The sequence below is a fragment of the Pelophylax lessonae genome (assembly GCF_965119305.1).
Source record: "Pelophylax lessonae genome assembly, chromosome: 2".
NCBI lineage: Eukaryota > Metazoa > Chordata > Amphibia > Anura > Ranidae > Pelophylax > Pelophylax lessonae.
Window position 1 is genome coordinate 569,353,620 of NC_138769.1, and position 144,179 is coordinate 569,497,798.

The window sequence follows — 144,179 nt, forward strand, 5'->3', positions numbered from 1 at the left end:
TTGGGATTTTATGTGATAGACCAACACAAAGAGGCATATAATTGTGAAGCGGAAGGAAAATAATAAATAGTCTTCAAAATCTTTTTACAAATAAATATGTGAAAAGTGCGGAGTGCATTTGTATTCAGCCCCCTTTACTCTGATACCCCTAACTAAAATCTAGAGCAACCAGTTGCCTTCAGAAGTCACTTAATTAGTACATAAAGTCCAGCTGTGTGTAATTTAATCTCTGTATAGATGCAGATGTTCTGTGAAGCCCTCAAAGGTTTGTTAGAGAAACTTACTGAGCAAACAGCATCATGAAGGACAAAGACACACCAGACAGGTTAGTGATAAAGTTGTGGAGAAGTTTAAAGAAGGGTTCGGTTATAAGAAAATGCCCCAAGCTTTGACTATCTCACTGTTCAATCCATCATCCAAAACAGGAAAAAGTATGGCACAACTGAAAACCTACCAAGACACGGCCGTCCACCTAAACAGACAAGCTGGGCAAGAAGAGCATTAATCAGAGAAGCAGCCAAGAGGCCTATGGTTAAAAGAAAGCCCTGTTTGCAGTTTATGAGAAGCCATTTGTGGGACACAGCAAACATGTGGAAGAAGGTGCTCTGGTCAGATGAAACCAAAACAAAATTTTTCTGCCTAAAAGCAAAATGCTATTTGTGGTGTAAAACAAACACTGCACATCACCCTGAACACACAATCCCCACCGTGAAACATGGTGGTGGCAGCATCATGTTTTGGAGAATGCCTTTCCTCAGCAGGGACAGGGAAGCTGGTCAGAGTTAATGGGGAGATGGATGGAGCCAAAAACAGGGCAATCTTTGAAGAAAACCTGTTAGAGTCTGCAAAAGACTTGAGACTGGGGCAGAGGCTCACCTTCCAGCAGGACAACGACCCTAAACATACAGCCAGAGCTACAATGGAATGGTTTAGATCAAAGCATATTCATGTGTTAGAATGGCCCAGTCAAAGTCCAGACCCAGATCCAATTGAGGAACTGTGGCAAGACTTGAAAATTGCTGTTCACAGACACTCTCCATCCAATCTGACTACTCTGACAGAGCTTCAGTTATTTTGCAAAGAAAAATGGGCAAAAAGGTCACCCTCTAAATGTGCGCAGCTGGTAGAGACATCCCCAAAAAGACTTGCAGCTGTAATTGCAGGGAAAGGTGGTTCTACAAAGTATTGACTCGGGGGGGGGGGGGGGGGTTGGTGAATACAAATGAATGGCACACTTTTCACATATTTATTTGTAAAAAAAATTGAGAACCATTTATAATTTTCCTTCCACTTCACAATTATGTGCCACTTTGTGTTGGTCTATCACATAAATTCCCAATAAAATACATTTACTTTTTTGGTAGTAATAACATTTAAGGGGTATGAATACTTTTTCAAGGCACTGTAATGTTATATTAGATGTAGCGCCCTCCTAGATAAGTTGCAGGAAATATCAGGTAAATGTCATTTTTTTTTTTGGCTCTTCGGCAGTCAGTGGAGCAGTGTGATTATTTTGGGCAGGGACAAAATCAGCAGGCTCATTCTGTGTGAGCGCTACATGTATAATGGAATAATATACATTAGGCTAACTTTTATGTTCTTGATTATACTAATTAAACCTAAACAGAAAATGATATTTATTGTTGAACTTTTCCTTCAGGCTCCATGAACACTATAAGTTAAGAAAATTAGGGTTGCACAGATACCGTACCAGTGAGTAAGCGCCATCTAGTGGACATTTTAATAAAAATGTTAGAACGTACAGTACGTGGCAGCCAAGGGGTGCCTTAATTCTCACTGGTGAGGGGCAGCTCGCCTTGAGTTTTTCGGCACCATGGTCACTGCACCTACACACTTTTTCAGCACCTGCCTCTTGGGCAAGGCCTTTTGGCTTCGACCAGAGGAATTTTTATTCCGGCCGGAAGGCCTGCCTTTGTATTTTACACAAGGGCACTAATTCACCTCTCCACTTCCCCTTCCCCACCATTTTTGTTTGTGTGTGCTTTTTCTTTGTAGTGTTTGTCACTTCACTATCACCTTTTTTCCTGCACGATGAGTACGGTGTGGGTCTCCGGGCCTACCTTGAAAGTCTTGAGAGGGGGTGGACATGGCCTTCTGGCTTAGTTCGCCCTCTCTCATGGGGTCTCCCTTCGGGGGAGCCCCACCTAGTACTTGGGGTGGGCTGTTTCGGCAGTCCCCCTGGAGAACGGGGTTTGCCAGGTCTCGGAAGGTCATAGGAAGTACCTCAGTCCCTGTCTGGAGTCTTGCGCCCCGGGGGATCAAGGTATAGGTCCAACCTCTTTGGAGGTCAGACCATTCGCACACCCTGTGCAGTTTTTGTGTTTCTTCACGTTTGCGTGTGTGCACTTTTTATGCACCGGGTGTTAAGTCTTTTGAGTGTGTTTCACACGCTACGGGCAAAAAAAAAAAAAAAATATATATCTGGCCAAATGCAAAATCTTCATAAGTGTCCCAGTCCTGCCAATGATAGCAAATCACGGTCACTGCTGCATATGTTCACAGGGCTGGAGGAGAAGTTCTAGAACCCCATGGGTATAGGGCGGAAGTGATGTCAGCTTGGGGGCGGACCACCTCTACATCTCTTCCAACGGCTGTGATTTGCTATCATTGGCAGGACCAGGACATTGATGAACATTTGGCCATATATGGCCGTAAAATGTTTAATAAACTGCCCACTAGATGGCACTTTTCCCTTTCTATGCACACACACACACGCACACGAGCAGTGGGGGAAATCGCATGCGATTCGGACAGGAATCACACCAAATTCCTGTTCAAATTGCATGTGATTCTTTGCAGTCCGATTTGTGCCAATTCATTTTGTATTGACGCAAATCGCACCGCAAAGTATCGGTTTGGGTATCGGGAGCATTTGTGCAAGTACCGATACTCATGCAAATGCTTGGTATCGGCACTAAAAAAGGTAATGGTGCATCCCTAAAAAAAATGCCTAAAAATTGCTCACAATAGCATGTGCCAGCTTTTAGCAGCAGAAAAAAAGACAGCCTGTCAGAAGATATTTCACTTGTCACAGCCAAGGCTATCCTGATCCTCCAGTCCTGTAGGCTGTCATTGATTGACTCCAAGAAGGCGATAGTTCTGGGGCAAAATGCACCACTATAGCATTAAACACAGCGATGTCCAATTTATCCAAACCTGTTATTATGAAATAAAAATGAACATTTTTTTAACATGAACACTCAGATAATCTCTCTTATTCCAGGAATCACTAATCCGAAGCACATTCCTACATGTAATTTATCATTTTTTTTCAGACTAGATAAAAGTTCACATGTATTGTCTTGTAGATCTGACCTTGGTACTTGTACAATGTTTCATAAATGAAATTCTTGGTTTTGTGGATGGTATGATGTAACAATTTGTATAAAATCATCTGCTACTGCAATGTACTAGCTGGGAAAGTGGCAGTGTTCCCAATGTCACAAAGTAGAGCAAATCAGCACATTCTGGGTTATAAAAAATCTACCTATACCTTAACAATGTCATTCAGTTCACTAGTAAATGATTATGGGCATACTAAGGGGTTCATTTACTAAAGACAAATATACGGTCACTGCAAGTGCAGTTGCTCCAAAGTTTAGTAAATGAGGTAAAGCTTCACTTTACAAAGAATACCCAATCACAAACGAGGAAAATAACAAACAGCATTTTTTGCTTGCACGTGATTGGGTGATGGAAATCAACAGAGCTTCCCTTCGGATCTAGAGCAACTGCACTTGGAGTGCACAGTATATTTGCCTTTTGTAAATCACCCCCAATGTCTCTAAGCTAAATATTTATTTCACCTGACTTATTCAAGTTTGAACAGAAAAATGCATTACTTGATTTAGAAGTTGAAAAATAGTTTATAAATATAGCCGATATCGATACTAACAGAGAACCGGAGAGCAGAAGAATATGAGAACTGCCATTGCTGACATGTTCTTAAAGCTGCAGGCTCCAGGGCAATCCTCCCCCCTGGCTTTGCTGTCTGACATGAAGCAACAGAGAGGAGGTCAGCAATGAAAACCTACAGATTTTTATCAGCAGGAGCTCCCTTTAATGCTGAATTCCAGGTACAGATATTTTTATATACACTATATTGTCAAAAGTATTTTTGGACATCTGCCTTTACACGCACATGAACTTTAACCACTTACCCTCCCCCCCCCCCAATCACTCCAGCCCGCACCACCATACATGCCAGTTTACTTACCTTGCTCCACGGGACTGACAGGCAGCGGCGGCGGCTTCCCCCTTAGTCTCCATGTTCCATCTTGGTGGCCTTCTCCTCTCCTTCTTGGCCAATAAGATGCCTTCTCCTTTCGGCCAATCAGGAAACAGGTCTCAGGACCCGTTTCCTGGTTGGCCTGGAGGAGAATCATTGGGGCAAAAGCAAATAATAATTTGCTATTGTCACACAACTGGGTGGGCTCGGGGCGCAGTGCTCTGTGCCCCGAGCCCACCCTTTTTTGAAGAATATTAGAGCTCTCTCATTGGAATCCCTGCGTCTGGCGCCCTGCATGTAGATTAGGAGGCCGGACGCATGGATGGGGGGGGGGGCGGCACCCCTGCACCCCCAATGGACGGGCCACCACTGGGAACTACAATTCCCATCATGCTTAGTCATGTCTATGAATGTCAGAGTTTTACAATGCCTCATGGGATGTGTAGTTCTGCAACAGCTGGAGGGCTGTAGTTTGAAGATCCCTGTTTTAGAGTTTACAAGCTATGGCGCCAATCATTAAAAATTGATCACACCTGATATACTGATGGCCTATCTCATTTCTTGAGACAACATGTCAGGAAAGTACAAACACCCCCCAAATTACCCCTTTTTGGAAAGTAAGCATTCCAAGGTATTTCGTAAGAGGCATGGTGAGTTTTTTTGAAGTTGTAATTTTTTCCCAAAGTTCAAAATTGTCATATTACCAAGTTATGTAGGCATACTTGCAATTACACCCCAAAACACATTCTGCTATTCCTTGTGAGTATGGCGAAACCACGTGTGAGATTTTTACCCAGACTGGCCACATACAAGGAGGCCCAACTTCCAAGGAGCACCTCCAGGCGTTCTAGGAGCATAAATTACACATATAATTTCCTCACAACCTATCACACTTTTGAAGGCCCTGGAGCCCCAGGACAATGGAAATGCCCACAAAATTACCCCATTTAGAAAAGCACACACCCCAATAGCTCGGGTGCCCCCATAGCAGCTTGCTAAGGGGGCACCCGAGCCGAGCTACAGCTCCCTGTATCCATTCAGACATGGAGCTGTTGTTCGATCCACCCCCTCTCTCTCCTGATTGGCTAACTGACTGATTGACAGCTGCGGGAGCCAATGGTGCCGCTGCTGTGTCTCAGCCAATCAGGAGGGAGAATCCCAGATGACCGAGGGACTCGTGGACATCTAGATGGGGCTCGGGTAAGTATTAGGGGTGCTGGGGCAGCTGCACACAGAAGGCTTTTTATCTTAATGCATAGAATGCATTAAGATTAAAAAAAACTTCTGACTTTACAATTCCTTTAATCACTATGAAAAGGAAAATCCTGAAGACAACTGTAGCATTAGGCTGATAGTTATGCCAAAGTCATCCTTTGTATAATGTCTCGGGTTACCCTGTGTAATGTGCTACATCCTGTCCTGTGTTCCCCAAACCCCAGTGACCCCAGACTAATGCACCAAAACCAATGATCCACGATGAATCATATTTTCCTGACTACTTGAGAGAGAAAAGTAAATGTGATGGTATATTTTTAGACCTCAATTACTGAACCGTGGAAATAGTAATCTTGTCTTTATGAGTTCTTCAGTAAACAATTACTGTAAGGATTATGATTTGATCATAGTTGTTACAGCCAGCTCTGATTCCTGAAAGGGTGCGTTTTATCTCTAGAAATCTCATCACCATTACCTGATTACGCATCCTATGTGCTTTCAGGACATTTGCACATGGAGCATTGGCTGGTCAGTATACATGACCAGTAATATCTGTAATAGCTCCATGAATGGCCGACAGCTGAACCTTTCATCTTCCCAGCATAGGCACAACCCACTCTGAGTGCTGGCGTACCTCTGCATGGCATCTGAGATGCATACATGCCCCCTGTGGCCGGACTCAGCTGATCACAGATCGGGGTAAAGAGTCAATCAAAGTGGCCCTTTACCATGTGATCAGCTGTGTCCAAAGACAGCTGTTCACAGATTTAAACACAAGCAGGTTATAAGCTTTTCTTTCCTCACCCTGACAGCTGTGAGGAGAGGAGAAGAGAGATGATAACCAGCTTGTGTTAAAGGGACATCTACACTGATTATCAATGCAGTCCCAACAGTGCCCACCAATGCTGCTAATCAGTGCCCATCAGTGCCACCTACCAGTGCAGATCAATGCCTATCAGTGCCCCCATCAGTTCCACCTATCTGTGACCTTTATTGACACCTATCAGAGCCCATCGGTGCCCACCAGTGACGCCTCATCAGTGCCCATCAGTGCCACCTATCAATGACTATCAGTGCAGCCTATCAGTGCCCATCAGCGCACATCAGTGAAGGAGAAAAATTACCTGTTTGCAAAATTGTATAACAAACTATGAAAAATGTTTTTGTTTTGTTGTTCGTTTGTTAAATAAATAATAATAAAAACTCAGTGGTATTAAATACTACCCAAAAAAAAGGTCTATTTGTGAAAAAAAATAAGTTGTACCAGTAGCACCAGCTTCATTTTGTTCATATGTATATAGTAGTCTAATTTCATATTAATTATATTGTTATTAATATATAGAACCAGGGGTATGCTATTTAACTTACAGTATATCAATATTAGTTCAGCAAGTGTGCTGATGTAAATGGTTGCTAATGATGTCTCCCCTAACAGCCTTGACTAAGGTCACTGGATGCTGCCTGAAGGGTTAATGGTTGTTAACCCTTCACTGCCCACCAGCAACCTATGGAGAAACCCTAAGGGCTCCTGACCATCCTGCCGAGGGATCTCCTTCTACTCAAAGCAATCTTGAGACTCAGGGCACATGCCCTGCAATTCTCAACTGGTGCCACTGGTGCCGACAACACCTATTGGCCATGTTTCCTTACATGCTGCTGCTGCATAAGAGTGATAATTCAGTGAGTATGCTGAGCTGTATATTTAGAGGGAAAAAAAGCCTGCACTGCTGACGGCCTATTTGAACTGTGTCAACTGCTTTAAGGAGGAAACATAGTAAGCCAGAGAATAATTTTGAAGTTTGTAGAACCAGGGCTTTTTTCAGCCGGAATGTGCCAGAACACCATACCGCCACCTTCGACAGCCCTCTCCTCTCTAACCTTTTATTTAACACACAAGCCGGAAGAGGAAATGTTGAACACAGCTCACTTCCTCAGGTGGCTTCTATGTACTAGTGATGTACAGTACAAGCCCTGGTCAGTTCCTGCACCTATTCTCTGAGAAAAAAGCCCTGTGTAGAACTGATGGTGAAAGCTGAAGATAGGAGGGTGCTGGGCACAGGTGAAAAGGATGTGTATAGGAGAGAAGGGGGCTTCTGGGTGAAGAGGTGAAAACTGTAGATAAATGAGGGCTGGGTGCAGAGCTGAAAGCTGTAGATGGGTGGAGGCTGGCTGCAGAGGGGAGAGCTGTCGATGGGTGAGGGCTGGGTGCAGAAGTGACGGCTGGGTGCAAAAGTAAGAGCCATAGAAGGGTGAGATCTGAGTGCAGAGAAGAGAGCTGTAGGGCTCGGTGCAGAGGTGACATTGGGGGTGGCAGGTGTGAGCTGGGGATGAAGGGGGATGCTAGGTGCAGAGGTGGGAATTGTTCATGGGTGCAGGCTGGATGCCAAGACAAGAGCTATGGATGAAGTCAGGGTGCAAAGTTGAGGGCTGTGGATGAGGTGCAGAAGTGAGGTGTAGAAATGGGGAGAGACAAGATGTGGATTGGGTGGGGGGGGGGGGGGCAGGTGAGCTGTGGACAGGGAATGCAAAGGTGATCTGTGGATGGGATTCAATGATGAGCTGTGAATGAGGGGTGCTACGGTGTGCTGTGGAATTAATGCAAAGGTGAGCTATGGATGCAGACACAAAGGTGAGCTGTGAATCTCAAAAAACATACATAACTATCTGCACTACAGATGTGACTGAAAATAAAATAAACAGCGTTCCACATCTATGCTGATCTAAACTGGTGCCAATATGCCAATATGTGTATTGTACCACGTGACTTGTGTTTGTTTTAAAAATGTATCAGCGCTCTAGATGTGCTTGTTTGAATTTTGAATCCAAACAAGGGAGAGCTGTGGACAGGGAGGCAAAGGGAAGCTGTAGATGGGGATGAAAAGGTAAGCTGTAGTCAAGAAAGTGAGCTTTGAATGGGGAGTGCAGAGGCGAACTGTGGATGGGGACCCAAAGGTGAACTGTGGACAGGGGACACAGAGATCTGTAGACAGGGTGAGCAGAGGAGAGCTGTAGATGGCGGGGTGGAGAGGTGAGCTCTGGATGGGGATAAAGAGGTGAGCTTTGAAAGAAGGCTGCAGAGGTGAGCAGTGGATGGCTACATTTGGGGGTGTTGCTTCAGGAAAGAGATATTTAATATTAATGGGCCCTTTCCCCACTCATCCTAAAACATCCCCACAGCAACAGCCGGCTGGAGAGGAGAGGAGGGAAGCCGGAAGAGCTGTGGGGGTAAGGGGGGAGAGGAGCCAGGGCGGTAGGGGGAATATGTGCTGCACAAGGTGATTAGGATGTGCCTGGGCACACCTGGCACACCCTGTGCGCACACCTATGGGCCCTAAACTGTACTCACGACTGTTGCACTTGGTATGGTGTAATGTACAGTATATTACATATTTCTGAGACCTGCACTCTGTATGCTTTGCTGCACACTACATACTCTTGACCACTGCCCTTGGTACGCTGGGATGTAAATAACATACTCTGACCACTAAGGTAAAGTCTACAGGCTTGGAAAAATTAGTTTGTAAATGGATAGAAAACTGGCTAAAAGACAGAATTCAAGGAGTAGTGTTAATGATTCATACTCTGTATGGTCTAAGGTTATCAGTGGTGTACCCCAAGATTCTGTGTTGGGACCCTTACTTTTTATTATATTTATAAATGATATAGGGTCTGGGATAAAAAGTACAATTTCAGTCTTTGCAGATGACACCAAGCTATGCAGTGGAATAACTTCCTTACAGGATGTCTCCAATTTACAAGGCAAAATCAATGCAGTGTTTAATTGGGCAACTATGTGGCAAATTAGGTTTAATGTTGATAAATATAAAGTTATGCACTTGGGGGGCTAAAAACACGCATGCATCATACATACTAGGGGGAGTACAACTGGGGGAATCAATGGTGGGGAATAGAGTTGAGCGGACACCTGGATGTCCGTGTTTGGCGGGTTCGGCCGAACTTGAAAAAAAAGTCAGAGTCCGTGTCCCGGACTTTTTCCGAACTTTACCCGGACACCGAACCCCATTGAAGTCAATGGGGACCCGAACTTTCAGGCACTAAAATGGCTCTAAAACACCAATGAAAAGGGCTAGAGTGCTGCAAATGGCAGCAAAACGTAGTTAAGAGCATGGCAAGTGCTCTGCAAACAAATGTGGATAGGGAAAAAACTTAAAACAACAAAAAAAAAAACAGAAAAATAAAACAATTTTCTTCATCTGTGAAGGACGAGGCCCATATGGAGTAGGAGGGAGGTTGAGGTGGTGGTGGATGCGGCGGTGTAGGTGGAAGCGGCGGTGGAGGAGGACGAGGTAGAAACACTGCTTTTTTTCAGTCATTTTAAATGAGGGTATACCCCAAAACAGTGAGAAAGATCAAAAGTAGAACAATGGCTGGGTAAGGTCGGTATCCATCTCTATTCTGCACAAGGTACGGAAAAGTCCTGTGGGATCCATGCCTGGTTCATTTTAATGAACGTGAGCTTGTCCACATTGTCTCTGGACAGTCGGCTGCGCTTGTCTGTGATAACGCCCCCAGCCGTGCTAAATACACGTTCAGATAATACACTGGCTGCAGGGCACGCCAGCACCTCCAAGGCGTAAAGGGCAAGCTCAGGCCATGTGCCCAATTTGGAGACCCAGAAGTTGTAGGGGGCAGACCCATCATTCACTACATGTAGGCGTGTGCACACATACTGCTCCACCATGTTGGTGAAATGCTGCCTCCTGCTAAGACGTTCCATATGAGCTGCTGGTGCTGCTGTTTGTTGTGGCGTGCTGACAAAGCTTTTCCACATTTCGGCCATGCTAACCCTGCCTTCTGAGGTGCTGGCGGTGCCCTGGTTGCGTTGGCGACCTCTTCCTCCTCCTCCTCTGCCTTGGCCTTGTGCTTCCACTGTGGCCCCGCTGTCAGGTGGGAATGCCAGCAGCATCGCGTCTACAAGCATGCGCTTGTACTCGCGCATCTTGCGATCGCGCTCCAATGAGTGCATTAAGGAACGGTACGTTGTCCTTGTAACGGGGATCCAGCAGCGTGGCCAACCAGTAATCAGCACAAGTTAGAATGTGGGCAACTCGGTGGTCATTGTGGAGACACTGCAGCATGTAATCACTCAAGTGTGCCAGGCTGCACAGAGGCAACGAAAGGCTGTCCTCTGTGGGAGGTGTATCGTCTGTGTCCTCTGTATCCCCCCAGCCACGCACCAGTGATGGCCATGAGCTGGCCTGGGTGCCACCCTGCTGTGAACATGGTTCCATCTCCTCCTCCATCTCCTCCTCCTCATCCTCCAGAACTGTGCCCCTGCTGGACAATTGTGTCCCTGGTGTTTGTGGGTGCAGGAACCCACCCTCGGAGCCCTTTGCGAATGACTGCCCTGAAAGCCTTGGAAATGTTACCTCTTCTTCCTCCTCCTCATCCTGTGCTACATCCTCTTCCATCATCGCCCGAATTGTTTTTTGAAGGAGGCATAGAAGTGGGATAGTTAAGCTGACAATGGCGTCATCGGCACTGGCCATGTTGGTGGAGTACTCAAAACAGCGCAACAAGGCACACAGGTCTCGCATGGAGGCCCAGTTATTGGTGGTGAAGTGGTGCTGTTCCGCAGAGCGACTCACACGTGCGTGCTGCAGCTGAAACTCCACTATGGCCTGCTGCTGCTCGCACAGTCTTTCCAGCATGTGCAAGGTGGAGTTCCACCTTGTAGGCACGTCACATATGAGGCAATGAGCGGGAAGGCCGAAGTTACGCTGCAGCGCTGACAGGCGAGCAGCAGCAGGGTGAGAACGCCGAAAGTGTGCACAGACGGCCCGCACTTTCTGCAGCAGCTCTGACATATCGGGGGAATTTTTAAGGAACCTCTGCACCACCAAATTCAGCACATGCGCCAGGCAAGGGATGTGCGTCAAACCGGCTAGGCCCAGAGCTGCTATGAGATTTCGCCCGTTATCGCACACCACCAGGCCGGACTTGAGGCTCGCTGGCAGCAACCACTCATTTGTCTGCTGTTCCATGCTCCTCCACAACTCCTGCGCGGTGTGTGGTTTTTCCCCCAAACAGGCAAGTTTTAAAACTGCCTGCTGTCGTTTACCCCTGGCTGTGCTGAAGTTGGTGGTGAAGGTGTTACGCTGACCGGGTGAGGAGGCAGTAGAGGATGAGGAAGCGGAGTAGGAGGAGTTAGGAACAGGAGGCAAACTGAAGCGCCCTGCAATCCTCGGTGGTGGAAGGACATGCGCCAAATTGCTATCCGCCTCAGGCCCATCCGCCACTGCATTTACCCAGTGTGCCGTTAGGGAGATATAACGCCCCTGACCGTGCTTACTGGTTCACGTATCGGTAGTTAGGTGGACCTTGGCACAGATGGCGTTGCGCAGTGCACACCTGATTTTTTCCCCCACTTGGTTGTGCAGGGAAGGGATGGCTTGCCTAGAAAAGTAGTGGCGGCTGGGCACGACGTACTGTGGGACAGCCACCGACATAAGGCTTTTAAAACTGTGCGTCTCCACCAGACGGAATGACAGCATTTCAAAGGCCAAGAATTTTGAAATGCTGGCATTCAGGGCCAGGGATCGCGGGTGGGTAGGGGGGTACTTCCTCTCAAGTGTTTGGGAGATGGAAAGCTGAACGCTTCCACGGGACATTGTGGAGATGGTTGGGGACCCAGGTGGTGTTGTTGCTCTGCAGGGTGGCAGTTGCCGGTATCACAACAGAGGTGGATGGAGAGGCCGAGACTGCAGCAGAAGAGGAAGCAGGAGGAGCCAGAGACCTTTCTTGGTTTTGAAGGTGTCTACTCCACTGCAGCTCGTGCTTTGCACTTAGATGCCTGATCATGCAGGTTGTGCTCAGGTTGAGAAGGTTTATGCCTTGCTTCAGGCTCTGATTGCACAGGGTGCAAACCACTCGTGTCCTGTCATCAGCACATTTTCTGAAGAACTTCCACGCTAGAGAACTCCTTTGAGCTGGCTTTGGTGCGCTCGGTCCCTTGCTGCGTTGGGCAGTAGCAGGCGTAGTGTGTAGGGCACGGCCGCTCCACTTCTGCACCCTGCTCCCTCTTCTGCTGTGCTGATGGCTCTGTGCGACCACCGCCTCTTCCTCCAAACTACTCAGGTCACCTGCATGACTTTCATTCCATGTGGGGTCGAGGACCTCATCGTCCTCCACATCATCTTCCACCCAGTCTTCACCCCTGCCCTCCTTGGCGGTCTCCACAATTCTTAGTGCCGCAGCAGTTGGCACCTGCGTTTCGTCATCATCGGAGACGTGCTGCGATGGTCCTTCCATGTACTCATCTTGAGAAATAAGTGGTTGGGCATCGCTGCACTCAATCTCTTCCACTTCTGGGGCAGGTCTAGGTGGATGGCCCTGGGAAACCCTGCTGACAGAGTCATCAAAAAGAAGAAGAGACTGCTGCATGACTTGGGGCTTAGACTGCTTGCCTGATTTGCAAGGGGGTGAGGTGAAAGACGGGTGGACATTGGCTGCAGGTGCCAACTCTGACCTTTCTGCAGTAGACTGGGTGGGAGACAATGTGAAGGAACTGGAGGCACTGTCAGCAACCCAATCTACTATCGCCTGTACTTCTTCTGGCCTCATCACTTCTAGAGGCGCATGATGCCCTACCAAATACTGCTGCAGGTTCTGTCGCCTACTCACACTTGAGGAAGGTGTATCACTTGTGCGTGTAGCTGGCACAGATCGACCACGTCCTCTCCTTGCAACAGGAGCTCTACCAGCAGCACCACGACCCAGGCCACGGCCCCTATTTGACGGTCTCCTCATATTTCTGTAATTTATGATCTTGCCCTAGAAAGGTGTTTATTGAATAGCGGAACAAAAGAACAACAGTATCGCACGGGTGTATCTCAGTCAAATATGCAAACTATGCCGCAATTTAATTTTTTTTACCCCAAAAGGGTGTTTATTAAATAGCGGAATAGAAAAACAGTATACAAATACAACGGGTGTATCTCACAGTCAAATATGCAAAGTATGACGCAAATTTTATTTTTTTCACCCCAAAAGAGTGTATATTGAATAGCGGAATAGAAAAAAGGATATAAAACGGTGTATCTCACACGTACAAACACAGACTAGGCCCCGATTACAATTTTTTGTACCCTAAAGGGAGGATGAGGAAGAGGAGTAGGAGGAGTTCGGAACAGGAGGCAAACTGAAGCGCCCTGCAATCCTTGGCGGTGGAAGGAGATGCGCCAAACAAATTTAAAAGGTGTATCTCACACATACCGACACAGACTATGCCGTAATTTAATTTTTTACACTCCAAAAGGGTGTATATTGAATAGCGGAATAGGAAAAATTTTATAAAACAGTGTATCTCACACGTACAAACACAGACTAGGCCCCGATTACAATTTTTTGTACCCTAAAGGCAGGATGAGGATGAGGAAGAGGAGTAGGAGGAGTTCGGAACAGGAGGCAAACTGAAGCACCCTGCAATCCTCGGTGGTGGAAGATGCGCCCCAAATGATTGGAAGGTGTATCTCACACGTACAGATACAGACTATGCCGCAATTTAACTGTTTTTACCCCAAAGGGTGTAGATTGAATAGCGGAATAAAAAATTTTTTATAAAACGGTGTATCTCACACGTACAAACACAGACTAGGCCCCGATTACAATTTTTTGTACCCTTAAGGCAGGATGAGGATGAGGAGTAGGAGGAGTTCGGAACAAGAGGCAAACTGAAGCACCATGCAATCCTCGGCGGTGGAAGATGCGCCCCAAAAGATTGGAAGGTGTATCTCACACGTACCGATACAGACTAGGCCCCGATCACTATTTTTTGTACCCCAAAGGCAGGATGAGGAGTAGGAGGAGTTCGGAACAGGCAGGAGGCAAACTGAAACATCCTGCAATCCTCGGCGGTGTAAGATGAGCCCAAAAAATTGGAAAGGTGTATCTCACACGTACTGATACTGACTATGCCGCAATTTAATTATTTTTACCCCAAGGGTGTAGATTGAATAGCGGAATAGAAAATATGATATCAAAAGGTGTATCTATCTCACACGTACAGACCCAGACTAGGCCCTGATTACTATTTTTTGTACCCCAAAGGCAGGATGAGGAGTAGGAGGAGTTTGGAACAGGCAGGAGGCAAACTGAAACACCCTGCAATCTTCGGCGGTGTAAGATGAGCCCAAAAAATTGGAAAGGTGTATCTCACACGTACTGATACTGACTATGCCGCAATTTAATTCTTTTTACCCCAAGGGTGTAGATTGAATAGCGGAATAGAAAATATGATATCAAAAGGTGTATCTATCTCACACGTACAGACCCAGACTAGGCCCCGATTACTATTTTTTGTACCCCAAAGGCAGGATGAGGAGTAGGAGGAGTTCGGAACAGGCAGGAGGCAAACTGAAACACCCTGCAATCCTCGGCGGTGTAAGATGAGTCCCAAAAATTGGAAAGGTGTATCTCACACGTAACGATACTGCAATTTAATTCTTTTTACCCCAAAGGGTGTAGATTGAATAGCGGAATAGAAAATATGATATAAAATTGGTGATTTTTCAATAGCACATGTGAACACAGCAGTGTCTTATGTCAGTCAGCTCTGCTGCAGGCTATGAAGGGAAAAAAAAAGAAAATTCCCTTTAAGTTTGTAATTTTTAAATAGATTAGTACAGACTATGCCACAATTTATTTATTTTTTAACCCAAAAGGGTGTATATTGAATAGTGGAATAGAAAAAAGTGTATAAAATTGAAAATCACTCAATAGGCACATGTGAACACAGCAGTGTCTTATGTCAGTCAGCTCTGCTGCAGGCTATGAAGGGGAAAAAAAAGAAAATTCCCCTTTAAGTTTGTAATTTTTAAATAGATTAGTACAGACTATGCCACAATTTAATTTTTTTAACCCAAAAGGTTGTATATTGAATAGTGGAATAGAAAAAAGTGTATAAAATTTAAAATCACTCAATAGCACATGTGAACACAGCAGTGTCTTATCACAGTCAGCACTGAAGCAAAAACGCTGCACACAACTGACTGATAAAAATAGATTTTTTTTCTCCCTCCTCCTCCTCAGCGGGCTTAACTGAGGGCAAAATGATTGTGTTCACTGCACCAACCCCCACACAGCAAAATCGATGTAGAACACTGACCCTGCCTATTCTCCAGCCTCGCCCTAAAATGCCCTAATAACTCGCCCTGCCTGCACTCCGACCTGTCCCTGCATTCTTTTCGGACACAATACAATTTTTCACTGTCTGTCCCTAATCAGCAGCCAGCACGTATGATGTGTGCTCTCTCCCTAATACTACAGCAGAATGACGCAGCGCGCTGGGTCTCAAACTTATAAAGACATGGTCACATGCTTCAGATGGCCAATCACAGCTACTAATACATTAGTAGGCATGGCTGGCATGGCTTAAGGCACACCAGTTAAACACTTGTTGATTGGCTGTTGAAAGCCGCCATTACATAAAAAACAGGAAGTAAAATGACCGAACACGAATTTTAAACCCGAACATACAGTAAAGTTTTCGGGTCCGTGTTTGGGTAACAAAAATCCAGTTATTCGGTGCGAACCCGAATAATACAGTCCGTGTTCGCTCAACACTAGTGGGGAAGGATCTTAGTGTTCTGGTAAATCATAAGCTTAACCACTTAAGCCCCAGCCCTATTTCGGACACTTTTTGTTCACAAGTTAAAATCAGTATTTTTTCCTAGAAAACTACTTAGAACCCCCAAACATTATATATATATATATATATATATATATATATTTTTTTAGCAAAGACTCTGGAGAATAAAATGTCGGTCATTGCAATATTTTTTGTCACGCGGTATTTGCGCAGCGGTCTTTAAAACGCCATTTTTTTTGAAAAATGTTGAAAAATCACATTTCACTGCATTTAAAAAATACTAAACAGTAAAGTTAGTCCATTTTTTTTTGTATATTGTGAAAGATGATGTCACACCAATAGATACCCAACATGTTACGGTTTAAAATTGCGCCCCCCCGTGGGATGGCGACAAACTACGGTCAATAAAGATCTCAATAGGCGACGCTTTAAATTTATTTAACGGTTACCAGTTTAGAGTTAGAGTGTAGCTCTTTTTTTTAAATTATTTCTCACGCTCTGGTGATCGCGACGATACTTCACATGTGTGGTGTGAACAGCGATTTCATTTGCGGCTCGACTTCCGTATACGTTTTTTTGTGTGCGCAAGCTAACGGTGACGGGGCGGCAAAATGTTTTTTTTTTCCCATTTATTTTATTTATTTTTTAACTTTATTACAGTTTAAAAAAAAAAATCAGATCACTTTTATTGCTGTCACAAGCAATGTTAACATCCCTTGTGACACCAATATGTAGTGACAGGTACACTTTATGGAGGGATCGAGGGTCTAAAAGACCCTAGACCCCTCCACTACACTTCCCTGTATGCAAAACGCTGACAACGACATTTTTGCATACAGCCGTTTTTCAAATCTACCGCCTTTTGCAGCACAGTAACCCGGAAGTGACGTCATGGATGCTGCCTCCGGGTTACGTCATCGGAGACCCGATCGAAGCCATCTCCGGCTTTGATCGGGACTCCATCCAACCGGCGGACGTGCCGGCTGGGTGCTTGGTGCTCCCGGTGGGACGGGAGCCCCGGTAAAAGCCATGGAAGGTGGCGGGAGGGGGGGCGTCCCCTCCCGCCCCCCGGGTAACGATCGAGCGGCTCCCAAGCCGCATCGGTCTTACTGACGGAATGCCAACCGTCGGCTCTAAACGACGGTTCCCGGGATGATGCCTCTAGCTAGAGGCATCATCCCGGTACACTACCGCAAAGTTTACAGACGTACCCATACGTTAGTATGCGGTAAGTGGTTAACCGCTTGCCGCCCGCCGCACGACTGTTTACGTCGGCAGTCAGCCCCTCACAGGCAAAGCGACGTAGGGCTACGTCGCTAGCCTGTGAGGCTCTAGGGAGCGCGCGAGCGCCGCAGGAGGCGCGCTCCCGCTCCCGCGCGGTCTTGGACCCCCCCGCGCATGTGCCCGGCCGACCCGATGTCCCGGTGGGACTGGAGACCCGGGCAGAGTGGCAGAAAGTGGCAGGAGGACTTTCCCTCCCTGTGATAATGGCCGAGCGGCTGCTAAACCACATCGGTTGTTATCATTAGGAAGTAGACCCCCGGCTCTAAAAAAAAAAAAAAGGTACCGGGGGGTTGCCTCTAGCTGTAGGCATCACCCCGGTACAACCCCTTCTTCAAGCTGATGTACAGGTACTTCAGTTTGCGGGAAGTGGTTAAGGTCATCACGGAGGACAAGGGGGCACTATTTACGTCTAAGGAAAAGATATTTCATCTCCAAATATGGAAAGGTTTCTTCACAGTAAGAGCTGTGAAAATGTTGAATAGACTCCCTGGTTCTATCCAGCTCAGTAGATTGTTTTAAAAAAAGGCCTGGATTATTTCCTAAATGTACATAATATAACTGGACACCAATATTTATAGGTAAAGTTGATCCAGAGAATATCGGATTGTCTCTCGGGGGATCAGGAAGGAATTTTTCCCCTGTTGTAGCAAATTGTATCATGCTTTGCTGGGTTTTTCACCTTCCTCTGGATCAACTGTGGCTATAGGATTGTGTATGATTGTATTGTATGATTTTTTATTTTTTCTATTTTATTGGTTGATCTTTTTTCAACATGACTAACTATGGTCAGGAGAATCCAGCATACAACACAGCATACAGATTGCAGCAGGAATATGTAATGTAAAGCGCTTATTACATACTGTGTTGTGGAGTACATCATTTTTACTGTTGTATCTTATATACCTATGGCCACTGCACTTTTTACTCCTGACCGTACATTACATTCCCTGACCACAATAGTTTTTTAAAGGGTGTCCTCTGAATTACTACTGGGTATCAGGGTGTTACTGAGCAATAACAGGGTGTTCTCAGAGTTATTACTTGGTGTTAGGACAGTATTAGGCCTTTAGAGAGCAGAGTTTACATTGGTTAATTATGGGGTGCCAGTGGAAGTCATAGAGATACTATAAGTTATTATGGGGTTTTTAGGTGTGGTTAAGATGTGACTATAAATTATTATAAGGTGACAGAAGTGATTATTGGGAGTCTGGTAATTATATGACAGGGGTGGGTATGGGGTGTCAGGGGTTAGTTATGTTGTGTCATACTTATGGGGTGTCCCAAGGTGGTCATAGGGTGTTAGGGGTTTATTATGGAATATCAATGATTAAGGGATGAGTAGGTGCCAATGCAGGTGGCAGTGGGTAATCGGACTGCCAAGCACAGGATGAGGGGTGTAAAAAATGCCATGTTAGGCTGACTCATCAACTCAGTGACTCATGTCCCTAGGCCACCCCGTGGCTTCGCCTAACAGACCCCAAAAGGTGTGGCTATTTACTCTCTGATCACTAAGATTCCCCAGATCAGCGTTCAATTCCTCTTCAAAGCGCTTTACCTCTTCAGCAGCTGTGCGTTCCCGACCGCGGTAGGGGGGTAGTGTGGTGCGCAATGCAGCGCATCACACACAGCTCCCTTTTATTTTTTTTCTAAATGTACACTTCATTCATGTTCATCGTACTGCTGTACAGTGCCATGTGATTCTGTACAGCGCGCTGCGATAAAATGCCGCATATCTGCATTTTAGCACAGAATGCTGCAGGGCAGCTCTGGGATGCGTTGCAGTGTGAATGGGACACACAGGAAACAATTGATTTCTGTGTGTCCTTGTGGTGACAGGCATTTTACAGTATGTGTGAATTCACCCTAAAGCTCTTGATAAATATGGTGAATGTCTGATGAAGCTCTGAAAAACTGTTTTATACTGAGATGCCTCTAATTTTGAATTTCTTTGGTTTCCAATTACAGACAGGATGTTCATAAATACACCAGAGGTGACCGTCTCCCCCATTTGTAATACATTTGCATTTGTAATCAATCAGGCTTTGCTGCCTAAACATGTGCTGGAAGTAAACATGCCAAGGAGAGGAGAAGGCGGAAGTGATGACTCATCTGTGTGTTGCTGCTCTTTCATTGTTTATTCTGCAAAAGATGACAACATTGTATTCTTTACTGTATTCATTGGAATTAACACTAAAAAAAAAAAACTCTAAATATAACCCAAGGTTAAAGTGTTACTAAACCCAGTAATATAAAAAATGTTCATCAGCCTCCCCCCTCCCCCTGCACTGCCCACAGCTGCAGCTATATACCTTGTTAGCTGATCTGTATACTGTGGTCACATGATACTCTGCAGGGTCCGCCTGAGTCCAGAGTGTTCATGTAGGAGGAGATTTAACTGCCTCTTAAAATCCTCTATAGCCTGTGTCCTCATGCTTTTATGGGAGGCGGATCATCTATCAATCAAGATGTGACATTCAACCCAAAGAAAAAAAAAAAGAAAGAAAGAGAAAGTGGGATCACAAATTTGAAAAAAAGAAAACATAACACATTTTTGGCACGACCTGTATTATTTATGAATTTAGAAATTGGGAAATAAATGTATTTTTTAAAGTTTAGAAATATCTATGACCTCAAAATGCACATCTGCAGGCTGTAACTGATGCTGTTGAGAAGTCAAAAAAGAACACTGCAGAAACAGGTACAGTACAGTGGTGTTATCTCCTTTATGGAATCACTGTCTCTTGAAAACCTGTATAGTCTGTGTCCTTTTATGGGAGGTGGAGCATCCATCAATCAAGATTTGACATTCAACCCACTATGTTCTTTTTTTTTAGTTACTGGGCATGGAGGAGGAGGGAGGGACTGGGCTGTCATTTAGGATTCTTTATATATGTTGATACCATGTATCCTGAATAGCTCAGCTAAAACCAGGAAGTGTTATATCCAGCAATAGAGACCAAACTGAGCATGTGCAGCCATGGGCGTCCGCAGAAAATTTTTAGGGGGGGGGCATAATTTTAAGGTCACCCATGCTCCACCCCTTTTCAAAGATGTCATGAAGGGGAGGTGCTTAGTCATTATACTTATTTTGAGTATATTTCCTTAAAGCATGTTATACAGCACAGTGCTTTGCTGTGTAATTTGGCCCCTTCTATCACCTAAAATACCTGGCTGATCCTGCCTGGCTATGTCCTCCCCTCTGTAAACTGACCACGGTATACCATGGCTGCTAAGCCCTGACACCGTAGTCAGTTTACGTGCCTCCATCATCCGCAGCCCTCCTGTCCTCCTCTGACCTCTCTCCCCCCCTCATTCCCTGCCTGTCTGCTCCTGTGTCAGTGCCCACCCCCCTCCTCTCCTGCTGCTGTAGTTTCATTTAAAGTTTCATATCCTGTCTACAGTCTGTTTAATAATCCTGTGTGCCCCTGTGTCTGTTTTTTATAAAAATAAGCCATTCTTTACAAGTATAGAGTGCCACTCGCCGCTCACGTGACCCGCCACCTCTCACCTCCTCCCCTCCTCCTCCCCTCCCAACTGACATCAGTGAGCAATCCTTGGCCCCGCCCGCTGCAGGCAGCTGTCAGCCGGAGAGAGGAGAGAGTCGACGGGTCACGTGAGCGGCGCTCGGACCTCTGAAAACTGGTAAAGAACAGCTTATTTTTTTAAAACACAGACACACAGGCACACATGATTATTAAACAGAACAGACAGGATGGTATAAAGTAGCTTAGTAACCACTTAAAAGGGGAAGTTGAGATTCCAAGGGGGGGCATTTGCCCCCCCCCCCCCCCTTGCCCCTACCTGCGGATGCCCATGTGTGCAGCTGAACTACACTCACTGTGTCTTATCTGGACTAGTCCAGAGTGACAGTGCAGAAGGGGGAGGATCTGTTCATACAGGATCACAGCCTTTTTACACAATACAGAGGATTAATCACTTAGGTTACACAGCGAGTATAACAAGCATGCTATTCTGCATATACAGACTGATTTTACTATTGCGGGTTTAGTAACAGTTTAAACTCAAGACAAACAGCTAAATAAATAACACACACATTCTGCACTCTCTTTAAATAAATCTCCTATACCACATCTGTGTAAAATATCCCTACGGCTCCTTTCACACGGTCCGCTGTCCAGAGCGGACTGTTCTCTGCTCAGCGGGGATCGATCCGCTAATCCCCGATGAGCAGGCGGATGACAGCTCCATCTCCGCACTGTGTGCGGAGAGGGAGGTGTCAGAGCCCCGCTGCTCTCTATGAGAGAATCAGATGAGAGCAGACCGCCTGTCCGCTCTCATCCGATTCGATCCCCTGGACAGATGGAAAATAGGGTTTCCATCCGTCCGGATTTCACAGACAGGATCGGATGCGGATGGCAGCGGGTGTCAGCGGCCATGTCTCCGCTAACATCCGCTGCGCCATAGGGATGCATGGAGGATCCGATCAGATCCGCCTAAAAATTGACAGGCAGATCTGATCGGATCGTTCGTGTGAAAGGGGCCTTAGAGTGGGGGTTAGCAACCTGCTAGATCGTGGTCTGATTGTGAACACATGGCTGGTACATCTGGGCTTGCTGACCCGCCATCCAGAGCATCAAACAGAGCACAATACAGATTAACTACTTGTAAAGTTGGAGCTGTAGTAGGAAGCAAGAGCCGCATAAGCCGATGTCTTCACTATAGTGCTGGCTTCTGTCCCATGTGGAGTGATACCAACTGCACTCCACCTCTTATCCCAGCTAGCGGTCTCCAGAGTGGTGCCAGCAGAAGGAAAGAATAGATCTTCAGGTCATTGTGAAGCAATACACTGGGCATAGTAGTATAAGGCTCTTTTCACACAGATGTGCTGCGGTTTACTCACACCACGGGTGCAGTGTGGTGTACCTGGAGCTTTTCTGTGGATTTGCTGCTCTTAGCCATAGACTTACATCCTGTGGGTTTGGTGCAATTTCAGAAAGCACACCAAAACTCCTGAATGCAGGGATTTGGTGTGCTTTCAGGAAGCGCACCACATCTGCAGGATATAAAAATAGTCTATGGCATAGCGCAGCTAACTCAGGAAATTCGCAGATGCTCTGAGCTGCGCCCACTGTGCAGGTAAACCGCAGCACATCAGTGTGAAAGCAGCCTTATAGAGGGCTCAGAACGGTAAGTGTTCCTTTTCATTTGCAGTTTGGAGGTGGTAAAACCCCATAGTTAAGAGGTGTTTTTATCCCCCCCCCAATCAAACCACACCCTTTTTAGCTGCAGTGATAAGGGGTGTACACACATTGCGGTAAGAGTTATATGCCGTCACCCTGCAAGTGCTCTACAACCTTGTGCAGTACAGCAAACAAGGGGTCAAAGGAGGCAGTGTTGTGTTATTTTCTGACTACCTGCTTTAACTCCTTGGGGGGTGCAGAAGCATGCAGTTACGGGGTGCTTGCAGGGTGGCCCCATTTACTTGAATAGATCATGATTGGCATGTGGTAGCACCCACCAAAAGCAGCAGCAGTTTAATTCCTGCTGCGGCATGTGTACACCTTTGGCTGCTTCCTCAGCAGCTAAAGGGGGTAGGGATTGGAGGCAGTAAAACTGACTTAACTGCAGAGTTTTAGCACCCAATTTTCATGTAAACGAGCCCTAAGGGGGTGCTGCTGCTGAATGCAACTAAGAGCTCATTCACAAGTGCAGCAGGCGCTGCTGCTCCTATGAAAAGTGACCTGAGTGTGTTTTACAGGTAGTTAAGTGGCGATATATTGCCTCCTCACCACCCGATTTAAACCCATGATTGCCATGCAATACACATGATTACAACATGGTAGTAAGGAAATTAGAGTTTTAAATCAGATGTGAGGCGGCGACACTGTCCGGTGATCTTTGACTTCTCCCATGTTGTTCAGGTAGATCTCCACCTCTTGAAGGTTGCCTATCTCTGCTGTAGAGATATTATCAAGATATAACACACAGTTACAGTACATCTTTTTCAATACAATGATAATCTTCTTCTAGTTAGACTGCAAGGATAAATTTGATTTTTGGTTTCACTGCAGTGAGTGGAGCAGTGATCTATTGTTTTTGCCTGGTCAGGGTTTCCATGCTGGGTGTTTGATTGCTCTCACCTGTTTCTGGAAGAAGCTTGCAGAATATTGGGCGGGGAGAGTCAAATGAGCAGTATGATTATTGATCATGCCCCAGCCAATTTCTGGAAGGAGGCATCCAGAAGGTAGCTAGGGAGGTGATGCATGTTTCGGAGGCTTTCCCAGAGTGTTCGTTCCTCTCCAGAGAGGGTTCCAGTTCTCTTGGGGCTGCTGCCCCTAGAAGCAGAACTGTTAAGGACTCACTGGGCCTCAGAAGAAGTTAGGCTGATGGCCTGAAGAAGATTGCTAAAGAGGATTTCTGCTACAATTTTGACCTCAGCAGGAACTGGGCTGAGGGCCTCGGGAAGACTGTTAAAGGATTAGTGCAGGAGGGCACTGTCTGAAGTCCTGGTCTGGAGAAAGATCTTTTTCCTCCCACACAGAGGATCTCCAAGTAGAAGCTGAGTGGTGAACGGCCCCTGGAACACTGCGAGTAGGACCTGGTTTGGTGACTGCAGTTATAGGAATTTAGCGAGAGCATTATTCTGCTATTAATTGATTATCGTTTTGGAGTATCCTGTGACCCTAAACACCTCTCCTATTCAAGTTCTTTAGCAATAAACAATAAAGACATCCCCAGACAAAGCTATTAATGTTGGTGTGCATGAGAGACTGTACATGCGACTGGCGGCTTCTGTACTAGCAAGAGACCTGGGCATATTTTAAGCTCTACAAATCATTAATCGTAAAAAAAAAAAAAAAAGGGAAAATAACACATCCATAAATAATGCCAATTCATATATTATACTGTAAATCATCAAATTCATATAATGCAATTCATTAAATTAGTTCTATATTCACAGCATATGCTTTCATTTTATTACACCAACAATGTAAGGTCTCTTGCACACTGCAGCTTGAAAAAGCGCATGACAGCATTTTTTTTTTTACAATGTGCCTGTGCAGACAGGCACGTAAACAAGCGGCAAGTATTCCTCAGTAGCACACATACGCGCATAAATATGAATACATTTTCTCTAGGAAGGTTTTTTGTGTGCATATACATGCAAATACGCGCATAAATACACCCGAATTCACACAAAACAAACACCTAAAATTACTTTTAAAAAGCAGAAGCTCAAACATCAGTACTGTGTGCAAGAGGCCTATTAGGAATATAAACAATAGTGCCTGCCTGCTGGCTATCTCTTTTCACAACTTCCTGGATTCCCTGCATGCATTGCAGCTTCTCCTCTGCTTTTTACTTTCCTTTTCTAAAGGACTACATATCCCATGGTACCTTGCTGTCTGCAAACTGTTATTCCTTTACTGACTTCACTGAAACTCCTCCTCTCAGCACCTCTGTAGCTCAGAAGGCAGATTCTGTGAAATGTGCAACGCAGCAATGCTAGCCAACAGGGCATGATGACTACATGTAACAGAATTAAAGTGGTTGTACACCTTACATATACCCAGTGAAGTGACTGGCCTCAGGTGATAGAGATTTAAGTAATCCTCCTACATAAGTTGTTTCTGCTCATCTGCAGTCTTCTTTTCTCTACATCTGTTCAAAGTGCTGAATTTTTAGGCTTGTCTGAGAGTTTAAAAAAAAAAAGGGGGACGGAGAGCTAAAGTTACACTGCTGACACTACTTGAGCAACAGTGATTAGGACACTGTTGATTGCTTACATTGGCACTGGTGTGGCAGTGATCAGGAAGATTACACTGGTCTGGTGATGATGGCCCTGATGTGGTGACGATCAGAAACATCGTTGCTGGTTTACGCTGGCTCAGTTGTGACAACTATCATGCACACCATTGCTGACTGCTCTGGCAACATTAGCACTGCTGTAGCTGCAATCAGGAACACTTGCTGGTTTTCACTGGTCTGTTGACACTGGGCCTCGTGTGGCTGCCAATTAGGGACACCGTTGCTGACTTAAGGCCCGTACACACGTACCGATCGTCGGCATACAAACGTCGGTGGACGAAGGATCTGCCGATTGTACGCGTGTTAGTATGGTGCCTCCGACAGATGTCTGCGCACAATCCGCGGACAAAAGTCTTTCGTGCAAACATGAAAATATTTGTATGCCGACACCAGAACGGACGATTGTTCGCCTGTCAGTACACAATTCGGCCGACAGACCGCAGATTTGCAAGACTGGGCATGCTCAGAAAATAGAAAACACAGGGAAAGTTAACCATTACATGACATCACTTCTGCAGTCGGCGGACAAAATTCTTGTGCTGTCCTTGTGCTGTCTTTGCACTTTTCAGCAGACACCGACATCCCGGGGAGAAAAGAGGAACATTTGTAAGCCGACCATTGGTACGTGTGTACGGGGCTTTACACCAGTCTGGTGTGGCAGCACTCAGGAAAACTGTTGCTAGCTTACACGGGTGTGGTGACACTGATATGTCTAGCAATCAGGAACACACTTGCTGGTTTTTTACTAGTCTAGTTACACTGGTACTGTGGCAGCGATCAGGCACACTGTTGTTGGCTGAACTGGTCTCGGTACAATTAGGATCACTATTAGCTTACATAGGGCTGGTATGGATACACTTACAGCGGAGTTCCGGCCTAAAAAAAAAAAAAAAAAAATCGATTTTGGGCATCTGCTTGCTAAGGGCCACCTGAAAAAGAAATGCTCCCGATTTTATTATTTTTTTGATCACTTACCTTGATATTGAAGAAAATATACTCACCTTCCTTCCACTTCCTCCCTTGGCGGCCGCGGCCCACGCCGTCACTTCCTGCTTGTGTTGACTCCTGGGGGCTGAACATTATCGCTCCCAGGAATTAATGCACCTGCATCAGCCCCGCTCGTCACTTCCAGTGCAAGCGCGGCATTCCCTGCTAAACAGCTTCTGGGCATGCCCAGAAGCTGTGCAGGGATGCCGCGCCTGCACCGGAAGTGACGAGCAGGGCCAATGCAGTGCATTGTGGGACTCCGACATCACCAAAGAGGACGCGCTGACAGCTCTGGAGAAGAACTTTTCAAGGTAAATATTTCTTCTTACATGTAAGTGCGACCCAGGACAGTTCAGAGGCTATCCTTGGTGGAATGTACTAGCCCTGACTGTCCCGGGGGTATTTTTATCTAAATTTGACCCCCGAGGCCGGAACTCCGCTTTAAGAACACCTTTGCTGGCTTACACTGGTCTAGTGTAGCTAGCAATGAGGAATACTGTTGCTGATTTACACTGGTCTGGTAACGGTGACACAGGGGTGGCTAGCAATCAGGAATGTTGCTGGCTTACTCTGGTCTTGTGACAATGCAACTGGTGTGTTGACTTGTCTAGCTGTGATCAGGAAAACTTGCTGGCTTAGGCTGGCCATACATGTTCAATTTCCTTGTATAATTTTCCTTTAGATTTACCAAAAACCATAAAATATGGGGTCAAAACTAAACAACTTTCAATTGTATCCAATTAAGCAGACCCTTGCACTACATAGTTTAAGGTAAATGTAAAGGAAAATTGAACATGTATGGCCAGCCTTACACTGGTATGGTGACATTAGGACTAGTAGTGCACACAGCCACTATGAAGGAAAGTCCACTTTGCAAGAGGAAACCTAGTGATGCATTAAAAAAAAATGCAGCCTCTCTTTACATAATTGCTGTGATTGGTCAGAAACTCTAATGCACAGAACCAATTTCATCTGCTCTGTACCTTGCTTTGTGATCTGTCATGTCCAATGGACATAGCAATTACAGAGCCTGCTTGGGTACACATGCATGAGCACCACTAATGGGGTTTTAATTTTCAATCATTTTTATTGATTTTTAGAAAAAGTACAACAGAGTGTAACGAGCCAAAATGGCCCAACCATAGACATTGAAAACAACATGGAGCACATGGTGCAGAAAGCATTAAATGTGTACAAGTAAATATTGTGGATAGCAGGAGTCGAGAAAAAAAAAACAAATAATAATAACAATGGCAGTCAAACCAGTGTGAAGCAGGTACTGATCGCTCTCTTCAGTGCTTAAAGGAGCGGGCCGTCCAGGCCCCCCCCCCCCGGGCGCCCCTTACGGGAACACACTGCGCCCCCAGGGGGAAGCGGAACCCGACCCCCACCCGCAGTCTCATGGACCTGACTACAAAATACGACATCCCGCCATCAATACACAACAAAAGAAAAGAGAAAGCAGAGAAAGGGAAAAGGAAAGAAAGGAAGGGAAGTCAAGGAGAGCGGCAGCGGCTGGTTAAGAAGGAAAAAAGTCGACATCCAGGTTCAGCACCCTCCCAGGGAACGAGTCCCCGGAGCGTGCGGTCCGGCAATAGTAAAGAGCCGGAAAAAATCCCCCTAAGAGGGGCCTGCCAAATAGCGAATCCACGGTTCCCAGGTCTTGTCAAATATTTTCATCTTATCATTCAATATGGCTACCATCCGTTCATTTATCATAATCCAAGACAGCTTGGCTTTGAGCAGCTCGAGCGGCACTACTGAGGTGCGCCAGGATCGTGCGATTGTAATCTTGGCCGCTATAAACACGAAAGCTATAAGGCGTTTGTTATGCTTAGAAATCCCCGCTATCGGTTTGCCCAGGAGAGCTTGCAGGGGATCCTTGGTCAAGTTGACTTGCGTCAATGAGTAAATGAAATTGTAAACACGAATCCAGAATCGGCGCACCTTAGAACAGGTCCACCAAATGTGGAGCACCGTGCCTGCCAGACCACATCCCCGAAAACAGTTGGGAGACGCAGTGTGGACCGCTGCAGCCAGCCTGACCGGGACCATGTACCATCTCAAAAGTACCTTGTAATTAGCTTCAATTAGAGAGGTGTTAAGGATGGATTTAGAACTACATTGAGCTAGAGCATTCCAATCAGCCCGGTCCAGGTCCTCACCCAGGTCCTCCTCCCAACGCTGCATATAAGACAGTTTAGTGTCATCGCTCTGCAATATATTATAAATCGTGGATATGTAACTCTTTTGTTTATCTAGCGTTCGGCAGAGGTTCTCCATCTGAGAGGAGGTGGTGATATCACTGGTACGTTTAAGGGAGGCAGCAAAATGGGATATCTGGGCATAGCGATAGCTCTCACCCTCAGGGAGGGAATGGGTTTCTAGTAATTGGGCCCTGGTGAGGAGGCCCCGATGGTCGCATAGATCCGCCAGCCTGAGGAACCCCTTGTTTGTCCACCATTCAAACGCTGAAGGGGTCAGGCCCGGTGGGAACAAGGGGTTGCCCAGCAGGGGCGCCAATGGGGCATGGGGGGACCGGAAGGCATGCCTGCCCGACAACCTATCCCAAAGACCCAGGGAGAGAGACAGGGCGGGACAAAGTATGCCCGGTCTGTCTCTGGCCCGCAGCCACATCGCATGATGAATGGGGACCCGCAGATGGGCCGCCTCCATTTGCATCCAGATGGGGAGAGGGTTCCGGGAATGGAAGCGAATCAGATGAGCCAATTGGGCTGCGTAATAGTACTTGCCCAAGTCCGGGACCCCCAGACCCCCTCTCAGCTTTGGGGTGAAGAGAGTGCGCCTATTGACTCTGGGCCTCTTGTCCCCCCAAATAAACCGGAGAACTATCCCCTGAAAGTCCCTAAGATCAGGCATATTAAGCATCACAGGTAAGGTACGAAATAAATACAACAGTCGAGGCAGAATATTCATTTTGACCGAATTCAACCTTCCGAACCATGACGGGGGATTGGCTGTCCAAGCAGCCAAGTCCTCCCTCATTTTTTTGTACAATGGCGGATAATTGTGTGTGTAGAGGGTGGCTATAGACGTAGTGAGGTGTATCCCTAAGTAAGGCAACGATCGTTCTTGCCAAGCAAACGCAAAATTGGCTTTAAGAGTAGCTAAAGTGGCCCCATCTAACGTTAGGTTTAGAGCCTGCGACTTGGAGGGGTTAACCTTAAGTCCCGAGATGGACGCAAACTTCTCCAGGTCTCGGAGCAGGTTGGGGATCGAGACAAGGGGGGACGAGATATACAGTAGGATATCGTCTGCAAATAGAGCACACTTATGTTCAATGCCCCCACATTGTATACCCCGGACATCCGGGTTGAGGCGTAACTTAATGGCCAACGGTTCCAAGGCTAAAATAAATAACAACGGGGATAGGGGACACCCCTGACGGGTACCCCTACGGACGTCCAAAAAGGGGGACCCATAACCCTTGATCGATAGCCTCGCAATGGGGTCGTCGTATAGCGTGCGAATGAGGGTAAGAAAATTACTCCCGAAACCAAAGCGCTCCAATGTCTGCAGAAGGTAGTCCCAGGACAGGGAGTCGAACGCCTTATGAAGGTCTAGGGACAGTAGCATACCCCTCCGGCTACCCAAGCCATCCCAGTTGGATTGAAGGGCCGATATGACATCTATCGCGCGTCTCGTTTGGTCCGGTGCCTGCCTACCGGGTACAAAACCAGCTTGGTCCGGATGTATGTAATCCGCCAAAAAGGTGTTGAGTCTGTTTGCCAGCACTTTCGCCATGATTTTAAGATCGACGTTTATAAGCGAGATCGGTCTATAATTAAGGCAGTTCCCATGGTCCTTGCCAGGTTTCGGAAGGACATGGATGAAAGCATTGTTCTCGTATTTCGGGATCGGGGTCCCTGCCCGAACGGAGTTGAAAAAAGAACAGAGATGTGATGCCAATACTTCATGAAATTTCTTATAGTAGTGGCCAGAGAACCCGTCAGGGCCGGGCGCTTTGTTAGGATTAATAGTTTTGATAGCTGCCAGTACCTCAGAGTCCGAGAATTCTCGGTCCATGATAGACGCATGCTGGGAGGAGAGTCGAGGAAGGGGAATATCGCGAAAAAATTCCTCGAAAGAGGCCTGTCTAAGCGGTTGCGGCTGGGAGTAAAGCTGCGAATAAAAGTGGTAAAATTCGTTCACTATCAGCTGCGAGTCCTGGGTCCGGAGGCCAGTCCGGAGCCGCAGCTTCGGAAGGGCCGGAGAATGGAGCCTCGGGGCCAACCTGCGGGCCAGAAGGGTGTGGGGTTTATCACCCAAGGTGTAATATCTATTTCTCGACCAACGGATGGATTTCTCAGCTTTGGTGGTCAGGCTGAAGTTGAGGGCTACACGTGCCGCATCAATCTTATGCCTGATGTCCACCCCAGGGGCCCTCCTCTGTTCCCGCAAGAGGTCTCTCAGCTCAGCATCCTGTCGCTGTATCTCCCCGTCGCGTTCCCTCTTTTTCCGAGAAGCGATTTGGATTAGCTTACCTCTTATCGTCGCCTTGTGCGCCGCCCATATTATAGCCGGGGAAGTATCAGTTGCTGGGTTATCAAGAAAGTATTGTTTCAAGCTGTCCAACACTTCCTGGAAGATGATCGGGTCATTCAACAAGGAGGCGTTAAGCCTCCAGGAGGAGGGCTTAGGCTTAGTCCATAGGTCCGAGATGGTCATAACCACAGGGGAGTGGTCAGACCATGGGGTAGAAATAATCTGTGCTTTCAGCACAAAGGGGAGGAGGGCCGACAGGGCAAACAGATGGTCTATACGAGCGTAGCTCTTGTGGGCGTGGGAATAGTGGGTGAAATCACGCGTCGTGGGGTGGTCGTTCCTCCACACATCCACCAAGTCGGTGGAGTGCAGAAGACGAGCCAACTTAACCCCCAGTCGCGGGGCGTGCTTCAATGAGGCGTGCAGGGAATCAGATTTGTCCATAACCTGGTCCAAGGGGACATTACTGTCACCCCCAAATATCACATGGCCTGTCGCGCGTGGCATCACCACCTTCAGCATTTCCAGGAAGAAGGGGAGCTGTCCCACATTAGGGGCATAATAGGAAACAAAAGTTACATCATGTTCATTTATTCTGCCTTGGACCATAACATATCTCCCCTCCTTGTCTCGGATTACCTCCCTAGGTGTAAACGGGACCTTCTTGGCTATGCAGATCGCCACCCCTTTTTTCTTGTCTACGCTGTTGGACATGTAACAAGTGGGGAATTTAGCGCTAAGGCGTTTAGGAGCCGAAGTGCGGGAGAAGTGCGTCTCCTGTAGGAGAAGGACGTCAATGCCCTGCTTGTGGTAAAAGTGAAATGCTTTCGCCCTTTTTACAGGGGCATTGAGGCCCTGCACGTTGTGTGTGAGAATTTTAAAATCACAGGTAGTAGGACGTGTCATGTTGGTTCGGAAGGTTGTACTCGCCTGTATGTTGTGGAGGTCGGTAGATGTCGTTCACCCCGTACTGTAGGATTCCAAAGACCCAGAGCCAAGCCAAAGGGATCCGGATGTCGAGCAGCCGCCGCCAGGGAAGGGAAGAGGAGAGAGGGGTTAGAGAAAAGTAAGACAACAAAGAGCACAAAGGGGGAAACAGGGGATCCCCCGCCCCCCCCCCCCCCAACCCCCGTAGAGGGGGAGGGGGGGGGGCGGTGGACACGCCAGAAAATCAAGCACAGAAAACATAGTAGGCTGGTTGTGGGGTCCAGCACCCCGTAATTTTGTGCGAGGTTGCTCACAGCCCATCGCCGAGAGCAAGGCCGCAGGAAGTGGCATGCGGAAACAACCCGCGTCGCTTCACTATTAGCCTGTAGAGCAGTTTGCATTACCAGGAAAGGGGCACCAGCCCCCAAGCCGAGCCCCCCCAGGTAGGGGACCCCGGCCAGGAGGGAAGCACCCCCCCCCGCATACCAAAGGCACAGGTGAACTATCGCAAAGGCACAGTATTAAATAGCATTAGCAACAGCAACAAATCGTAAATAACAGTAAACAACAGTAACCTTTCTGAGAGCCGGAGCTCCCCATAAGGGCCCAGTATAGAATAAAAAGGAAGAACAGCCCGGGCGGGCAAGCCCAACAGGATCCCCCTCTCAAGAGAACCGTCCAGGATTCCAGCGATAAGGGAATCAGTCGAACAATCAGGCCCCTCAGCCATGGCAACCCGGGCCTGCAACCCAGGGGCGTCCCCGAGACAAATATACCAGAAGACGCCCCCAGATCACAGAGCACCAGGACCCCGGGTCCAGCTCCCCACCAAAAAAAAAAAAAAGGGGGGAGAATGGGGGGCAATAACGGGGCGAGAGAGGGGGACTAAAAATGTATCATAAAGGGAAGGTAGAAGCCCAGTTGGACTAGTAGACAGTCAGACTATCACGGTGGGGTGCGTGGTTTGGCGTTCCCTCTCTTCGCAGGTTGCGACCACAAAGGTGACAAGGGCCTGGGGTCCTCCTCCGGAGAGCCCCGCGGGGATCTGGCTGGGGGAGCTTCCCTGGAGATGATGCCCAAGTCCAGGAGGATATCCTCTCCCTCATGGAAACTGGAAAAGGAGTGGGATTTACCCTTAAAGGAGAAGGACAGCTTGAATGGGTATGACCACCGATATTTGATTTGGCGGTTGATCAGATGGGTCAGCAGCGGCTTCAGGGACCGTCGCTTATGTATGGTCGTCTGGGAAATGTCCGCAAACAGCTGCACCGGGTGGTCGAGCAGAGTGACATCATTGCGAAAGCGGGCAGCCGCCATGATTTTTTCCTTTATTCTGTAAAAGTGCGGTTTTACAATAACGTCTCTGGGCAAGCCATCCGAGCGCGGGGCCGTCAGGGCCCGGTGAAAGCGGTCCAGTTCCAGGTGATGCTGTGAGATGTCAGGGACAAGGTCAGTCATAAGCCTGTGTATGGCCGGCTCCAGGTCGGTTATCGATTCAGGGAGCCCCCTGAGTCTAAAATTATACCTGCGAGACCTATTCTCAAGGTCCTCAATTTTGTCCTTAGCTTGATCCAGCTGATCCTGGAGTGAGACAATTAGCCTGTGGTTTTGGTTGACCTTCTTAACGGTGCCATCAACTTTGGATTCTATGGAATCAAGTCTGCCTCCTATTTCCTGAAAGTCCCCTTTTAAGTCTGACTTGATGGTGGCAGTAATGGTGGCGCAGGCCTTAGAAAGTTCCTGCTGTAATAGGGCCGAAAATCTGGCAATAAGAACCGAATCGCCCGAGTAGGTGGCCTGGAGAGGAGGGGGGGGGGGGCCGCGGGGCTGCCCTGGCTCAAGGCCATCTCCGCTATATCAGCCATTTGTCTGTCTAAGGAAGACGCTGGGGATGAGGCCCCCTCCATGTCCCCATGCAGTGAGGCCCGGTAAGGGGAGAAGCTGCAGGACGTGGCCCCCTGGGATTGTGAAGAAAATGGATCCCCTACCTCCTCCATCCGAGGTGTCGCCGGTGAGGGGTGTCCAGCGCTGTGCGAGGGTGATGTAGTCGTCCTCTGCAAGGGTGACGCCGGAGGCTGAGTGGCCGGAGCAGGGCCGCCCCGCGAGGCCGCGCCGCGGGTCGCGGCCATCTTGGGATGCTGTGTAGAGCCTGTGGGGGACTGGCGTGGCTTGTAAGGTGGATGGGCCGCTGTAGCGGATTTTTTCTTGCCTGTGCCCGTTGCCCCCCGGCGCATCCTTGCTCTGCCCGTGTCCTGCGCCCAGTTGGGAGATCGAGTCTCCGGTCTAGCAGCCAATTTTCGCTGTAAAGCCGGCGGGTTGTGCGGAGCGCGGTCAATCCATGTCCTGACCCGGCGCCGCGCGCATGCGCACTTACTAATGGGGTTTTAAATGGCTTCCCTCCTTCAGAAGGCAGCTGTCTGACTGTTTATGCAGAACTGGGCAGTAAGTTAATAAATGAATGGGAACCTGTTCATTCCCTCTATCTCCAATTTATTTTGAATTATGGAAGGCTTTGCATACCCTCACTCTCTATAGATTTTTTTTTTTTTTTCCACGGGCTGCTTGGCATGTATTGGTGTTGTTGCCTGCTGTGGTTCCCCACTCTGACCCTTATATCAAGGCAGAGGCCTGTAGTGACATCGTGGGCAGAGAAATAGTAGACACAGGTACACAAAAGCAACTGCTGAAAAGTGAGCTCTGGAGTGGAGGAAAGATAGGAGATATGGGGCACCAGACAGAATATGAGAATTAACTTTTATGGTAGGAGACATGCATGATTTTTTTTTTTTACTTTTAAGACAGTGGTGGGGTTTCTAAAAATCTTGGCACTCAAATTTCCCTGCAATGCACACCGCACCTTATGAACGTATATGGTTTTCAGGTTGACATGTCTGTCAGTCATGAGAGTGTAGATTATGGTGTTCTCTAGTGGATTAGATGTACACAAAGTTGGAGGTTTACCCAAACCTAAAAACAACACACATACATATGATATAATATAACATTTAAACTGGATTTACTAAAAGTGGAGATTGAGCACTCCACTTTGGGTAAATGGAGTACGGAGCCCAATTTTACACTCTTCCAGTATTTTACACATCTTTTACACTCTTCCAGTATGAAAAAAAAAAAAAAAAAAAAAAGACATCGGAGCAGCAAATATAACAAACATTTTTAATAAAAATATATATATTTTATAATACACACAAATTGCTGAAATGTAAAAGGATTACTGAAAGCACCTTAAAGTGAGAATTTTTTGCAGTATTTCCTTCTGTTTATTACTGCAGTGTAAATCTGAGGAAACTTTAGTTAAATTCGATTTACTGATATTTGAAATATATGCCATAAATTTAGGGCAAGTCATCTCAAGTCAGCCTTCAATTGACTAGAAGACTTAAAGTCCAAACGATTCTTTTCAGTATTCATTAGCCTTTGTGCAAAAATTACACAGCTTAGTGGAGGATATGGAAAACTCTTCTCTCTAAATCTGAACCCTACCTGCTACCACCTGAAAACGCCATGTCCTGGAGAAAAACAGAGCCATCCGCATTCCTAACAATCCAGAAATGAGGGACTGCCGCACACCAATAAAATCACTATAATCCAAGTGTATTCCACAGAAAAACCATAATAGCAGCCCCCACCTTAGTACCGGGCTCACCTGTAACACTTCACCCAATTGGGGTTAGTCATAGAGACATCTCTACAACTAAGCCCTATTGGGTGAAATGTATTGTGTTACAGAAGACATTTCTAGGGCAGAACTGCTATTGATGTCATTGGTGTGCGGAAGTCACTCATTCCTGCACTATGCAGACTAGTTGCCACAATTTGTTTAGCCCCATAAAGTTGCCCAGATAACCCTGTTTTTGGCTACTTGTGTTATGCCTCCCTCAATAATATATGTCAGCTCAATGAGCCTAGAAAAAAAAAAAAAAAACCTCAAGATACAGGCAACATTACCAGAAGAATGCCCCAGCAATGATAGGTTTCACACTGAGGGCTGCCAAATATTTTCAACACACGAAAAGATTTAGGAGAGGAGGCCTTCCTTAGTTCACTGTCCTATCCATACACAAGTGCAAAGCTGTTTTATATGTGCATGTTGCGGACATCATAGCCAAGACCTTTTTACTGTTGATAGGGATGCACCGAAATTTCGGCCACCGAAATTATTGGCCGAAAATGAGCCTCTCTCATTTCGGCCGATAATGGGTTAACAGTGCCGAAAATAAAATATGGCCGCCGTGGGGAAGGAGGAGGGCGCAGCGCAGGGCAGGTTTTAAAAGTCCCGCCTCTGGCCGGCCGTCCGCCTCTCAGTGATGTCCCTACTACAATCTGTGCATTATGAATGGACATACCAGGTCGGGGGGCGGGGCGAGCGGCCGCTATAGAGAGAACTAATGTGATCCTTCCTGTCAGCTCAGCACGTCTATGTGTGAATGAGAACAGAACTGAGCTGACACCGGGCGGGGGGGCGGGCGGAGGGGCCGCTATTAGCTGTGACTATGTGAGAGCTTCTCTTCACTGACAGGCATGTATCTCCGCTGACAAGGAAGAGAAGCTCTCACATAGTTACAGCTAATAGCGGCCGCTCCGCCCGCCCCCCGCCCGGTGTCAGCTCAGTTCTGTTCGCATTCACACATAGACGTGCTGAGCTGACAGGGAAGGATCACATTAGTTCTCTCTATAGCGGCCGCTCGCCCCGCCCCCCGACCTGGTATGTCAATTCATAATGCACAGATCGTAGTAGGGACGTCATTGAGAGGTGGTGCCGCCGGCCAGAGGCAGGACTTTTGAATGCAGGACACCCGAGGAGGACGCTGAGGCAGTGGGAGTGGGGGGAGATGGGGGGGGAGCTGAGGCAGCTTACCAATGATATTAGTATTATGCAGCATGAGGGGGTTAATGTATTGTCACTGCAGGTCACTCATCTATTAGTGACCAACCAGGCAGGTAATTAACCCCTTTGTGCTGCATTAGTGCAACCAGTATCAGTGTTAACACTGGTTGCACTAATGCAGCACAAAGGGGTTAATTACCTGCCACTGGTCGGTCACTAATAGATGAGTGACCAGCAGTAACAATACATTAACCCCCTCATGCTGCATAATAGAAATACCATTGTTAATTAAATTAACCTATTGCCAACCCATCACAGTACATATACTGTGACAGGGTGGCAGCGACAGGTGTACGTCGCTGCCTGTTTTTGGTGTATGCCCCTGTTCTATCCATTTTAAAAACATTTTTGGGGGAAAAAGTCATTTTCGGTTTTCGGCCAAGGGCATCCTGCATTTTCGGTTTCGGTCCAAAACCGAATCCCTAACTGTTGACCATCTATCAAGTTTGGAATCAATGAGGTTTCATGGTCTTTAAAATAAACGATTGTGAAGTTTAAACAAAAGCAACCTTTGTAGGGTACATTTCTAACATTCACAAAATGTTAATCTTCCTAGGGCAGGTTTTAAATTCACCTGCAGTGGAACAAAAATTGTACTGCCCCAATGTCAAAATATACAATAAAATCAGATGCTGTGCAGTCTCAAGACAAATGAGAGCTTTGTTATAAGGAACATAAACTTGAAAAAAAATTGATAGCAGGTAGCGTCTTTTGCAGAAAAACGTATTGCCTCTTCTGCCAAAAAAATAAAAATAAAAATAAAAAAACAAAAACTTGTTTACTTGCCTGTTAAACTTTTAGTGTACACCGTCTATGGAGCACCTGTAAGATGCCTATAATGGGGCAAGGTGGCAAGACAATATAACCAGAGCTTGAATGGCTGCCCAGTGCCTAAAGAGGAAAGACCCCAGAAAGAAACTGGCAGAGGATAGCAGTGGCAGCAATCGGAGTGAGAACCTTGTATTACTGGAAGGTGAACACTGAGGGGTATCTTGTTAGTAACATTGGGGTTGATTTACTAAAACTGGAGAGTGCAAAATTTGGTTCAGCTCTGCATAGAAATCAACCAGCTTCCTTTTTGTCAAAGTTTAATTAAACAAGCTGGAATTATAAGCTGATGGCTACCGTGCACAGCTGCACCAGATTTTGCACTTTCTAGTTTTAGTAAATTAACCCCATTGTGACCAATAATCTGGGGCGCGCTGCAAACCCAAGTTTGCTTTAAGTGATCTTGATCGCATTCATGCTATTAGGTTAAAACACAATGAGATCTTTCTGTGCAAGATGAAAGCTGGCCAATTTATGCATATCTGGTCCAGAGGACATGTTTTCCCCACCCCAAAGTGAATGTTATTTAAAAGTGCAAAATAAATCACCCTTCATCTGCTTATATGTTAAAGCTAAGATGTACAGATTGACATGGTGCCCAGAAAATGTGTTTCCTTTATAGATCACCATATAAAAAACGTAAACAGGCACCTGACTTTATTTAACGGGGCATTAGCAACTCAGGCCCAGAAACTAGTGAGGTAAATTGTCAAAATTTAAATATATTTAGTAATGTATATTACCTGCTTGGCTTTCAATCTGCACTAGTTTTAAAAATTACCTCTATATATTTTGTTATGGTCTTTCTGACACTGCCTGTATCAAATACATTTTTTTAAATATGCAGTGGCTTAAATGTGCTAACACACGCCAGTTTTCAAAAATTGGATTTTTGTAAGAACTTACCATAAAATCCTTTTCTCAGAGAGTCCTGACAGATGCAGCTCTCAATGTTTCTTCACTAATGGGTAATGCGCCATCTACAGGAGTAGACTAGGCAATGAAAAGCTTTCACTCGACACGCCTACAGGATCTGTCCCTCACGACATTACCCTAGACCAGGGGTCTTCAAACTATGGCCCTCCAGCTGTTCAGGAACTACAATTCCCATCATGCCTAGTCATGTCTGGGCATGTAGAGTTTTACAATGCCTCATGGGACGTGTAGTTCCCCAACAGTTGGAGGGCCGAAGTTTGAGGATCCCTGCCCTAGACACAAAAACACAACCAACCCCAAAATAGAGGGGCGGGAGCTGTGTCTGTCAGAGGACTCAGAGAAAAGGATTTTACGGTAAGTTCTTACAAAAATCCAATTTTCTTACATCCTCTGACAGCCGCAGCTCTCAATGTTTCTTCACTAATGGGACATCCCAAAGCAGTGTAGGCATGAGGGGTGGGAAGAATGCAACCAAACGTTTTCACGTATATCCAAGGCTAAACATAGTTAACTGGTTGAAAAAGCTCAACTCAAAAACAGGAGCTTACCCCAGAACAAAATTTCACCCCCTAAAGAGAAAAAAACAAGTCTCTTTAGCAAATAGCCTGCAAAACTTTGCAGCCAAAGGAAGCATCCGAGGATGCCATCAAATCAATCTTAGGAGGCCCCACAGGAAGGACAAACAGAATTAGATGCCCGGAAGGACTCCATGGCTGACAGGTAGACCCTGACTGCCCTAACCACATCCAGTGAATGCAAGGCAAATTCCTTGGGATGCTTGGGCTTAGCACAGAGCGATGGTAAAACAATATATTCATTGAAGTGGAAAGCTGACAGCACTTTAGGGAGAAAAGATTCGTTAGGACGCAGAACAATCTTATCCCTATGAACGACCAGATAAGGCGAATGGCAGGACAGAGCTGCCAACTCAGACACCCTGCGAGCAGAGGTGATAGCCACCAAAAAGGCAACCTTCTGAGACAACAAAAGGCAGGGAAATTTCCCTGATATTTTCAAATGGAAGTCATTGGAGAACGGACAAAACCAAATTCCAATCCCACAGAGGTAAAGGGGATCTCCTCGGCGGAGCCAAATGAGGCACCCCTTGAATAAAGGTGCGAATCAAGGAATTAGTCGCCAAGGGACGTTGGAAGTAAATGGCTAAGGCCGAAACCTGACCTTTAAGCGTGTCTAAAGCCAAACATTGCTCCACTCCTTGCTGCAAGAAGGCTAAAACCCTCGCCACCGAGGATGCAATTTTTGCGATTCACACCAGGTAATATACATCTTCATAGTACGATGATAAATCTTCCTGGAAGTCGTCTTCCTAGCTCTCAGCAAGGTAGGAAATCAGAAATCAGAGAGACCTCTGTCCCCATCACCGTCCACAACAGCGGCAGAAACGACCTGCCCTGGCTCAGAGCGGGCGACTGAAGCCACGAGAGCTCCGACCTTGTGAAACGGCTTAGACATATCATCCTGTCCAAGGACTGTGGATCCTTGTTCCACTTGGCAAGAATCTCTGCTTGCAGAAGCCTCGTGTGAAATTGGTCAAACAGAACCGCCTCGAAGGCTGACACCATCAGCCCCAGGGACCTCATACACGTTCACAGGGAGGAGAGATCGTCGTCCCTCAGGATCCTGATCTTTCCCTGCAAGGTCTGGAGTTTTTCCTCTGGAAGAATGACCCTCGCTTGAGAGGAGTCTAAATCCATGCCCAGATAACTCAGACATACTGACGGGGTCAGCGAAGGCTTCTGAAAGTTGATGGTCCACGCGAACTCCTGAAGCGTCTGAACCGTGAAGGTCAGGTCACCCGACAGGGTGGCACAAGAACTCGCCCTTAACAGGAGATCATCCAGATAACCGAGTACCGCAATCCCCTTTTTGCATAGCAAAGCCAGCACACCGGAGCAAAAACCTTGGTGAAGACTCTGGGAGCGGAAGCTAGACCAAAGGGTAATGCCACAAATTGAAAGTGTTCCTCCGCCACCGAAACGGAGATACCGCTGATGACCCTCGTAAATAGGGATGTGCAGATACGCATCTTTTAAATCAACGGAGGCCAGAAAATGCCCTTGATTTAACGACGCCACCACCAACCAAATGGATTCCATCTGAAACTTCTGCACCCGCACAAAGCGGTTTAGCGACTTGAGCTCCAGAATTGGACGCACCTTGCCCTCCTTCCAGGGCACCATGAACAGGTTAGAGTAAAAACCTTAACCTGTCCTGCTGAGGAACCAGGACAATAACGCCCTGTGCAAGATCCTTCACTGCCTCCCTGAGATCTGTCAAACCAACCGGAGACATACAGAGATTTGATGGAAAATAAAAACTGAGACCGAAGTCCCAGCAGGGAGCCTAGGTCCTACTCCTAAACTAGGCAGCAAGAAACTGATTTTAGAGCACAGCGTGTCTGGGGTAATGTCGTGAGGGACAGCCCCTATAGGCATGTCGAGTGAAAGCTTTTCACTGCCTAGTCTACTCCTGTAGATGGCGCATTACCCATTAGTGAAGAAACATTGAGAGCTGCGTCTGTCAGAGGACGTAAGAGAAATATGGTTTTACAAAAAATATTAGCTATTGGTAACACAGAATAACACTTCATTATGGCTTAGTGTCAGCACAGATTCTGTGTAAGACACAGACATTACTACACACAAGAGTCCCCAATATTCCTTGGGCACTGAGGTAGGCTTGCAATTCAATTATCCCTTGTTCTCTGGCATCAAGATTTTCTTTAATAGTTTATTTACATATTTGATATAAGAAAAAAACAAACCCCCCCCCCCCCCCCCAAAAAAAAAAAAAAAAAAAAAACACATTTAAAAGTATGCAGGGAAAAAAAAAAAAAAAAGATAAGTTAAAAAAAACAAAATAACAAAAACATTTTGACAAACAAAACCGAGGTCATTATTATCCCAGACTGCCTTTGGTTATTTTGTTTTTTAATTTTAGATTGAGTGGAGAAGGATTATAGCCGGTCAGGTTTTAACTGCTGTCTGGGTTCTAGCTTTGGGAGATTCTCCTTCACTTCCTTTCCCAGCAACATTTAGTGGACAAAAAGTGAAGGGAAAACCCTCTAAATAGACATAGCAACAATGGAAACACTTGTCACATTATAGAGGAAGAAGCCTAGCATCTACATCACATTTTTATTCTCTCCCTACTGGAGAATTTTCCCTGTACTTCACACTGGCAATAATGTCAGAAGAAACGAACTCTACATTGCCAAAGGCAGTTTCTAACTCTTCTCCATTCTATCCAAAACAAAAAAGCCTGGTAAGAACATGACTATAAGGCTGGATTCACATCTGTTTTTTGCTGGATTGGTGTGCAATGAAATCAATGAAGACTTCACAAAGCAAGTGTGTCAAGTTGCACATCAACACAGTGATGTTCAGTATGAAATGCTTTGACAATCTAAACATTCATCAACATGCATGTTAAACATGAGCTTGCATTGATTTCAATACAGGCAGTATAAGGCGGAAAAAAAGCACGGGTGTGAATAGATCCTAAACAAAAGAAAAACATTTGCAATAGAAACTGATCTGTTGTGGTATCAACATAGAATATAGTTAAAATTGTAACTGTACATGTACTCAGAGGTTGGACAGCATTATCCAGGAGGCAGAACATTTTGCATAGTAGCACAAAGTGCAGAATCTACAGCTTTCAAGGAAAATAAGCACTGAGCATATTTTGTTTCCAAGAATTTAAGCTGTTTTCGATGTCAAGTCTTTACGGTAACAAGCTCCAGTGCATTTTTCATCCATTGTCTTTCCAAGAGTCCAGTTATGGCTCCATGACCAATTCTATGGCTTGAAAGAGGAAAGTCCAAACAATGAAAGATAAGGAAGGCCTAAGGAACCTCAACTACGGGGTGACCTAAATAAGTGTTGTTGAATTTCAGGTTCCAGTTCAGGTTCCAATTCATCATTATCTTCAGTATCCATGTCACTTTCCTCCCCAAATAACTCCTCTTCCAAGAAAGAGCCACCAAGCCCATATTCATGTTCATGTATAGAGACTTCATTTGGTGACAGATGAGATGAACCCTCCACAAAGTCAGCGAATCTGGACAAAAAACAGGAAGGGAGAATATTTACAATAAAATAGAACAAAAAAAAAAAACACAACATCCTAACTGCAACAAAAAACTTAGATGAAAGACACCATTTCACCATGACTACACTACTATCAATATATCTCCATGACAACATGTATTAAAAGTTTCCAGAAAAATACAGAACACACAAACTAACCTGCTCACAAACCCATTCATGTATATAATATTGTGCGGTCAATGAGAAAGAGCAACAGACTGCCATTCACAGTACAATCAGAAGGGTAAAATACAGCTGAGTGAAATGAAAATCATGAATATTCACAGGTAAATCACAAATGCTACCCCAGAAAACGAACGGAAATATTAAAACAGATATTTGGTAAATGTCAGTTTAGCCTTCCAAAACACTTAGGCCACGAGCACACAAAACCTTTTCCTCCCCTGGACGTCATTGCTCCAGGAAGAAAAAAAAAAAAAGTTCAAAACGGGTTTAGGCATTTCAAGAGCAAGGGCCAGAATATTAAATTTATTCTGGCCACTGGAATGAACCCTCAAGTGCTAAACACGCCTAGTGCTTAAAGCGGAGTTCCACCCAATTTTGTGTTTATTAAAAGTCAGCAGCTACAAAAAGTGTAGCTGCTGACTTTTAACACACTCACTTGTCCCACGGTCCAGCGATGCAGCTGGTGGGAGCCTCAGTTCTCTCCCTCTTCTCCCCGTGGCGCCAGCATCACTAGTGTGGGCACCCGGCTGTAACAGCTTGCGGCTTCACAGCCGCGCGAGTCAAGCTTGCGCATCCTGAGTGGAAGAGCAAGTCCCAGAAGATAGCAGAGAGGGAAGAGGAGAGAAGATGTTCCACTTGTGCCGCCTAGGCGGCCCACCCGGAAGTGGGAGCGGGTACCTGTCAAATCTAGGTACCCGCTCCGCAACCAAAAAGGAGGTTTTAAAGCAGAAGTTCGATTTTTGAGTGGAACTCTGCTTTAAGCACGTTTGCACCTGCTGGCCACTGTTTATGGTACTACTCCTCTCCTGAAGAATTGGACCCCCCCCCCCCCCATATCTCTAAACTCCTACGTCTGCAAGGGCAATTACATAAATCTAACCTAAATAGGAATCAGTGGGTGAGGGTGCTGTGTAATCTATATTCACCTGTATCCATAAGTTTGGAAAAAAAAAAAAAAAAAAAGCACCTGGATCCAAGGCTGGGCTTCATCTTCCCAGATTTTTGAATTTTCCTTTATATTACTATGGGCCCAAGACCATTAACACCAGGGTGCCATCTAATCTAGGCTGATACTGGGACAATAATGTGATCGATTACAGAAATAAAAGTATAATTTACATGTTCATCTCCCCCAAATGGTTACCCACTATCTGTAGATGCACTTTTAATATTTTCTTAAAATTATGAAGCCAATTTACTAAAAATTAGTGTCACCTTGGCCACTGTAAACTTCAAATATCCATTCAGGTTCAGATGAAACTTTATAGGAATTTCTTTTCTTGAAAGTAAATAGGAGGCGAATAGAGGGCAAAATAATATTCCCAGTAAACCATCCTATACATTTTCTTCTTGTACTTATTTTTTCTGTTGCCAAAGTCAAATATCTGCCAGGTAATACCATTCTTCTAACCACACTATTGAGCCTACAGGATTATGCTTCATAACAGCTTTTTGGGAGTAGCACCCCTTGTGACAGTGATATGCAACAGCTAGCTCTCAATATAATTTGGAAGTTGGCAAGGAACGATAGGATAGGCAAAGGACAGTGTATTCCTTTAAACAAACCCGAAGTGAAAAAAGATTCCCACATCACTGCTTTGCAGCACACTGTGGATACTTTCATGTTCTTCCACATCAGGCCTTCTATTTCATTTTAGGGTGCCTTGTGCCCCCAAATCCAAGAATGACACTGTATATAAAAAGAGGACAGTTACCCTAGTCAAGAAGCCACCCATTCCTTAGTCCTGTTATTGTATTGACCGCCTGTCACTGTGAAAGGCCAATAATAAGGCTCAGTGGGTGAAAGGAGATGGCGCTTTCCTCTAAACTCAGGAAGCGGAATTGATATTGGTCACCTTTCCAAAGAAGGCATTTAAAAAAAAAGGGGCATGATGAACAGGATGCATTTGTCTATAGTGTGCCGCTTACAATGGTGTGGGAGAACTTTCCTCATTTCAGGTTTGCTTTAGTGCAAGTCCCAGAACTACAAGCATATATTCTAGATTTCCTTACAGATTTCAAAGCATGCTCACAAACAAAAAAAACATAAAAAAATGTATTATACTGGCATATATAAAATTTGTGGATATATGTACAAGAAAGTTAAGTACCATGTTCTCTCTTCTCTCTTTCCTGCAAGGACTTATCAGGGTTCTTGGGTTCTCAGTGTAGGAATACCTAGCAAGCAATAAGATTTGTTTTTTTGTTTTTCAAAAATATAAGCACTGCTAACAAATTTTCAAAATAAAATATTCTTCAAAGAAAAAAAAAAATAAAATAAGAAAAAGAAATATGCCACTCATAACTACTATTTATGCCTTTCAAATACGAGATGGCAATTACTACATTTTGTGCAACGATTTCGGGGAAAATAGTTAAAAGTACATGCACATGAATTCTGAGTTTGAAATTCGGGGGAGGGGTAATATGGAAAATGTGATGAGCAATTTTCCAATTACTCGTGGTTTTATTTTTGAACCCTCTACAAATGGTGTCATTGCAAAGTATGTATAAGTGTTACAGGGATGGTGGGGTAAACCACCTTCAGGCTGGATTCACACCTATACATTGAGGTTTTATCAATACGTGCAGTAATGTGTTGTCACTGATTCTGTTTCATTGCAATGCACAGTAATGACATTTTTTTTTTTTTTTTTTTAACAATCTTTTCCTACAGTTTACAGTGCCTTGCGAAAGTATTTGACCCCCTTGAACTTTGCGACCTTTTGCCACATTTCAGGCTTCAAACAAAGATATAAAACTAATTTTTTTGAGAAGAATCAACAGCAAGTGGGACACAATCCTGAAGTGGAACTAAATTTATTGGGTATTTCAAACTTTGTCAACAAATAAAAAACTGAAAAATTGGGCGTGCAAAATTATTCTGCCCCTTTACTTTCAGTGCAGTAAACTCTCTCCAGAAGTTCAGTGAGGATCTCTGAATGATCCAATGTTGACGTAAATGACTAATGATGATAAATATAATCCACCTGTGTGTAATCAAGTCTCCGTATATATGCACCTGCACTGTGATAGTCTCAGAGGTCCGTTTAAAGCGCAGAGAGCATCATGAAGAACAAGGAACACACCAGGCAGGTCCGAGATACTGTTGTGGAGAAGTTTAAAGCCGGATTTGGATACAAAAAGATTTCCCAAGCTTTAAACATCCCAAGGAGCACTGTGCAAGCGATAATATTGAAATGGGAGTATCAGACCAATGCAAATCTACGAAGACCTGGCCATCCCTCTAAACTTTCAGCTCATACAAGGAGAAGACTGATCAGAGATGCAGCCAAGAGGCCCATGATCACTCTGGATGAACTGCAAAGATCTACAGCTGAGGTGGTGGACTCTGTCCATAGGACAACAATCAGTCATATACTGCACAAATCTGGCCTTTATGGAAGAGTGGCAAGAAGAAAGCCCTTTAAGATATCCATAAAAAGTGTTGTTTAAAATTTGCCACAAGCCACCTGGGAGACACACCAAACATGTGGAAGAAGGTGCTCTGGTCAGATGAAACCAAAATCAAACTTTTTGGCAACAATGCAAAACGTTATGTTTGGAGTAAAAGCAACACAGCTCATCACCCTGAACACACCATCCCCACAGTCAAACATGGTGGTGGCAGCATCATGGTTTGGGCCTGCTTTTCTTCAGCAGGGACAGGAAAGATGGTTAAAATTGATGGAGCCAAATACAGGACCATTCTGGAAGAAAACCTGATCGAGTCTGCAAAAGACCTGAGACGGAGATTTTCTTCCAACAAGACAATGATCCAAACAAAGCAAAATCTACAATGGAATGGTTCACAAATCAACATATCCAGGTGTTAGAATGGCCAAGTCAAAGTCCAGACCTGAATCCAATCGAGAATCTGTGGAAAGAACTGGAAACTGCTGTTCACAAACGCTCTCCATCCAACCTGAACTCAAGCTGTTTTGCAAGGAGGAATGGGCAAAAATTTCAGTCTCTCAATGTGCAAAACTGATAGAGACATACCCCAAGCGACTTACAGCTGTAATCGCAGCAAAAGGTGGCGCTACAAAGTATTAACTTAAGGGGGCTGAATAATTTTGCACGCCCAATTTTTCAGTTTTTTATTTGTTAAAAAAGTTTGAAATATCCAATAAATTTCGTTCCACTTCATGATTGTGTCCCACTTGTTGATTCTTCACAAAAAATTACAGTTTTATATCCATGTTTGAAGCCTAAAATGTGGCAAAAGGTCGCAAAGTTCAAGGGGGCCGAATACTTTCACAAGGCACTGTATATGTACTCTTTACAAAAAGTGCAGCGCTAAAGTAATTAGAATAATAATGTGACAAGTGAAAAAAACACAAAAAGTGATATACAATATAAGCAAAATAGTGTCCAAAATATTGAATAAAGTCCCAAAACAAAGATGCAAATGAAAATGAATCCACATGCAAAGTGTTGAGAAGAACAACCCTTTTCAGTGACACCCAGGGAAAAGTGAAGGATGGGGACACCTCTGTGCACAAGTATCACAAGCAGCTTACCAGAACTCCTTGGCTACTCAATTTAATGAGACAGCCTCTCCCAGCAAGATGTTATACCAATGTCACCAGCGGTCGTCAAGCTCCAATGCTTCATAATCACTCCATCATATAAGCATGAGTATATAAAAATAATAAGAGCCCATAGCGTAATTCCGTAACATATAAAATCCAATTTATTAAAAGAGTACTACTCACAATGAGAAGGTAAAAAACAGGTACATAGAACGTGCTGTTTCCAGGACCAGGTAGCGGCGTCCCGCAAATGTCCAAAGCAGCATCAAGCAATGTAAAGCAGCCGGCTCCATAAGGGGGCGTGTGGACGTTGCGTCTGGAGTCGCCAACGTTTCGTCAAAAGACTTTGTCTGGGCGACTCCAGACGCAACGTCCACACGCCCCCTTACGGAGCCGGCTGCTTTACATTGCTTGATGCTGCTTTGGACATTTGCGGGACGCCGCTACCTGGTCCTGGAAACAGCACGTTCTATGTACCCGTTTACCTTCTCATTGTGAGTAGTACTCTTTTAATAAATTGGATTTTATATGTTACGGAATTACGCTATGGGCTCTTATTCTTTTTATATACTCATGCTTATATGATGGAGTGATTATGAAGCATTGGAGCTTGACAACCGCTGGTGACATTGGTATAACATCTTGCTGGGAGAGGCTGTCTCATTAAATTGAGTAGCCAAGGAGTTCTGGTAAGCCGCTTGTGATACTTGTGCACAGAGGTGTCCCCATCCTTCACTTTTCCCTGGGTGTCACTGAAAAGGATTGTTCTCCTCAACACTTTGCATGTGGATTCATTTTCATCTTTGTTTTGGGGCTTTATTCAATATTTTGGACACTATTTTGCTTATATTGTATATCACTTTGTGTTTTTTCACTTGTCACATTATTATTCTAATTACTTTAGAACTGCACTTTTTGTAAAGATTTTGGTTATTGATCACTGTTAGTTGATTTTGGTGCTAGCTGCTTATATAATTCATATTGAATTCACTGTCATTCATTTAATTTAGCGCAGGAATTTTTTCTCCCCTTTATACTGTATATGTACTGCACAGTGGCTTTGTAAATCGTACTTCTGCAGCACTAGGGACTGCAACACTATCTGCGTGGAGTTGGCATGTTCACCCTGTGCATGTGTGGGTTTCCTCTGGCTACTGTGGTTTCCTCTCACACTCCAAAGACATATGAATAGCTTTTTTTTAGCAAAACTCTGGCATATGGACAAGGAACTACTGCTCAACGAATACAAAAAGCCCAAAGTGTCTGCTTAAGAAATATGGGGGGTTTCCATCTTTGTCCACTTTCTAAAAATGTTAGGTTTTCTGGCTGGGGCTGGCTTCTATACCTCCAAGCCATAAACAAACCCCTCCAAAAATAGTTTTTTTCTATATCAATTACATAAAAATCAATGAAATACATCAATATCAATTCACCATTTTACCTTTCAACAGATCAACCATTTGGTGTCCCATATAACCAGGTCTATGGGGGGGCGGGGACTGTACTACATAACTATTAGATCCTAAAGAGATGATTTTGGAAACAGATTGTAATGAGCATGGTCACCAAAAGATGCACTAAGCAAGGAAATTGAAAAGAAAAAAAAAAAAAAAAAAAAAAAAAGAAGAAGGGGAGGACTGCCTTTGAAACCAGGAAAACCAAGATTTAATAAATTGTATGTGCAAAAATTTAATTAATCTTACCGTAAAATTCCTTTCTGAGTCCTCTGACAGTCGCCGCCCCTCATATAGTCTTCACCAATGGGTATTGACCTCTTATCCATAGGAGCAAGCTAGGCATAAGACTTGTTAAAATACAAATAATTTGCATAGACACACCTGTCCCACTGGTCCAATACCCCCCTGCTATCAGCATTCCCAACTCAGTTTGGTAGCAAGCGGTAAATAGTCCAAAAACCCCAAAAAGAGGGGGGGGGGGGGGGGAGGAATTTTACGGTAAGATTTTACAAAAATTCAGTTCTCTCTTGCGTCCTCCGACAGTCGCCGCTCCTCATATAGTCTTCACCAATGGGATGTCCCAAAGCAGTGTAGACATGAGGGGTGGGAAGCGCAACCGTCACAAAGGCAACGCAGCACCCAGGTCAGAGAAAGGAACCTTATCTGAACCAGAAAGGTAAAAACTCTGGGTTAACGAAAAAACTCAACAACAGGAGCAACAAACCCAGGAAAGCAAATCAAACAAAGGGGGAAACAACCCCAACAGACAGGGACAGGCAAACGCCATGTCCCCCCTCAAGGCACGGCAGCGCACAGGACTTTGCGGCCAAAGGAGGCATCTGCCGATGTTAAAAACATCAAGTTTGTAAAATTTGGAAAAGGTGTGCACGGACGACCAAGTCACTGCCTTGCACACCTGGGCCACCAAAGCTTGATGCCAGAAGGCCCAGGACGCACTCACTTGCTCTGGTAGAGTGCGCTTTGACAGGGAAGGGCGGCACCGGTTCCCTAATAGAATAGGCCTGTACAATCGTCTTGTCTGATCCATTTCGAAATGGTTGCCGCAGACGCAGCCATACCCTTCCGAGGGTCCTCGGGAAGGACAAAAAGGGAATCAGACTTCCGGAAGGATTTAGTAGACGACAGGTAAACCCTGATCGCCCGGACAACATCAAAGGAATGCAAGGCAAACTCCTTAGGATGTTTAGGATTCACACATAGCGAAGGCAAGACAATAGCCTTGTTAAGGTGAAACTCGGAAACCACCTTAGGAAGGAAAGATTGGTTAGGTCGCAAGACCACCTTATCCCTTTGAACAACCAGGTAAGGGGAGCGGCAAGACAGAGCCGCCAACTGACACTCTGCGGGCAGATGTGATCGCTACCAGAAAGGTAACCTTCCATGACAACACAGACGGGAATTTCCCTGATGTTCTCAAAGGGAGGACGTTGCAAAACCGACAGGACCAAATTCAAGTCCCGAGGTAAAGGCGCTCTCCTAAGAGGAGTCAAATAACGCACCCCCTGAATAAAGGTGACAACTGACCCTTAATCGTGGTCAGCGCAAGACGCTGGTCCACACCAGATTGCAGGAAGGCCAACACCCTTGCCACCAAAAAAGAGCGAGGATGGACGCCCCTGGATTCACACCAGGCAAAATAAGCCTTCCAGGTACGGTAATAAGATTTTACCGGACGAGGCTTTCCTAGCCTTGAGTAGGGTAGGAATGACCGTCGACGAGAGACCCCGATCTCTCAGGACCTGGCTTTCAACAGCCACGCCGTTAAAGCCAGCGATTGTAAAGCAGGATGTTAGATCGGCCCCTGAGACCGTAGATCGTCTCGCAACGGGAGCCGCCATGGAGGCTCGACGACCAGTTGTATGATGTCCGCATACCAAGACCGGCGCGGCCAGTCCGGGGCCACCAGAATCACCAACTTCGCTTTCGAGACCAACCTGCGAAGGAACCTTAGACCTAAATTAGGAGATACTGATTCCATGGCACCACCAGCGCATCCGAGGCATCTGCCAGAGGATCGTGCGCGTTCTTGCCACGAACCTTCCCACCTTGTTTAGCCGGGATGCGAACAGATCCACATCCGGGGATCCCCATCGCGCACACAGCATTTGAAACACCTCCGGGTGTAGGGACCATTCCCCTGGTCCAGGGTCTGGCGGCTCAGGTAATCGGCCTGCCAATTCTCCACACCTGGAATGTGAACTGCCAAAATCGCCAAGACGTGCGTCTCGGCCCAAGACAGAATCCTGGTCACTTCCCGGGCACTCCTGGTGCCCCCTTGGTGATTGGTGTAAGCCACCGCAGTGGTGTTGTCCATCTGCACCCGCACAGGGCGGCCCCGAAGACGATCCGACCAACGGAGCAAGCACAGTCTGATCGCTCGCAGCTCCGAGATGTTTATTGGCAGGGAGGATTCCTCCTCCGACCAAGTGCCCTGGGCAGACAGGGTGCCCAGAACGCCACCCCAGCCCAACAGGCTGGCCTCAGTGGTGACCACCGTCCACAACGGCCGGAAGGATTTTCCCTCCGTCAGAGCCGGAGACTGGAGCCACCACAGAAGATCCTCTCTGGCTTGGTGACTCAAAGATATCCTGCTTTCCAAGGAAAGAGGATGCCTGTCCCATCCGGCCAGGATCTCCGCTTGAAGAGATCGTGTGTGGAACTGTGCGAATGGTATCGCCTCGAAGACCGACACCATCAATCCCAGGGACCACATGCAGCTCCTGAGCGATGAGGATTCGTTGTCTCTGAGGGACCCGACCTCGTCCTGTAGAGTCCGGAACTTGTCCTCGGCAGAAAAACTTTGGCTTGGGCGGAATCCAGGACCATCCCCAAGTAAGGGAGTCGAACAGAAGGGGACAAAGTCGACTTCTGAACGTTGATGGTCCACCCGAACCGTAGTGGACAGATCGCGTAACAAGCTCGGACAGGTACTCGATCTTAACAGGAGATCGTCCAGATAACCCAAGATCGCAATTCCCTGCGCCCGTAACAGGGCCAGAACAGGAGCCAACACTTTGGTAAACACCCTTGGAGCCGAAGCGAGACCGAAAGGTAACGCCACAAACTCAGTGTTCCTCCGCGATTGCGAATCGGAGGTACCTCTGATGACCCTCGAATATGGGGATGTGTAAATACCCATCCTTGAGGTCGATGCAAGCCAGGTAATCTCCCGGGCTCAGGGAGGCTACCACTGAACGGAGGGATTCCATGCAGAATTTTTGAACCCGCACAAAGCAGTTCAGTGCTTTCAAGTCCAGAATCGGACGTACCTTGCCCTCCTTTCTGGGCACACTGAACAGATTTGAATAAAACCCCCGGAATCTGTCCCGATGGGGCACCGGGATGATTACCCCCTGGGCGAGGAGATCCTGAACCGCCCGGTGAAGATCTTGTAAACGAAAGGAGTTCGATCTTGTAACCTGATCGAATGATTTCCTGAACCCACCTGTCCGGAATCCGGAGCAGCCAAGGTTCGAGAAAATCACGCAGACGTCCCCCCACCCCTGGAACGGGTGAGGATGTCCCTTCAAGTCGAGGCGGCCTGGCCCGCAGCACCAGCGTGGGCGGCTTTTGGCTTGCCCGCCCAAGGTTTTTTCTGGCCACCCTGGCCTTTAAAGAATTTTCCCTTATCCTGTGCCTTGAAGGCACAAAAGGACCCCTGATTTGGTTTAAAGGAAGGGCGCCGCTTACAGCGGAAAGACTTACCCTTGGGATTCTGGGGCAGCAGAGTGCTCTTGCCCCCAGTGACCCCCTTAACCAATTCTTCCAGGGAATTCCCAAAAAGGCAATTCCCCGCATAGGGGATGTCAGACACCGTCTTTCTAGAAGTCTGGTCAGCCGACCAGCTCTTTAGCCATAGCAAGCGACTGATTATTACCGCGAACGCAACAGTCGTGTGTCTAAAGGGGCCTCATCCAAGGCCGCATCACACAGGTACAGAACAGCCTGAATAATCTGGTCCACATTTTCTCCAAAGTAGCAGGAGGGGCGGAATCAGCCACAAGGGTGCGCCTGAGCACCTTAGCCCAATCTATCACAGCCTGAGAGACCATGACAGAGGCGAAAATAGGTTTCAAAGAACCCGCTACCAAATAGGAGTGGTGAGTAAGATTCCACCCGCCTATCCGTAGGGTCCCTAAACACCGGAGAATCCTCCGTGGGCATAAGAGCGGCCTTGTTCAATCTGGACACCATGTGATCCACCTTAGGGGCCACCTCCATGATGGCGTGGGTGCAGCTCTGCGACGGGAAGCCTCCCACCCCAGGTGGTGGGGGTGCCGTCAGCCAAACAGGACTCTAGCAACGCACGGTAAACCGCAGTTGAGGCATCCTAGCGAGGTGGCTACCTCGCGGGCTTTTGTCCCTGAGGACAGGGACAGGTCATTTGCGAGGCCAGGGTGTACACATAGCCTGCTAAACGCTCGATGGCGGGCTGGGATTCCGTAAGACTCTAGTACAACCAGTCTGATTCCCAGCTGTAGTCTTCCGAAACTCCGACTAACTAAGCGTAGTACAAATAAAAAGCTAGTAGTGCAAAGAAAATAATTGGCATAAAATAAAAGTAATAAAACAGAAGAAAGGCCGAGACTGTAGCCCAACACAGGGAAGCCTATCTTACTCCTAACTAGGCAGAAGACAAACTGAGTTGGGAATGCTGATAGCAGGGGGGTATTGGACCAGTGGGACAGCCCCTACAGGTGTGTCTATGCAAATTGTTTTGTATTTTAACAAGTCTTATGCCTAGCTTGCTCCTATGGATAAGAGGTCAATACCCATTGGTGAAGACTATAAGAGGGGCGGCGACTGTCAGAGGACGCAAGAAAACAGACTTTACATATTGTACTCAGCCTACCAAGCTTGCCAGGTTATCAACTTAAGTGGTTGTAAACCCTCACATATACCAGGTGAAGTGAATAGCCTCAGATAATGAAACAAATCCTCCTACATAAGTTTTACTTGTATATCTGCTAACTTCCCTTTTTTTCACCCTTTCAAAAAAGAGCAGCTTGTGGTAAAAAATCTTTCTTCATCTGCCAGCAGTACAAACACAGGTGCCTAAATCACCATCGAACACATTAAAAAGGGGTCTGTATCTGAATTGCAGCATGATCACTAGATCCCTAATCACCCAAACACCCACAAGAGTCATAGCGCTGCCTGCTGCATTGCCTCACCCAAAATGTAATCATCACAAGTAGTATGGCTAGCTGGTCAAAATGTGCAAAACGCAAGTGAACCCCAAAACAAATGCTCTAATTGTACTAAGTGGAAAGAACTCTGGGTAATGAAAGGGTGACATGATCTCCTCTCATATTCCCTTTGTTAAACTTCACTCACACTAAAAATTGTAGAAAAAAAATACATGCAGCATGTAAGAAACTTGATGGGATTTATCCACATCATTGATATAAATCTGCCACTGTTCAGTGTAAAAAGCAGGCTGTAACTATGCTCACCATATATGCCACTGCGGCTATTTTAACTGAGGGCAGCTGGTCCATCCTTTGCCTGTCTCCACTGGTCCTCCGCCCTCCTCCAGCTCTCCTCCCCATTAGAGAGAGAAAATAAATGAATGAATAAATAAATAAACCCACCCTTTAGAATCCTGGGATTTCTGATGAAAATATCCCAGTAGTCTACAAGAGTAGAGTTTTGACGTAATTAGCCTACGAGGGGGAAGCAGAAGGTGGAGAGGAACAATGAATAAAAAAGGGTATTTGTAGCTAGAATGATTAAATTTTTCTATCCATTGGTATTTAACCAGTTGTGGACCTGAAGGATTTGCCCCCTTAATGACCAGGCCCTATTTTGCATTTCGGAACTGCGTTACTTTAAACGGACAATTGCAGACGTTGTACTCAAACGAAATTTACGTCCTTATTTCCCCACAAATAGAGCTTTCTTTTGGTGGTATTGGATTACCTGTGCGATTTTTATTTTTTGCGTTATAAACAAAAAAAAGCAACAAATTTGGGGGGGGGGGGGAATCGCAATAAGCGGATAGTACAATAGTTACAACAGCCGACTGTCCTCCCTCAGCGGGGAACAACCGAGAGTGTCAGGCGGCAATCGGAGCCGCCTGACACATGCATCGGCTTCCCCGATAACGATCGGGGGTGGGTGCGCGCCGCCGGTGGCATGCGCTCGCCCCCCAGTTCCTCTCAGGCGAGCAACGTAGGTGTGCGTAGTTTTGCCTGTACGTGCCACCCTGTCGCAGTAAAAAGGTGGCGGGTGGTCGGGAACTGATTGAAGAGGGGGAGAGAATGCTTTTAGAAGGAAGGTTTAAAAAATAAAAATAAAATAGACTGAAGATCCGCTTTAAATCCACTCAGGGCTCTAAAATCAGTCACTCACACATGGCTAATTCATTTGGGACCTTCTATTTCTCTTTATATAACCTCCATGTTGAAGAATCCTCCATTACCACTTAATCCAGGCTTAACAAGATCAAAGAAGATATACTGTATCTCCTTCTCTAATATTCCTACTCTGGACCCTTCTATTTGTTCAGACTTCAATTCTCAAATTTCCCCAGAAGAAATCCAGGCTACTGTTAATGCACTATACCATTTGGGCAAATACCCAGGCCCTGATAGGTTGCAAGCTCATTGCTATAAGACTCTACCCCCTCATTTACTACCCTATTTGAATAAAGCTTTCAATTCCCTAGTTAATGAATCTCAATTCTCAAGTGTCTCCTTGCTGGCCCATATTGCAATACTCCAAGGGAAAGACCCCTCCTGCATCAACTATAGACCCATATTCCCCTTGAATTTGGATCTATAGCGGATTGTAAAAATGCTCTCCAATGGGCTTCTCCTGCACGTTACCAGCCTCAAGTTGAGTTTCTATTCAGCCGAGAAGCCAGAGATACATTTAAGTGCTCAACCTCAATCATATAGCCTCCCAAACAAAAATTGGATTTTTGACTTACTGCAAAATCAATTTCTCTGATGGGCACAGTTCCTGATCTTCTTGACCATTGGGTTATACTGCCCCCTACAGGAATAGGACACTAGGCAGAAAAAGAACTGGACTACGCCTATGGGCAGTCCCAGGAGGTATACTCCCCCTCTCTGCTATTAGGTACTCCGTTTTGTTACAAGCAGTATCAGAAGTAATACAACTCAATAGAAGGGTGGGTGCTGTGTCCACCAATGAACATCAGAGAAATGTATTTTACGGTAAGTCAAAAGTCCCATTTTCTGATATTCTTGACCATTGGGACATCCCAAAGGAGTGTTAAACATGAGGGATGGGAACAGCAAGAAAAAATTCCCAAGCTGAACCATAGCCAATCAGGAAACAGGAGCCCACCTGAAAAACATTACACCCCCAAAGAGGGAACAAGCCCCCTAAACAGCAGCCTGCAAAACCTTGCAGCCAAAAGAGTTGAGTGTTGTGTGAAACTGTTCAATAAAAATAGAAGATTCCAGTACAAGCTAAGTTGGCTAGAAAATCTGATATCTATGTTCACGACTGGGAGGAAGCCGTATACTGATGAAAGTCCACAAGTACAGTGTGGGTTGAGGTTCCATTACATTGGTGGCAAGCGGTGGGATGTTTCCTGCAGTCTGGGACATCCAAACCTCCACCGGGATTCAAGTTCAAGGTCCGGATAGATGAGAGGAGAGGTAAAGATATCAGCCGCCATGGAAGAGGAATTCATAAGGAGGTTGCAAGTGATACATATACAGCACAGGGGACCAGTGTCAAGAAGGTCCTGCTAGGATGGTATGATGTAATCGGTTGGGAACTCTGGAAGGAATGCTAGCCCGTGAGCAGCGACACCAGGAAAAAATCCTCCCCTCCTTCCAGGAAAGGTACTGGTTGCAGTACGAAGTTTGAATGTTGTTTTTGGGGAGACAACCGCTCAAGAAATGGAAAGCGGAGTTATGCCCCATACACACGTGCAGATTATCTGCAGACTTTTGTCTGCAGACTTACCAAAACCATATAATATGAGGTCAAACCTAAACACTTTCAATTTGTATGCAATCCGGCAGGCCCTTGCACTACATAGAAAAGGTAAGTCTGCAGACAAAAGTCTGCAGATAATCTGCACGTGTGTATGGGGCATTAAGCAGGCTGGTCCAGGTGGAGATGCTGTTGGATGAGCGCTACAGAGCCCTCTGCTGGTATGTAACCCAAGTGCGCCCATGGACAGTGGAGGACAGCCCAACAGAAGGCTTTTGTTACGGCGGCCTGGGGCGGTTACTAGAGAAGCTGTCCAAGGACCCCAACTTTGGGAGCGATTTGGAGTTGCGGTTAAAGGAAATTGAGAATTACAGAGAAGAGATCCTGAACATCTCAGAAGTGTTCTGGGAACTGGAAAATTTGGAGTTTTTGGCCAATCAGGAATCGGAGCTGGAGATCGCCTACAGACGGCTGCTAGACTCTGCTCAGCGCCGGACCTGGGCTCCCCTTGCCTGGGAATATCCAGAAGTACCAGCTGACAGTCCAGAAATCCTGACTGAAGAATTGACAATGTGGCACAGTAATAGTGTGCTTTGCACACCTGCACCCACAGTATGGGATGCGGAGGTCTTAAGACAGATGCAGCAAGTGTTGACTCACCTTGATGAACCTGTTTCTGCACGGGATGAGCTTGGATGGAGGAATGAATCTGTCCAGCCACTGGATAAAAGGTATGGGAGAAAAGGAAGCCATCTTCATTTCCCAACCACAGGTTTAATTGACTTTCCATCGGAGGAGGATATGGATGATAAATCACCCGCCAAAGTGCCACCAGCCCATGCCCTGGACTTTCAGCAATTCCAGAGGCTGGGGATTTAATAGACTTTTCTGCTAAGGAGGAACATCCCAGTGAGCCTACAGCAGAAGAGTGGGTATCCAGGCATAGTGCTGCTGACTTCTGCCTGCAACAATTGGTGACCGAGGAAGATGTGAGCAAGGCCACTGACTTTTCAGTTTACTTTCCTGCAGAACAGCGGGCATCAGGGCCTAACATCACTGAGCTCTGCCCAACACCAACAGCAGCTTCAGCCTTCCTGAGAGAAGAGGCAGCTGACCTTTCTCCTACACCACTGACCGGGACATGGAAATTCCTGCCAGCAGCATCTGTGGAGTTACAAGAAACTTTTCCAGCTGAAGTGCTGGCAGTGGGACAGAGGGTCCAAGACCTTTGCCCCACACCTGTGGCAGTTCCAGAGGCTCCGGGTGAGAAGGTAGTCATCCTTCCTCCCCAGCGAGAGATCCACAGTCTGGGAGCAGAGGAAGCCAGTCTTCCTCCCAAACAGGTAGCCGGAGCGGATTATGTGGAGTCCCCAGCAGAAGTGCTGGCAACAGGGCAGAGTGCTACCAACCTCTGCCCAGCATCCGCAACAGCTACAGAGTTCCAGGAAGCTGGGGAAATCTGCCCCTCGCCCCAGCGACAAGCTGATGTAGTGAAGCTTCTACACCCAGCTGAAGCCAGACAGTCAATGACCTTTGCCCCACACCTGTGGCAGTCCAGGAGGCCCAGTCAGAGCAGAGGAATCAGTCTTCCCTCCCCAGCTAGGATCTGTGAATCTGGGAGACAGTACCAGAGAAAGGTTGTCCCAACTGCCAGATGAGGGTAAGGAAGATTGAGCAGCCGACTCGCCTTCCCAGCAGCAGACGATGCCCCAGAATGATGACACCAACCCAGCAGTAGAGCTGGCAACAGAGCAGAGTGCGGCTGGCCTCTGCCCTCAACGTACAAAAGATGAAGTTCCTGTGGTAGTGAATGGGACTGCGGTCTTCCCCTCTATATCCCAGGGATGCCAGGCAGTCAGCCCAGGTCCCCAACAGCATGAGGGAGTGAGCCCAGCCACCCTGTCTTCTCTCCAGCAGCTGAAAGGACTCCAGGGAAAAGGGCCAGTCCACGCCTCTATCTACGAGAGAGGCAGAGGTTGGCTGGGTGAGTAATGCGCCATTCGGGACAATTTGCATGGGTTACTGTGTAGGTACAGACATTGGGGGACTGGAACTACAGACTACCTTCAAAGTCAACACGTTTGGGGTCCCCTCCTGTGTTAGTCTCCTTCCGAAAAGGGGAAAGACGTGATGGGAGTCACTTTGGTTGGGGGGCCCCTGGAACACAGCTTACCTTAGAGGTTAGGAAATACCTTTCTCAGCCCCCTAGGCCCCTCTTATGTGTAAGTCACCCTGTGTCCATTAGGGACACAGGGTGACCAAGAAGCCCAGTCTGGCCTGCCCAAACCAGACTTCCACAGACTGATCAGCTATGAGAGCTCCATGGGCCTTGCTGGGACAAACTTACAAACTATGTGGAACTTTGTCAAGGAAGCTGCCATGATGGATTGACTCTTTGGGACTTGTTACCTGACTAACCACAGGCCGCTTGGAGGTCTGGTACCTGTTTAGTCTACCTTCGGGGGGAAGATATGTGACGGTACTCACCGTCACTGGGAGTGAAAGACCGATACTTAATGGTTTGGATTGCTTCAAATGGGTTCTGTGAGTGTGAAAGTGTTCAATAAAAAAAAAAAAACAAATAGATTACAGTACAAGCTAAGTTGTCGGATAGCTTTGTATGGGGGCAGCTGGAGAATCTGATATCCATGTTCACGACGGAGGAAGCCGTATACACAGAAGTACAGTGTGGGTTGAGGTTCTGTTACAGTAACGCAATTTCCTTAGGATGTTTTGGCCTGGGACAAAGGGAAGGCAACACAATGTCCTCATTCAGATGGAAATCAGAGACCATTTAAGGAAGGAAGGACATGGGCGAAGAAACACCTTATCCTTGTGGACCACCAAATAAGGGGAATGACAAGACAACGCCGCTAATTCTGACACCCTGCGTGCAGAGGTGATAGCCACCAAAAAGGCCACCTTCTATAGCGTAAGCAAGGGAATCTCCCAAATAATTTTCAAAGCGAGGCTTCTGAAGAGCTGAAAGCACCAAGTTGAGATCCCAAGAAGGTAGTGGGGACCGCACCCGTAGAGTCAAATTTAGTTTTAGGACTGCAAGTTACACAGAATGCCTTGTTGTTGGCCTTGCAGCTTATACATGCGTTTGCAAATGTGCGTTAACTAAACTCCTGTTTTTAACCTATATTGTTAGACAGGTTTATTTGGTTTGTTAGCAGACTGGTGGGTAAGTATCTCAAACTAGGGACCGGCTGTTTTCCACACACCTTCTTTAATCTCCCTTGCTTTTCAATTTGATTATATACAGGGATGGAGACGCTGAGCAGTGCTCGCCAGTTTCTCATCTAAAGTCCCAAAACTGCCCATTTTTTTTTGGACCTATTAGGGATGGAGATGCTTGCTTTACAGGCAGGTGTCTCACTCAAAGTCCCCTTTTGCCTTTACCATCTATACTCAAGGGATGGGGGTGTGCGTTTCCCAGCTGATCACATTTAGTTTGCACCCTATGGCTATCACATAGCCATTAGCTTTTCATTGCCAGTCATGGATTGGAGCAGGTTGGGGGAGGATTGGGCGATCTCCAATCCCATCCATCCATTAGCATCATGTCCTTCCTTTGTGAAGACACTCAGGTTGAGCAGTGTTATTTAGTGTTAGGACTGCAAGTTACACAGGATGCCTTGTTGTTGGCCTTGCAGCTTATACATGCGTTTGCAAATGTGTGTTAACTAAACTCCTGTTTTTAACCTATATTGTTAGACAGGTTTATTTGGTTTGTTAGCAGACTGGTGGGTAAGTATCTCAAACTAGGGACCGGCTGTTTTCCACACACCTTCTTTAATCCCCCTTGCTTTTCAATTTGTCAAACCCACTGAATAAAAGTATGCAAAAGGCAGTGCGTGGCCAAGGGTCGTTGAAAGAAGACCGCTAAGGCAGACACCTGACCCTTAATTGGTACTCAAGGCCAATTTAAAAAAAAAAAAAAAAAAAAAAGGTTGAAGGATTATAAGGAGGTGCATGGAAGTCAGCCAGCCCCCAGTCTGATGCTCTCACCCTCCAGTCTGTCACCAACCAAGTAGACCTGTCTCATGATACAAACGGGGGTTTAGTTGACACACATTTGCAAACGCATGTGTAAGCTGCAGAGCCACTTCACGACACCCTGTTTTATCTGCAGTTCCTAACACTTTCTAATTTAGTGTCTCCACACTGGGAACACATGGTTGCTAATGGATGGATGGGGTCTGATTTGACCTTATTTTTTCCGTAAACAGGGATGGAGACCATTAGCATGACCTGCTTATCTCACACAAAGTCCCAAATAGGAAATTAGGGATTAAAACGCATTGTGCTTTACAGGCCATGCCTCATATATATTACCAATCTGTCTTTATACTGCATCCACCAAGGGGATGGAGGTGTAATGCTTCTCAGCTGGTCCTTTCCAGTTTGTACCATTGTTACAACTTAGTTATTTGAGTTTTGAGACAACAGACCCAGTCATGGATGGGGGTGGGTTGGGGGAGGTTTGGGCTGTCTCCCTCCCACCTGTTCCCCCATCCATCCATTAGCAACCATGTGCTCCCAGTGTGGAGACATTAAATTAGAAAGTGTTAGGAACTGCAGATAAAACAGGGTTCCGTGAAGTGGTTCTGCAGCTTACACATTCGTTTGCAAATGTGTGTCAACTAAACCCCTGTTCTTTGTATCATGAGACAGGTCTACTTGGTTGGTGACAGACTGGAGAGTGAGTACATCCGACTGGGGGCTGGCTGACTTCCATGCACCTCTTATAATCCTTCAACCTCATTTTTTTCTTGATATAGGGATGGAGACGCCGGGCACTACCTGCTTGGGTCTCACTTAAAAGTCCCACCTAGCGTATTGTGTCTCAAGGCCAATTTCTGCTCAACCTCCCGTTGAAGAAAGGTCAAGACCCGTGCCACCGAAAGAACGAGGGTGAACAGCAAGCAACTCATACCACGAAATGTACGCAGTGACTAAAGCAAGATGGAAGATTGGCCCTTGGACAGCAGATCCTCCCTGAGAGATAGTCTCCAAGGGGCATCAGCGACCAGCCGCACCAGGTTGGCATACCAAGACCGGCGAGGCCAATCCAGGGCCACTAGAATGACCAGATTTCCTTCTGCCTCAATACTGCGCAAGAGTGGAGTAGCTTGAGGGAAAGCGTAAATCAGACAATAATGGCCCCAGGGGGCCACCAGCGAGTCTGTGGCCCCGTGACTGTGCCACAAACCTGTACTCCTTACTATTGAGCCAAGACATCAACAGATCCACCTTGGGGGCTCCCCACTTGAGACACAGCTGATGTAACCCCTCCGGATGAAAGGATTTACTCTCCTTGGTCCAACGCCTGCCGACTGAGATAATCCGCCCTTGGAATATTTACAGCGGAGAGGACCAGAACAAAGCGTTCTGCCCACCAAAAGAATGCCAGCTACCTCCAGAGCTACCAATACACTCCTTGTTTCACCCTGGTAATTGACATAAGTGATGGCCGTGGCATTGTCCGATTGGATTCGCACCGGACACCCCTGAATGTATTCTGTCCAGTGATTCAGGCACAGCCTGATCACTATGAGTTCCAGGACATTGATCGGGAGTCTGGACTCTTCCAGTGTCCAAACTCCCTGAGTGGAGTGCCGAGTCCGACCTAGGACACCTTCCCAACCAGGCAGACGGCATCAACGGTGACCACTGTCCAATACAGGGTGGAACAATATTTGCCCTGGCGAAGAGCTGGAAAGCTTAGCCACCAAATCAGAGATCCTTTTGTTTTTGGGCTCAGCCAGATCTGATTGTCCAGAGACTTCGGACACTTGCCCCATTTGGCCAAGATCTCCCTTTGCACAGTTTCATACGAGGTTTCGGCAAACGGGCCAGCTTTGAAGGTAGAAACAATCAGGCCCAGCACCCTCATGCAAGTCCGGAGGGATGACCATCTGCTGGACAGCAAGAGATGAATAGCAACATGCAACTTCTGAAGTTTGTCCAGAGGAAAAAACACTCTGGCTAGAGCGGAGTCCAGAGTCAGACCCAGATAGTCCAGTTTCGTGGAAGGAACTAGAGCAGAATTCTGAAAATTTTAAAGCTAGCCAAACTCCCTCAAAGTCCGTATAGTGATGTCCACATTGTCCATCAAAGCAGTGGGAGACTCTGCTCGCAAGAGAAGGTCGTCCAGGTAGCCCAGCACTGAGATTCCTTGCTGACATAACGCCAGCACCGGAGCCAACACCTTTGTAAAAAAGACCCGAGGAGCAGAGGTGAGACCAAAGGGTAACGCCACAAACTGATAATGCTCCTCTCCCACGGCAAAGCGGTGGAAGCGTTGGTGACAGACACATATTAGAATGTTTAAGTAGGTTGATAGAGACAAGGAAAATCCCCCTGATGTAAGAATGCCACCACCGTGTGAACAGACTATTCTGAACTTCTGTATCCGCACAAAGCAGTTCAAGGCCTTGAGATTCGGAATTGGACGCACCTTGCCTTCTTTCTTCGGGACCGTGAACAGGTTTGAATAAAACCTTTGAAAAAGTTCCGGAGTTGGAACCGGAAAATTCCCCTTTGAGGTAACCGGTCTTGTTCCCCCCGAAGAGGGCTTGTAATCAGTCCAGGTACAAACGCATATTGGAAGGAAAGAACCTCACCGGAGGGTAAGGAAGAAACTATCTTGTAGCTGGACCGCATCACTTCGTGGACCCACTTGTCTTGCACCAAGGAGGTCCACGGATCCGGAAACCAGCTAAGACATCCCCCCACCACAGGCACATGTGAGGGCGCACCTTCCTGCAGAAGCAGCCTTGTTTGCGGGTCTGGAGAACCCCCGCTTAGGACTTGCCAGACCACGTTCGCTTGGGCCCTCCCCGAAGAGGCATTGAAAGGATTTGAGCCCTTGTCAGCTGACCCTGAGGGATGAAAAAACATCCTGTGAGCCGAGAGGAACAGGCCATGTCTGCAACGAGGTTCCTTACCCTAGCCTGCGGTACAAAGGTGCTGCCCCCCCCCCCCGTGAGACTCTTGATGTCATCCAGGGTAGCTCCAAACAGGCGCTCTCCTTGAAAAGGAAGATCAGTTAAGGCTTTTTTAGGGGTCTGGTCTGAAGAACAACATTTGAGCCACAAAATACGCCTAAGGACCACTGCCGAAACAGACAGTCTAGAAAACAGGGGAGCCGCATCCAAAGAGGCATCACAAATAAACTGCAGCCCCTGGACCAACTGGTCCGCAAGCTCCGCTAAGGCAGGGGGGAGTTGCTCACCCTCCAGGTCATGGAGTAAAAGCTTAGCCCACTCGGTGAGTTTGTGACACCAGGGCAATGGTGAAGACCAGTCTGAGTGCCGAGCTGGCCACAGTGAACATACTGCGGGCCACAGCCTCTGCCTTTCTGTCAGCCAGGGATTCTTCTACCGGAATCATAAGTTGCCTTATTCAACCTGGAAACCAGGGGATCCACCACCAGTGCAACAGTCCAGTTCTTAAGAAAAGACTCTTCAAAATAGGTACCTCATTGTGAATCGCTTAGGGACCACAAAAAACGGAATTTTGTAAAATCTTACTTGTAAAATTCCTTTCTCTGAGTCCTCCGACAGTCGCCGCCTCTTCATATTCGTCACATATGGGGTATTAGACTTTGCTCCGAAGGAGTAGCTAGGCAACAGAATATGTTAACATTAAAGCTTTTAACATATCCCACCCTCAAGGGGTGGTCCCCTCAGTCAATACCCTCCTACTTCCTGCAACCATATCTCAGTTTTAGTGGAATAGCAGTAGAGTATACATTCAAACCCCAAAAGAGGGGCGGGGGCGGCGACTGTCGGAGGACTCAGAGAAAGGAATTTTAAAAGTAAGATTTTACAAAAATTCCGTTTTCTCTTACGTCCTCCGACAGTCGCCGCCTCTTCATATTCGTCACATATGGGGACGTCCCAAAGCAGTGCAAACATGAGGGGTGGGAAACGCATCCGCGCCGAAAGGCAACGCAGTCTCCACATCAAAGAAAGGAACCTTACCAAAGGAAGGAAACCAGCTGGGCAACAGCAAAAATAAGTGCTCAACAGGAGCAACAACCCAGGAAAAGACAAAAAAACCAGGGGATACAAAAAACTATCCCAACAGCCAGGAGTCCCCAACAAGGGACCCTATGGAACAGCCGCACTAAGAACCTTGCGGCCAAAGGAAGCATCCGCCGATGCCTGAACATCTACTTTGTAGAATTTTGTGAAAGTGTGCACGGTCGACCAAGTCGCCGCCTTACACACCTGGGCTACAGAAGCCCCATGACGGCAGGCCCAAGACGTACTCAGAGATCTAGTAGAGTGCGCCTTCACAGGTACAGGGGGAACCTTCCCCTGCAAGGCATAGGCCTGTTCAATGGTCTGCCTGATCCATTTGGCAATGGTAGAGGCGGAAGCCGCCATGCCCTTCCGAGGACCCTCTGGAAGAACAAACAAGGAGTCCGTCTTTCGAAAAGACTCAGTCGATTTAAGGTAAACCCTAATCGCCCGAACAACATCCAGAGAATGCAATCTCACCTCCTTTGGATGTTCAGGCTTCGTGCACAACGAAGGCAAAACAATATCCTCGTTAAGATGGAATTCCGAAACTCGTTTCGGCAGAAAAGAAGGATTAGGTCGCAAGACCACCTTATCCAAATGAACAACCAGGTACGGAGACTAGCAGGACAAAGCCGCCAGTTCCGACACTCTGCGAGCCGAAGTGATCGCCACCAAAAAGGCGACCTTTTTGGACAACATAGACAACGAGATCTCCCTGATCTGTTCAAAAGGAGCACGTTTTAACACAGATAGGACTAGATTCAAGTCCCAAGGGGGCAAAGGATCCCTCCTAGGAGGAACCAGATGCCGCACACCCTGAATAAAAGTGCCAACCAAGGAGTTGGAAGCCACGGGACGTTGAAACAGAACGGCCAGCGCAGACACCTGCCCCTTTATAGTAGCCAGCGCCAAACGCTGATCGACACCCGTCTGAAGGAAAGACAGCACACGGGAAACCAAGTACGTGCGGGGTGAAAACCCCCTGGACTCACACCAGGCAAAATAGGCCTTCCAAGTACGGTAATAAACCTTTCCCGAGGAAGACTTCCTCGCGTTGATCAAGGTATGAACAACCTCTGGAGAGAGACCCTTCTCCTTCAGGACCTCGGTCTCAACAGCCAGGCCGTCAAAGCCAGCGACTGTAAAGCAGGATGGTAAATCGGTCCTTGAGACAGTAGATCGTCCCGAAGAGGCAGACGCCAGGGGGCGTCGACCGCCAGATTCACGAGGTCTGCGTACCAGGACCGGCGAGGCCAGTCCGGTGCCACAAGAATCACCGTGCTGCGTTCCGAGTGTAACCTGCGAAGGAACCGGGACAGCAACTGAATCGGTGGAAACGCGTACATCAGCCTGTACTGATGCCACGGGGCCACTAACGCGTCCGACGCGTCTGCCCGAGGGTCGCGCGTCCTTGCCACGAACCTCTTTACCTTGTAGTTGAGGCGAGACGCGAACAGGTCCACATCTGGAAGACCCCACTTCGCGCACAACATCTGGAAGACAGCCGGATGGAGAGACCATTCCCCCTGATCCAGGGTCTGGCGACTCAGATAGTCCGCCTGCCAGTTCTCCACTCCCGGAATGTGAACCGCCGTTATCGCCGGGACATGAGTCTCGGCCCAAGACAGAATGTCGGCCACTTCTCGAGCCGCTCGGGCACTCCTGGTGCCCCCTTGGTGGTTGATGTAGGCCACCGCCGTGGCATTGTCCGTCTGCACCCGAACCGGGCAGTCCTGCAGCCGGTCCGTCCAGCGATGAAGACAGAGCCTTATCGCACGCAATTCCAGAATGTTGATCGGGAGGGAAGACTCCCCCTCCGACCAGGTCCCCTGGGCGGACAGAACGCCCAGAACACCACCCCAGCCCGACAGGCTGGCATCCGTGGTGATTATCGTCCACGAGATCGGACGAAACGACTTGCCCCCGGACACCAACGGGGACTGGAGCCACCACAGAAGGTTTTCCCTGGTGCGATGACTCAACGAGATCTGAAGATCCAGAGATTGAGGTCGCCCGTCCCACTTGGACAAGATCTCCGCCTGGAGACCCCGCGTGTGAAACTGCGCGAAAGGAATCGCCTCGAAAGCCGAGACCATCAATCCCAGACATCTCATACACGTCCGCAGAGACGAGTTCGGAACGTCCCTGAGGGACCTGACTTCCTCCTGAAGAGTCCTGAGTTTGTCTTCCGGCAGGAAGACCTTCGCCTGCACCGAGTCCAGTATCATTCCCAGATAGGGAAGACGAACCGACGGATTCAGTGTCGACTTTGGAACATTTATCGTCCAACCGAACTCCTGCAGAGTTTGCATCGTGACAGACAGGTCCTTCTCCAGACCCTGACTGGTCGCAGACCGAATCAGAATGTCGTCCAGATACCCCAGGACAGAAATGCCCTGGGCTCTCAATAATGCCAGAACCGGTGCAAGCACCTTGGTGAAGACCCGCGGAGCCGAGGCGAGCCCAAAGGGCAACGCCACGAACTGGTAGTGATCCTCCGCAATGGCAAATCGAAGGTATCTCTGATGACCCTCGAATATGGGGATGTGAAGATACGCATCCTTCAAATCGATGGAGGCCATGAATTCCCCCGGAACCAGGGCAGCCACCACCGAGCGCAGGGATTCCATGCGGAACTTGCGAACCCGCACAGAGCGGTTCAGAGCCTTCAAGTCCAGAATTGGACGAACCTTGCCCTCCTTTCTGGGCACGGTGAACAGATTGGAATAAAACCCCCGAAATCTGTCCCGATGAGGCACCGGAACCACCACTCCCTGAGCCCTCAGGTCCCGCACCGCCAGGTGCAGATCCCGCAGGCGCTCTGGAGACAGTTGTAGATTTGAGGGAAAAAATCTGCTCTCTGGCCGAGAGAGAAACTCGATCTTGTAACCAGATCGAACGATTTCCAGAACCCATCTGTCCCGCACACGGGCCAACCAGGGCTGAAGAAAACCGAGCAAGCGTCCCCCCACCCCAAAACTGGGTGAGGGCGCCCCTTCAGGCCGAACTGTTATGGGCCGCAGGTCCGGATTGGCCGGACTTCTGTTTCCCAGACCAGGGTTTCTTCTGAGAGCCCTGGCCTTTGAACGGTTTGCCCTTGTAGTGCGGCCGAAAGGCACGAAAGGACCCCTGAGGGGGCCGAAAATTCGCATGCTTCTTCCCAGAAGCCCCCTTAGCCTTGGGGAAATGGGGCAAGAGAGTGCTCTTACCCCCGGTGATCCCCTTAATCAACACATCCAGGGACTCCCCAAAAAGGCGAGACCCATCATAAGGCAGATTGGCTAAGGTTTTACGTGAAGATTGGTCCACCGACCAACATTTCAACCAAACCAGGCGGCGAGACAACACCGCCACGCTGTGCACACGTGCAGCCAACGGAATCAGGTCCAGGTCCGCATCACACAGATACATGACACCCTGGTGGATCTGATCCACCATGTCCAGGGTCGCCGCCGAGGCCGAATCGGCCACTAGGACGCGCCTAAGCATCTGCGTCCAACTTGCGATCGCCTGGGCCGCCATGAGAGAAGCAAATAGAGCCTTAAGCATAGAACCCGTAACAGAATAAGTATGACGGGCAAGAGACTCCAGTCTCCTATCCGTGGCATCACGGAAAACAGGGGATCCCTCTGCAGGAATCGCAGTGGCTTTGTTCAAAACCGCAATTGCATGATCCACTGGTGGAGGCACACACCACCGTTCATCAGTGGCAGGGGAGAAAGGATAACGCAGCTTGAATTTACTTGGTACCGCAAAAGGTTTGCGCAGATCGCGCCATTGATCCTTTACAGCGCGCTGAAAATCAGCATTGCAGGGAAAAACCTGCGGCGTCCTGCGTTTTCTCTGCGTCCCATAAGCCGCCAAGGCAGCGGGGGGACACACTTCGTCCTGCAAACGTAGCGTCTGCTTAATGGAAGCAATCAAATCATCCATGATTGCAAGCTCTTCAGGCGAGCCAGGGGGAGAATTATCAACCCCCTCAACCTCAGCCTCTACCTCAGACCCCACTAGATCAAGAGAGGAGCGGGACCCCGATAGGGGGGCCCCTGCCAGAACAGCCCCATCACCTTCACCCTCAGAATCGGAGGACAGAGTAACTCTGGGCCGTTTAGTAGATTGAGCAGCCACCAGCATTTGCACCTGGGCAGCAAGGCCAGCCACAATAGTGGCTAAATCCCCCCCTGGGGGGGAAACAGCGGTCCCCTGGCTTTCCACCAATACTGTGGGAAACTTGCCCTCCTGAGAATCCATTGCCCCTGTACGCCAGACAACCAAGGGTTAACTGCCCCCTTTCAGCAAGCGCGGTAAGCGCAGCCCACCGCACACACTCAGGCACAATGAGACCCCCACAGGGAATATACAGACTGAATACAGGCAATGGACAACAGGAATAGAAGGATAAAACCTGAGGAGACCCCGCTGCTGCTGCTGCCTCGACCGGTGTTCCAGGAAAAAGGAAGTGATGCTGCCAGGGCGCTCTATGTAAGCCTATGGAAGCTACAAGAAAATGGCCGCCGTGCATGTAAACCATGCGGCTGGAGCGGGCGCCGGTAAAATGGCGTCGTTTGGCGCCGAAACCGCCGCTCCACAGTGCATAAAAACACAATTTCATCCCATTATATGGATACATGTTAGATCGCCGCAGCGATCGCTGTATATGCCCCAACATGCCATTAAAAACATGCCCCACAGCACACAGCTTCCCACACTGCCCAGCCTGACACACACAGTGTCATACAGCTCCCCCCCCCCCCCTTGCAGCCCACAGCATGCAGCCGAGAGATAGGGAGACAAGCAGTGTGATTTAAAGGCAGGTTACACAGTCCCAGACTGAGACCCCCCCCAGACAGACAGGTCCCCACATAGACACACTTACCTCATATGGCGTGGGGAACCCGCACAGGCGAACAAGCCGCTGCACATGAGGCAGGGAGAGTCGCAATTCAAGACGCACACAATGGCGGTTAAGAAACCGCACAGCGTCCGGTGAGGTAGCCACCTCACCAAACATCCCTGCACCGAACAGGGATGGGTCGTTCACCGTGCCAGGAGCGTTACCTGGCTGAACGCTCGATGGCAGACTGGGAAGCCACTGACCCACGACCTGCGATCAGGGGGATCAGCCCGAGACCCAGTCCGCATGATCCTCTTCGTCCGAAGAACTAACTAATGCTGACAAAAACCACAGCTAAGTAAAGGTAGAGAAAAAACTCAAATAAAATATTAAAAAGAAGAAAGAGTCTGGGACAAAAAGTCCCAGCACAGAGAGAGCCAGCCACTCCTGACAAGCTAGACATTAAAACTGAGATATGGTTGCAGGAAGTAGGAGGGTATTGACTGAGGGGACCACCCCTTGAGGGTGGGATATGTTAAAGCTTTATTGTTAACATATTCTGTTGCCTAGCTACTCCTTCGGAGCAAAGTCTAATACCCCCTATGTGACGAATATGAAGAGGCGGCGACTGTCGGAGGACGTAAGAGAAAAGGGACGTTTTGGACGTTCCCATTCTTTTGCGACAAATCTGTCAAAATAGGAAAGAAAGGGAAACACCTTTGCTGCACTAGACGGTTTGTGAGTGCCAAAAGGAAACCGGTCCCTCTGCCACAGCTTCAGCTGCATCCTCCATTTTTAAAGTCTTATGCCCAGATACAATCAGTGCGTCCACCAGCGCCTTTTCGTGCGCTGCTACAGGAGTAGAGGAATAATCCTCACTATCCGAAAACTCAGGGCGGGAGGCCACAGACCCATCAGGGCAGGCCCTGTCCACAGCAGCCAGATCAAATCCAGAATCTGAAGAGAGAGACCCAAGCAGGGAGGAAGGTGGGGGGCACTTTTTACTACCCCGCCACCCAAAAGCCACCTCCACCCAGGACACCAGGAACGCCATCAGTGCATCAATTGATGGTTGGGACCCGGAGGGCCCCGCAGGCTCTGAGAGGAGGATCAGGTGGGCAAATGTTCTCCAAGGACTCCATGAGGAATAAGGGTACTCCACAAAAGTGCAAAAAACACTACTAAAAAGGAACACCCTCACCGCACTGGTAACACCACCTGATCGCCAGCCACAGAGCACCCCCCGATTCTGCAGCAGAGAGAGGACCCCACCAGACTCACCACCCCACCAGGCAGTGACCAGTAGCACCAGGATCAAAGCACTCCACGGCGTCCAGAAAGGAAAAGAGGCCCGGGAGTCAGCACCAGGGGATAAGGAGGGGCACCCACAGCTAAAATGGATGCCCAGAAGGATCCACAGTACAAACATACAGAAAATAGGCTACAACAAAATGGCCGCACCACAAGGCCCATGAGGCTCCCAGGGACCCAGGAGGGATCCCTGGGCTCAGGCAAGACAGAGCAAGAAGGGGGGGTTGTGGCAGGAGCCCCCCACCAGGTACAGCCCCCCTAACAGCCGATTGCCTGGTCGCCTACCCCCCTCCCATCGCAAGATGACACACAGGACCATCAGACTCAAGGGGGGGGGGGGGGTCACATTACGGGAAGGAGGGGAACCCGGAGGTCCGACCCCAAAACGGACCTCCACCTGCGTCCACCCCAAAACGCTCTAGGGGAGATGGGGGCGGGGGGGCTGTCGGCCAGGAGGAACGTTACGACGCAGGCAGAGATCCAGTTGTATGCGACCTCACGAGGCGTTTGACTCGCAGGCCAGCCCCCGTCCAGTGGAGCTACGTCGCGGCCAACCTAGCACGAAGCTGAAGGTCTGCGCACATTCGCTGGCCAGACTGAGGTGACCACTGGAACTAGATTACCCAGCCCGTCACCCAGTCCCGCAGTTGATTGTACTAGCAGAAAAAAAACAGGGGAATAAAATCTAAAAAGAAAAAATTACCAGGACCAGAAACCCAGCAAGGACCTCTGTCCTTACTCCTGACTATGCAGGAAAAAAAAAAAAAGTACCCGAGTACCTATAGCAGAGAGGGGGGAGCATACTTCCTGTGACTGCCCATAGCCGTAGACAAGTTCATTTTCTGCCTAGTGTCCTACTCCTGTAGGGTGTCAATATAACCAAATGGCCAAGATGATCAGGAGCTGCGACCGTCAATGAACGAAAGAAATTAGTAATTTATTTTTGCTGTACTACAGAACATTAAACTTGGCTCCAATTTATTACAGCCGCAGTCAATGTAAATATGACGCTCTCAGATCCCTTTTCGATAGTTTAAGGGACCACTTTCCTCTCTAGTTCATACTTTTAGAGCCACTCCTATCCAGAGTGGGAGCTAATCCAAACATCCAGGGCTTATCAATATGGGACAGTCAACACAAGATCCCCGCATATGCGAATGATCTCCTTTTCTCCATCACATTTCCACTCACTGATTTCCCTAACCTCATGAGAGAATTCTAAACCTTTGGTAAACTTGCTTCCTTGCTGCCTTTAAGATCAACTTCCAAAAATCCAAAGCGATGGGTGTCCCCATGTCTCACCCCCCCCCACCCCCAAGCTTTTTCCACTGGGCCACTAAATCCATTAAATATCTAGGTACTCATTCCAGCTGACCTAAAAACACAATTTTGCTTTAAATTTCCCGCCTCTCCTGCAAAAACCCAACTATTTCAGAAATTAAATACTGGCCTTTTTTCCAAGTTTGGTTGCTGTAATACACTGAAAATTACTATACTCCCTATATTCCTGTATCCGCTCTCATCCCTGCCCATCCACATCCCATTTGCGTTTCTTAAATCAGATAATTCTACTTTTCCCAAATTTCTATGGACCCACAAACACCCCAGACTTAAAACAAGAACATTCTCTCCCCCTAAAGACCATGGCGGTTTGGCCTTCTCTGACATCCTAAAATACCAACCGGCAACACACTTAACATGGTTGCTGAATTGGTGGTAGTTTAAAAGACTGGGTGAGTTTGGAAATGGCATCCCCACTTTTTCCTCTACACTGCATGCCACGATGTTCCTCTCACTTACCTCACCAGTTGAAAACCCACCCCGATAAATTGCGGCCACTATCCATTATAGCATGCAAGCTTTTAAAATACAAAAAGAAAAAAACTCTTTCCTAAACTCATTCTCCTCTTTATCCTGTCTTAGGAATCCTGCATTCCCTCCAGGTACATGCCCTGGACATTTGGTGACCTCTTTCAGGCCTCCCGTTTTTTGACTGATACAGTTGGCCCACTCTTGACAGTCTTTTCTACCACAGATCCTTTTGGTTTTGATCTTTGGAAAACCTTGCAATTATGACATTTTCTTCTTACTCTACCAGCCCCTTGGAACATTTGGAGACCCCTCACTCATTTTGAAGCTCTAAAAAGGTCACCTTTCGCACCCCATATCACGTACCATCACATACTCTCTCATAGCTCTACCACTGGAGGACTATTAACTTCAGTTTCTAACTAAAATGGGAACAAACCTAAAAACTCGTCCCCCCCCCCCACACAGCAGAAACCTAGAATCCTACACTTCTTCCTAAAAACATGTCTGTACACAGAAACTAGAAACAAAACTCAAGTTACTTTCCAGATGGTACAGAACACATACACTACTCCATAAACAACTTCCAGAATCCACAAACACCTGATGGAGGTGTAATAGAGACAATAGCTCAGCCTTACACTTGCTGGTCATGCCCACTATCGAGATCATTCTGGACCAAGGTCAGGACTATATCTCAAAGATTCACAAACTTTATTATACCCGATTGCCCAACATCCTATTTACCTCACCACTCTTCAATTCCTACAAACACTTAAAAAGAAATCCATACTTGGTCAAGTCTTCAATGCAGTCAAATCCTGCATTTCTTTAAAATGGAAAGGCTCTTATTCCCTTCCGAATTTTATCTTTGGCTTTGCAAGTTGGAGGCGATCGAATGCATGGAAGACCTAGGCCTCTCTTCCCAGAACAAACAGGAAAATTTGGTTTTACTGGAATGCCCTTACATTTTTTGAGGAAAGCAAAACTCTTTTAGCATGAGATTCCCAATCTCCAACACTAAAGCATTCATACTCCAGAGGGAAGGGACTCCTATTCCCTACTCTGCCTTCACCCCAACAACCCCCCCCCCCGCCCCAATTTGTTTCCCCAGTTTTCCTTTTCTATTCCCCACCCCCCAACCCTTTTTGTCTGATGGGAAGAATACCCATACACCCTCCCCATGACACCCAACCCTCTATCGCTTGCCCTCCCCAACCCACTATCCATTAATAATTGTAATGTATTTTTGTATTTCAACCTCATTCTCTATATCACCTGTACGCTCCTAATCAATGTATTGTATGGTTTGTTCATTTTTTATGTCTTAAGTTATTAAGAAAACATGCAATGTAATGGGTTGCTACCAAACCTAAACTTATAGAAGAAAGAAAATTTTAGCATCTTTCAAACTTTTTCATAATCTCGTATTACTTACCCCTATATGTAAAAAAACATTTAAGACAATCCCGATATGAAAACAAAAAAAAAAAAAACACAATGTCGTCTCCTGAAACATCCCTGCAGTTACTTTCTGGAAAAGGCTTCGATAAGCTCACAGATCGAAAATTACATGCTGACCCACAATACACCAGAGAAAGCATCATCATTGTAAGATGGTTAAAACAGGCTCTTGTTTTTACAAGTGTGAGGCATAATACAGGCTTACACCTGGTATGAGAAGTCACAGAAACCTGGTTTATGTTCAGCATCAAGACAGAAGTGTAAAATCACACCTGAATTGCAATGACAGAAAAAAAATTGGATTTTTGTCTTACTGTAAAATCTTTTTCCTCTGATGTTCATTGACAGACACAGCTTCAGATTTTCTTTGACTCTGGGGTTAGGCTTCTCTCCATAGGAGTAGGACTAGGTGGAAACAAAACTTGACTATGCCCCTAGGGCAGTCCTAGGGGGTATACTTCCTGCTACAAGACTTTAGTTTGTAACAAGCAATGTCAGAAGAATACATAACCTAACTCAACAGAGGAGGTGGGTGCTGTGTCCGTCGATGAGCGAAAAGGTGTTTTCGCTCATTGATGGAAACAGCTCTATATCTTCTTTGATTCTGGGGATGTCCCAAAACCGCGTCAACATGAGGGGATGGGAAAAACACAGCAATGAACATTATTCCCAAAAAGGGCTATACATGGCCAACCAGGTAAACCAGGAACAACTGGAGCTCACCACCCAGAAAAAATACACCCTCAAGAGGCAGGAGCCTATGCAACAGCGGCTTGCAAAACCTTGCAACCGAATGCAGAATCTGCCGATGTTAGGCCATCCACCTTGTAAAACTTGTTGAATGTATGCACAGACAACCATGTGGCCGCCTTGCACACCTGAACCACTGACGCCTGATGACGGAAGGCCCAGGAGGCACTAAGCGCCCTTGTAGAATGTGCCATAAAAGAGAAAGGAGGATCCTGACCCTTAATGGAATAGGCCTGCCTGATCTGCCACCACCATCTGCATGATCCATCTGGAAATGATTGCAGCAGATGTGACCTGCCCCTTACGAGAACCATCCGCATGACAAACAAGGAATCCGATTTCCAAATCACCTCAGTTGCCACCAGGTACACCCTGATTGCCCAATCCACATCCAGGGAATGTAAAGCAATTTCTTTAGGATGTGTCGGCATTGGGGAACAAGGAAGGCAACACAATGTCTTCATTCAAGTGGAAACCCGAGACGACCTAAGGAAGGAACAACTGATAGGGACGTAGCACCATTTTGTCCCTGTGAACTACCAGGTAAGGTCACTGACAAGACAAACGCAGTCAGTTCCGACACCCTGTGTGCAGAAGTAATATCCACCAAAAAAAAGCTACCTTCCGTGACAGATTAAGCAGAGGAAGTGCACAAATATTTTCAAAAGGTGATCTTTGAAGAACTGAAAGAACCAAAATTGAGATCCCACGGAGGTACCAGAACCCCCCCCCCCCCCCCACCACCGGAGACTCACACCAAGAAATGTACGCCCTCCAGACTCTATGATAAATCTACCTAGAAGTAGATTTTATAGCAACAGAGTAGGAATCACTGAATTCAACAATCTTCTATCCTTCAGTACCTGGCTTTCAATAGCCAGGCCATTAAAGCCAGCGACCATAAAGCAGGATGGAAGGTCGGCCGTTGAGACAAGTGCCGACTTGAGAGGGAGTCTCCAAGGAACATCCGCTACCAGCCTTACGAGGCCTGCGTACCAAGACTGAGAAGGCCAGTCTGGCGCCACCAGAATTACTGGAATCCCTTCTGCCTCGATCCTGCACAGAGGTCTCGGCCGAAGCTATAGTAGAGGAAAAGCATAAATCAGAAGATAAGGACCCCAAGGGGCCACCAGAGCGTCAGCGGCCAAGGGATCCCGAGATCTTGCCACAAACCTCTGAACCTTCTGGTTGAGACAAGAAGCCAACAGGTCCACATCGGGAGTCCCCCACCGGAGACAGTTGTTAAAACACTTTCGGATTAGACCATTCGCCCAGACTCAGGGCATGCCGACTGAGGTAGGCTGCCTGCCAATTTTCCACTCATGGAATGTGCACAGCAGAGAGGGCTGGAACATAACGTTCTGCCCACCCTAAAATGCTGGCAACTTCTCTGGCCGCCAGGACACTTTTTGCCCCCTTGATGACTGACATACCCCACAGTCGTGATATTGTCCGACTGAAACCTTACCGGACACCCCTGCAGACGATCCGTCCACTGGGATAGGCAAAGCCTCATCGCTCGAAGCTCCAGGATATTGATCGGCAGACTGCTCAAGACACCTCCCCATCCGGACAGACTGGCGTCCATGGTAACCACTGTCCAGTACAGTGGGGAGAGAGGACTTCCCTTGTCGAAGCGCTGGGAAACAGAGCCACCAAAGCAAGGATCCCCCTCGCACTCTGGGTCAACAAGATCAGATTGTGGAGAGAGAGGATTGACCCATTTGGCAAGAATCTCCTTTTGCAGAGGACTGGTTTGAAACTGAGCAAACGGAACCGCCTCAAAAAGGTGGAGACCATCAAGCCCAGCACCTGCATGCAAGTCCTGAGAGACGGCCAACAGTTGGGACAACAGGAGCTGAATATGGGATATGAAGGTAAGCGTCCTTTATATTGAGAGAGGCCAGAAAATGCCCTTGGTGAAGGGATGCCACCACCGTGCGAATGCACTCCATTCAAAATTTCTGAACCCGTTCAAAGCGATTCAGGGCCTTGATATCCAAAATTGGACAGACCTTGTCTTCCTTGCTGGGAACAGTAAATAGATTTTAATAAAATCCCTGAAAACGTTCCAACTCTGGAACCAGGACAATTACTCCCTGTTAAAGAAGAGCCTGCACCGCCCCATAAAGGCTCTGCTGCCGATCTGGGGACAGGCACAAGTTGGAAGAAAAGAACCTTGCCGGGATGTAAGGACCGAAACTTGATCTTGTAACGGGACCGAATCAACTTGTGGACCCATTTGTCTTGAATGAGCAAGGTCCAAGGTCCATGGGTTTGGGAAAAAGCGAAGACGTCCCCCCACCGCCCATACGGATAAGGGCTCCCCTTCAGGCAAAGGAGGGCTTGTCTGCGGGACCAGTGGAACCCCCTTTTGACTTCCTAGCCCAGGGTATCTTGGAACCTCCCGCAAAGTGGGTGGACTTTTGTCCCTTGTCATGCGTGCCCGCAGGCCGAAAGGACCATTTGTGAGCCAAGGAGAAAGGACCACATTTACGACGAGGCTCTTTGCAACCTGTGGAAGCAGAGTACGCTTACCTCCCGTAAGACCTTTAATTACCTTTCATAGAAGCAACGAACAAACGGTCTCCTGCAAACGGTACATCAAGTCAGCACCTTTGTGGAAGCCGGGTCAGCCGACCAGTGCTTCAATTAAGTTATGCGGCGGAGGGTCACCGCAGTCACAAACACTCTGCCAACCAACGGGCCACATCCAAGGACGCATTACAGATGTAATGTAGCCCCTGTATCAACTAATTCGCCAGCTCAGGAGGATATTCCCCTTCCAGATCCTGGCATAGAAGCTTTGCCAATTTCGTTAAGGTCTGGGAGACCAGGGTGATAGCAAACTCTGGCCTCAAAATTGAACCCGCCACAGTGAAAAAGTATCGGACCAGAGACTCTTGTCCACAGGGTCCTTAAAAGACAGGGAATCTTCCACCGGAAGGAGTGTGGCCTTACTTAATCTGGAAACCTGAGAGCCCACCACTGGTGGAACCATCAGGTTCTTCAAAAGAGACTCCTCAGAAGGATATCTCCAGGCGAAACACTTCGATATTCCAACCATGCGTTTTAGGGATCCCCACTGACTAGCAACAATACTGTCGAAAAAAGCAGGTAAGGGGAACACCTTAGACAGCCTACGGGTGTCAAATTGCACCGGCGAAGCAGCAGCCATGTCCTCTATTTTTAAAGTTTTCCGCACTGATACAATCAGTGCCTCCACAAGCGCCGTACTGGAAGAGGAACCATCCACACTGTCAAGAGCACTCAAGGTGCGTGGATGCAGACCAAGAGGGTCCATGGCGGCCAAATCCACCTCAGACTCCGGTGAGGCAGAGTATACAGGTGAGGGCGGTGGATGCTTCTTGCTAGACCGCTTTTGAAAAGCTATATCTACCTTTGATACAAGTGACTGTAAGACCGCCGTCATGGCCGCCAGGGCAGACTGAGTCCCAGAGGGTCCCTCAGCTTCTGAGAATGGGTTAGGTGTCGATACCTGCTCCAGGGACTCCATGATTAAAGTCGGAGGATCGCCCTTAAAATGCAAGGGAAAAACATTTTTTTTGCCCAAAAAACCTCCCTCACACCGATAACACTGTAGGACTGCAAGAACCAGAGCACCAGCGGTGCTGCTATAGCAGAAGAGGGAGCTGTATACCCGCAGGGACTCGCAACTTATTCAGAGCTGGATACAGAACGCCAAGTTGCTTGCCATGCTGGGATCATAAACGGAAGCACAGTTACTGCCACTACAGGCCCACCGCCACATCACTGCTCCACAGGCTACAAGAAAAAGGTTGCGCATTGACTTCAATGGGAAACTCCAAAAACATGGCGGCTGGACTACACAAACATGGCTGCCGAAACTGAATACAGTCATCCACAAGAAAATGGCGGTGCAGCGCGGCACCCAGACAGGTACTTGGTAGTCCACCAGGGGGGTCCTCACAGGGACCCCCCACGCAGCCTTTTGCTGCAGGGACCTCAAAAAAATAAAATAAAAAGGTCGCCGGCAGCATTCTCCTGCCTCCCTTCAGCCCATCACCAGGACACCCCACACCCACAAGAGCCCGTGCAATCTGAGGGGGGATGTAGGCGAGGGCGACCAGTACAGGGGAACCCCGCTGGGGGGGGGGGGGAGACCATGAGGGAAGAAACTGGCACAAAAAGGAGCCTATCTACCTATTGCAACCAGGGCTATGCATCCCCGTGAGGTGTTTCACTCACCAGCCAGCCCCTGTCCAGTGGGGCTATGTCAGGGCCAACCTAGGGCAGAGCTAATAGTTGGGCTGCGCTCGCTGGCAAGACCATAAGGATCTGGGATATCCAGTGCATCGCTCAATCCAGCAGTTGATTGTAGTTCTCACAGGAACAGAAAATAAAAAAGGAAGAAAAAAAAAAAATTACATTTAAAAAAAAAAAAAAAAAAAAAAAAAAAAAAAAAAAATGCCAGGACCACAGATCCCAGTAAGGAACCAGGTCCTTACGCCTGACTAGGCAGAAAAAACTGAAGTCCCATACCAGGAAGTGGAAAGTATACCCCCTAGGATGGCCCTAGGGGCGTAGTCAAGTTTTTATCTGCAGGTCTGGAGAAACCGGATTTCTGTTTTCCAGACCAGGGTCGCTTGGAGCCACCGGAGGAGGCCTTGAAGGACTTTCATCCTTTATCACCCGTTCCGGAGGGACGAAAAAACATGTATGTGAGGAATAGGAGGGACCCCATCTGCGATGAAGGTCCTTACCCTTGTTAGCCTGTGGGAAAAAGGTACTCTTACCCCCTGTAAGACCTTTAATAATGTAATGTATTCAAGGGTAGCCCCAAACAGGCGATCACCCTGAAAAGGTAGGTCAAAGCCTTCTTAGAAGTTTGATCTGCAGACCAGCATTTTAGCCACAGTATATGCGGGAGAACCACTGTCAGCGCCAACAGTCGCACCAATATTGGAGCCGCATCTGGCCAGACTGGGGTGACCCCTGGATCTAGATTATCCAGCCCGTCCCCTGGTCTGGCAGTTGATTGTAGATCTCACAGGAGAATACATTTCTATCCAAAAAAAAAAATTGCCAGGACCAGAGATCCCAGCAAGGAACTAAGGCCTTACTCCTGACTAAGCAGAAAAAAAAAAAAAAAAGAATGGGTACCTATAGCAAAAGAAGAGGGAGTATACGCCCTGGGGACTGCCCATAGGCATAGCCAGATTATTTTTCTAATCTAGTGTGCCAGTATAACCCAATGGTGAAGATCAGGAGCTGTGTCCGTCAACTAAAAAGAAAATAATTTGGACCTGTGATTTTATTTATGTTTTAAAGTATAAAAAAAATATTTTTTTGACTAAATAAAGTGGCTATAAAGGCTAAAGGTTTTTAACTTGCATACATTCTATGCATGAAGATACAAAAACCTTCAGTATGCAACTCCCTCTGCTGCCCCCCGAATAGTTAGCAGATCTAGCAATCTGCACAAGAGCGGCTGCTGCCGCTTGCTTTGGGGCAGAGAAGAGGAGGAGCCCGGACCTCCGGCGGACCCAAGAAGAGGATCGGGCTTTCTCTGTGCAAAACCATCGCACGGGAGCAGGTAAGTATAAGATCTTTGCATTTTAAAATAATGTAACCTTTAAGATCACTTTAGTTTCATGACCAACACAGAAAAGATCCCATTACCCTTTGTCATTTAACCAGTACACTGACCTAACAAAGGTAGCAAAAAGGTGTCCTGCTTATTTAAGGTATATTTTTCCTGGTATTTACAGCTCATGTGAAAAAACTAGGTGGCACTTTTAACTGAACCACATAAAAACACAACATTCGCAAATTGAGAAATTAAACTAAAGAAAACATTCATTACCTCTTTGGTGACTGGATACGTGACACAATCCTCCATGCTTGGGAATCTGGACTAGTGCAGTATCCCCGTAACTCCTCTAAAGCTTTCATGGTCTCTAGCTCTCCTTGTTTCCGGTATTCTTCCTCTGTCAGAAAGCGCGGTGGGCTGGGTTTTACTCTGTATTTAGACACCTTTCTGGAATGTCAAAAGAAAGATTTCTGCAAATTGCACAATTTTTCAAAAATGTAACATTGTACCATGTAAAAGGTGATAACCAGAGTGTTCTGCACATTTCACAGTTAGCAATAAAACATAAAATGTATTAAAGCGGCCATCTGCAGGCTTATATTTATCGTCAGGTAGTATGTCGTTAGGCAGAGAGAAGAAATACTGGCAGCCTTTGCTGTAGGTACTCTTATAGATAGAACTAAACTGTCCATGGTGTGAAATCAAATGAAATCCACAACTAAAAATAAAGTATTTTGCATCCAGGAGAAAGTGTTCCCAAATTAAGGAAAACCAACTGATGAATGGTAGGTGTTAGGAAGTGATGAAAGGTGGGTGTCTAGAACCCAGCTTTAAATAAAATGTATGATTGATGACAATATTTTGTATCAAGAGTTAAAGCGGTATTTAAGCCAAAACTAAATATGTAATATATTGCAGCTTACCAATCATCAGATGTGGTGCTACATGTTTTCTTTAGGTTTTTCCCCCTTTGTTTTTCTTTTACCTGGTGATCCGGCCAAACACACACAGCCTGTGCCCCCACTCTGATTGAAGGCGCACAGGGGTACCTTTGGACAGCAGTACTGTCAGTCGGGGGGAGGGTTAGATGTACTAACACATTTAAATACACCAACAAAATTGAAGCCAAACTCCAAGCCAAACTGTTACAGCAGTTTTTTTCTTCATTTTGGGATGAAGGTTTTAAATAAAATAAGTGCTGATTATAAGCACCTGTTAGCGTTAAATGGTTTGTCTCAACTCAGTAACTGATACATTCTGCTGGAGAGCTTGTTCTTAAAAAAAAAAAAAAAAACAGACTTACTGACTGGATCACCAGATGAAAATAGATAAAAGAAAGCCTAAAAAAAAACACCAATGCAGACATCACATCTCAGAAATGGTAAGCTTATGATGAAGGTTTTCTTTTGGAAAGGTTTACTACAGAGTCCTGTTTTTCTCCATGCTTTAGTTAAATTACCACAGCACTGCCAGAAAATTACACTCAGGAAGCCATGCTTCACATACAAATTAGTATATACACTCCGTTTGAGTGCAATGTTCAATAAGAGCCTGTTCACATAGGCGCGACCCGACTTGCCTTGCAGGTCGCCCCAAAGTAGCTGAGGACCCTTTTTCTAAGTCGGAGCAACTTGTGTCGCTCCTATTAGAACGGGTCCTGTGCTAATCTATGTCAGGCGACCAGGTCGCCTGACAAGTCGCCCCAGTGTGAACCAGCTCTCAGGGTTGTTTATTTTTAGAGATATTATCATACATCTCGTTTCTCCAGTTTGATTCTTTCAGGTAAACATTGCTATATAAAAACAAACATTTTTTAGGCTGAGTTCCTATTTTTGCGGGTGGATTAGGTTGTAGGTCGACACCTGTTCCCGCATCGGCAACCAATGCCGAAAAATGTGCTGGATGTGTGCGGGTGTCATTAACCCTAATGGCATGCCGCACACAATGGAAATCACAGGGAAGCACACTGCACTTGAAGTTCCCATGCAGGCTGCGATTCCAGAAATGCTTTAGGGGCCTTTTCACCTTGTTTTAGGAGGTCCAGCAGCCCATTCAAATGAATAGGCTACTGTGCCTGCGCAAAACCCGGCACACAGAGCCACACTAATGGGAAACCCTTAATACTTACTAGTAGTTCAAAAGCCAGTTTTTCTTTTTACCCTAATGCATTTTTAGGAGTTAAAACAGACCGTGAGGAGGTGACAGAACGCCTACTCCCTGCCTGTCAAACGGCATCTAAAAAATTATCCACCAGATTGCTCTTAAGAGGACGATACACATGTAAACAAGCTTTAAAGGCAGTTCAGCAAATCAGGTATAGTCTACCACATCATTAGGGAGCCAGGTTGCAGGGAAAGGGTAATCATGGTGTAATTAAAAAAAAGAAGAAGATGTACATCTCACACACACACACACACTTGTGCTCATAAGTTAACATAGCCTGGCAGAATTTATGATTTCTTGTCCATTTTTCAGAGAATATGATAACACAAAAACCTCTCTTTCACTCATGGTTAGTGTTTGGCTGAAGCCTTTTATTTATCAATCAACTGTGTTTACTCTTTTTTAAATCATTAGGACAATAGAAACTACCCAAATGACTGATCAAAAGTTTACATACCCTGGTGATTTTGGCCTGATAACATGCACACAAGTTGACACAAAGGGGTTTGAATGGCTTTTAAAAAAGGTAACCATCCTCACCTGTGATCTGTTTGCTTGTAGTGTGTGTATGTATATATGTGTGTATGTATATGTATGTGTATATATATATATATATATATATATATATATATATATATACTATAAATATAAAAGGTCAATGAGTTTCTGGACTCCTGACAGACCCTTGCACCTTTCATCCAGTGCTGCACTGACATTTCTGGATTCTGAATTATGGGGAACGCAAAAGAATTGTCAAAGGATCTGTGGGAAAAGATAGTTAAACTGTATAAAACGGGAAAGGGATATAAAAAGATATCCAAGGAATTGAGTGTTCAATCTCCAATCAAGAAGTGGAAAGAGAAGGGTTCTGTTGAAACCAAACCACGGTCAGGTAGACCAACTAGAGTTTCAGCCACAACTGCCAGGAAAATTGTTTGGGATGCAAAGAAAAACCCACAAATAACTTCAGGTGAAATACAGGACTCTCTGAAAGCATGTGGTGTGGCTGTTTCAAGATGCACAATAAGGAGGCACTTGAAGAAAGATGTGCTGCATGGTCGAGTCGCCAGAAGAAAGCCATTACTACGCAAATGCCACAAAGCATCCCGCTTACAATACGCCAAACAGCACAGAGACAAGCCTCAAACCTTCTGGCAAAAAGTCATTTGGAGTGAGGAGACCAAAATTGAGCTTTTTGGCCACAACCATAAATGCTACATTTGGAGAGGAGTCCAAAAAGGCCGATGATGAAAGGTACACCATTCCTAAAATGAAACACAGAGGTGGATCGCTGATGTTTTGGGAATGTGTGAGCTACAAAAAGGCACAGGAAATTTGGTCAGAATTGATGGCAAGATGAATGCAGTATGTTATCAAAAATACTGGAGGAAAATTTGCATTCATCAGCTTGGAAGCTGAGCATGGGACATGGCAACATGACAATGATCCTAAACACAAGGCCAAGTCGACCTGTCATTGGTTACAGCAGAATAAAGTGAAGGTTCTGGAGTGGCCATTTCAGTCTCCTGACCTCAATATCATTGAGCCACTCCGGGAAGATCTCAAAATGTGCAGTTCATGCAAGACAGCCCAAGAATTTACAGGAACTGGAGGCTTTTTGCCAGGAAGAATAGGCAGCTTTACCGTCTAAGATAAAGAGCCTCATCAACAAATACCAAAAAAGACTTCAAGCTGTCATGGATGTTAAAGGGGGCAATACATGGTATTAAGAACTAGGGTATGTAAACTTTTGATCAGGATCATTTGGGTAGTTTCTGTTGCCATTACGATTTAAAAAGAGTAAACACAATTGATTGCTATTAAATGGCTTCACCTAAACACTAACCACGTGTGAAAGAAAAGTTTTTGTGTTATTCATATTCTCGGGAAAATGGCCAAGAAATCATAGCTTCTGCCAGGGTGTGTAAACTTATGAGCACAATTGTATATACATACACACGCACACTTTCTATAGGCCCCGTTTTATCAGTAGAGAGCTGGGAGCACAAACTTGACTATTCAATTTTTTGGTGCAGCATGAGTAATCCTTGGGTGCCATGGTCCCCATCAATTAAAGTTCTGGCCTACCCTGGCGGATTGATATAGAAGACATTCTGAACTACTCTTCTATATTGATGCACCAGGGCAGACCATAACTTTCATTGTTGGAACCATAGCGTCCTTAAATCACTACAGAGCTCTGTCTCGTCCTCAGATTCCTGCTAACCAAACTGATCCTGGGGTAGTTCATTTTAAATTGCTGCAGGCTGCGAGATGACTCCACAGTGCCACAAAGTAAAAAAGGTTCCCTTCTGACCCACTTGTTGAATTGGCAGGCTGGCTCTACCCTCCTATTGGCGGCCCTGGTCGCACAATAGAAAACTTTTTGATCAATAACCTATTCTATCTACAAGGGAATATAGGAAAACAAACCTGTAAAAATTGTATGCCCAGTGCACAGGGTACTCGATCTGTTTTGTGCAAAATGCAATTGCCATCATAGATAGAGCTACATGCCGTACTTGGACACCGACATACATTAACAGGAGACCAACTAGTTGCAGTGTCCAATTCAGCAGATTGATACTTCGCTCGTTTTCTAGTGGCCCATATCTGTAACAGACAGCAAAGCTGACAAAACCCACAATGCAGAGATAGCCTAAAAAGGAAAAAAAAAAAAAAAAAGTTATTACAGGATTTATCATAATCTAATACAATAATAGCCTGAAAAAAACCTAGCAGGAGTTTTTAACCCTTTCTTACTTTATCCAAAAAAACATATATTTGGCTTCAGATATATAATAAATATATGATCACTTAATAACATCTATAAATATCAAGTGTGACTCACTGTTAACAACACAAACAAAAAATGGGGGTCGCCTGCAGCTCAAATTGGGGTCTGAAGGATTTACTCTCAAAATTGGGCATCAGGTGAGGCTTGCAACATACACCTGGTTGAAAAATGGAAGATGTGAACTAAAGACTAGGGGGTAGCCTTGCAAAGCTGAGAAACAGTAGCCCAATGCCAATATTCCAAGAGGCACTTACACATCTAGTGAAGTGTGCCCTGACAGGAAAACATGGCACTTGTTCCTTCAGATTACACGTTTAAATGAAGGTTTCCCTATGCCAATGAGAAATGGAATTAAAAATTGGTACACTCTTACGGGGGATCAGGAATAACAGAGTAAATCTTTCTGAAGGAAGCAGTGGCTGCAAGGTAAATTTTTACAGCATGAGCTACATCAAGGCAATAAAGGGGGATATACTTCATCTCCTGCACCAACAAGGTACCCAGGGCCTCATTCTCCTGCACCAACAAGGTACCCAGGGCCTCATTCCCAATCTATAAACAAAAAAAACAAAGAAAGGGCGCAGCAGCCTAGCGCATTATCCTCAATAAGGCCTTAATTATTCTTAAATAAAAGATGTATACTCACAAACAGGTGATATAAACCAGCATGACAGATTCAAACAGCGAAGTCCATAATTTCAGAGTCCACAGAATACAGTGTATGCTGTTGGCTAATGCATTTCGAGGCTTAGCCTCTTCCTCAGAGCCCGTCATGCTGGTTTATATCACCTGTTTGTGAGTAGACATCTTTTATTTAAGAATAAAGGCCTTGAGGATAATGCGCTAGACTGGTGCGCCCTTTGTTTTTTTTTTTGTTTACAGTGTTAGGTCGACCACCCCAGTCGTGGAGGGCAGCAAGGTCTAGCCATTGGGGATGCCAAGTATGGGTCCCGTGACAGTAGTAGCCGGGGAGCCCGTTTCTGAGTGCAGGAGTAAGATGCCAAGCACCCCAAATTTCTTTTGGAGTAGACCTCATTCTCAATCCCAGAGGCTGGAATCTGTCATAAGGATCTTCCAGATCGGAAGAAAAAGGACTTTCTGGCTCAAGAGCAGGATTCATAAGGTATCCAGGGACAACCTACTCCTCGTGCCAGACAAATCAGTTTGTCCAAGGATTAGACTGATTTGTCCCACAATGACTAAAGTGGAACTGGGCAAATGGTAGCCTCTTTCAAGGTAGTTCAAGGACACCCAAACAAAAAGCAGAGTCAGGTAACCTCTGGGCTTAAGAGTCAAGTAGCAAAGAATTTGAAGTCTCTCCTGGGGAAGAACATTTTTGAGTTAAAGTGGTTGTAAAGGCTCAATGTTTTTTACCTTCATGTATCCTATGCATGAAAGGTAAAAAATCTGTGCAGCAGAGCCCAAGCCCCCCTAAAACTTACCTGAGCTCCATCTCAATCCAGCGATGTTCATGAAAGCCTTGATTCTCACTCCTCATTGGTAGCCATTGGCTCCCGCTACTGTCAATCACAGCCAGTGAGCCAATGAAGAGAGAGTGGGGGCGGGGCGGGGCCGAGCATAAACATACACACGAAGCAGCGGCTCAAGAGCAAGCCTGCTTTGAATCCCCCATAGCAAGATGCTTACTATGGGGGCACTGGGCTGGAAGGAGGGGCCTGGAGCGCCAGCCGGGGACCAAAAAAAGGAGGAGGATCAGACAACTGCACAGAGCATGCCATAAGAATAATAATAAAAAAAAAAAAAAAAAGTTAACACAAACCTTTAAATATCACTTTGAGTTGTGTTAGACCCAGATATACTAAGAAATGAGTTGGTTCCAGTGCTGATTTTGGAGGTTTCGGCCCAGCCAAACCCTTTGCAAGGTCAACTCTGACAGTAATGGTAATGTCAAGCAGAACCACAACTTATTGTTCCCTCAGCAGCAGGTCATTTAGAATGGGGGTCCCAATCATCTCTCACTGCCCGCCTCGCATCACCTCTGTTCGGCCCTTACAGCAGGGCTGCAAAGGCTGCTCTACACAGGTGCAGTCACAAGCAGAGAGAGAGAGAATTACGTCCTCTCTCACTGCCCGCCCTCACTCTGGGACAGAAGAACACATTAAATGCGCATGCGCTAGTTTACCCACGCTGAAAGGAGGTTGCCAGAAGCAGTTAAAACAAAAGTATTTTAATTCTGGTGGGGGAAAAAAAAAAAAAAAAAACACACACAAAATTTGCCGCTGCTATTTTTTGGTGCCAGGCAACACGCTCAGGGCTCCCACCGATTATAAAATTATGGCGCTAACACCAGCCATTTCCCGGGCAAATAGTCATTGGAGATCAACCTCCTGCCTGTCCGTGCCAAAAATTTCTATCACAAAACCAGTCCCAAAAAGATTGGGGACCACTGATTTTGAATACGGATGACTGCAAAGTAAGCCTAGCAAAAGGTTATAAATAGATGCAAATGGCGGCAGAATGGCCAAAGGTCCAAAAATGTAAGTGCAGAGCGCCCACAGCAAGTGAAGAAACCATTGATGTGCTGGAAAAATTGGAACATGCAGGTACACACCCTTGAAGAAGCCAGAAAGTCCCCTTGATGAAGGGAAGCCATGTCAAACCTAGCAATAACCATATGAAAATGCGGAAAGACATTTAAGACCTAGAGATCAAAAATTAGGCAGATGCCCACTTATAGTTTAGGAACTGTGAACAGGTTAGAGTTGATCCCCAGGAACCATTCTCCCACGGGCGCTGCAGACAGGTTGCAGTGCAGAGTGGTCCTTAAAAGTAGATTCGCCCCTGACGACGTAAGGTGTTACGAAACCGGTAAGGAGGAGTTGGCTTGGTGTCCCATCAGGAAGGTCTGCTATACTGTACCAAATGCGGACATGCTGATATGACGATATGACGACACATGCATCCATTGTCTGTGAGGATTGCGGACATGCTGACACAGGCATCCGCTGTTTGTTAGGACTGTAGTCAAAGGCTTTTATTTATTTATTTATGGTGGGTGTTTTACTTTATGAATAAACATATTTTTAATTAGGTACTGCACCATTAGTTTTTCCATTGCTGTTTTGTTTGGTGAAACACTTCCCCCTGCTGGACACTCTGAATACATCTGTCTGCTGGATAAGTGGAGTCCACCTCATGCAATTCAGGCACCGTGATCTTTCCTCTTAAATTGATGAAAGCGCTATTGATCATTGTTAAAACAGTGATCCCATCTCTCTGGTAAGAGGCAGTGTGCTCTAAGTGGTGACAGTGTAGGGCCTCCAGGATCACTGTCGGTTATCAATTTTACATTTTGGGGTGGAAGATTATCACAAGAGACTTTGTGTGTGTCATGGACTTTTATGCTTAAAAGCGCTGCATTTTATATTTTCATTCTCTACTAGGATGGTGGACACTTTGTAATGATGGGATTTTTTCCAGATCTACAGGGGGACGCCCACTTTTTAACTAAATCCAGGTAAAAGACTGGTTGACACTTGGAAGGTACAGAGAGCTTGTCAGGATTTTTCCAGTCTCCATAAAGAAAAACAGCAAATAGTGGGTAGATTAGAAAGGTCTTGGCACTCTAGCACACCTAGACTAGATTCAGCGCTGGTAGAGACAATGGTCTGCTCTTGAAGGGAGAGTAGCCCGAGTATGGCACTCCAAAGTGAGGCTTCAGAAAATCTGATCCCAAAAGCCAGGGGTCTTCAAGCTATATCCCTCCAGTTGTTCAGCAACTACAATTCCCATCATGCCTAGTCATGTCTGTGAATGTCAGAGTTTTACAATGCTTTATGAGATGTGTAGTTCCGCAACAGCTGGAGGGCTGTAGTTTGAGGATCCCTGCCATAAGCTGACCATCCCAGTAGCAATGGAGGAAAAAGTACGTAGTAAAAAGGTTGAGATTTTTTTTTTTTTAGCAGAACAGAGAGAAGACATCCATTCTCTAAAGCACAGGTGTCAAACAAGGCCCGCGGGCCGAACGCGGCCCCCCAGGCCATTCCATGTGGCCCTCGCACCTTTCCTGCAGCACCCCCCTTGTCTCTGCCCCTACCTTGTCTTTAGTAGTCGGCAGCAGAGAGGACAGAACTCCTTTGCCAGATCCTGCACTCCTGTGTGCAGCTGCAGAAAGGCTTGTCTTTGCCCCCACCTCTTCTCAGCAGTCCGCAGCAGAGAGGAGGGCAGAACTCCTCCTACCGATCCTGCACCTCTCTGTGCAGCTGCAACACCACCTTGCCTTTGCCTCCCCTGGTCTCAGCATTCAGCAGACACTGGAAGCTGACTCCAGCCCTCTGGAGTCTTTCTTCTTCCCAGATCCACCCGCATCTTCTTCCTGGCAGCAGCACAAGGTAAGTGGGTGCATTGTGATGTAAGGAAGGGTGGGTGTCTCCTGACTTCTGATGGTGGGGGGATTTGACATCTTATGTAAGGGTGTAGGGGGTGTGGGGTGCTCTGGACATCGAATATATCCGATATAACTGGCCCTTTGAGGGCAACCATAATGCTGATGCGGCCCGCGGTGAAATTGAGTTTGACACCACTGCTCTAAAGGATACTTGAGTGTAGCAGAGATTATCCTGCACTGAACAACAAAGAAAACGGCCACTGCCCCCACCTATAACTGGCCTTCATAGCAAAGAGCACATGGAAGGGCAACGCACATGAGACAAACCAAAATAAAATTCCCAGTTCAATTTGCTAACCAGTTTGCTTACCAACCAAATTAACCTGTCTAAAAGTTTGCGTCAAAACAGGGGTTTAGTTAGCACAAATTTGCAAATGCAGGTGTAAACTGCAGGGCCACTCCACGGCACCCTGTATTACCACCTCCAGGCTCACCTGCCCCCTATCTATCCATTAGCTTGCATGTGCTTCCACTATGAAGACTCAAATTCACTAGAGTTAGGACTGCAGGTAATACAAGGTGCCGTGGAATGGCCCTGCAGCTTACACATGCGTTTGCAAATGTGTGCTAACTAAACCTGTTTTGACGCAAACTGTTAGACAGGTTAATTTGGTTGGTAAGCAAACTGGTTAGCAAATTGAACTGGGAATTTCATTTTTGTTTGACTCATTATCCTGCACTGGCCCACAATGTTTTTATCTACAAACGTCCAATTTTCCTGTAGGTAAGCGGCATAAAGCAAAAAGTTTAAGACTTCCTTTGTCTCCCAATAGACAAAAAAATGTATCATTTTCACTCAAGGGTTTAGTTACAATACAACCTCTCCAGCTGATCAGACTCACAGTCCCTTCTCCTCCCTGCCACCAGAAAGAAAAAAAAAATACCTGGAACAATCCAGGTAGGTAGGGTATGCACTGGTGCTTACCAACCGTGTAAGTTCCAAGCTGCTACTAGGAGTTTGCACAAGGCTTTCCATTTATTGCTGCTTGCCTCTTTCCCAAGCACTAAGTGTGATTTCTCTCTGCTGGCTCCTTTCTCTGCTATTTGCATGAATCGCTTCTGACAGCTTTTCTCAAGAGAAGAGATAAAAGGGAAGAGAGCTCCAGCCCACTGTGACTGAGACCCTTAGCATACTCTCCATGTTCTGTGTGAAGGGGATGTGCCCCTTCCCTCCAATCAGGGCTCAAAGCTCTCCTTACTTAGATCTGCACTGAGACTTCAGATCACTGCCTCCTGCTAGATCCTTGGATCTGTGTGTTTTTAGGATGATCTACAGAACAGATGGCTGCAGATAAACATGTACAACTTATGTCACTTCAGAGGGTTTGTGTAAGGGTTTTTAACCACTTCAATATAGTGGTATTTTCAGAACACCATAACTCTTACCAGAATGCAGGCGCTACAAGTAGCAAGCCCAGTGACTCAACCTATCTATAGCTACCATAAAAACATCAGTTTTTAAATGTGGGAAAAATAGCAAACGATCTACCTCAATTAAGACAGAATACAATAAATGGATATCACAAGGACAAAGACAAATACTCTAGCAATGACCATGTTCATCACAAAGAACTTACGTACCTAAAAGATATGGCCAATATTCTGTGCAGATTCCCTGAAAATTTTTAACCACCAACTGGATAACGTAAAGAGAAAATGACCAACCGCCTACCAGTAACATGTAGAATGAACTTTTCTGAAATGAGAAACAATGTCACTTTTCAACTTAATTATAAGCACACATGACTACAAACATGTCTTGTATTACATGCAACACCTTTGTTTTTAGTAGTCTGCAAGGTCCTATGGATGTTCCAGGAACTTCTACAGCTAGGCCCCAATTACTTTACAATGCTTTTACAGTAAATACACTTTGGGACTTCAGATTTTATTAGGCCCCACAGGCCGGTTATGTATCCTACTACAACCATTGAAATACTACTACTGATCATTATTAGATGCACTAATTGTTGTGGTAATCTTGAGCAACCATCATACAGTATTCACAAGATGCAGCATTGTAAAAAAACAAGCACGCATGAAACATCTACTGAAAGGGAACAATACTAGGTAAAACACTACTAGCTATACCTTGAGCTGGATAAATGAGAAGCTTCATAGTCCTATTAACTCTATCCTAAGATAGCACCTACAGTGTAAGAGGAGACAAAAACCACAGCTCTTACCCTTGGCAGCAACTTGGAGAGCATGAACACAAGAATAAGCATTGAGGCCATCATACCCACACTTACACCTGTACTGTAGTAAAAGATCTGACTTCTGTAAGAGAAGAGACAAGCAAAAAATCTAAGACAGATGAACTGAAAGATGAGATTTACTGTATGTATAAAACATTTTTTTTTGTTAAGACAACGGATTAAAATCACATTTTACAATCTAATGTAAAACGGTCAGCAGCAACTAAGATGGTACATGGGATGGAATTGGTGCCGGTTATGCAAAAACCATGAATAGAGGGCCAGCTCCTGTGACAATGCAATACGTGTCAGAGTAACTTGTAGCTCCCGCAAGCTCAGGATTACATTTCAGAGTTTTGAAAATCTAAAAGAGGATCGTACGCTCAAAAAAAAAAAAATAAAAAAAAAAAAAAGTGTGCAAGCAGTTTAATTCTTTCAAAACGAAATATATTAATGTTGCCATGGTAGCAAGCACGTACAACTAAATTACAACTTAATGTAAATCTATACTAAAAGAAAGTAGATTGCTTTTTTGATCTCCCTTTCAGAAAATGCTTGCTGATTAGCTGTCATGCTGTTTGAATTGCTCCAATAGTAAGGTACTGGGTTGCTTGTTCCAAGTCAGTGAAGGTACTGGGATCCAGAGACAGCAAGGAAACTAACATTTTCAGAAGGTCTGCAAAGGCAGCTCCCATATTCTGCTCTTTATAATTTTTCTTTAATCTAAAACAAAACATTAACCCATCTAAAACAATTAAACATTTTTTACATTTTCTGGAAATTTCAAAAATACCTGCAGCTTTATCCCAGAGGATCCCAAAACCTGGGGATTCATTTATGAAAATTTCTCTCAACTCCTCAAACCTTTATACTAGTTTGTGAGGATGTCCAACATACTTGGACCACATGTGGGACTTGTCCGTAGAAAGGGTAAACCAAAATAGGACCACAGCTCATCTGAATTTGCATACACAAGGCCTTAGGGCTGGTGCGCAACAGATGTGGTGAGACTGCATTGGGCAGATATTTCAGTGCAGTCCCACCACTATGACAAGGCAAAATGCCTTGTCTCCTATGTGCCCGGTTCACAGCATTGCGGTGGTGTGCGGAGAAAAAAACTACTGCATGAAACTGAACCGCCTTTGTGACATCTGATTTATTTTTAAACGAAGCTCAGCTCATCATCACTGTGCTGAGCCCAGCTAGACCACTGAAGTGGCTGCTGTGACAAAACCCTTAAAGCGGAGTTCGGGGCAGAAAACATTTTTTTACCTAAAAATACCCCCGGGACAGTCAGGGCTAGTGCATTTAAGCAACAATAGCCTCTGAACTGTCCCGTTTCACTTACCTGTAAGAAATGCTTACCTTGAAAATGTCTTCTCCAGCGCTGCCATCTCAGCTGTGGGCAGCTGAAGCCAGAGCGTCCCTCTTTGTGTCCTCTTCGGTGACGTCAGAGTCCCAGAATGCCCTGCTCGTCACTTCCGGTGCAGGCGCGTAATTCCCTGCTGAACAGCTTTTGGGCATGCCCAGAAGCTGTTTAGGTATGACGAGCCTACACCGGAAGTGATGAGTGACTCCGGTGCAGGCGCATTGACTCCTGGGATCGATGACGTTCGTCTCCCAGGAGTCAATGCAAGGAGGAAGTGACGTTTTGGGCCGCAGAGGGAGGAAGGAAGGCAAGTATATTTTCATTAAAAACAATGTAAGTGAAAGTGAAACAAAAAAAAAAAAAAAATTAAAAAATTATCCAATTCTTTTTCAGGTTCATCTAAACTAGCGGAGGTGCAAAGATAGTTTTTAGGGTGGAACTCCACTTTAAAGTGAAGTTCTGCCCCCAGAAAAAAAAATTAAAGTCAGCAGCTACACATACTGTAACGATACCGATAACAGAAGTTACACTTTTGGGTGGAACTCTGCTTTAATGTTTTGGAGCGCTCAGGCACAAAGCTGCAGATTCATATAGACATCTCTAGGGGACTGAATTCAATCTGTACTACCAGTTTTGCTTTTTTTTTTTATATGACTAGGTACTTATAATAAACAGAAGCATAACTGACAAAACTTGCATAACCTACCTACTAAGTGTATCTCCATAGAAAAACAATAGAAGACCAAAAAGGAAAACCAGGAAAAGCTTGGGCTCAAACCCTAAAAAAAAAAACACAAATAAATCAAACGATATATAAATACACACACACGTAAGACAAGTTGTAAGTCAAAAGGCTGTACTTTGTTAAAAAAGAGGTATAAGTTCTTCAGAAAATGTAATAAGCAAAACAAAAATTTATACTCATCTAGGAGGAGGCAGCTTTGGTTGAATGCTGCCATCTGGCCCCCGTTGCGTCAAACTGAGGACTGACCAAAGACCGCTGATCATTTGATTCTAAAGCCCCGTACACACGTACTGATTGTCGGCCGAACGATCGGCCGTCTTTTGTCCAGGGCTGTCCTGTCGGTTGAAAACTGCAAAAGACTGCACACGAATTTTGTCAGCCAACAATAGCCGACTGCAGAAGTGATGTCATGTGATGGTTAACTTTCCGTGTGTTTTTTCTTCTCTGAGCATGCCCAGTCTTGCCAATCTGTTGATTGTCGGCCGAATTCTGTACTGACTGGCGAACAATCGGCCGTTCTGGTGACGGCCAACAAATAATTTAAAGTCTGCACAACATATTCTGTTCGGCCGAAAATGCGCTGTCGGCAGCATCATACTAGCAAGCCTACAATCGGCCGATCGGTCGGCGGCCGACAATCGGTACGTGTGTACGGGGCTTTAGTCTTCAGAACAGTGAGCCGGTGACTGCCAGTCACCAGCTCTCTGCTCTAGCTCTCCAGTAAAAGCTGGAGGGGCAGCCCCTCCAGCCCTCAATGGAGCGCAGGTCTATGGAGAGGGCAGGAGTCACTGTAAAGTTAGGATCGGCTGAGTGATGTCAGACGACAACAGGCTTCAGCATGCTACAGCTGAAAACGAGTCACAGGAGGGCAGAATGAACTACACTCCTGTGATCCATAGAAGTAGGGCCAAAAAAGCTTTGACCATGCTTCTTCCTAAAATTAGGATCATTGTATCTAAAGTTTGATTGGGCAAGTAAGAATTGTCTGCACATTACTGACTGCTCGTTTATACACCACATTCTAGTGGTTTTTAGATAATCAACATCAGAGTGGACCTAACTTGTTAGGCCCATTTCACGCCTGTAAACTGTACGCTCAGGTGTGAATGAAGCCTAAGGCTACATTCACATCTAGGCGTTGTCTTTTTTTACAAGCATTTTTGTGCAGGCATTTTTAGGTTGACAAATGACCAATGAAAAAAAAAAAAAAAGAAAAATATTAGCCTGGAATCTGATAAAAAGAAGCTCATGTACTTTGAGCGACGGACATTTTGCTTAAGGCGACAGAATGCTCAGATGTAAACAGGAGCCCTTGAAATTAATAGGATTTGTCTTGTTGGGCGTTTTTAGAGCTGAGGCTTAGAGCAGAAAATCGCCCAAAAACGCCTAGATGGGAATGGAGCCTTAGAGATCCAAAGCCTTCAAATGGGTGTAAAAAAAAAAAAAAAAAAAAAAAAAAAAGTTTGGGCTATACTACATACATGCACATGACCTTGTTCTAAAGATGTACATGCGGCCTGCAATAATAAAGAAAAAGAAAAAGAAAAAGGACAAGCATTACCTCTCAAAAGCACTACACTATAACGAGTGTCGTCCTCAATAACATGCACTTTAATACAAGTTTTGTTGCTGTGGAGATCCACATTAATGTAGGTGTCATTCGATTTTTCCTTCAAAAAAGAGAACAGGCTGCCCACACTGAAGGTATCGGTTTCCAAAAGCTGCTCCTCACTATCAACTTGTGTCACTCGAATCATTTTGGTACTGTTCACCCGTATCTGTATATGAAGAAAATAAATTCAGGCTAAAATTATCTTGAAAAGCGATCACATTCAAAAAAAATAATTTAAAGTATGTGTAAACCGTTACCTTGTAAAGCAACCTATTCACTTAAAATATATTTCACATAAAATGGAAATGAAAGGCAATAAACATTTGTGTATATGAATAAACAATGCCTTTTTTTTTTAATGTATAAGTGCTCACATAATCTGTATTCTAAGTTGCATACAAGGGTTGGAGAAACAACGATACACTAATCTTCATAGTGAATGGCTGTGCGGGGAAAGGGGAGGCACGTGTCAGCACAAGCCTGACCTTTAGAGGACAGGCAGGCTCTTCTCCAAGCACAGCCAGAAAATTAAGAATAGTTATTTAGGGATGCTCCGATACTGAGTATTTTCACGAGTACTTGTGAAAATGCTCTAGATACCGATACTTTGCGGTGCGATTCCATACAAAAATCGCATGCAACGAACAGGAATGCAGTGCGATTCCTGTCTGAATCGCATGCAATTTCCCCCACCACTTGTGTGTGAACGCAGTAAAGAAAGCGAAGCACCATGTAGTGCAGCAAAAGGCAATTAAAATGTTATAACCATTCAAAAAGTAAAATATCTAGTTAAATGAGAGCTGCATGATTGATCGGTCAATAAAAAAAAATATATATATCTCCCCCCTTCCTCACGATCTTAAAACGGCATGCCCTCGATTCTTAGGGCTCTTTCTCACGGTCCGCCTCCGTAGGCAGATGACAGCTCCGTCTCCGCTTGCAGTGCGGAGAGGGAGGTGTCAGAGCCCCCGCTGCTCTCTATGGGGAATCGGATGAGAGCGGACCGCCTGTCCGCTCTCATCCGATCCCCAGGACGGATGGAAAATATGGTTTCCATCCGTCCGGATTTCACGGACAGGATCGGATGTGGATGGCAGCGGGTGTCAGCGGACATGTCACCGCTGACATCCGCTGCTCCATAGGGCTGAATGGGGCATCCGATCAGATCCGCCTAAAAAACTGACAGGCGGATCTGATCGGACCGCCCGTGTGAAAGAGCTGTTACTGAGCTGTTCTCTGCTCACTCACAGCTGTCAAAATAAATAAATAAAGGGAGCATCCAGCAAATGTATATCAACATTGTTAAAGCTGCTAGATAACTACAGTGCCTTGTGAAAGTATTCGGCCCCCTTGAATTTTGCGACCTTTTGCCACATTTCAGGCTTCAAAGATATAAAAAACTGTAATTTTTTGTGAAGAATCAACAACAAGTGGGACACAATCATGAAGTGGAACGAAATTTATTGGATATTTCAAACTTTAACAAAAAAAAAAAAAAACTGAAAAATTGGGCGTGCAAAATTATTCAGCCCCTTTACTTTCAGTGCAGCAAACTCTCTCCAGAAGTTCAGTGAGGATCTCTGAATGATCCAATGTTGACCTAAATGACTAATGATGATAAATAGAATCCACCTGTGTGTAATCAAGTCTCCGTATAAATGCACCTGCACTGTGATAGTCTCAGAGGTCCGTTTAAAGCGCAGAGAGCATCATGAAGAACAAGGAACACACCAGGCAGGTCCGAGATACTGTTGTGGAGAAGTTTAAAGCCGTATTTAGATACAAAAAGATTTCCCAAGCTTTGAACATCCCAAGGAGCACTGTGCAAGCGATATTAAAATGGGAGTATCAGACCACTGCAAATCTACTAAGACCTGGCCGTCCCTCTAAACTTTCAGCTCATACAAGGAGAAGACTGATCAGAGATGCAGCCAAGAGGCCCATGATCACTCTGGATGAACTGCAGAGATCTACAGCTGAGGTGGGAGACTCTGTCCATAGGACAACAATCAGTCGTATACTACACAAATCTGGCCTTTATGGAAGAGTGGCAAGAAGAAAGCCATTTCTTAAAGATATCCATAAGAGCCAGTTCACACTACCGCGACGCTACTTTAGGTGGCAACCTCCGAGGTCGCGGTGCGAGCAGCGCGCCGCGACCTCGGAGCGGCCGCCACGGACTTCATAAACTTGACTTCATAAACTTGACTTCATAACAAGCTCCGGACCCTTTTTCTAGGTCGGAGCGACTTGTGTCGCTCCTATTAGAACGGGTCCGTAGCTTCCCTATGGGAGGCGACCTGCGGCGACCTATGAGGCGACCAGGTCACCTCACAGTTCGCCCTAGTGTGAACCGGCACTAAGAAGTGTCGTTTAAAGTTTGCCACAAGCCACCTGGGAGACACACCAAACATGTGGAAGAAGGTGCTCTGTTCAGATGAAACCAAAAAAACTTTTTGGCAACAATGTAAAACGTTATGTTTGGCGTAAAAGCAACACCGCTCATCACCCTGAACACACCATCCCTACTGTCAAACATGGTGGTGGCAGCATCATGGTTTGGGCCTGCTTTTCTTCAGCAGGGACAGGGAAGATGGTTAAAATTGATGGGAAGATGGATGGAGCCAAATACAGGACCATTCTGGAAGAAAACCTGATGGAGTCTGCAAAAGACCTGAGACTGGGATTTGTCTTCCAACAAGACAATGATCCAAAACATAAAGCAAAATCTACAATGCAATGGTTCACAAATAAACATATCCAGGTGTTAGAATGGCCAAGTCAAAGTCCAGACCTGAATCCAATTGAGAATCTGTGGAAAGAACTGAAAAATGCTGTTCACAAACGCTCTCCGTCCAACTTGACTGAGCTCGAGCTGTTTTGCAAGGAGGAATGGGCAAACATGTCTCTCGATGTGCAAAACTGATAGAGACATACACCAAGCGACTTACAACTGTAATCGCAGCAAAAGGTGGCGCTACAAAGTATTAACTTAAGGGGGCTGAAAAATTTTGCATGCCCAATTTTTCAGCTTTTAATTTGTTAAAAAAAAGTTTGAAATATCCAATAAATTTCGTTCCACTTTATGTTTGAAGCCTGAAATGTGGCAAAAGGTCGCAAAGTTGAAGGGGGCCGAATACTTTCGCAAGGCACTGTATAAATACAATGCTTTACAATGTATAATTTCCTTCTTTTAGATCAAAGGAATGAACTTGCTCTGTAAGTGAGGGCAGTTTAACCTCTTGACCCAGTTGTACTTTGAGTAACCGCTGTTAAACAGGTGTTAGTCCCGGTTCACACTTCTGTGATGCAGGAACGCTGTGAATATACAGCGTGTTCCCGCATCGCATCCGCACCCCTGGCAGTTCACACTGCCATATGCGATACGTAGGGGGGTGTCAATTAAAAGTTAACGACAACCCCAGTTGAGATCGCATATTGCAGTGCGATCTGCAAATTCGCACAGAATCGGATCGCACTCGTGTGAACCACCATGTGATCCGATTCTGCTGCGGATAAAAAAAAAAAAAAAAAAGTCATGTGCGTGTTTAATGCGATTGTGGTGCGAATTTAGCCATACAAATTGTATGGCTGAAATTTGCACCGCACAGAGATCGCATGCAATTTAGGAGCAGTGCGCTCCGAATTACATGCAATCTCACTAATGTGTACCGATACTTAAGCTTATCAAAGTGAATCAGGGTGGTAATTCCCTAGAACATGTTTAATAAGCCATGTTAAGGTAGGAACCAAATAACATCTCTTCACCTTACCGTGCGGTCTCTCTGATAACTACAGTGTTAGTATAGGAATGTAGCCGTTTAATAACCGTGTTAGCTTAGAAGAGTCTTAAAACCAGCGTAAACTTACCAAGTCAGACCAGGTGTTAAGGCCTTCTTTCAGTGTAGAAGAGGAATTTCACAGCTCACTGTGGTCAGTAAGTGTTTCAGTACAACACTATTAGAGAGTGCAGGGTATGTGTTCACCTAGAACCCAGTGTCTGCAGCACCCACATATCATGCATGTATAATGGCAGAGTGAAAATCATGCTGAGAAAGGAGAGCAGTAGACCTAATGACAGAGATGCATATTTCCTACTGCATGATGCATAAGACCACTATCTTAAGCCAGTTATACATGGTTCAAAATTGGGCTGGTTTAGCAGGGACCGAATAAAATTCCATCAATGTATGGGCAGGCTGGTTGTACAGAAGTTGAGTAGTAGATCAACTTCTGTACAACCAGCCTGTCAGGTTTTTCCCAATCAATTAGTGCTGCCAGGTATAGCCTGCGGTACTGATCAGTATTCTGATGGAGGGGAAGTATCCCTGCCGTCAGAACACAATAGCTCAGTGGAAATGATTCCCCCATCCACATAAATCGATTGTGTGAATCAAGTCATTTTTTCGTTTAATTCGCTGGTTGAATAAAAAAAAAAAAAAAAAAAAAAAAAAAAATTATAGAATAAATAAATACGGGGTCAAGCTGTATAAGCTGTGTGACAGGGCCACAGGCTTTACAGTTAGTTTCCGTGTTTACGAGGGAAAAGATAGCAATGTGGAGCCCCCCGAACTGCCCAGACTACATAGGGAGCAGCGGCAAGGTTGTGTGGGACTTGGTGTCACCCTTATTCAGAAAGGGGTACCATTTGTACATGGACAATTTTTATACAAGCGTGCCACTATTTAGTCACCTGCTCGAATTTCAAATTGGTGCATGTGGCACCATGTCACCTAATCGCCGGGGCTTCTCCCAACGGCTTGTAAATTCCCCTCTTGGGGGGGGGGGGGAGGCTGCTTGAAAACGGACAAATTGCTTGCAGTGAAGTGGAGAGATACACAGAATGTTTTCCTTCTGTCATCCATTCACCCAGACACGACAGTCCAAATTACTACAGCAACTGGTGTTATGGAGAACACCCTCTGTGTCAACAAATATAACCTTAATATGGGAGGGGTGGACCTGAACGACCAAATGATAGCGCTGTACTTAAGTTGCCCGTAAGGCCAGATGCTGGTACAAAAAAGTGTCTGTTTATTTCAATTGGCTTTGCTGAACGCTTTTGTGCTATACAAAGCGTCACGACGTAGTGGATCCTTCCTACAATTCCAGGAAGAGATCGGAGCCTACCTGTATCCAGGAGGTGTTCCTACCCAACTTCCCTTACCAGATGCAGTGAGCCGGCTGCATGAGAGGCATTCTCCACATGTCCTCCCACGTAACCCTACACAAAGACACCCGCAAAGAAGAGGTCGTGTCTGTAGGAAGCGCGGATTTAGGCGTGACACCCGTTATTGTCCCACCTGGTCTCTGCATCAGGGAATGTTTCGAACTATACCACACACTAGTGGAATATTAGCATAGGGTACAGCATGACACAGTGTAGGGCACACTAACACAGGGTCTCGAAAGTTGTTCGATGGCTATCGTCATTTTGAGAGACCCTAAGCTGGAACGTTAAAGTTGAAGAAAAAAAAAAAAAATAGTTGTCGTTTGAGTTAATTTTCTGTTCTTACTCTGCTCTTCTACTGTACTTTGTTACTGCTTTTCAGGTACCAATTGTAATGTTTTCTTTTACTCTTCTATTGTTAACCAGTTTGCTTTGCAGGTACACCAATCAGCTGCCACACTGATTTATATATATATATATATATATATTCTGACACAGAGTTTGCGCTCAGCATATATACACCACCGCAGTTAAAAAAAAAAACAAAAAAAAAAAAAAGGCATACATGCTTTTATCATGTATGCCCAGCATTAGAGAAGCGGGTGGATGTTTTGGGTGGTCTAGTGATGGGTATACTACACATTTTCTAGCGGAGATTTCTTCATCCCCATTGATCGATGTGGATGAAGGAATCTGTTAGGTTCTCTTTTTCGTTCAGCCCACAGGCTGCATATAAAAAAAAACCCTACAATATATGCCAAACAAGGACCAGCAATGTACTGGTACATTGCTGGACTTTGAGTGGTTATACCAGGATGATGCCTGCAGATTTAGGAATCATCTTGGTATCGTTTTTTTTTACAGCCAGCGGTCGGTATACATGTAAAAGCGATCCTAGCGGATAATTAGCCGCTAGACTGCTTTTACAAGCAGTGGGAGGGGGACTCTTCAACCCCCCCCCACCCCCCACCCCAGCGTTTCTTGGGCTCTCCTGTCCCACCGGTTAACCCAAGAGTGCAGCCGGTGATTCAATTATCTAACCATAGAGCTGATTGGAGATCAGAATGGCTCCAATCATCTCTATGGCCTAAGACACCGGAAGCTACAAGCATTTCATGACTTCGATTTCGCCAGAAATAAACAGCGCCATTGGGAAATTGGGAAAGCATCTTATCACACCAATCTTGGTGTGGTCAGATGCTTTAAGTACCTGTCACTACAGAGATTGCCATCATGGGGGATATTTAAATTCACTGTGATAATAAAAATGATTTACAAAAAAAAAAAAAAAAAAATTCAAGCCCCCCGTGTCCCCCCATGCTTGCACGCAAATGCGCACCACAAGCATTGGTCTAGTGTCATATGTAAACCGCAATTGCAGCATGCATGTGAGGTATCGCTGCGAACGCCAGGTCGAGGGCAGTAATTCTTGCAGTAGACCTCCTCAAAGTCTAAAGTGGTAACCTGTAAAGACTTTTAAAAATGTACGTAGTATGTTGCGCTGCACGGGCGTGCGCAATTTTTAAAGCATGTCATGTTTGGTATCTATGTACTCAGCATAGGATCATCTTTTAAATTTTACCAAACAATTAGGAAATATATAGTGTATTTGTGCAATAAAAAAATGGATTTTTCACAAAAATTGCGTTTGGAAAATCTGTGCGCAAATACCGTGAGACAAAAAAAAAAAAATTGCAACATCCACCATTTTGTTCTGTAGGGCCTATGCTTCAAAAAAATATATACATTTTTGGGGATTCAAAGTAATTTTCTAGTAATATATATTTTTTTTTTTTTTCCTCCATGTAAACAAAAAGTCACAGAAAAGGGTTGGTTTTCAAGTGGTTAGAAGAGTGGGTGATCTGTGGCTAAGGTTGAGCATAAAATCCCAGGACAGTTCAAACACCCCCCCAAATGACCCCTTTTTGGATAGTAGACACCCAAAGCCATTTGCTGAGAGGCATGTTGAGAGTCCATGGAGTATTTTATATTTTGCCCCAAGTTTCGGGAAGATGACAATTTGGTTTTTGTTTTTTTACAAAAAGCTGCCACTTAATGATACATTGCTCACGTATGGAATGAGTATATGTGAAATCCCACTGGAGTCCCTCTCTTCGAGCACCCAATTCGCTCTCCCATTTCTCCACCATTAGAGGGGCTACTTGCTGCTCACCCCCATTCAGTATTTTGTATATATTTGAGATGTTATTCTTGTTTTTTTCGGTTGAGATCATTTATTTCTCTTATTGGCTGGGGTAGGGAGGCTACAAAATGTTTAAGTTGGCGATATCTTTAGGTGTTTCTTCAATATCGTTATTTTGAAAATAAAATTCCAGTTCTTTTTCTATTTCCTTTCCCCATTTTTTATCTCTGATCAATTCCTCATTAATTTTCCAATTAGATCTTCTGGTTAGTTCTTTACCCATTTTTATTTTTACTGAGATGGGGGAGTGATCTGACCAGGTCCTAATCCCAACCCTAGCCTCTGATACTTTCTCGATCCATCGGTGTTCTATTAGAAGGTAATCAATTCTGGAATATGTCTTATGTATATTTGAGTAATAGGTATAATCTCTCTCTTTTGGGTTAAGTATTCTCCAAATGTCTGCTAATTGAATCTGATATAATTTTGTCCTAAGATCCTTAATCTGATGTTTCGAGTATCTTTGGTATCGTGAAGTATTATCCATCTTTGGATCAAGGCTCAGGTTGAGGTCCCCGGCTAAGATCACCCCTCCTTTTCTTAAAATTTGTTAGTTTCCCTAGGATCTTCCCTAGGAAGGCTATTTGTCCCTCATTGGGGCTATGGATGTTTACTAGTGTAACCTCTTCTCCATTTAACGTCCCCTTCAGGAAGAGGAATCTACCCTCCGGGTCGGCTAACCTGTCTTCTAGGATAAATCTAGTCCCTCTAGCGAGACCAATCGCTACCCCACTTGATTTTCTTTAAAAGTGTCTGCGTAAAACCAAGTAGGGTGACTCGGGGGAATACAATCTGATGTTTGATTCATGCGTAATATGGGTCTCCTGTAAGAATGTTACATCTGCTTTTAGGTACTTAATTTCCCCTAAGATTTTTTGTCTCTTAATGGGTGAATTCATTCCTCGTACATTATATGATAAATAATTTCCTACACTCATTAACTTTTATTGAATTTGCCTGGGGTTTTATCTCCAAGAGTAGTTAGGTGCCAGAAGTATTTGATTTTAGGAGTAAGGTTCTTTCTTATTATTTTTCCTACTTCCCCCCCTCCCTTTGAATCCAAAGAGTATTTGGTTTTGTGAGCAGGGTTCTTTCTTGTTATTGTTTTTCCTACTTTTTGGTTTCTGTTTTTTCTCTTGGTGCATTTAGAGGTTTCCTTATTCTGTGGACTTTTTTGAATTCTATTTTATCCGTAATAGGATTCCCAAGGATCGGATTAAGTACGCTTTCCAGCATTTGTTGTAATTTCTCTTCTATCTTTTTCTGGTAAACCTCTAATCCGCAAGTTCTTCCTTCTATTTCTGTTTTCTTGGTCCTCCATCTTGTACGATATATTCCTCTGTTCTAATTGCATTCTCTTCATCTGTTCTTTTAATTTTGATAGCTTTTTCCCGTGAGTATTTATGTTCATTTCAGTTTCCTCTACTCTTGTCAGTGTAAGTCCCAGGTCTCTATATAAAGTAGCAATTTCGGTTTTAATTGATCTTTCCAGATTCAAAAACATTTCCATCATTTCTGATTTTGTGGGGGGGGGGGTGATCTTTCACCCTTGGGTCTTCCTCCTTTCCCGGATCATTATCTCCTATTGTTTGTGTGCTCTCTCTTGATAGGTCTAGGCTCTCCTCTCCCATCACTCCCATCTCCTTTGGTCTTTTTGTTTCCTTCGCTGGTTTGTTTTGATCTTACCACTGGTTGATTTTCAGATGTTCCATTTTGTCCTTTCCCCTCCCGAGTCATATACATTTTAATAGTTCCGGGGCTTGCTGTAATTTTTGCGGGTTTCCCCCGTCCCCTCCTTTGTCTGTTTATTCTTCATTTTAGACATAGTATCTCCTTTCCCCTTCCTTCTCTCTTCCCCCTTCCCTTCCTTATATTAAATTTATATTTCGGTCCCCAAATAGACAGGGAAGAAAGAGAAAAAAAAAAAAAAAAAAAAGAACCACCAGTCCGAGAGCTTTTAGGACCACTATCTGAAGAAAATTATGTTAATTGTCCTTCCTTTTTTAGACAGCAGGTGAAATAATGTTGATGACTTCCTTTTATATATTATACCCGTCTATGTAAGTAAAGAAAAAAAAAAAATCCCATACAGTCTTTCACACTGGCCTATAATAGGTCCAATCCTGTGTTATATAGGAGGATATATGGAGTATATGTGAGAGAGAGGTCCAAGACAGAATAAACAGGGTAGTTTTTGGCTGGGGCCTGTGAGGAGGGGTAACGGGGTCCGATCAGGCGGGAGTGGAGGTCGGAGGTTCAGGCTTTCCCTTGGTCAGACATATAGAAATACATACAAAACATATATGGTTGAAGCCTCAAGGGAATTAGCTTTAAGGGAGCCACAGAAATTCTTCTGGGTAGTTCCCCCAGCTATTCAGATAATTCAATAGATCAGGAGAGTCAAAGGAGATTCTTATTTAATTGTTTAATCCTATAGCTTTTGTATAATCTTTCTAGAGTGGTCTATAACATAGTCCTTAGAGAGACCTCCGTATAGAGATGTTTCTCCTAGGCCAGCCACTTATAAAATCCTTTCCCCACCTGGGAAGCTATGGCGTGTCCCCTCTTTGGGCAAAAGACCCGAAGAGCCAGAGGTGTCACAGAGTGGTACAGTCTATCCAAGCCTCCCCACAAAAGGTTGTCTTGGTAGAGTTCACTATAAACAGTGCTTGCATTTTGTATTGAAATAAAGAATTGGGGGGCTTTCACCCTCTCACCGATCCTTTAGGACCGTTCCCGAATTGCCTCCTGCACTGTGTAGTTTATAGCTCCTTCGCTGTGTGCTATGTCGATTGTCCGGCAGCCACAGCGTCTCCCTCGGGACACCGACCCACGCTGCCCTCCGGCCGCAAGCGAAACCTCCGCCCCCTCCGTCTCCTGGGTGGCTGCTCCCGAGTCCGCAACTGCCTCCCCAGTTTCCGGCTGAGAGCGGTATGTCCACGGGGGCCTCTCAAGTCCAAGGGGAGCGAGCGAGGGGATCGAGTAAGGGGGAGCGGGGGCCACGGACTAGCCGCTCATGGGGGCTGGTGGGTCGGGAGCCTCTGTAATCGTCTCTCTGGACGTCATTCCAAGGCGCTCTAGCATGCACTCAGGACTGGCGCCATTGACAGGCTCCTCCCCCCACGTCTGGCTTGACCTAGCAGGTCTTGTTCTGATGTGACATCACCTTCAGGTTTTCTAATGGCGTAAATTGCTTTTTTTTGTTTTATTTATTTATTTTTTCTACACAAAGTTGTCACTAAGGGATATATTGCTCACGCATGCCATGAATATATTTGAAATGACACCCCATAATACATTCTGCTGCTTCTCCTGAGTATGGGGATACCCCATGTGTGAGACTTTTTGGCAGTCTAGCCACGTACAGGACCACAAAAACTAATCACCGCCCTTCAGGCTTTCTAAGGGCGTAAATTGTTGATTTTACTCCTCACTACCCATCAGTTTTGAAGGCCATGAAATGCCAAAATAGCACAACCTTACACCCCCCCCTTTTTTTCCCCTCTTTTTTCTATTTTCAAACCTTTGTGACAAAAAGTGAGATCTGCAAAACACTCAAAATGCCTCTCTGCAAATAGCTTAGGGTGTCTACTTTCCGAAAAGGGGTGACTTGGGGGGGGTTTTGTGCTATCTTGGCATTTAATGGCCTCCGAAACTGATAGGTAGTGAGGAGTGAAATCAACAATTTATGTCCTTGGAAAGACTGAAGGCGGTGATTAGATTTCTGGGTTCTGTATGCCGTTGACTGCCAAAAAGTCTCACACATGGGGTATCCCCATACTCAGGAGAAGCAGCAGAATGTATTTTGGGGTGTCATTTCACATATACACATGGCATGTGTGAGCAATATATCATTTAGTGACAACTTTGTGTAAAAAAAAATAAATAATTTTCACAAAACTTGTGGCAAAATATAAAAAATATTCCATGGACTCACCATGCCTCTCAGCAAATAGCTTGGGGTGTCTACTTTGCAAAATTGAGTCATTGGGGGGGGGGAGGGGGGGGGGTTGTGCTATCTTGACATTTCAGAGCCTCCGAAACCCGTGATAGGTAGTGAGAATTTACGCCCTTTGAAATTCTGCAAAGTTAATTTTTAGGGTGGAACTCCGCTTTAAGGCATCTAACCATCCTTACAAGGGAGAGGGGGAGAGAGAGAGAGAGAGAGAGAGAGAGAGAATCAAAACTTCGCACATAGGTCATCCTCATCTTCTTCCTCAGTAGAACCTGGAGAGGGTTAAGTAGCCCGAGAAGGCTTGGAGATCGATCAACTGGTTCTGAAAAGGGAAACTGCACAGAGTATATAACCTCTGCTCAAGTATGTGAAAAACAACTCCTTTAGGTTGTCCTAACGATGTGTTTAATGAATGCATATGGGTGGAAGGAAAGAAAAAAAAAAATTGCCGGCAGTAAACACGTGTAAAAAAAAAAAAACCAAAAAAACTCATAGGCTGGTTGTACCCAAGTCGATTGATGCATCGACTATGGTACATTCAACCTCCACATACATGAAAAAAATTTCGGCTGGTCCCTACTGAACCAGACAAATTTCAATTTCAATCCATGAATGGTCGGCTTAAAGGCCCGTACACACGATAAGAAAATTTGAAGGGAAATTTCGTCCGATGACCGATCTGCCGATGTTCAGATTGCTAGTATAGTGCTTTCGACAGTCGACTGACTTTTCGGCCAACAAAATCCTCATGTGCAGGCTATATCATTTTTGTTGCCCGTCAAAACAACGTCCGATTTTGTCTCATTCGTACAGATTGACGGAAAAAAAATCCAGCACGTGACTTCACTTCTGAAGTAGAATTCTGTCGTATGGGAAAATTCGTATGAAAATAACCTCTTCACTTTCCACATCAGAATAGCATGCCACAAAAAACAGACAACAGATCGTTTGATAATCTGATGGTGTGTACGGGGCTTAAGTTTGCTAATCTAATACTACCCTCGCCCCAGATTGACAATGCTGCTGTACAAAGGTGTCCACCTTGCTCCTTCACCCAGACTGCAGACACCCTAAGGCAGGGTGTGTGTCTAGCCAGATCACCAGCTGGAAAAAAAAAAACACCTAAAAAAGAAAACTAATGCAGCCACAACTAGGGATTGGTTAAGCATCAACATATTTCTTTTTGTTTGTGGGTTAATTACCGCTTTAAGCCTAAGAAAAGTACATAATCCCAAATCTCTTGCACACAGCAATCATCCAGTTCTGTGTCAGACTATTTAAACAATCCAGACTGCCATTATATCTAAATAAAATACCAAGCATGATCAGCATTGATGTATTCCAGTGCTTACCTGCACTTTAGTCCAGATGTCATGCCATTTTGGCTCGTAAGGTTTCTGGTAGCAGAAATTCTGTGACTCGTTATAAATGGCATATCTGCCCTCCACAAGTTTCACAACATCTATTTGGTATCCTAATAAAAGACAAACATTTGTTGAATATATGTGAAAAACCAGCAAACATCATCCTTCCAAATCCAAACTATTTAAAAGGCAAATCTAATTACAAATAAACATGCAGTAAGTAGTACTATATAGTAAAGCTGGCTATACACTGGTATAGGTATTGGAACCCGTCAGGTTTTTATTGCCATCGGTGCCCCTATTAGGGAGATTCACCTTCTCAATCAGTCTTGTTTACGGATATCACTGAAAGTGAAAAAAAAATACCTTTCTCTGCCACAGGAATAAAAAATAAAAAATGTTTTGCCTTCTACTCTACTTTCAGTAACATTGCACACAAAGCTCAGTCAGTCATTTACCACCAGTGTAAGAGAAGTATGACATGGAAAGGACCGCCCACTATGACGGTGCCACTACCACGTTAAAGAGGAAGTAAACCCTCCTCAGGAAGTTGTACCTATAGGTAAGCCTATGATAAGGCTTACCTATAGGTACTGTAAATATCTCCTAAACATGTACCGTTTAGGAGATATTTACCTTTAATTCAGCCAGTGACGTCACTGGCGCATGCGCTCTGAAGGAACGACTGATCGTACCGTTCCTTCAGAGCCCCGTGCCGTGACCGTCGGCGCGTGCGCGGGAGTGACGTCACCCGGAAGACGGGCGACTGAACATGTCGCTCGTCATACAGGTAAGAGAGCGGCACGGCGGGGGCTCGTTCTAAGGTAAGTATTTCATAATGAGCTAGCATGCGATGCATACTAGCTCATTATGTCTCTCTTGCAGGTTGTAAAAAAAAAAAAAATATATATAAATAAAAATTTTTGAACAAGTTTACAACCTCTTTAATGTTTTTTTTACCTTAAGGCCCCTTTCACACTTATGCGACATAAAAGTCAAGGCATTTTACCGCAATTTTGACGAGACTTGAAGCAATGTCTATAAACCTCAAAACGCATTAAAATCGACCCAAAGTAGTGAAGGGTACTCATTGGAAATTATGGAGTGCGACTTGTCATGCGACTTTGCCGTCCCAAGGCTCACAAGGAGGCCTAAAGTGGAACTTGACCCATAACAACCTGATGAAGAATGTTCTTTAGCAAGGAACATACACTCCACATTAACCACTTCAGCCCTGGAAGGTTTAACCCTCTTAACCACTTCCCGCAAGTAGATGTAGCCCTATGTCAGCTCAGAGAAGTGGTTGTACCGGGGTGATGCCTGCAGCGAGAGGCATCAACCCGGTACCATTTTTTAGAGCCAGCGGCCATTTTCAGGTGATAATGGCTGATGCAGCTTGGGAGCCGCATCGGCCTTTATACCAGCGAGCAGGAGAAGACGCCCCCCCTCCTCCTCCAGCGGCTCTGCCAGGGTCTCCCATCCCACCGGGAGCCCTGTGCAACCAGCCGGCACGTCTGCCGGCTGGTTGGAGTCCCGATCAAAGCCATCTCCGATGTAGTAACCCAGAAGCAGCGTGATGACGTCACATCCAAGTTACTCTGCGGCTAAAGGCGCCGAATTTAAAAAACTGTCAGTGTTCAAAAATGCAGATTTCGGCATTTTGAATACATTGAAGTGCAGTGGAGGGGTCTTTTAGACCCTCGATCCCTCCATAAAGAGTACTTGTCACAAGAGATGTTTACATTGCTTGTGACAGCAATAAAAGTGAAAAGGTTTTTGTTTTTTAAACGGTGCTAAAATTAAAAAATAAAATAAATAGGACATTTTTTTTTTCTAAAGCGATCCCGTCGCCGTCAGCTCTCACACGAAAGAAAACGCATACCTAAGTCGCGCCAGCAAATGAAAGTGCTCTTCAAACCAAACATGTGAGGTAAATGCCGCGATCGCCAGAGCGAGAGCAATAATTTTAAAGAAGAGCTACTCTGTAACTCTAAACTGGTAACCGTTAAGATTTTTTAGGGTGTCCCCTATGGAGATTTTTTACATATAGTAGTTTGTCGCCATTCCACAGGTGTGCACAATTTTAAACCATAACATTTTAGGTATCTATGTGCTCGGCGTGACATCATCTTTCACAAAACAGAAAAAAAATGGGCTAACTTTACTTTTTTATTTTTAAATGCAATGAAATTTATTTTTTTTCAAAACAATGGCGTTTGAAAGACTGCGCAAATATTGCGTGACAAAAAAATATTGCAACGACCGCCATTTTATTCTCCAGGGTCTTTGCTAACAATATATATATATATATATATATATATATATATATAAAATGCTTGGGGGTTCCAAGTAATTTTCTAGCTAAAAATACTGATTTTAACTTGTAAACAACAAGTGTCAGAAATGGGCCTGGTCCAGAAGTGGTTAATTTGTGATACAGCACTGCGTTGCTTTACCTGACAATTGAGTAGTTGTGCGATGCTGCACCCAAATAAAATTGATGTCTTTTTTTCCCCACAAATATAGCTTTCTTTTGGTGGTAATTGATCACCTCTGCGGTTTTTATTTTTTTGCACTAAAACAAAAAAAGACCAACAATTTCTAAAAAAAAAAAAAAAATAATATTTATTTTTATGTTTCTGCTATAAAACTTATCCAATTAAAAAAAAAATGTTAAAAAAAAAAATCTAAATTTCTTCATCAATTTAGACCAATATGTATTCAGCTATAAATGTTTGGTAAAAAAAAAAAGCGTATATTGGTTTGCGCAAAAGTTACAGTGTCTACAAACTAGGTGATAATTTTATGGTCTTTTTATTTTTTTTATTGTTTTTACTAGTAATGGCAGCGATCAGCAAGTTTTACCAGAACTGCGACAGGCCAATCTGACACTAAGTGACACTTTTTGGGGAAAAGTGATACCAATATAGTGACCAGTTCTATAAAAAAAAAAAAAAAAAACACAAATGCACTGTCACTGTATAAATGACACTGGCAGGGAAGGGTTTTATATCAGGGGCAATCAAAGGGTTAACAGTGTTCCCTAGGTGTGCTTTCTTACTGTGTGGGGGATGGACTGACTGGAGGAAGAGAGAGATCTGTGTTCCTGATTAGAAGGAACACAAGACTTCTCTCCCCCTCTGACAGACGGTGGTCCTCCTTGTTTACATAGGCAGACCGCAGTTCTGTCTCTTCTATGAACAATCCGCGGATTGCGGCCGCCAGACCCGCTGATTGGCTCCCTGCTGTGTCCAATCACATGCCCCAGAGCCAACAGGCATGATGTACAGGTATGTGATTTTGCGCTTAAGGGCCGACCTGCCACAGTAAATGTACGTGGGAGCGGTCACTAAGTGGTTAATATGCTACCAATATGAGTGTGTGCTGTAAATTGCCTCCACAATTGTCCTTGTTTCTTCTTGCTGGAGGCGGCCATTTTGCTGAAGCCCAGAGCCCCTGAACCGCAGTAAACCATAAAGCGGAATTAAACCCCTCAATTCCGTACCCGATTCAAATCGCCTGTGTGTGAATGGAGCCTTACATTTCTGGAATGTCGGAATTGCTGTCAGGCTGGGTTTACACTTATGCGAATGGTATGCGCATCAGATTCGCATGAAAGGAGACTGTGACCGGCTTTCAATGGAGCCGGTTCACACGGCTCAGGAGTGGCTGCAGTCCGCACTGGAAAAGGGTCCTGTGCATCTTTAGCTCCGTTTCAGGTGCAAATTCAGGGAAAAACGTGGAGCTGATTCACACCTAAAATGGAGAACAGGGACGCACCAGAACCCCTGCTGTGAGCCGCAGCTAGTGTGAACCCAACTTACATTTGCTTGTGTCCTTTACCAAACTGTCAAACCATCAAATGCCTGGTGTTATAACTGATCACAAATGCAGCACCATGGCAGCTGCAGATCAAGCAGAAACAGCTTTCTTGGCTGTAAAGGATAGGTGGGTTTAATTCCACTTTAAGGCTGTCACCAGATTGGCACTGCACATGTGCAGAGCAGGGTAAGACAGCGTATTACTGAATTTTAAACAGCACGGGCACATAACTTTAGTCTTCTACATACAGTCAGTAGATATACCTGCAAAAGGGGCCACCCTGATCTGATCTAGCAGGACCTAAAGAGTAAACCCAACATTTCATATTCCTGACATGTGGCTGCTGTGCCATGTACTTGTATGAAAAGTATCCCCCTCTCTTTGTATTGCTTCCTTTATGTGAAATCCCTGGTGTTCCTACCAGTCTCTCTGCTTTCCTATTAAAAACTGACCACACATTATGCAGGAGAGCACACCGTGGTCAGTTCTCTAGCAGTGCTGGGAATTTAGTCAGCTCTCCTTCCAATGATCAGAAATGTCCTGACATCCCCTCCCCCCGCACTGGGAAGATCAGTGTACTGCTGTGTCTTCTCCCCCAGCTCTTATGCAGCTGAGAAAAGAGGAAATGTGAGGACTTATAAAAAGGGGGAAAAAAAAAACTATATATATGTATATATATATATATATATATATATATATATATATATATATATATACACACAAAAATGTTAAGCCTAAAATTTGAATTAAAACTTTTTTTTCTCAAGGTGAGGGTTTACAATTACTAAAGTTCCACTTAAGGCCTGGTTCACACCTATGCAGGTGATGTATTTTCCAGGTGCATTTTGTGTTTTTTCACATGAGATTTGATGCCCTTTTTAATGTGTTTTTGGAACGTGTGTTGTCTTGCAGGAGAAGCCAGCAGAAACTAATCAAACAAAAGCAAGCACTGCATTTTTGATACATTTCCTCTCCATTTCTATTGTAGTCTATGGAACCAAAAACAGAACCTGCTGCAAGATAAAAGATGTGAACCTGACCCATAGGAAACCATATTAAATGGATTATAGTGTGTTTCTGAAAACCCAATGAAAAACACATTGGTGTGAACCTGACCTTAATGCTAGATTCAAATCTATGCAATTGACTGGCTAGTTTTGGGGTGCAATTTAGAACACTTGATTAGATGTGGCCTGGTACAGTCGGGGGGGGGGGGGGGGAGAACAGATTCTCACCACCCAGCAAGGCTGCATGCTGGATAGAGGCCTGGTATGGATTTTGGGGAAGGACCCCACTGCATTTTTTTTTTTTTTATTTGGGCATGGGGTACCCGTTTAAAATCCATACCACACCTGAAGGGCCTGGTATGCATTGAGGGGGGGGGGGGGGCTACGCTATTTCTATTCTCAATTTTTTTTTTTATTTTAATATTCAGCTGTCAGTGAGGAACCCTGCTGAGAGCTGATAACTCATTGGTAGCTAAAGATGTTGCAGCTGTCTGCTCCTTAAAGAGGAAGTAAACCCTCCTCTGCAAGTTGTACCTATAGGTAAGCCTATGATAAGGCTTACCTATAGGTACTGTAAATATCTCCTAAACATGTACCGTTTAGGAGATATTTACCTTCGATGCATCCAGTGACGTCACTGGTGCATGCGCTATGAAGGAACGGCCGCTCGTGCCGTTCCTTCAGAGCCCCGTGCCGTGACTGTCGGCTCCCACGCGCGTGTGCGGGAGTGACATCACCGCGGCTCCGGCCAATCAGATGGCCGGATGCCGCGATCCCAGAAAATGCAGAAATGTGAATGTGTCCCATAGGAAAATGTTAGTCGACTGTAGCGCGTTTCCGCAAACTGCACTAAAAAAACCGCATAGGTGTGACCCTAGCCTCAGGGAAAAATAGATTTGACCATATAACCACTTTAAAATATTGATGTATACATGTGGTGGGCATGGCCAGATAGGCTAACAAAGAACTGCAAAGAGAGGCATATAAAAAATAAAATGTATTTTTATGCCGATGTTCATGATGTCTATGGGGCAGAGAGAGCAATGACACCAGTCAGGGGTTCGATCCCCTCTACACTGTGCAGAACCAATTCAAGTCTTGTCTTAAGCTCTACATTAACTGCAGTATGTGACTTGTGTATGGCTGAGGTCCCCATCATATGATCCTGTCACCCTGCCTATCCCTGTGGAGAGATGTCATGCAGTACACAGGACATGCCGCCTAATATAACTTTAGTAGATGGAGTTGTGAGGGCCGCCATCTTCCGGGCTGGGCTGCTATTCATCCATCAGGACAACACACAGACAGTCCTATACAGGACACCGAGCCCTACTACGGAACATTACAGGAGGGAGGAGAGGGCTCCGGTTACCTGCAGTTGTAAAACACAAGACGGGGGAAAGTGACAGGAGAAGTGCCGCCATGATTCCTCGCAGCGCTCTCCAGCTTCCTCCGTGCTCTTCTCCCGCCATATCCAGACTTGAACGGGTCACCCAAGCGAGGCGTGGAACGCAAGCCACCGGCTTCACTATACACAGCGCTGCTAGACAGGAAAACCAGCCCAGACCATGTCAGCTTCCGGGTTACTTTAATGTCACGTTACCCTCTTCAGTAAAGACTTCCCCACAGCCTGCGACTGCTCCCTAAAGGTCACGGCGTGCAGAGGAGGCAGCGTGGTGTATCAGGGTGGGAGGAGCGGCGAGGAATAGGCGGGGTTTTATACGATGGGAGGGGGATGTTTAACAGGATGGAAAGGGCTGGGCGGGGTTTAACAGGATGGAAAGGGCTGGGCGGGGTTTAACAGGGTGGGAGGGAAAGGATGGGGTTTAACAGGGTGGGAGGGAAAGGGCGGGGGTTAACAGGGTGTGAGGGGAAGGGCAGGGTTTAATAGGGTGGGAGGGGAAGGGCGGAGTTTAGTAGGGTGGGAGGGGAAGAGCAGGGTTTAGTAGGGTGGGAGGGGAAGGGCGGGGTTTAGTAGGGTGGGAGGGGAACGGCATGGTTTAGTAGGGTGGGAGGGGAAGGGCGAGGCTTAACAGGGTGGGAGGGAAAGGGCGGGGTTTAACAGTCTGGGAGGGAAAGGGCAGGGTTTAACAGGGTGGAGGGGAAGGGCGGGGATTAACAGGGTGTGAGGGGAAGGGCAGGGTTTAATAGGGTGGGAGGGGAAGGGGGGAGTTTAGTAGGGTGGGAGGGGAAGAGCAGGGTTTAGTAGGGTGGGAGGGGAAGGGCGGGGTTTAGTAGGGTGGGAGGGGAACGGCGGGGTTTAGGAGGGTGGGAGGGGAAGGGCGGGGTTTAACAGGGTGGGAGGGAAAAGGCGGGGTTTAGTAGGGTGGGAGGGGAAGGGCAGGGTTTAGTAGGGTGGGAGGGGAAGGGCAGGGTTTAGTAGGGTGGGAGGGAAAGGGCGGGGCTTAACAGGGTGGGAGGGAAAGGGCGGGGTTTAACAGTCTGGGAGGGAAAGGGCGGGGTTTAACAGGGTGGGAGGGGAAGGGCAGGGTTTAGTAGGGTGGGAGGGGAAGGGCGGAGTTTAACAGTGTGGGCTGGGCTGGTCAGGGTGAAGGTGTGAAAGAGAGAGTAGTGGGTGTGGCTAATTTGCTCTGATTATTAGGCATGGCCTGAAGGAAGGTAGTTTGGCCTCCTGCACACTAAGCAGGGAAATTGCTGCTCGTGAGCATAGTAGGCAACATTTCCAAAACATTTTTAGGGACACTTTTTTGCAGAAAGACAGTGAAGGTGGAGTAGTATGTTAATGTAAATACCTGAGAAAGGTGGAAACAGGAAGTGCACGGAAGCAGTGTGGGAGGAGCAAGCAGCTGCGAGGAGAGCTGTGTGGAGGAGAGCGTGGAGGAGAGCCGGGTGACACGTGCGGGGGAGCCGCACTAGGTCACTAGAAGCCGGCGTGGGTGCAGGGGACCAGGACAGAGAACGGCGGCTGCGGGACCGGGACGGTAAAGCGGCGGCTGCGGGACCGGGACAAAGAGCGGCGGGACCGGGACTGAGAGAGACCAGGACATAATGGTGCGGCAGTGGACGGCGGTGGAGGACAGACACCGCACAGTATTGAGGAGGCGAGTGTTCCCGGAAGCAGGGGAGGAGGAGCAGCGGCGACTGGTGAGTATCTCTGCAGCTGGGTCACTATTCCTGTGTGACGGTGCTTGGGATTGTGACTGACTAACAGACCTGTGACTGACTGACCATAGGGATCTGTGACTGACTGACCTTGCTTGCGACCATCAGCGACTGACAGACTGCTCTGCGACTGACAGACTGCTCTGCGACTGACCGACGGTGCTCTGCGACTGACCGACTGGTGAGTATCTTGCGACTGGTGAGTATATTTGCGACTGGTGAGTATATTTGCAACTGGTGAGTATCTGCGACTGGTGAGATTCTTTGCGACTGGTGAGATTCTTTACGACTGGTGAGTATCTTGCGACTAGTGAGTATCTTGCGACTGGTGAGTATCTGCGACTGGTGAGTATCTTTGCGACTGGTGAGTATCTTTGCGACTGGTGAGCATCTTTGCGACTGGTGAGTATCTTGCGACTGGTGAGTATCTTGCGACTGGTGAGTATCTTGCGACTGGTGAGTATCTTGCGGGAGAGATTCTTTGCGACTGGTGAGTATCTTGCGACTGGTGAGTATCTTTGCGACTGGTAAGTATCTTTGCGACTGGTGAGTATCCTTGCGACTGGTGAGTATCCTTGCGTCTGTGCTATCTTTGCAACTGGTAAGTATCTTTGCGTCTGTGCTATCTTTGCGACTGGTAAGTATCTTAGCGACTGGTTAGTTTATTAGAGACTGGTGAGTACCCCAGGTTTAGTACCAGGGAAGTTAGAGGTAGGGTAGGTAAGGAAGAGCAGGTCGTTAACATTATCCCCATAGAGTAGTGGGTAATAATGTCCGACAGGATTGCGGATGCCACTCAGTGCACTTCTTGCGGCATGTATGCGTTCCTTGATGATCCAATCGAGGACGAATACTGCTGTACAAGATGTGAGCAACTGGTTTCTCTGGAAGCCCACATCGTGGATCTAAAGAACACAGTGACAAGACTGCGTGGCATCTACAACCTGGAAAGGAGCTTGGACTTTACCCATCAGGCGCTGGCAGGGGTCAGCATAGAGGAGGGAGGAATGGAGGAGACGCAAGCAGCAGAGGCACGCAGCTGGGTGACTGTTAGGAATGTTAGGGGGAGGAGTGTCAGGGAGGCCAGTCCTGAGTTGATAGACCCCAACATGTTTGCCGAGTTGCAGGTTGAGGGGGATATCAACTCAGGGGTGGCAGTGCTGGAGCATGCGCCCTCCCCCAGCTGCCAGGGGGGGGTCAGCTCCAGGAAGAAGGGGGGACGTAACTCAGGAAAGGTTAGAAAGGTTGTGGTAGTGGGGGACTCAATTATCAAGAGGACAGAGAGTGCAATCTGTAAAAAAGATCTCGTGAACCGAACAGTATGTTGTTTACAGGGCGCCCGAGTTCGGCATATCGCAGATCTGGCAGACAGATTGTTGTGCGGGGCTGGGGATGACCCAGCGGTCATGGTGCATGTGGGCACTAATGACAAAGTTAAAGGTAGGTGGAGGATCCTTAAGAACGATTTCAGGGACTTAGGTAATAGATTGAGGAAAAGGACCTCCAAGGTGGTTTTCTCTGAAATACTGCCTGTACCTCGAGCCACACAGGAGAGGCAGAAGGAGCTTAGGGATCTTAACAAGTGGCTGAGGAATTGGTGTAGGAAGGAGGGGTTTGGGTTCCTGGAGAACTGGGCTGACTTCTCAGTCGGCTACCGGCTCTTTAGTAAGGATGGGCTGCACCTTAATGGGGGCGGTACAGCTCTTTTGGGGAGAAAGATGGCCACCAAGTTGGAGGAGCTTTTAAACTAGGAGACGGGGGGGAGGGCTCAGAAGTAGAGTCAGTTAGGAGGGAGCAAAGGACTGATGGCAGTTGTAGGGTCAGCAGCGACAGTAGGTCCACAACGTCTATTGGTAGGTCTGTGCGGGAGAACCGCAGACCAAACAGGAATAAACATAACCAATCAAGTTTAACTTCTGTAAAACTAAGAGGGGTATATGCTAATGCCAGGAGCCTAGCTAATAAAATGGATGAGTTGGAAATGTTAGTACATGAGGACGACATAGACCTAGTGGGAATAACGGAGACTTGGTTCGACCCCTCACATGACTGGCTGGCAAATATCCAAGGGTATTCAGTGTACCGGAAGGACAGGGTAGGAAAAAGAGGGGGAGGGGTATGTCTCTACGTCAAGAATAATGTAAGGGTGATAGAGAGGAGTGACATTACGGAAGGGATGAGTATGGAGTTAGAATCCGTGTGGGTAGAACTCCATAGGGAAGGAGAAAAGGGAAAAGTAATTGTGGGGGTTTGCTATAGGCCACCTAAACAAGGGGAGGAGGTAGAGCTGGAATTTTTAGCACTTTTGGGTAAAGTGGCAAAGCTAGGATCAGTCATCATATTGGGGGACTTCAATTATCCCGACATTGACTGGGGAGAGGGGACTACACACTCACATAAGGGCCGTCAATTCACGGAAACCTTACAGGATAATTACATGTCACAGTTGGTGGATTCCCCTACCAGAGAAAACACAATCCTGGATCTATTGATCACTAATGACCCAGACCTAATCTCGGAGGTAGGAGTCCAGGACAACCTGGGCTCTAGCGATCACAGGATGATCACATTTAGCGTAAATAACAATATAGCAAGGCAAGTGGGGAACATAAGAACCCTTAACTTCAGAAGGGCAAACTTTCCAAAATTGTACTTGTTGATGGAAAGGGTAAATTGGGACCGAACCCTGGGATCCCTGACCACAGAGGAAAAATGGGAATGCTTTAGGAACATATTAAGCAAAGGCATCTTGCAGTGCATTCCTATGGGAAATAAATTTAGAAGGGACAAAGCCAAACCTGGCTGGCTAAACTGGAGCGTTAAAAAACTTATTAGGGGAAAAAAATTGGCCTTCAGGAAATATAAATCAGAGGGCACAGTATTGGCTTTCGACCAATACAAGGAGGCAAATAGGAAGTGTAAACACAAAATCAAGATGGCTAAAATAGACTTTGAGAGACAAATAGCGGAGGATAGCAAAAAAAACCCAAAGAAATTCTTTAAGTATATCAACAGCAAAAAAACTAGGGCAGAGCATATTGCACACATAATTAACAATGATGGGAGGATGGTCACAGAGGACACTGAAAAAGCAACCGTGCTGAATGCTTTTTTCTCATCAGTCTTTACACAGGAATCGGAGGGGTACACTGACCATGACTGTATGGTTAGTAGTAATACAAAGGACTTGCCACTATGGCTAACAGAGGGTGAAATCAGGGAAAGGCTGGATAAACTCAACACTAACAAATCACCAGGCCCGGATGGCGTACATCCGAGAGTACTCAAGGAACTCAGTAAGGTTATATCCAGACCACTGTTCCTGATCTTTGCGGACAGTATTAGGACAGGAGATGTACCAGGGGAGTGGAGGAAAGCTAACGTGATTCCGATATTCAAAAAGGGTCAGAGGCATATACCTGGAAATTATAGGCCTGTCAGTCTGACATCAGTAGTATGTAAACTTCTGGAGGGGATGATAAGGGACTATATCGTAGAGTTTGCTAAGGACAACAGCATCATCAGTAGTAACCAGCACGGGTTTACAAATGGGCGTTCTTGTCAAACCAATCTCTTAACATTCTACGAGGAGGTGAGCTGTGAGCTAGATAGGGGCAGACCAGTGGATGTGGTGTACCTAGATTTTGCTAAGGCGTTTGATACAGTTCCCCATAAGCGCTTAATTTATAAATTAAGGTCTGCAGGTATCGACAGCAGGGTTTGCTCTTGGATACGGAACTGGCTAAAAGGGCGTGTCCAAAGGGTGGTAATAAACAGCGCATACTCAGACTGGTCTGAGGTAGTAAGCGGGGTCCCCCAAGGCTCAGTCCTTGGACCAACCTTGTTCAATTTATTCATAAACAGCATTGAGGACGGGATCTGTAGTTCAATATCAGTTTTTGCAGAGGACACAAAATTAGGCAGGGCAATAACAGCACAGCATGAAGCAGATATCCTACAGAATGACCTGGACAAAATAACGGAGTGGGCAAAGACATGGCAAATGAGGTTTAACGTGGAGAAATGTAAGGTTTTACACTTGGGGACTAGAAACATAAAAGCACAATACACGTTAGGAGGGGAACCCTTGGGAGAATCAAAAATGGAGAAGGATCTGGGAGTCTTGGTTGATGATAGATTAGGCAACAGCATGCAATGTCAAGCGGCAGCTGCCAAGGCTAGCAGAATATTAGCATGCATAAAGAAAGGGATGTATTCCAGAGATAAGACTATAATCCTTCCACTTTATAAAACTCTGGTCCGACCTCATCTGGAGTATTCGGTCCAGTTCTGGTCACCAGTCCTCAGAAGGGATGTGTTGGAGCTGGAGAGAGTCCAGAGAAGGGCAACTAAACTAATTAGGGGATTGGAGGACCTTGATTATGAGGAGCGTCTGCAATCGCTTGATTTATTCTCCCTGGAGAAGAGACGCCTGAGGGGGGACATGATAGCAATTTTTAAATATCTAAATGGGGATCTAGGCTTAGAAAAAAAGCTGTTCAGTCGAAGGGATTGCATGAGAACTCGGGGGCATACAATGCGATTAGAGGAGAAGCGTTTTAACCTCAGGCAACGTGGGGGGTTCTTTACTGTTAGGGCTACAAGATTGTGGAATTCTCTACCACATGAGGTGGTTTCTGCAGGTAGTATGGTGGCTTTCAAAAGACTCTTAGACGTACATCTCAAGGATCAGAACATTCAGGGGTATGCAAAATGATTACAGCCACACACATCTACACAGGTTGAACTGGATGGACTTTTGTCTTTATTCAACCTCACCAACTATGTAACTATGTAAGGCCACACGGGGCGTTAGAAAAAACGTGCGTCAAAGTTAGTTCTGACGCCGGAAAAAGCAGCTGTAAAAACGTACTTTCAGTAGCTTTTTCCATTGGCGTCATTGCACGTTTTGCCACGTTGCTTTTAGCAGCGTTTTTTTCTGCCTCCATTCAAAATCAATGGTTCCCTATGGGAGCCTATTGATTTGAATGGAAGTCGCACCGCAAGTCGGATCCGACTTGCGGAACGACTTGCGCTGTGAGAATCTTAAGGGGGAACTCCACGCCAAAATGGGAAAAAAACGGCGTGGGTCCTCCTCCTCGCAATGAGACATGAAAGGGTTAACAACATCTCCCCCTCTGACCACGGCCAGATGCTCTCATGTCTCCCATTCCGTGTCGGCGGCCGAAATTGTCTGACCGGCTCGTACTGCGTGCGCATCACCCAGGCGCATGCGCAGTACGAAGGGACCACGTCATTGACAAGAAAAGCTGAGTACGTGCAGCGCCATCTGCGCATGCGCGAACAGCTATAAAAGGCCGGGGAGCCGGCGTCTCTCCTCACTTCCCTCCAGGCGAGGGAACAGGACGGACATGGACCTGCGGCAGCAGAGGAACTTTTCCTTTACATCAATTCTACCTGCAAAAATGTAAGTTAACGGACCTAGTAAGATCCACACTTCCACACTTCAAAAGTCACTCAAATAAATATTGTTACTCACCACCACCCAATGTAAAAGCACAGAAATCACACCAACCTATGATTTCCCTAGAACGGCTTATTGGAGCAGTGCTGCAACTTATCTGTGGCATTGGAAGATTCATCTTCCCCTCCTTCAATCTTCCCCCTTCAGAACTCTGCAAAATGTAAGTTTTTAATGGGCATAAAAACCCATATGAAAATCACCAATACCGCCAATTCTATTCAATGGATGTTAGAAGCATCTAATACAATATATATATGACTTTTTTAGAATGGATCGTTCAGGATAGTGCTGGAATGCTACCTGGCTATCCACACACGAATATTTACATTCAACCTACCTGTGAGTAAATGGCAAACAACGAAAATTATATGGTACAAACACCTATATATATTATCTAAAACTTGCATATCCTTCCAGACCAGGGTACCCCACGGCTCCTTGCTGCAGGCTTAGAGGACACAGAGAAAAAGTTTTTGCAGAAACAAAGTTGAACAATGTATGTACAAATACCTTATATTTAGTATACTGGAACCTAAATTGTACGCATATTTCCAATAACAGAAATGTCATTGATTATGCATTACAGCTGGGTGACAAAAATCTTTGAAAAAGGCTATAAACAGCCGAAACGCGTCAGTTCACGGATTGAACTCTGTGAACCACTCTTTCCTGGAATCTACACAGGAAACACAGAGACAAGATCCTTATCTTTGTCACAAGTTATCACACATGTCACAGATTCACTAGAATCTTCTCTTTCACGAATCTTTACCACATTGGGCCTATACCCAAACACCAACTTTCACATTATTGATATGTATGTTTATTTTTCTATGTATAATGGAATAAATCCGAAATTATTATTTTAATTATTTGAATCAATATCGTTACTTGCCCACAAAGTCCCACCACTTTGGCTTGAGACACCAAAAAGCCCCCCTTTTTTGTTCAAGATATAGGGACGGAGGCAAAACCTACTCTCACTACCTCGAGATCAAAAACCCCCACCCCCTCGTTAGTGCAGTGAGACATTGCTAGCAGTGTGAGTATAGGGAGGGAGAGGATCATGTTTTTCAGGCAGGGAGAGCAAAGTGTTTTGCAGATTGTCAGACAGTGCATTGAGACATTGCTTGCAGTGTGAGTATAGGGAGAGAGAGGATCCTGTTTTTCAGGCAGGGAGAGCAAAGTGTTTTGCAGTTTTTCAGACAGTGCAGTGAGACATTGCTAGCAGTTAGACAGGGAAATAGATTTGTGCTTTTTACAAGTTAGGAGATCAGATAGTGAAGTATATTATACCATAGACCATATACCATACATAGATCTCTATCTATATATAGGGCTATCGATTACATCATATCAGGTCATTGAGTATCTTATCGGTCACTTGCGTATACCCTATATCTATCTGATCTCTATCTAAATATAGGATTATCGATTACATCATATCAGGTCATTGAGTATCTTATCGGTCACTTGCATATACCCTATATCCATCTGATCTCTATCTATATATAGGGCTATTGATTAGATCATATCAGGTCATTGAGTATCTATCGGTCACTTGCGTATACCCTATATTGATCTGATCTCTATCTACATATAGGGCTATTGATTAGATCATATCAGCTCATTGAGTATCTAACGGTCAGCTGCGTATACCCTATATTGATCTCTACCCACATCATGTCCAAAAGGCCGACAAGGAGAGGCAGACGCTCACAGGCCACAAAAAGAGGGCAAGCAGCCTCTGCATGCACAGTAAAAAGTGGTGGTCACAGTCGACATGGTGCATCCTCTGCAGGTGGGGCACGCCCTTCCTTTATTTCCGGTGCTGTCCGTCTTATTCAGCCACAACATGTAGAAGAGTTGGTGGAGTGGATAAATAAGCCGTCCTCATCCTTCTTGTCCTCTGACACCCACGCTCACACTAGTTTGCCTTCCACCGCAGCTGCCAAAGCGGCCCGTTCCACAGCTACTCCTTCTTTCATCCCACCATCATGCATGGAGGAGTCACTTGAACTATTCAAATATAGTGTCAGTGACATACTGCTGGAGGATGCGTAGCAATTTGAAAACTGTGATGTTGGTTCCCAGGTTGATGAAAAACTTGAGCCTAGAGAGAGGGGGTGACAATGACAGACAGGAAACTAGCAGCTTGTTCCCACACCTGCAGCATACTGCCAAGTTTGCCCCAGTGACGAAGAGGGAGAGGATAATGAGGTCACTGACTGTACTTGGGTGCCTGACCGGATAGAGGAGGAAAGTGAGGGGGAGGAGGAGGAGGCACAACTCCAGCAAGGCAGGATGTGCTCCAGGCGCCGCCATAGGAGTAGCCAACCTATTGCATCACAGCACAGAGCTCCACAGGTGCAGGGTGCTGCAAACTACCCGCGGACTTCCAAAAGTTCATTAGTGTGGGCTTTTTTCAGCACATGTGAAGTAGACCACAGCGTTGCTGTTTGCAACATCTGTTTGAAGAGGATGAAGTGTGGCCAGAACACCAGTCGCTTGGGAACCACATGCTTGACAAGGCATGCAGTCCCTTGGCAACAGCACCTGAAAGAGCCACAAGATCGAAACAAGCATACTGTACCTTTCTCCTCATCTGGGATCTCTAACCCTATACCTCATGTATTTTCAAATACCTGCATTGAGAGAGATGATGGTATAGCAATGAGTGCCACAGAGACTTGTACCCAATCTGCTAGCAGTACACCACCGCTTGATTTGAGCAGCAGGCAAATCTCACTACCCCAGTTGCTGAACCGTAGAAAGAAATACTGTCACAGCCATCCACATGCTCAGTGTCTTAATGCTACAGTAGCTTGGCCAAATTGCTAGCATTACAATTGCTGCCTTTTCATCTTGTAGACTCTGCTCCTTTTTGCGAATTTGTGGAATGTGCTGTACCACAGTAGCAGGTACCAAAAAGGCATTTCTTTTCTCGTAAGGCCATTCCGGTTCTCTACCGTCATGTGGAAGGTAGTGTTTTGGCCTCATTGGACAGAGCAGTCAGCAGGAAGGTGCACATTACTGCTAACTCTTAGTCCAGCAGGCATGGACAGGGATGTTACAATTCTTTCACGGCGCACTGAGTAACTCTGCTGGCAGCTGGAAAGGATGCAGGACAGGGTTCAGTGTTGCAGCTTATTTTGCCATCATGCCTCCAAAAAGCTGGTGCTGGTTCTGCCACATCTGGCTACTCCACCACCACCTCCTCCATGTCCTCTTCTGCTCAATTGTCCTCTGAAGCAGCAGTGCACCCTAAGCGTTCAAGGGACTACGCAAGCAGTCATGCAAAAAGATGCCACGCCGTGCTTCAGTTGGTCTGTCTAGGAGTCACACCGGGACAGAGATTCTGTCAGCTCTGCAGGGGGGGAGTATGGCACAAGGACAGGGTCAGGAGAGCTTGGCTTTTTTTCGCCATGCCAGTGGCTTTTGATAAAGGAGGCATGCATCATCCTGTCACCATTTGAGGAGGCCACAAGGATGGTGAGCTGGGACGATGCATGCATCAGTGACACTATCCCTCTAAACTACCTGCTGGAGCACACACTTCATGGAATCAGGGACAGGGCAATTGAGGCAGAACAGCGGGAGGAAGAGGAGAACTTCCTTTACCCACAAGGCCCCCTTTATGCAGATATCATCCCTGCAGGGACACAGAACACACAGGAGTCCAGGAAGGAGGAGGAAGAGGAGAAGGAGGATAGCATACAGCAGTCTTCAAGGGATGGTTTTGATTCCCCAGAAACCCCAGGAGTTGTACGTGGTTGGGGAGAGATTGCTCCTGCTTACAATGTCATCCTTAGTGACCCAGAGGACTCAGAAGCTCATGCCTCCTCCAACTTACGTTGCATAGGCCCTGATTCTGCAAAGCCTGTGAAAGGACCTGCGGATTCATGATATCAAGGATAGGGAAATTACTGGTTGGTAACCCTTCTTGATCCACGTTGCAAGGGTAAAGTTGCAGAGCTCATCCTGCCTTCACAGAGGGAGCAGAGGATGAAACATCTTCAGGAGGCCTTGAAAAAACAATTGTGTATCACCTTTCCAGACACTGGGAGGTTAACATTCTCTGGACATGTTTCTGAGGCATTGTTCAGCCAAAGAAGGACCGATGCCTTTAACCTCCCTGGCAGTCTGATTATGTGAGGATTTGTACGCTAAAAGCGGTACATTATTTTGCATGGAAATCTGTTATTTTATATTTTAAAACTCACCTTCCCCTGCGACCCCCCCGCCGTCCTCCAGCCATCCTCCCGCTGTCCTCCCAGCCGATGCCGGCACATGTCTTCCGGTTCCCTTCCCTGCGAGCATTGCGACGCAGGGGGGGGGGTGAAACCGGCGGCAATTTCAAAAATGTAAATACACTAAATGACATGATACAAAGTTGTGATCCTAACGGGTTACACTGTATCATGGCATTTTAACACAGGATTTCACCTGGAAAACAGCAACAGCGAAACTGAGTTACTTGAAGAACTGAGCGATAGCGATTCGTAGGAAAATTTGTTCTTAGGTACGGAAAGTGACGACAGCGACCATTCTGATATCTCTTTCTGGCACATAGCTTCGTTGGAAATTCTGAAGAATCATTTGATATACTTCCCAAATTCCACAAGCTATGTGCCAGAAAGAGACATCAGAATCGTCGCTGTCGTCACTTTCCGTACCTGATGATGAATTTTCCCAAGAATCGCTATCGCTCAGTTCTTCAAGTAACTCCGTTTTGCTGTCGCTGTTTTCCAGTTCGTTTAAAAGTGCTTTTGCGCAAAAAAAAGCTTTTTGGACGCCATGATCTTTCTCTATTTTTAAGGCACAAAGCACTGGAAAAGCACAGGCAGGGCACTGGAAAAGTCACCAGGTGCAATCCTATGGTGAAATGGCATGATACAGTGTAATCTGTTAGGATCACAACTTTGTATCATGTCATTTAGTGTATTTAGTCCTCAGCAGCACCCAGGGCTGTTAGGTTTAAGCAACCATCGGCAGCATCTCCATCATATGGTGCATGATTATCTAGGCACAAGAGCAGACTTGGAGACCTTTCCAGCTGAGCATCCACTGGGTTACTGGGTCTTCAGGATGGACCACTGGCCAGAACTTGCTCAATATGCAATGGAGCTACTGGCCTGTCCTGCTTCCAGCGTGCTTTCTGAATGGACGTTCAGTGCTGCTGGAGGTTTTGTGATGGACAAAAGAGTGCGTCTGTCCACAGACTCTGTTGACCAGCTGACTTTTATCAAATGAAAATGAGTCCTGGATCATCAAGAGCTATCAAGCCCCTGATGCTGATGTAACTGATTGAATTTGCTAGGGGTCTACCATATTTTGAAGACTGCGTATGCTGCCTATCCTATTCCTCAACCTTGATTCTGCTAGCTTCCACATACGATTTCAAATTTGTATGGAATTCTTACCAGCAGGTCCCGTTCCTGCACCTGGCAAGAGTAACTGTAAGGGGTTGGTTATGGTGTTCAGGCACCACCAACAGCAAAGGCCCAATTTTTGGCACCTGTATGACAAGTACATGCGATTTCAAATTTGTATGGAATTCTTACCAGCAGGTCCTGTTCCTGCGCCCAGCAAGAGTAACTGTGAGGGGTTGCTTACGGTGTTCAGGCACCACCAAAACCAAAGGCCCAATTTTTGTCACCTGTATGACAAGTACATACGATTTCAAATTTGTATGAAATTCTTACCAGCAGGTCCCATTCCTGCGCCCAGCAAGAGTAACTGTGAGGGGTTGGTTATGGTGTTCAGGCACCACCAACAGCAAAGGCCCAATTTTTGGCACCTGAATGACAAGTACATGCGATTTCAAATTTATATGGAATTCTTACCAGCAGGTCCCGTTCCTGCGCCCAGCAAGAGTAACTGTGAGGGGTTGGTTACAGTGTTCAAGCACCACCAACAGCAAAGGCCCAATTTATGGCACCTGTATGACAAGTACATACGACTTAAAATTTTTATGGAATTCATACCAGCAGGTCCTGTTCCTGCGTCCAGCAAGAGTAACTGTGAGGGGTTTTTGGTTTAGGTCACTACCAACCCCCAAGGCCTAATTTTTCTGCAGTTGTATGACAGGTGCACACAATTTAAATTTCGTATGTCATTTTTACCAGCAGGCCCTGTCCCTGTGCCCTTTGCCCAGCAAGAGTAACTGTGATGGGTTATGGTGTTGAGGCACCACCAACAGCAAAGGCCCAATTTTTGGCACCTGTATGACGAGGCCATGTGATTTCAAATTTGTATGGAATTCTTACCAGCAAGTCCCCTTCCTGCGCCCAGCAAGAGTAACTGTGAGGGGTTGGTTACATTGTTCAGGCACCACCAACAGCAAAGGCCCAATTTTTGGCACCTGTATGACAAGTACAGGCGATTTCAAATATTTATGGAATTCTTACCAGCAGATCCTGTTCCTGAACCCAGCAAAAGTAACTGTGAGGGGTTGCTTACGGTGTTCAGGCACCACCAGCATCAAAGGCCCAATTTTTGGCACCTGTATGACAAGTACATACGATTTCAAATTTGTATGAAATTCTTACCAGCAAGTCCTGTTTCTGCGCCCAGCAAGATTAACTGTGAGGGGTTGGTTAAGCTGTTCAGGCACCACCAACAGCAAAGGCCCAATTTTTGGCACCTGTATGACAAGTACATGCAATTTCAAATTTGTATGGAATTCCTACCAGCAGGTCACGTTCCTGCGCCCTGCAAGTGTAACTGTGAGGGGTTATGGTGTTCAGGCACCACCAACAGCAAAGGCCCAATTTTTGGCACCTGTATGACAAGTACATATGATTTCAAATTTGTATGGAATTCTTACCAGCAGGTCCCGTTCCTGCACCCAGCAACAGTAACTGTGAGGGGTTGCTTACGGTGTTCAGGCACCACCAACGCCAAAGGCCCAATTTCAGTTTAAGTTCTTGCTGATACTAACCTTTCAGGTCCCCATTACTCCAGCTGGTTTGCATAGTCGCTACCCAACCTTGGTCAGGTCAGATGACAGCACAGCGCCCCCAGTAGATCACTGATAAGAACACATACAACACTTGATCTTTGCCAATTTCAAATTGGTATGGAATTTTTTAGCAGCAGGGCCCATTCCTGTGCCCAGCAAGAGTAACTGTGAGGGGTTTTTGGTTTAGGTCACTACCAACCCCCAAGGCCTAATTTTCTGCACTTGTATGACAGGTGCATACAATTTAAATTTCGTATGTCATTTTTAACAGCAGGCCCTGTCCTTGTGCCCTTTGCCCAGCGAGATTAACTGTGAGGGGTTACGGTGTTCAGGCACCACCAACAGCAAAGGCCCAATTTTTGGCACATGTATGGCAAGTACATGCGATTTCAAATTTGTATGGAATTCTTACCAGCAGGTCCCGTTCCTGCACCCAACAAGAGTAACTGTGAGGGGTTGGTTATGGTGTTCAGGCACCACCAACAGCAAAGGCCCAATTTTTGGCACCTGTATGACAAGTACACGCGATTTCAAATTTGTATGGAATTCTTATGCAATGGTTTCCAAAGTACATATTGTAAAGTAGATGTGCAAATAAGGTATCCACATATCTTAGTTAAACATTCACAAAAATTATTCCATTGTTTGGTTAAACACTGTGCAATATATATGCAGTGTGCAACGCATTCCAAAGTGCTCAGAATAAATGTGTAGACGTGTTAAAATTATTTCATATCAAAAATCAAAGAATTATTAGGATACATTAATAAAGTGCAAGGCATTGTGACTTCATAATAAAGTTCATATTTCTTTAAACAAAACAGGCTTGTGGTCTCCTCATTGCCCCATAAAGTGATCCGTTCTTCAAAAATGTGCTAATATATGGGTACAGGGCCGGTGCTAGACTATTCTGTGCCCGAGGCAAGACCAGCTTCTTGCGCCCCACCCTGATAAATAGAAAAAATCCTTAAAAATTTCCCTTTTTCCCTATACTGGCATGTATTACACATACTCCCCCCTATACTTGCATCAATTGCAGTGTGTCAGAGGGTGATAGCAGTGTGTCAGGGTGGGGGAGCAGTGTGTCAGAGAGGGGGAGCAGTGTGTCAGAGAGGGGGGTGAACAGTGCTCCATTAATGCAGAGTGACCAGTGCCCCCATCCAATGCAGAGTGACATGTGCCCCCATTAATGCAGAGTGACCAGTGCCCCATTAATTCAGAGTGGCCAGTGACTAGTGCCCCCATAAATGCAGAGTGACCAGTGCCCTCATCAATGCAGAGTGACCAGTGATCAGTGCCCCCTATAATGCAGAGTGATAAGTGTGCCCCATCAATGCAGAGTGACCAGTGACTAGTGTGCCCCCCACAATGCAGAGTGACCAGTGTCCCCCATCAATGCAGAGTGACCAGTGTGCCCCCATTAATGCAGAGTGACAAGTGACCAGTGTGCCCCATCAATGCAGAGTGACCAGTGTGCCCCCATCAATGCAGAGTGACTAGTGTGCCCCCATCAATGCAGAGTGACCAGTGTGCCCCCATCAATGCAGAGTGACCAGTGTGCCCCCATCAATGAAGAGTGACCAGTGCCCCCATCAATGTAGAGTGACCAGTGACCAGTGTGCCCCCATCTATGCAGAGTGAGCAGTGACCAGTGTGTCCCCATCAATGCAGAGTGAGCAGTGACCAGTGTTCCCCCCATCAATGCAGAGTGACCAGTGACCAGTGCCCCATCAATGCAGGGTGACCAGTGTGCCCCATCAATGCAGAGTTACCAGTGACCAGTGTGCCCCCATCAATGCAGAGTGACCAGTGTGCCCACATCAATGCAGAGTGACCAGTGTGCCCCCATCAATTCAGAGTGACCAGTGTGCCCCCATCAATGCAGAGTGACCAGTGACCAGTAACCAGTGCCCCCATCAATGCAGAGTGAGCAGTGACCAGTGTTCCCCCCATCAATGCAGAGTGACCAGTGACCAGTGCCCCATCAATGCAGGGTGACCAGTGGGCCCCTTCAATGCAGAGTTACCAGTGACCAGTGTGCCCCCATCAATGCAGAGTGACCAGTGTGCCCCCATCAATGCAAAGTGACCAGTGTGCCCACATCAATGCAGAGTGACCAGTGTGCCCCCATCAATGCAGAGTGACCAGTGACCAGTGTGCCCCCATAAATGCAGAGTGACCAGTAACCAGTGCCCCCATCAATGCAGAGTGACCAGTGTGCCCCCATCTATGCAGAGTGACCAGTGTGCCCCCCATGAATGCAAAGTTACCAGTGACCAGTGTGCCCCCATGAATGCAGAGTGACCAGTGTGCCCCCATCAATGCAGAGTGACCAGTGTGCCCCCATCAATGCAGACTGACCAGTGTATGGGGATTAGAGTGCCGCATGATTAAACAGAGCAGGGTTCTTTTGCTTATCCGGCGCAGCTGCTGTAATTTGAAGTCCTGCTTCCTGGACCGGCTCCTACGATAGACGTCACAAGTGTGCTGTCTATCATAGGTTGGCGGTGGTCCAGGAGGCGGGACTTCACATTACAGCGGCCATGCCGGGTAAGCAGAAGAACCCTGCTCTGTTTAATCATGCGGTGCTTGCCCTCGCCCCCTCCCCCCTTCCCTTCCGAAGGCAGCCCAAGGAACCTATAGGAGGGCCGGCCCTGGGCATGCTCCCCTGCTCCAGCTCACGGTGCACCCACCCAGGATCGGCCCTGCAAAGCGAGTACAAAACAGGGGACTGGTCACCCTACCCTAGGCAACAGTGTGCCCTAGGTGGCTGCCTAGTTTGCCTAGCTGGAGCGTCGGCCCTGTGTGGGTATATTGTGCTCCTTCACCAGGTAGTGAGGTTTGGATCCGTTGGGTGTAATAAGCCACGTCATATAGGTTCAACCCGATGGAATGAATGCTCAGGGATTTTAAACAGCTAAAGGTTTCATTGTGCAGATGTATTTATTAGGTAAAGGTGCTTGGTACAATCAAAGTGCATAAAACTCACATTTAGTAGTGCTTCAAGTAGCACTAACTATGAAGGGTTTCTGTGAAGCAGTCAGGAAGCGCCGCTCGTAGTGTCAGTTCCGCCGTGCGTTCCACCTAACCGGAATCAGAAGTGATGCCGCTTGAGATTAAGTGGTTATTATTTGTTTAAAATCCCTGAGCATTCATTCCATCGGGGTAAACCTATATGACGGGGCTTATTACACCCAACGGATCCAAACCTCACTACCTGGTAACCTAGGAGGAATATTTACAGCTCTGTAGGTCCTGGGGGCCTGAATAACTCTGGTAAGTGGCCAATACTTACCCAGGTGGAGGAGCACAATATACCCATATATTAGCACATTCTTGAAGCACGGATCACTTTATGGGGGAATGAGGAGACCACAACCCCGTTTTGCTTAAAGAAATATGAACTTTATTATGAAGTCACAATACCTTTCTCTTTATTCATTTATCCTAATAATACTTTGGTTTTTGATATGAAATAATTTTAACACGTCTACACATTTATTCTGAGCACTTTGGAATGCATTGCACATTGCATATATATTGCACAGTGTTTTACCAAACAATGGAATAATAAATATGTGACTGTTTAACTAAGATATTTGGATACCTTATTTTGCACATTTACTTTATGCACTTTGGAAACCATAGCATATTTGCACACATCCATTGCACGTTGGAAGCACTTTTTTGCACTTTTTCAACACTGTAGCCATTTTATATATATTTTATTTATTGTATGGTTCGAATTGTTTGTTTACTAAAGGGTAATAACGCCTCACCATATACAACACTTCATTTAAGCACATACTTAAATTGACGGCGAAATTACCATATTTATAGAACTAGAGGGTAGGCGCTGTATTTAAACATCCATAAAAAATGTAGCTACTGTATATTCAAAATAAAATCAGGGAATGCTATAAAGGTAAAAGGAAAGTAGGGAAAGCTAAAATGTTAAATAAACACTAGATGGCAATATCTCCCACATACAGCATGTGAAAAAGGTAATCCTCTGTTTAATAGATTATATAAAGAACGGAGGCTTTGTTTACAGCTAGCTGCACCTTTTTTAGGCTTTTCAAAAATCATGATCATTTCTGAAATCGCCATTATCATTGCCGTAATAATGACCCTGTATCAGACTAGTACTGGGTAGCAGGTGACTGGGTAATCTTGTCTGTCTGTGTTATACAGGCTTATTTATGCATCAATACTTCAGATAATCATGCCAATAAGTTTCAGAGATCTGAGGAAAAAGATAGATGAAGGAGATAGATCCTGCAAAAGATGTCACAATGCAATTATATCTGATGGCATAGGCTTTTGATAAAAATAATCATTCTCTCTGAATTACATGTTACGTTTATGGAACACTCTTCAGAAGTTCAGATGGTTTAACATGAAGGTGCCTAAATTGTACCTGCACTTTCCAGCATCGTCTAAGGTCAGGGTGATTTGCACAAACACCTTTTAGTAATGAATCTGGAATAGGTATACCTATGTACATTTCTTTTATGCAGTTTAAGAAAAAAGAATCACCTTCACCTGACATCAGTTTTGAACTTTAAAATCTGAGTTGCTTTTCACTGACATCAACTTGCTTTTATAAATATTAGATTCAACAATGCATTACAGTTATTGGATCCAAAAATGTCCACTCCTATGTGCTGTTTACTGCAAATCTATTCTGCTACTTGGAATTTTTTAAAAGGTACATTTTTTAAAATTAAAAAAAGTTTTTCAGGAGTTCATAAAAACAAATATTTAACAGAAAGGAAACATAATGTATGGGTATAAGTGCTGTATTTTATGAATAAGTGCCATCTTTAACCACCAAAATCTTGGGTTCCCATGGATCCTAGTTGTGTCATAGAGAGAAGTAGGTTGAGGGGTTATGCCCCGTACACACGTGCAGATTATCTGAAGACTTTTGTCTTCAGATTTACCTTTTCTATGTAGTGCAAGGGCCTGCCGGATTGCATACAAATTGAAAGTGTTTAGGTTTGACCTCATATTATATGGTTTTGGTAAGTCTACAGACAAAAGTCTTCAGATAATCTGCACGTGTGTACGGGGCATAACTCTGCAGCCTATCAATGCCAGGAATGGGGAGGGCGCTCCTACTGGCCACCAATGCTTGGAAAGGAAGAGAAGAGGGCATATTTAACTAGACACTAATGCCTGGGTTGGAAAGGGGAGGGGGGTATTCTACTGTGCACCAATACTTGGAAAGGAGGGAAGAGATATTATACTGTCAACCAAAGCCTGGGAAGAAGAATATTTAATTGACCACCAATTCCTGGGAAAGGTGGACATTTCATCGACCACTAATTAGAAAAGAGGTGGATCTACAGTATATTCCACAGTTCACCAGTGACTGGGATGGAAGGGGGAGCTATATCTCTGGCCATCAATACCCGTTCGTCCTCCTGCTGACCACCAATGCCCAGGAATTTGTGTCTCACTGGCCATAAATGCCTAGGAAGCCTGAGGAGGAAGCTGGTGACCCCCAATGCCAGAGAAATTCTTCTAACAGGGATAGTGGAGAATGAGGGGGGGCAGGGTGGGCACAAGATGGTATGGAATTTTTCTTGCTATCACAGGCATTAACGATAAGACGGGATAAAGGAGAAATAACTGCCCTAAAGGTGAAAAAAGAAATGTACACATTAACGATAAGACATTCTTCCACGGTTCCACCCACAGAATTCCAATGTCAGAGCAATATTTCCTGGCACTGGGGCATTTTTGCCTCTCTCTGACCAGCATTATTTTACATACCTTTGCACTCTGTACATTATGCTGCATGTTATACTCCTGTCCCCTGCTTTCTGTAAACTATGTTGTACGTTACATGCTCCTGTCTGTTACATACCATATACTGTGTTTTATGTAATGCAGTGCTGACTGCTGTGCTCTGCAAATCCGGCAATAGATCATTCAAATCTTGGCCAGTTCAGCAGGGACCAGTTAAATTTCGATCCATTTATGGGCAAGCTGATTGTACCCAAGACGATCATCGATCGACTTGGGTACAACCAGCATGTCTGATTTTTAGCATGTGATTATTGCAAGCAGCTTTAGATGCTATCAGTAATCACTGTGCCCACCGCGCCTCCCTGCTGGGAATAGGGCAATTTTCAGAAGATTGCATAATGTATGGACTGCTTAAAAGGATAGTCCATCTTTACAAAAAATAAAACTTCCTATGCAGGTAAGAGATGTTTGTAAAATAAAGCAATCTGTGCAGCTCTGACAAAAGATGAATATTACCCTTTTTATAGGTGTAGGCCATTTACATACCTCCCAAAGCCTGGCTGGAATACTCCCAGGACGTTGCTAAGTGAGGCCTAGCTTTCACTGCTCATCTCCACCATCACAGGAATGGTCTCTTTCTCTGATTCAAACCCCCTCACATGCTCTCTCTCTCCCCTGATGCAGTAACTCTGAGCTCAGCATTTGAGAGCTCACTCCTGTGATGGTGGAGATGAGCAATGGTGACTAGGCCTCACTTAGCAATGTCCTGGGAGTACATAGCAATGTCCTGGAAGTAGTCCAGTCAGGCTTCATAAGGTATGAAAGTGGCCTACACCTATAGCAAGGGCTTTATTCAATTTTAGTCAGAGATGCACAGTTTGTTTTTATCTACAGATGCAACTATCCTTTTTTAAGCTATGAAGTAGATTACACACTTCTGACCATAGTGTTCATTGTTTTAATAGTTGCAGGTTGCTGTTTAGTCTCTAATTAATTAATTTCCTCTTTAAGTCAAGGCTCAGGCAAAGTTTTATCTTTCTGTCCATATTCTGTGTACAGAAAAGCTTATGAAAAAAGAAAGAGCTTTGAATAAAAAAAAAAAAATATATATATATATATATATATATATATATATATATATATATATATATATATATATATATATATATATACAGGCACATCTTTTCTCTTAACCACTTCAATACAGGGCACTTTCCCCCCCTTCCTGCCAAGGCCAATTTTCAGCTTTTAGCGCTGTTGCATTTTGAATGACAATTGAGCGGTCATGCAACACTGTACCTAAACCAAATTTATGTCATTTTCCCCCCACAAATCGAGCTTTCTTTTGGTGGTATTTGATCACTGCAAGGTTTTTTCTTTTTTGCTAAACAAATAAAAAAAAGACCGAAAAGTTTGAAAAAAAAAAAAAGTTTTTTGTTTATGTTATACAATTTTGTAAATAAATAAGTTTTTTCCTGCACTGATGAGCACTGATGAGACTGCACTGACAGGCACTGATGAGGAGGCACTGATGGGGTGGCACTGATGGGTGGCACTGATAGGCGGCACTGATAGGCGCCAATGATAGGCACTGATAAGTAGCACTGATATGCAGCATTGGTGGGCACTGATAGGCGGCACTGCTGGACACTGATAGGTGGCATTGATGGGCACTGATAGGTGGCACTGATAGGTGGCACTGATAGGCACTAATGGGCACTGATAGGCGGCACTGGTGGGCACTGATATGCGGCACTGATCGGCACTGACGGGCGGCACTGATGGGCACTGATAGGCGGCACTGGTGGGCAATAATAGGCACTGGTGGGTGGCACTGATAGATAGGGATGATGGGCACCGGTGGGCAGCACCGATGGGGAGGGCACTGGTGGGCAGCACTGATGTGGAGGGCAATGGGGGGCTCCCTGAGCCCTGATTGCCATCCCTGGTGGCCATAGTGGGCATCCCTGGGGTCATGGGTGGGCATCCCTGGGGTCATGGGTGGGCATCCCTGGTGGTTCTAGTGGCATCCCCCCCCCGGAGGGTCTGCACTGGTAATTAATGATCTGATTACCAGTGCCGACCCCCCCCCCCTGTCAGAGGAGCCGCCGATCGGCGCTCCTTTACTCGTGCCTGTCGAGGACGTACTGAGGAAAGCCGATCAACGGCTCTTCCTGTTTACTATGTGACCAGCCGTGATTGGACACGGCTGGTCACATGGTAAAGAGCCTACGTCAGAAGGCTCTTTACCGAGATCGGAGATGCAGGGAGTCAGTGTGACACCGGGGGGGGCGCAGAGCGCATTATCCTGCCGACGTCATATGACGTCCGGTCAGGATAATGCAGCCACATTCCCGCCGTCATTCTGCTATAGGGCGGGATGTGGTTAAAGCCCAACTCTTGGAAACTTGAAAATTCTCTCTTGCAATGGGACTGCATCTGCAGATATGTCATGTTTACCAGCCCCTTACTGAATGAACACAGTGAATGATCGGTACCAATCACTCCTGTGTTCATTCATCACTGAAGCATTGTAAACTTTGTTTATTATGCTTCAGCTTGTGAATGAATAGGACGTCTCTATACAGAGACTTCTATTCAGTCATTTGCTGTGCAGCTGAGGCTGCAGAGAAAGGGAATGAGGACTCTATGTCCTCAGTCCTTTCCTCTCTCTAAAAAGAAGACACCCCTGATGTTTTTCTATGTTTTTTTTTTTATTTAGACCTCCGATTGAAAAAAACAAAACAAAAACATAGTAAGGCCTCATTCACGCAGGGCATACTACAGCGTACATCTGTGGAAGGCCTTATTTACCCACACAGAGATGCTCAGGTGTTCTTTGCATCTCCATGCAGGCAGTCCCATTCATGACAAATGGGACGCAGCAGCTGCACAGACACAGCCGCTGCTCTTGATTTGACATCCATGTGGGTGCGGATGTCAAACAGATGCCACAGATGGCAGATTGGGAGCAGCAACTGTGTCTGTGCAGCTGTTGTGTCCCAATTGACATGAATGGGACTGCCTGTACAGGGAAGCATAGAACACCCATGCATCCCTATGCAGTAAACATGCCCCCCACATAGATGTACACTTTAGTATGCCCCATGTGAATGAGACCTTAGCAGAGATGTATAGTAACTAAGTAGAACTACTTCACTACTGTACTTAAGTAACGAAAGGCGGTATCTGTACTTTCCTGGAGTATAATTTTTTTCTCCTACTTCCACTTTTACTTTACTACATTTTTTCGATGATTTCAATACTTCTACTCCAATATTTTTTTTTGTGCTGCATAGTTACTCGTTACTATTATAAAAATTACCACTGCCAGAACAGTAGATGGCAGGTTTCATGAAGTTCAAAAAAATGTGTATAATGTCATGTGTAAATCAGCGTATATGAAAATAAATGCTACTGTATGTATAAATAAAATGGTCTACATATCTGCTGTTAAGGGGAAAGAGAACCTCCCCCAACCAAGGAGAATCACAAGCGTACATAGACCTTTTTTTCTGGTAAGAGGCTGATTTTGCTTTTCTCACTGGAAGTTGAGAGCACAGGTTTTGTAGTTTTGTTTCACTGGAAGAGTCTATTTGGATATTACTTACGTTCATCCGCCGGGTAAGGGGGAAATCCACAAGGTGGTGGGAGTCTGCACCTATTATTTGGAATAGCACCTATTTGATTCCTGCACCTTTGAAAAATATATTCATCTTGTTTTGTCACAAATATATGGTATTATGGCATTATATATATATATATATATGGACTTTTTATTGACTTTGATTTCATACACTCTTCCTTTATTTCATTATTGGAATATATTGTTGTATATCACATTGGTTTATATATGATTTTGCGCACCAATAAGCTGTGGAGAAAAAAAACATGCAGGGAAGAGAAGGAGGGATGCTTTAAAGGGGAAAGGGTGGGACATACTTTATCTTTTTTTGTTTACAAAAAGTTACAGCCAAAGGAATTGTGATTGTCCTTTAGGTTAATCATTTGAAATAATAAAAAACAATATGATGTTCAAACTTTTGACTTCTTTCTTTAATAACTATATAACACAGTACTTGTACATTTACTTTCAGTACTTGAGTAGCATTTTTTTTTAAAAAACTACTGGTACTTTTACTTTCAGTACTTGAGTAGCAAAATTAAAAAAAAAAAAAATACTTGCAATACTTAAGTACAAAAAATGTTGAATACTTTAGTACTTCTACTCAAGTCACTTTTTGATAGAGCACTTCCACTTCTACTCAAGTCACTTTTTGATCGAGCACTTGTACTTTTAATCAAGTATGGGTTTTGAGTACTTTATACAAGTGTGGACCTTAGTAAGAATTTACCGGAGATTTTGTAAATTATGTTGTGTTTACTAGCACAATTCTGATTTCAGTATACTTTTAGTGAACACAGTGATTTGATAAACATTTCTGCAACTATTGTGGGGATCAACTATTGCGGTGATTGTACTAGGGGTCAGTCTGACTTCCAGTAAAATCCCCATAGGTCAGTCTGGGAGGATTATATGACCTTTGGGAAGGGAAAGATTGTATGGGGGAGACTGACTTAGAGGGATTATACTGGGGGACAGACTGACTTGGGAGGGATTGTACTGGGGGACAGACTAACCTGGGGGGGGATTATATTGGGGCATGGATTGATCTGGGGGAAGGATTAAACTAGGGAACATACTGGCCTGTGGAGGGCATTATACTGGGGGACAGATTGAGCTAGGGGGAAGGATTATACAGGGGGGGGGGGCAGACCGACATGAAGGGATGAACTGGGGACAGACTAACCTTGGGGGTAGGGGGATTATAATGGGAGACAGACTAACCTGCGGAGAATGTACTCAGGACAGACTGACTGGGGGGGGGGGAATATACGGGGGGACAGATTAACCTGGGGGTTAATGGACTGGGGGAGAGGGAAGGATTATACTGGGGCACGGATTGATCTAGGTGGCATGTAGGAGGAGACACACTAATCTGGGTGGGATTAGTGGGATTATGCTGGAGAACAGATTGACCTTGGGGGGGAGGATTATACTGGGGGACAGACTGCAATGGGGTGGGGATTGTATCGGGGACAGACTGAGATCCAGCTCCTCCAGTCGTTAACACATTTAGGTCACACCCACTGTTTTCCACGGCGCCACATTAGTCTTCTGCTTGGCATGCCGAAAGGGGCTCTGGGTCTTTTACAATCCTAGCAACCCCCCTGGCACAATGAAAACCATGTCCTCTCTTCACTCTGGCGCACTAAGCACACTGCATTCAGGCCCACTGATTTCATAAAACAACCCTGATATTAAGTATAATGTAGCCAGATTCACTGTTTCTTTGGGATTCATTTTTGGTATTCTGCAAAAAATCTGGTTGATCCTGCTGTTCTCTATCTCCCTCTTCTGTCCATGTCTCCACTGTAGTTGGGAATTTTGAAGAGCAGTGTTGTAACTAGTGCAAATGCTCAGTTTCTACCCTGAGCATTTTCTCCCTATTATATCTGAGCAGCCCATGTAACTATAGAGTCAAACATGTGGGCGTATACACTCTGGTAAATGACAGCCCACCCCCTCCCTTATCCTCTATGCCCACTAACTAGCTAAGCACAATGGGGGTGGGATATTACATCTTGATTGATGGTGGCTTCACCTCCCTGTTATTCTAAGACACAGGCTGGAGTGGTGTGACAGCCTGTGACTGGCAGAAATCTGCCCTCACCATGTTATTGCCAAAAAAATTAAAAAGATTTAATTTCAAATATATATTTGTATGATAATTTAAACAGTTTATTGATATTAATTAGTTTTTTTACTCCGTATCTCAAAGGCTGTTTTTTTTTTTTTTGTAACATGTGACCAGTAGAGTTTCCCTGCAGACAGGCTGGGAAAGAGCTGGGTCATGTGACAGCTGTATATCGATTAGGAAAAAAGGTATTTAGAGGTTATTTTTATTTATATAATTGCTGAACCATCATTCACGTACAGAATGAGAAGGGGCAATGTAATTTAAAAAAGAACTTCACCCAAAAGAAGAAGTTCAACTTGTCTGCATCCTCCACTTTTTGCCACTTTTTTTGGGCAAAGGGGGATGCGGGTAGCTGGTTTTGACAGGTACCTATTCTCACATTTGGTCAGATGCACCACTGTAATCTGAGCCAGAAGTTCGCCCCCCTCCTTCCCCCAAAGCCTTCTGGGACACATCATAGGACCCAGGAGACTACGGGACCATTCACAAAGCGCAGTTCAAGGCTTCACTGCCAGTTTCACTTACTTGCGATGCCAGCGCCTGCACCCAAAGCCAATTAAAGAATCTACTCAGGGGAGGACATCAATGGATCGCTGGACAGGTGAGTGTCCTTATATTAAAAGTCAGCAGCTACAGTATTTGTAGGAGCTGACTTTTAATTTTTTTTTGGGGGGGGGGGGCCTGAAGCACCTCTTTACCACTTGACCTCCGGAAGGTTTTACCCCCTTCATGACCAGACCATTTTTTTGCTATTCAGCACTACACTATTTTAACTGGCAATTGTGCGGTCATGCAACATGGTACACAAATTACATTTTTATAATTTTTTTACACATATTCATTCTTTTGGTGGTATTTGATCACCACTGTTTTTTTTATTTTTGCAATATAAACAAGAAGAGACCGAAAATTAAAAAAAAAAAAATATATTTTCTAATGTCTGTTATAAAACATTCAATAAAAAAAATAAAAAAAAAATCTGATTTCTCCATCAATTAGTGCCAAAATGTATTCTGCTACATGTCTTGGATAAAAAAAAAAAATCCCAAGAAGTATATATTGATTGGTTTGTGCAAAAGTTATAGTGTCTACAACCTATGGTATATATATACTGGAATGTATATAGATATAGACATTATGCTGTAATGGCAGTGATCATCGACTTATAGTGGGACTGGGATCATGTGGTGGGAAATCTGGTGCTAACAGACACTGCCTGGGAGGGTCACTAACTGACACTGATGTCTCTAGTGACACTAATACAGTGATCAGTGATAAAACTATACACTGACACTGTACTAATAACACTGGCTGGGAAGGGGTTAACATATAGGGGCAATCAAGGGGTTAACTGTGTGCCTAACAATGTGAAATATGCGTAATATGTGTAATGTGTGCTGCTTTTACTAACAGGTCTGGCTGTTTTTTCCCCTACTTTTCAAGTAGAAAAAAGCCAGATCGCTATTTTTATGCACACAGAGTTCGATGTGTTTGTAAACACAGACTTATGTGTGTAAATGGACACAGCCAATGAGCTGGCTTCATCCAAAATCATGGGCTGAAATCAGCTGCAAAACTGGTGCTGTGTCCAATCACAGCATGGGTTGGTGGGGGGCACTAATGACACAGTACACAGTACACTCTTTAACTCTGCACTCTGAACGCAGTACACTCCTTAACTCTGTACCTAGCGCCTTCCTGAATGAACTCTGCACTCTGTACGTAGCACACTCCTGAACTCTGCACTCTGTACGTAGCGCACTCCAGAACACTGCACTCTGTACGTAGCCCAGACAGATGTGGCAGATGGTTACAGAAAGATGTCGCAGATGATGTGTGCCAGATGTGGCAGATGATGTGTGCCAGATGATTACAGACAGATGTGGCAGATGATCACTGACAGATGTGGCAGATGATGCGTGTCAGATGATCACGAACAGATGTGGCAAATGATCACGGACAGATGTGGCAGATGATCATGGACAGGTTTGCCAGATTATCACGGACAGGTGTGCCAGATTATCACGGACAGATGTGCCAGATTATCACGAACAGATGTGGCAGATTATCACGAACAGATGTGCCAGATGATCATGGACAGATGTGCCAGATGATCATGGACAGATGTGACAGATGATCATGGACAAATGTGACAGATGATCATGGACAGATGTGGCAGATAATCATGGACAGATGTGGCAGATGTTCACTGGGATAGATTATTTTACTGAGACATATGTATGACAGGTGTTTTTACTGTGTTGGGGACACTGTTATGGGGACAGTAGCTGCGTGATCAGTGAGTAAAAAGCAGTAAGAGTGGCTGGTAGCATGGATCTGCTGTCCTACTTCTCACTGGCAGGCTCTGTGTAAGGAGAAGCAGAGCTGATTGCCATTACAACGGCTGTGTTTACATTACATGACGGCTGTGATTGGACACAGCCTTCATGTAATCAGGAGGGCCAATCACAGAGCCTTCCTGCCGAGCGATGTTGCGCTGTGTCTGGGGGACACAGGCACACCAGGATCGTTCAGGAACATCCACTCAGAAGGAGGAAGCTCCCGCCTGGCCACTGCACATATACGACAATTCACAACAAGCCTGGCAGGAAGGTACCCAAATTGGAACACTCACAGGATGTATCAGTGATGTGTAGCAGAGCAGGTCTCTTCTACAGAGTCTGTCTTGATGGGCGGAATGCAGCCTGGCCAAACTGTACCCAAATGGGTAGGCTTTCAGGGAGGATGGTGTATCCCTATCCTTTACCAACTCATCTGGAACCTCTCCCTACTGCTATTCACTGTTCCTGACAGACACTGCACCTACCTACAAGTGATACTATCATATGTTGTACATACCCTGTGCAGTGAGCAGAGCATTGGGAGGGACCCAATGGAGTTCATCATACCCCTGAGTAATATTGGCCAAAAGATCGGTTCTGAGAATTATTGGACCATACATGCTCAGATCGGTCATCGATGGCCGACCTGAAACTAGCTGGGGTTCTACGTGAGTAAATCCCGGGTAATACTGATGTGGATACCGGCATACGGTGATTAGAAGTGTATCTGCATTCTAACCTTGCTATGGGTTAATTAATCCTGGCTTCCGATGCTTAGAAAATTATTCTAAGTTGTGCCCAAATAGTACATCCACCCGGCTGGGTAATGTCAAGAAGGAGTGGTTTAGAACCTTCAACGGCGCGAACCAATCAGGATGTGAGGGAGGTCCTCCGGCTGCATACACTAATCCTGACTTGAGCAGTGTACGCACGTCCTCTGTTGAAGTCCACGAGACGAAACCGGTCAGGACGCACGTACGCTGCTGCCGTGGAGACAAGGGAGGTGCTCGCTGGAGTTCCGGATCTCGCCTATCAGCCGCAGGATTGCTCAAGCCCTTAGCAGGGATTAGCTCGCGGACGGCGAGCGGCGGTACCTTCCAAGCCTCTGTATTATGTAATGCTTGCAAAGGGTTGATCAAATGTAAGCACATATATTGAAGGGGAGGGAAGTTTTATTGACTAATAAAAGTTGAAGCAATATTACGCTATTTTTCCGCTTCATGTTGTTTACTTGCAAATTGCACTGAGGAGATACGCAGCCTGATAGTGACCCCTGGTGGACGGACAGGATCTGGATGTGCTCTGCAGACGACAGACTGACCAGAAGCAAGGGCTCATGCAGCTTATGCATAAAGGCGATATTTCAAGGGCAATTTGGTGAGTGGCCACTCCATAGGGGTGCACAGTCGGTGTGGTGAAGGCTTAGTGATACTGTTTGGGCAATCACTGGTGCTTAACATCTGAGGAGAAATCTTGGCTGGCTGTGATTAATTACCTTGTGAAGTGTGGACTAGACTATCTTGGCAGGCTCTGAAACTTTTCAGGAACTGATCAATAACACTTGCACATGCACTTAGTATGTGCACAAGCGCCGCTGAATGTATGATATATTGAACTGAGATGCACAGACTGGGCTACTATTATACATTTGTTCTTGCAAGTTTGTTTTTTACAGTGGCAGCTAGTGCATTTAAAGGATGCACAGA

General features: G+C 45.9%; 1 protein-coding gene across 1 annotated transcript; it reads right to left on the reverse strand.

Moving 5' to 3' along the window:
* Positions 1-41,683: 41,683 nt before the first annotated feature.
* On the reverse strand, positions 41,684-114,674 carry NEMP1 (nuclear envelope integral membrane protein 1). The gene is made up of 9 exons (XM_082247218.1): positions 114,413-114,674; positions 108,200-108,321; positions 95,469-95,685; positions 93,869-93,941; positions 91,782-91,875; positions 91,177-91,291; positions 84,824-85,049; positions 80,501-80,674; positions 41,684-42,300 (listed from the first exon to the last, which is right to left on the reverse strand). Exons 1-9 carry the CDS (start codon positions 114,510-114,512, stop codon positions 42,096-42,098), a joined length of 1,326 nt encoding a protein of 441 aa, XP_082103344.1. The 5' UTR covers positions 114,513-114,674; the 3' UTR covers positions 41,684-42,095.
* Between the last annotated feature and the right edge of the window lie 29,505 nt (positions 114,675-144,179).

What these genes read in the sequence shown, in the direction of transcription:
- NEMP1 (XM_082247218.1), bottom strand. Translation starts at nt 114,512, where the DNA reads ATGGCGGGAGAAGAGCACGGAGGAAGCTGGAGAGCGCTGCGAGGAATC. An exon ending in TAGTGTAGTGCTTTTGAGAG is followed by an intron (nt 93,942 to 95,468) that starts GTAATGCTTGTC and finishes TTTTTTTTTTAG; the next exon opens with GGTTTGAGCCCAAGCTTTTC. An exon ending in CGTATCCAGTCACCAAAGAG is followed by an intron (nt 42,301 to 80,500) that starts GTAATGAATGTT and finishes TTTTTTGTCCAG; the next exon opens with ATTCGCTGACTTTGTGGAGG.